Source organism: Cygnus olor, chromosome Z (assembly GCF_009769625.2).
Source record: "Cygnus olor isolate bCygOlo1 chromosome Z, bCygOlo1.pri.v2, whole genome shotgun sequence".
Lineage (NCBI taxonomy): Eukaryota > Metazoa > Chordata > Aves > Anseriformes > Anatidae > Cygnus > Cygnus olor.
This window is the reverse complement of record NC_049198.1, coordinates 34,052,004-34,155,024: the sequence shown is the minus strand read 5'-3', so window position 1 is coordinate 34,155,024 and position 103,021 is coordinate 34,052,004. Positions and strand designations below refer to the sequence as shown.

Genomic DNA, 103,021 nt, shown 5'->3' with positions numbered 1-103,021 from the left:
GAAGGCTGAGGTATTGAACAAGTTCTTTGCCTCATTTTTCATTGGCAGTCAGGCTTCCCAGATCTCAAGTCCCTGAACCTCTATGCATGATTTGAGGGAGTAAAGTCCCACCCACTGTAAGAGAAGAGCAGGTTTGAGACCACCTGATGAAACTAAACACATACAAGTCCATGGGGACTGATGACATACATCCCAGGGGCCTGAGGGAACTGGCTGATAGAGATGCCAAGCTGCTCTCCATCATATTTGAAAAGTCCTGGCAGTCAGGTGAAGTCCCTGGTGACTGGAATAAGGGAAGCATCACTCCCATTTTTCAAAGGGGTAGGAAGGAAGACACAAGGAACTACAGACCAGTGAGCCTCACTTCTGTGTCTGGCAAGATCATGGAAGAGATCCTCCTGGAAGCAATGTCAAGGCACATGCAAGACAAAGAGGTGATCCAACACAGCCAGGATGGCTTCACCAAGGGCAAATTGCGCCTGACCAATCTGATGGCCTTCTATGATGGAGTGACTGCATTAGTTGACAAGGGAAGACCAATCAATGCCATCTACTTGGGCTTCTGCAGGGCCTTTGACACAGTCTCACACAACATCCTTATCTCTATTATTGGAGAGAGATGGATTTGAAGGGTGGACCATTCAGTGGATAAGGAATTGGCTGGTTGGATGCACCCAGAGAGTGGTGGTCAATGGCTCTATGTCCAGGTGGAGGCCGATGACGAGTGGTGTCCCTCAGGGGTCTGATGTGGGATCAGTGCTGTTTAATATCTTTGTCAATGACATAGACAGTGGGACTGAGTGTAACCTCAGCAAGTCTGCAGAGGACACCAACTGAGTGGTACAGATGATACAACAGAAGGAAGGAATGCCATTCAAAGGGACCTGGACAAGCTTGAGAACTGGGACCACATGAGCTTCAGGAGGTTCGATGAGTCTTAGTGCAAGGTGCTGGACCGGGGTTGGGGCAATCCCAGACATGACTGGGCAAAGAACTCCTTGAGAGCATTCAAGCCAGTCTATGATACTCTATCAATAAAATCTTTGTGAAACATTTTGACTTCAGAAAGATATTACAATGTCAGGTTTTAATCATAAAATTGTTGGCAGGGACCTTAAAGATCATCAAATTCCGACACTTCTGCCATGCACAGGGATGCCTCCCACTACACCAGGTTACTCAGAGCCCCATTGAGCCTGGTCTTGAATACTTCCAGAGAGGGGGCATCTGCAGCTTCTCTGGGCAATGTGTTCCAGTGCCTCACCATTCTCTGAGGAAATAATTTCTTGCTAACATCTAATCTAATTTCCCCCTCTTTTATTTTAAAATCATTACTCCTTGTCCTATCACTACACCCCCTGACAAAGAGTCCCCCTCCTGCTTTCCTGTAGGCCTTGATCAGGTATCTGAAGGCCGCTGTAAGGTCTCCCTGGAACCTTCCCTTCTCCAGGCTAAAAAACCCTAACTCCCTCAGCCTGTCTTCGTAAGAGAGGTGCTCCAGCCCTCTGGTCATCCTTGTGGCCCACCTTTGGACTCACTCCAATGGGTCCATGTCCTTCATGTGCTGGGGGCTCCAGAGCTGAAAGTATTCCAGGTGGGATCTCATGAGAGCAGAGCAGAGGGGGAGGATCACCTCCCTCGCCCTGCTGGCCACGCTGCTTTTGATGCAGCCCAAGATGTGGCTGGCTTTCTGGGCTGCAAGCTCACTTTGCCAGCTCATGTTGAGCTTCTCGTCAGCCAACACCCTCTGGTCCTTATCCTCAGGGCTGCTCTCAATCCATTTTCCACCCAGCATTTATTTGTGCTTCGGATTGCCCCTACCCAGATACAGGATCTAGCATTTGACCTTGTTGAATTTCATGAGGTTCACATGGGCCTACGTCCTGTCCAGGTCCCTCCAGATGGCATCCCTTCCCTCTAGCGTGTCAACCACACCACACAACTTGATGTCATCAGCAAACTTGCTGAGGGTGCACTTGATCCCACTGTCCATGTCACTGACAAAGATGTTAGACAGCATCAGTCCCAATATTGACTGCTGAGGAACACCACTTGTTACTGATCTCCCCTTGGACATTGAGCCATTGTCTACAACTCTTTGAGTGTGACCATCCAGCCTATTCTTTGGTATCATATAAAAGAGAGAAAGAGAAAGAGAGAGAGAGGAAGACAAAGAAAGTGGTTCCAGAGACTGAGTTGGAAACATGTGAGTGTTTGTTAGCTGCCTTTTCAAGTGAGAGAAGAGTGAACTAGATATGCTCTTCAATCCAGAAGGGTTGTAACATCATAAATTTGTTATTCTTTTATGGGCAGCATGTCCACTCAAAGAGTTGGATTTAGTCTATATATTATACCATGTTTATTGTATTTCTGACTCTCTAGTCTACCTATATAGAAATTGTTATTTGCATTTTAGGGTATGTTCTTCATCTGACAGATAATCAATTGTTATTTCTTTCTTCTTCTTTTCTTTTATCTTTTATTTATTTATTTATTTTTCCCCAAGAGCCTTAGTCATGAACAAGAATCACATTTTGCCATTTGCACAAAACAAAAATACAGCACAGAGGAAAGAGGACAGGACTAACACGGCCACCAGTGTTTGGTTGAGTAGGCAGCACTGATGCACTGTTCTGACCAGGGTGCCAGCACTGACACCCTGCTCAGGAGTCCCTCCCTATTCCAGCCCCATTCCTGCCCAATGGTGATTGTTCTTGATAAACACCTGAGGGTCTTGTCCTCATCTTACCCATTGTACCATCATCACTGATGACCTCTAGCAACATTTTTTTGCCACTTAAGGGATTTCTATCATACCAAATACTGATATATTCTTTTTGTTGAAAGCAGGCTGTTTCAGTATCTTGAGAAAATAAGTATGGTATGCTGGCTTTTACCAAGCTGAATTCCTTATCTGAGTGACAGAAACTGTCCATGTACCTTCATTCTCCTCTCACCAAATGTCAGTGAACAGAGAATTTACTGGATGTCCTTTTTGCAAAAAGTGCCTATATTGAGAAGGGAAGGGAAGGGAAGGGAAGGGAAGGGAAGGGAAGGGAAGGGAAGGGAAGGGAAGGGAAGGGAAGGGAAGGGAAGGGAAGGGAAGGGAAGGGAAGGGAAGGGAAGGGAAGGGAAGGGAAGGGAAGGGAAGGGAAGGGAAGGGAAGGGAAGGGAAGGGAAGGGAAGGGAAGGGAAGGGAAGGGAAGGGAAGGGAAGGGAAGGGAAGGGAAGGGAAGGGAAGGGAAGGGAAGGGAAGGGAAGGGAAGGGAAGGGAAGGGAAGGGAAGGGAAGGGAAGGGAAGGGAAGGGAAGGGAAGGGAAGGGAAGGGAAGGGAAGGGAAGGGAAGGGAAGGGAAGGGAAGGGAAGGGAAGAGAGAAGAGAAATTAGTATTATTTATTTTTTATTTTACTTTGCAGAGGAACACTTTCGGTTCCTCATATGTGTCTGGTGATCTCTTGCAGCAAAATTGTTCCTGGAGTGGAGAAATGCTGTGTTTTCTTTTCATGAATGTTACTCATCAGCGCATCCTGAGCAAGGCGACTATGAGGTAATGTAGGACTGCTTAGATGAGAAAGCTGGCTGGGTGGATGCTTGGTTCCTGGAGCTGGCTGGAAGAATTGGGTTTCAGGAGAGTTCAGGCAACAGCATTTTCATATAGATTGTATTTTAACCAAATGCTTAGTAAATTCTGCTGAGGCTGTTGGTCTCTCCAGCTATGTCAGTGACAGTCTTTCCAGCTATCAAACTTCTTGCACAAAACGTTGTGGATGCTGAAAGTTTACACTGATTAAAGAGAAGTCCAGAAAAAAAAAAAATAATAATAATCTGGTGAGGATTCTTACCTACCTGCACAATAAATTCTTGAGCTGCAAAATAATGGAACTTGGGAAACAATTATACATACTAACAATGTTATCTTTGTCTTTGCTTTTTGCCATTGACAGAGACAGGATACAACAGATTTGAATGGACACTTTGACCCTTTTTATGTTCTTACTACAAACAGCTTACTGCCTTTTCATTCTTAGAGAGAAAAAGGTGCAGAAAAGTCCCATCCTAACTAAACCTGTTCCACCATCATTGATACTCCCCAACTCAGATCAATTAGCAGAGATTAATTAGGCAATAAATCTTCTCAGGAAATATTTCATTGAGTGTCAAAAGGATGGAGACAATAGTAGGAAATTGTGTCTGAGTTTTTGGAAATCTTGTTTTGACACTGGCTAATTTTTCTCTTAGGTAAATAATTTATTCTGATGATAACTTAATAGGTACGATATAGACCTCAATCCTATACAGCATCCAAAATTCCAACATACAGACAAGTTACCTTAAAGGACTGCTGCCCACAAGTGAGCTGCTTTCTATCTCACTGATAAACAGTACATGAAGTCAGAGGGCTTGGGAAAAAAAATAAAATCAGTAAATCTTGTGAAAAGTCAGGGATAGCACTGATTACGATGCTAGCAATATGCAAACTAATGTAGGCTAGCTTTTCATTTAACACAAAGAGTAACCCTAAGCCTCTGAGATTTTTGCAAAGACCTTTAGGTTACGTTAAAGGTGTGTACTGCAAAGTGATGATGCTGATGGAGCAGGAAGCATACCACTCTCCATCCTATCATGTTCTATGGAGAGGATCTGCCCTCTGATCCTGAGGGATCTGTTAAGCACAATGGCAGTGCTTAACAGAGCTTTTCATATTTTATAGCAACCATATAATCAAGGACAGAAAAAAAAAACCTCACCTGTGGATTCCCAATAGATCCACATAGCTTCCTGCAAGTCCCAGTATCACTGCATGAATCCATGAGCATGTGATCTTCCTTGCTAACTATTCTATTATTTTACACAAAGTGGTTACAAACCAACCAAACAAACAACAACAAAAACCTGAGTGCTTTTTTACGCTTTGTGGTTGAAAATCCACAGGCATAAAAACAAGTCTTGAAAAACTCTGGGATTTTGTTCAGCTACCAATGCATTGCCTCATCTTTGGCTTTCTTTGAAATTCTAGGTTGAATTCAGCATTCCAGTCATCATTGTCGCATCATGCTATAGTCCAAGTTACTGGAGAGATTACCTCACTTCATCTCATTATGGTATGACAGCGACATTCCACTTCATTAGTAACAATAACATCTACATGAGTCAAATAGACTGTTCATGCTGACAAGCAAGATAATTTGCAGTTTCAGATTAGGATAAAAGCACACCTTGATGTCTTCAGAACAAAATATATGGTATCCTCCTTCAGCCTGGGCTTCCCACTCTGTCACCAAAAGAATAGTCTTCCATCTTCTAAATAAAGCCCATCTGTCAGTGACAAGAGTGACAAGAATAACACACATTTCTTATTCTGCAGGCATAATTAAGGGAGGAACACTACACTTAGAAATTGGAAGCTCTTCCTCTAAACAAATCTGTTGAATGCCAGTGATGATAATTACTAGTGATTATTCACCGATTGCTAATGCAGTCTAGATTTAGACATTCCAAAATAGGGAAAGCCTGGCAGTTTTTCATGTTGGTACATATTCAGGATCAATTTTTTATTTTTAATGCCTAACAATAAATCCCAGTAAGAAAAAACTAGTATTCACATGCTGAAATCTGTACTAAGCTTCATAGGGTTACAGACTTACATTACAGACATAATATTTCAATTTGAAAATAAATTGAACACTAGGAAACAGAGGAGGACTTAGTGCCTAAAGCTTGTTAAAATAAAGGATATCAGATGAAAGATAAAATCATCTTTCTAGTAGAAGAGAGATAGACTAGGTCAAAGGAAAAATGGAGGTTGTTATAGTTCATTTGCACCCTGGAAACTATCCTGCATGAGGTTTGTTGGAAGAAATCAGATCTTTTGTGAGACCAGATGGTACAGCTGGAGAAAGATGACAAGCTTTCAAGCACACAGAGCATTCATTAACTGACAACAAAGATGTAGCAAACTTACAGCTAACTACAGAACAATACTGCATGTGTGCAGTAGATCTCCCAAACCTGTTTTGAAAAAGACTGCCTAATCCACAACTCCATAGTCCTCTCTCTGTAGGGGTTTTAGGCATTCATCTAAATCTTATAAATTGATTTTCCAGTACTGAAAGAGAAGAGCATTTACCCAGAGTCTGAAAAAGCAGCTCATGTGAACCATTTGAAAACTGTTTTCTTGTGTGATTTGTTGCTGTTTTTGCTGCCTTCTTTCTGCCTGAAACTGATCTCATTCACTGCATGACCAGATCAGCAGCAGTGTCCATGAGAGGGAGAGAGAAGTACTTGATGAGGGGCACTGCAGTTTTAGGTGACCTGAAGTCCTCAAGAGCCTAGTAAAAGACTCAAGGAAAGCATCCTCTGTGTCCCTCCTTTCACCGATCATGCAGGTAGATTTTGTAAGTGTAATAGAAAATTTTGAGCATTTAAATGCTGTGTTGAAAATTTGTTTCTTTTTTTTTTTTTTTTTCTTTACAAATGGGATTATAAATACCTATGATACTTAAATTCATGACATCCTCTTTAATAAAATTTAAGTAGTATCTATTAATATTGTGTTAATTAATCAGCATTCTGTTACATATGCATTTTCAGCTGATCTGAATTTTTAGAGAATTACTCTATATAGTTAGATTTCCTGGTTAAGCTGAATGGTACGAAAATGTACATGGTTGCAGATGGTTTGTTCCCTCAGAGAATGGTTCCCATTTGGCCTTCAAAATATTATTCTCCCTGGATGAAATTTTGTTGCTTCTTCTGCGGACCCCAGGCTGTCTGCTCTCTCTGTGTTCCCAGCGGCAATGTGTTCTCTATACAGCAGCTGGCTGAGCCTGGTTCTATGTCCCATGGGACTTCTTATCTTATCTGAAGATGGTCTCTACATCCTCCTCTAAGCTATTGACCAATGAAGCAATATCGGGGGAAGGAACTATTAAACTACCACTATCTCGTCGTTTGACACCCTGCATTCTCCTTTGTTTCTCATTATGAAAAAACAGTGCTGGAGAGCAGACCCATGGAAGGAGATCTGGGCATTCTGGTTGATGGCAAGTCAACAGTGTGCCCTGGCAGCCAGGAGGTCCAACCATGCCCGGCGGTGCATCGGGCACGGCATCACTAGCTGGTCGAGGGAAGGGATTGTTCAGCTCTGCTCTGTGCTGGTGCAGCGTCATCTCAAGTACTGTGTGCAGTTTTGGGCACCACAACATGAGAAGGACATACAACTATTAGAGGGTGTCCAAAGGAGGGCAACAAAGATGGTGAAGGTCCTAGAGGGCAAGATGTATGAGGAGTGGCTGAGGTCCCTTGGTTTGCTCAGCCCAGGGCAGAGCAGGCTGAGGGGAGGCCTAATGGCAGCCTGCAGCTCCCTCACAAGGGGAGCGGAGGGGCAGGCGCTGAGCAATGCTCTCTGGGGACAGCGACAGGACCCGAGGGAACGGTATGGAGCTGGGACAGGGGAGGGTCAGGCTGGGTGTTAGGAAAAGGTTCTTCTCCCAGAAGGTAGCTGAGCACTGGGACAGGCTCCCCAGGGCAGTGCTCAAGGCAATGAGCCTGCTGGAGTTCAAGAAGCATTTGGACAATGCTCTCAGACACACAGTCTGATTTTTGGGTGGTCCTGAGTGGAGGCAGGAGTTGGACTCAATGATCCTTGTGCGTCCCTTCCAATTCAGGATATCCTGTGTTTCTATGAAAATAACTTCCTGCTGCAGGAAAGCTCAGGTGATGTCTCCTTATCTTGGGTTGCTAGTGTATGGGGTGATTTCTACGAAGTAAATAAACTGGTGTCATCTCAGGTGTTATAGGCATTTTGGGCATGGGGACACAGGTTTAAGTACTTCTGCTGCACCCTAGGAGACGAGTTGATCTTTTTAGACTCCTTTTGGTTACTAGTTACTACTAGTGCTACTGGTGTGCCTTGACTGACTGAGGGAGAGACTGTGGATCAAACAAGCCAGTTACTGTGATTCTCCTCACCTCCCAACCCACAGCTCCCAGTGAGAGGAATATGTATTTGTAAGCCAAGATAAGCACGTTGACCATTATAGGTTGGGCTGTTGGCATACAGATCTCTTATAGGTAGGCAGCATTTAGGTAATTATATAGTCAAGAGGGTTATGCAAATATCTATTAGAGTACTAATCTCAGTGACATCCTACTGATGGAAGGCAGTATTGTTATAAGACTGTGGCATGGAAAGACAAGGTGTCTAGCACAGTGTCATCTAGCCAGTATGTATCACGGCAGACAGTTGAACAAGTTACTCAAGCTCCAGACTTGTTTTCTAACTACTGTCTTGTATATTTATGTCTTTGCACGTGGCTGCATCCCAGTGCTCTGTCTTATTTTCCACGATTGATGACCTTGCATGTTATCTCAAACAGGTTTAAAACCTTGTGATAATATGTACTGTGACAATGTATCTATTCCATCTTTATAAGAAAATTTCAAAACCTAAATCTGCAGCCCTTATTTGCATTCAGACACACCATTTTGAAGCTTCTACTTGATGCACCTATAATGCATTTTAAATCAAATCTGTCCAATTCAAAAGATTTTATTTTAAGAACTACAAATATATGATTTCTATCAAGTAATCCTTCTTTCAGTGGGAAATAGGAAACCCACAAATAAATGTCTGGCTTCTCAACATGACCTACTGTGGCTCACAGCCATCTGTATTTACAGGAAGAGATCGCCCACATGCATTAGTCTGTAAACTATATCAAAAAAAAAACAAAGATTTTTTTTTTTCCTCTTTCAGTCTCCATCTATTGCAATCGCAGGGTGTTCACCTCTATATACAAGTGTCTGCACAGTTTTCATTATAGGTGTAAACAACTTAACAGTTTTCTGAGCCAGTGCTTAACATTTGCTTTTTCACTACTGGTAGTTGAAAAGATTACTGCATTATTGCTGTCAGTAGTAAGGGAGCATTTATTAGCTGATTCAAATCCTTCCTGATCCTTTAGCAATGGTTTTGTACTCAGATAATCACTGCGTATTGAATAGATGGTCAAATTGTAACTAACAAAAGCTAGAACCATGAATTTCCCCAACGCATGGGATTGTTGGGGATAAGTTAGTTTGCCGTTTGGAAACTCTCCATTTCTCCATGTTAGCTGACTTCAGACTGTCAGCCAGCTGACAGTCAGAATACCAGAGCTGGAGTCAGTAATTGCCACAAAATTTATTTTGCCACCCTATAATTTTTTTTTTTTTACAAATATAGCTGTGAATGTGATTAGGGAAAAAGACTTAAAACCCAAAGTTTCACATAAATGCCATTGATGGAAAACAGAATTAAGATCAGACTAGGACTACTTTTTAGCATTTTCAAGATCAGATTAGGACTAATAACAGTTTTTATAATATGTTACTGAAAAGTACACTTGCATTTCAAGTAACAAACAGGAACACGCTAGTGGAACATGTAAAGCACAGCTGTTCTTATCATCTTATGATTTGTGGGACAATAAAATCCTCTTACGTATATCTGTGTTCAGAAAATACATGATGCCTGTGTCTAACAAAGGTAAACTGACTCAACGTAGGAGAAGTTCTGTGGTTGTTGCAAAGATAAAGAAATCCCTGCAGATCCTTGTGTAATAGAAGACAGCTTGCAACTTCTGAAGCAGCCATGGGATTATCTTCAACTCCTAGTCATAGCACAACCATTTATATTGCCAGAAAGCTGAGAATGTGAAGTGCTGCTGTAATGGCAGCTGCAGAATTTGGTGCCAAGGAGCTCAAATGAAATGCAACTCAAACATTTGGAAACGCATGCTAGCATGGAGAGTGCTACCTTGGCTGTTGTCAGCCTGTCTTTTCCATTTTTTTTTACGATGTCTTTCATGACTTCCAGGTATTTACTGATCTGATTCAAAGGATCAAATATATGGACAGTACTTGGATTCTGTTGCCCACTTTGCCACATATTTCCTTTGCGTCCTACACGAACAAATATAATGTAATTTTTCTACTTAAGCTTTGCATATTTCTTGTCCTCGAGGTGTACTGAGAATAAAGCTTTATGAACCTAATGAAATATGATAAATGCTCAGAAATTACCTGCAGTGCTTGGTTAAATAAAGCAAACTGTGTAACAAGTTTTGGGCAGATGCAGGGGTACTGGATAGATAGATAGATAGATAGATAGATAGATAGATAGACAGACAGACAGACAGACAGACAGGGAAAAGGGAAGGGAAGGGAAGGGAAGGGAAGGGAAGGGAAGGGAAGGGAAGGGAAGGGAAGGGAAGGGAAGGGAAGGGAAGGGAAGGGAAGGGAAGGGAAGGGAAGGGAAGGGAAGGGAAGGGAAGGGAAGGGAAGGGAAGGGAAGGGAAGGGAAGGGAAGGGAAGGGAAAGGAAGGGAAGGGAAGGGAAGGGAAGGGAAGGGAAGGGAAGGGAAGGGAAGGGAAGGGAAGGGAAGGGAAGGGAAGGGAAGGGAAGGGAAGGGAAGGGAAGGGAAGGGAAGGGAAGGGAAGGGAAGGGAAGGGAAGGGAAGGGAAGGGAAGGGAAGGGAAGGGAAGGGAAGGGAAGGGAAGGGAAGGGAAGGGAAGGGAAGGGAAGGGAAGGGAAGGGAAGGGGTGTGCATTAGACACACCAATGTGAGTAAATTATGGTAAAGAAAATGATGACAATTTACAACACTTTAGCTAACAATAATTTGGGCAATGCTGAATGAGAACGAGTTTATTCCAATGCCCTTCACATGAAAATTATCTTGCAGTTGTCACAAGATGGTATTTAGATGGTAGTCATGTATAGTAGCTAATTCAGTGTGCATTCACATCTCCTGGTATCTTGTTCATGTACCCATATTATGAAAATGCAGTTGGCACTTCATGTGCTGGAGCTGCAAAGGCTCAATCTGTTTTTGTCATATGATGCTGAAGTGTTTCTTTGAGTGAGCATACTGAAGATGTACTGTTTTTTAAAAATCCAAAATTTAAATTGGGATTTTTTTTTTTGATGGGAAATGAGAATGGAAAAGCACATACAAAAATGGAAAATATTTCTAATCTTAACCTTGAAGCATTTGAGAGCAGAAGATAAAGTGAAGTAAAAAGTTTGTTTGTTTTTTTCTTACTGACTTCAACATGTTTGGTATTTTGCATGTACACAAAGAGATATTTCCTTTTGGTTATACGTAAGCAATAAAGGAAATTGTTACTCAGCAAATATCTACTCTTAATTTGATGTTTTAACATCTCCTGAACTTTAGCCACACAGTACTGAGTACACTAATCAAGCCAGGATTACTTCTGAGAATTTATTTTTATTGCATACAGAAACATCTATCTGAAATCCACCCATCCAATATAATTTTTACTTGTTTTATCACTGATTTAAATCAAATCAAATGCATGCCATTAATACACTGCTTTCCCCGTCAGGCTCTGGATTTGGCCTACAGTCAGGATAAGGCTGACAAAAATATTTTCACAATTTGTCTATAGGACAGTCTTCTACTAGCTCCACTCACTAGGGAGCCCAAATTAGCTACAATTTACAGACTAGCATCTGGTAAATTCACCAGATGCTTTTTTTGCATAGTCCTCCACAAATCCACTCACCCTCAGATCCCTTTTGGAAGTTGTTATCTTTGTTTCTCAGTTCCTTCAGTCTGCAAATCATTGGCCAAATTAGCTGCCACAAAGTACAATGTGAAGTTTTTGGTGCAGAACGCATACTTCCAGTTCTAGTGGAGGAACATTTGAAAACTGCTGCAGAACAATCTGGTATGGAAGTGTGTTACTTTGGGCACCACTTCAAGCTAACATGCCTGCTGGGGTTTTGATTAAGAGCTAGATTAGATAAAACCAATGTAAAGTATGGACAAGGCAAGCTTGGGTTTATCTACATCTGCCCTTCCTCTAGATTTATTTACTACATTTTGAATAATAAATAGAAACATTTTAGAGAAATTGGTTGTTTAAATCCTGTGGTTTTAGGACTTCTTATATAACAGATGGCTTGAATGAACAAATTAAAAATTAAATCATAAATACAGCTAAGGTTCAGAGTTAATTCTAGAAATAGTACTTGAGACTTACAGTAGTTGTACTTAACAAGTTAATAATGAGTACTGTTTGCCCTAAAAAATACTAGTAGGAGAGCATAACAGCTCTTATTGTTCTCGGTAAATATCTTTCCATACCATGGACTTTTATGAAGAGTCACATTCAGGCCTCAAGAGGTCTAACTAATCAAGATAATCTCAGGTCATTTGGCACATATGCCAAGTGTCATGGAGTCATAATGCATCAAATGGGGTTAATATCCCCAAATGAGACAGCCTTTTCTCAGCCAGGTGTATGACTGGAATTCAGTCAGAGGCTGCAAAGCAGACACAGTCCCTACCCAATCCGCAGCAAAACCTCTTTTCTGAATAAGAGGGGCACAGACCTGCCATTACAGTAGGAGCTTCTGAATATGGTAGCTTCCAGAGAAAGGAAGCCCATGAGTCTGTTTTGCAGATCTTTAATTTGTTTAAAAACTTTTACCCTCGATGTGGATAAATGTATCAAGCATTAAAGGAGCTTAAAGACAAGTAAATAAACAAACAAAAAATAAAGCCATGTATTTTCCTGCAATGTGAAGTATTTTGGATACAATTTACCAACTATAAATTGCTGTCCTGCTGTTAAATCATATGATCTGTACTCAGAGATAAAATTATTGCTTCCTTGTGGGAAGAAGAACATGTTTGTGTACACATGACATTTTGGGTTTGGTTTTGGGGATTTTTTTTGGTGGGAGAAGGACAGGGTTGCATTCAGGCATCTTTATTCTCTGGTGACTTGGACACATTACAACCATCTGTTCAGATGGTTCAAACCAGAACATGTTGTTTTGAGAGCAGTGAAAGAATAAAAAAATGAATACACAAAAGATGTAGTAGATGTTTTCTGGTATATATAACTTTAAGAACTTTTCCTAGTAAGGCAAAGAGAATTTCTGTAAGGTGAAATTGGACTTTTTTCTTTGCCTTTTCTTGTAAAAATACTACAGGATGTGAAGAAAAGGCACATGGACAAGATTAAGCTGAATACATATACAATTTCAAAGATGTTGTTTACTCTAATTACTGAAGAATTTATGAGCAAACTGTTTGAAGCTCAATTTCTTGAAGCTAATAAAAGGCCGATATGACAAAATACAGTTTGAATCATTAATGGAACCAAAGGTTTCATAAGGTTTCAAAATAAACCAATTAAAAATCAACCCTATTAAATTGCAACAATTCACCAACATCTTTAAGGGTTTATTTAGCAAGAGATGATCAGTCATTCACAACATACCATGCAAACAATAAGCATCACACTAGTAGCAATGAAAGTGAGGACACATTCATTTATTTTATTTTATAAATAATTATCATGATTTAATCTGGCTTTTTACAACATAAATAAAATGGAGGGTTGACTAGAACACTTCTAGAGGTCTTTTCCACCCCCATTACTCCATAATTCTCTGAAAAAAAAATCACTTCCACAAGAGGTTGGGAAAAGGAACTTTGGTATCCTTCCAACGAAAATAAGTGGGATGAAGGTTAAACACAGAGAAGCATGGAGATAAGACTGGGAGAAATAGAGAGAAAATATCTTGCTGAAATAGCAGTAAACTCCTTAGCTGTAAAGGAGTGGAGAGAAACATACAAACCTGCAAAGAGATGAGACAGAACATACCAAGAGACACAAACGTACCGCTTGCTGTAGGACAGGAAAGGGCTAATCACCTGGCCTGCGGACAGAAGTTATAGGTGGGTCCCTTGAACACCTGCTGGAAAATGCTCTAGCTTGGACGAGTGAGCAGAGAAGGGAATACACATTAAAATAAAACATAAAAATATATTAAAAACCCCACAAACTTCTGATTTAGCAGAAATATTATAAACAGCACTCCTTTTCCCCAGAAAATACTTTAGGGAAAATACAGGCAATGGTCTTTCATATTTGTGCGCTGCAAAATAAACTAAATCAAAACATATGTTTCTGTGGCTTGTAGTTTAATGAAGATTTTCCCATGTGTTGAAAGTATTTAGACTAAAACATACAATTTACTTCTGTGTCATCTTCAGAATTATAGTTTCTTTGCTGCTTTCTGAGTTTAAACTGTGCCAAATGCTGTTCCAGGTCACCTTTTTCCTTTCTCATGGTCAGTGTGTTCTCTTTTCTCCTGTAAATTGCTCTCTTTGGAAGAAGTCAGTTTTATGGTTCTCCAGGACACAATTGCAGGAGTTATTATTACATTTAATTCTCAATAGGCACAAAAGCACTACAGTGCTTCCTCTTCTAAAGTTGTTGTAAAGCAAGCTCTTCTCAGTTTCTGTTGTGACCTAACTTTAATGGGAAAGTATAGCAGACTACATTTCCTCTCATGCTTTTCCTGCCACTTTTTTTCTTTCCCCCTCATTGAAGTTGCCATTTTGATTTGATTTTCACTATCCAACCTGAGAAAATTAATTCTGGATAATAAGATGACATTCAGCTGACTTGCGTCTGAAACAGATGAGAGAAAGCATGTTTATTCTTATGGGGCAGATGGCTACTTTTAAATATTAAATAGAATTATCCTTAGTCCCCAGTAACGTTGTTCTCTAAGTCTGTTAAGTCTTAGACAGTAATACTAGATTTTGCTTGGATGTGATTCTTACTCTTGGTTTTCTAGGTATCTGAGTAGGTTGGAATTTTAACAAAGAAAAAAAAATGTTGAGAAACACCACATTTGTTGAGTCAGAACCAAGCTCTGTTTGTTTTAACCCAGAAAATTCCAGGTCTGTCAATTTTTTAGCCGTTCTAGATCAGGATGCCTATTCATATATTGGATTTGTGTTGGTCTGTCTGAAGGATGAATGTGAATGACTAAGACAGAAAAAAAAGTATTGAAGCTCCTAATTTCCTATTGATTCTCATAGATAATTAGGATTATTAGTGTTTCGTTGGATTTAAACCGATAGGCCTATTATTTTGCTTTTGGTGGGAAATAACATTAACATTCCTGAAGTGTCTATGGAAGGTGTTGTAAGGAGTTTGCACAGGCTTGCTCTATTTATTCCTTTTTTTTATATATATACATTTATTCTACATTTATATTTATCAAAAATAAGAAGAGGGGGGGGAACGGTGTTGGCATGTGGATTCTAGTACTTTGCCTGAAATTACTCTAGTGGAGGAGATGAAATAAGGATGTTTGGAAAGCAGTAGGTCCTGCTGACCTGTCCCTGACCATGGCAGTGGGGTTGGAATTAAATGATCTTTAAGGGCCCTTCCAACCCAAACCATTCTGTGATTCTGTAACTTTTGCTTGTTTAGAGGGGAGGAAAGGGGGAAGGGGAAAGAAATAAGGGAAAATGAAAAATGGGAGGAAATGTCATAAAAGTGTGATGGGATACATAAGGTTTGAATAGAGAATGCTGATCAATGAAGATATCATCAGGAGAAAGAGTTTTGGTGATGGGATGCTGACCTGGTCTTCCAGATGGAATGGAATATCAGGAATATCTGTGGCTTTGCTGTCTAGAATCACAGAAATTGGGGGTGACTTTTAAATCTCCTCAGATGTAATAAGGACCATGCAGTTTTGTGGTTCTTCCCTAGAGATACAGTAAGGGGATGCACAAAATAGTGCAATAGCCCATAAGTCACAGGTGGCACCTGTAGAAGTGTTGCTAGAAACTAGCATGCAAACAGAGTTTGTGTAGATACATTGGTAAGAGTGTTAGAGGCTGACTGAGAGCTAGGTGCATTGATTGTACTGTGCTTTCACTGAGGATAGCTTATACAACCTGCTTCATGTTCACAGAAACAAAGCATGGTAACTGAGAAAAAACACTGAGCTTTATCCAAAGCACATTATTGTCCTTGCCCTGGCTTTGGGAAAGAGGCAGGGCTTCCCTTAGTAGAGAAAACTTTCTTTTGGATATTGTTCCAGACCGTGTTTATGCTGGATTTTCTGGTAACTACCTGACCACCCCTCTTCTAATCATGGGCATGTGAACGAGCAGTTCTGTATGTCTTCTCATCACATGCTTCATTGCAAAATGCTAGTACAGTGAGTGAAGGGAAATATGGCTGTCAGATCGAAAGACCTGGTGGCTCTGCTTTGACTTTAATATGGCTACCGCTTTTAATTATGGAAATCTAATGTGGGAGTTTGAAATGATTGCGGATCTTTAAAAGTGCCTAATGGAAGATGAAACTCTAAGTATTTAAAACCAAAACCAAAACCAAAACCAACGCCACTGCATTGATATATTAATGAAAGAAGTAATGTCAAGATGCTTATCTTCCAGAGAAAATTCTTGACGAGTCTAGGAAAAAGGATTGAGATGAAGCAACTAATTAAGGGTAGAAAACATTTAACTATAACAGCCCTATACTTTAAGCTTTATTTGATGACTGCGTATGTAGTCTTTGTAGTACTTGAATACTATACAACATAGTGCTGCCTCCATGCCAAAAGGTGTCTTGGAGAGCCTGCTATCTTTGACATCATTTAGAAAAAGTATATGCTGGTTTGGTTGGTTCATCTCCTTATGCCATTCTGCTGGGGCTTGAAGCCAGAGAACATATTCTGAGGACACCGGCTTTCCTGGTGATTATAATTACTGCATTGACAAGGTGGGCTACTCCATGGCTTGCTAAGCTTTCCCTGCAGCTGCCTGTGGGAAAGCAGCTGCAGGGACTGGAGTCGATATTCTTTCTGGAGACTAAGCTAAAACCTGAGACTTCTTGTTCCAGGACTGGCTGGTAGCAGTGTGTGTGGTTGGGAGGGGGAGGAGGTGGAGGACACAAGAAAACAACCTGATTATCAATCTCAGCCTTCTCATACAACTATATGTACACACCAATGCACTCTCATGTGTCTTAACTCTAAAGAGATCACTACTGCTGCTACAGTAATCTCTGAAATACTATTTGCAAGCCACAGACTAGTTCAGCTTGTGGAAATAAACAATGTTTTGAATCTGGAGGAGATCTTCATCTTAATTGACATAACTATGATGATTTAAAAATAAAATTGCCTAGAGGTTACGGCATGGCTGTTACAGTCCACAGGAAATTCCACCATCATCTATTTTTCTGTCCTGGCTATTCCTTCTTGCTTTTGCTGAAGGTCTTTATGAGTTGGCACGTCTGCTAAGTTACTGCAAATATATATTAAAAAAATATACGTCAAGTATATTTATATATACTTGCTTAGCTGGCTTCTAACGCCATGCCGCAGTACAGAAATGTAGTCTCTTGATCTTGAAAGGTATTCCTCAAACTTGGTGATTCTTACTCCTGTCAGCAAGTCTTTCGTGGCATGTTTATATGAGTAGACTCACATGCAGTTTGTACTGCTAAGAGTACTCACTGCTTTTATTGGTAGTTTATGAAATAATTCTTCTGGAACTAGGTGGGACTTAGTTTCTGTCTTGCTCACCTGCCCCACCTCCATCAGGGAAACAGCTAATTGTTTAATGATTGGTACCTACAGTTCTTCTACTTGAGAGAGTCTGAGACAGTCTAATCCTACTGGAAAGCAGCCTCAGAAGTACTAAAGCAACTTCATAGACTTCTTTTTTGGCAGGCCTGTTCTCAAGCACAGACCTCAAGAAAACTAGATCAGTACCAAGTGTTTACACTGAAATTGGTTTTACCCTTCTATGTTCACTATCTGATCATGAGAAGCAGAATAGGACTTTTCATCCTTGTTGAACCTTAGTATTTGATTACAGAAGCTTAAAAAAATCTCATCCACCCCCCCCCCCCCCCCCCCATTGTCCTGTGAATTCTTATAATCAGGCAAATTTCCAGTGAATAGGTATACTGCAGAAGGAAAGACTAGCAGAGCTATCAAATATCTAAATTATGTTAACACAGCAGCATGCAGGTGCTAAATCAGAAGATGAGGGAAAATACACGCAGGTTTTTGTTGGGTGGGAATTGTATACAGCTGTGCTATGCAGAGGGGAATGGTGTCTCAAGGACTCACCACCTCTCTCATATCTCAACTAAATCCTTTCAACTGATCCACTGGAATGCTCTATGGAAGATTAGTAATCAGCTCATAATCTTCCTAATTCTTGCTGCAGAGGTATCTACATTCAAATGGATGGAAACCCAAGCTGTCTGGGAACTGCCACAGGCTTCTCATCTCAGGAGATTCAGACCTGTTAGTTGTTGTACACACTGCTTCAGAAGTGTTATTTATTTATTTATTTACAAGTGGAAAACTACAAGGAAGAGGAATCTGCGAGGTCTTCAATGACGAAATTTCAAGGGACAAGGGGAAGGATGATTAAACTGATTAAAGACAATTGGAGGGCTTTGAGATACCCTTTTGACTACTATTACAGTGACCTAAATGGGAATATGGCCTGTGACAGCCTGTCAAAAAACATGCAAAACTCAGTCACGGCTCTGCCTTTCACAGGGCCTGTGTTCAGACTTCAGTAGTATTTTTTGTGCTTTTGCTACCTGGGTCAGGAATGATATGACGCAGTTCTCGTCTACTGTGATCATTTTGGCATACATCTTTGTTCTGACCAGAGAAAGGCCACTAACAGATATAGCTTTAATTTGTCCAAAAGGGTATAAATGAACTAAAGGACTTGGTGGGGAGGAAAGAATTCAACAATAAGCTGCAACTTATCAAGAGCTAATCATGACAAAGTGATGCTGACCTAAACCTTAGCCTTGAACTTGCAGAGTATATTATTTTAAAAACGCTGACTCAAATGCAGTTGTCTCCTGCACACAGAGTACTACTTATGACTACAAACTCCGTAATTAGTGTAATTTCTCCAACCTAATTTCATGAGTGTTGGTGCTCTAGTCCTTTACCAGTTTCTACAAGAGCATAAGGGACCAAGCTAAGTTTTTATTTGTTCCAGATAGAACTGTCAGTGAGTAATTGCCTATGTGAGCTGGTGCTACAGAGTGGTATATCTGGTTCTCATCTTCAAGGACCACATTCCCAGAACTTGGCGAACTTATACATAAGCTATCTTACTCATACATTATGTAACACATAGTATTCTTTTATAGAGTAATACTAGTTGAAAATTAATTTTGAAATGGAGGTAGTCCGCTACTCCAAGCAAAAAAATGTCTTGAAGGGATTGCTTTTGCAGCTGAAAGATAAAAATAGAGTCATGTCTTCAACAAAATATGATAACCTGTGTAATGGAGCTACTGGAGCAAGTCTAGCAGAGGGCTTGGATGATTAGGGGATTGGAGCACCTCTCATATGAGGAGAGGCTGAGAGAGCTAGACCTGTTTAGCTTGGAGGAGAAAAGACTGATAGTGAGAGGATCTTATCAGTGTGTATAGATACCTGAAGGGAGGTGTCAAGAGGATGGGCCAGACTCTTTTCAGTGGTGCCCAGTGACAGGACAAGAGGCAAACAAAGTGAAACATGGGAGGTCCCATCTGAACTTGAGAAAACACTTTACTGTGAGGGTGACAGAGTGCTGGAACAGGTTGTCCAAAGAGGTTGTGGAGTCTTCTTCTCTGGAGACATTCAAAACCTGCCTGGATGCCATCCTGCACAATGTGCTCTTGGTGATCCTGCTCGGCAGAGGGGGTCGGACCAGATGATCTTCAGAGGTCCCTTCCAACCTCAGCCATCCTGTGAGTCTGTGATTGTGATTCTGGTGAACAGCATAAGATTATGATGTAATGCTAATATGAATTTCAGGTAGAGCTGTGTGGGCTGTCCTGAATTAAATACAAGGCATGTGTGGGCCTGTCAACTGCATTTGCACTACAAGCATGTTTCATGTGTTTCAGATCAGTCCTGGAGAAGTATATAACATCCCTGAAGTATCTTCCAGGAAGTTGCCACTGAAGAAACTTACTCCAGTGCAATAGGAGTATGAGAGAACAGAGTGTCTGCAACAGCTTGCTTGACATGGATGCTGTCTTGCAGTACAGAGGAATGCATTTAAGTCAGGTTTCCTTCCTGCTAAGCTGGGTAAAAATAGTAGTGCAGATAAAACAGAGCAGTCTAGATAAGACCTGAGGAACATTTAAGTTGCAAGCCTATACTGAAAGCTTGTACTTTGGCCTCACGCTGAGGAACCTTGCCTATCTCTAGACTGTAATCCTCAATGTTGTGGAAAGCCCTTACACTGCATCTACCTCCTGGTTAGCTGAATCTGCTAAGCTCCCTTTCCCTCTTCATCTGACCCCGGTTCTATCGAAAGTGTTTATTTTTTTAACAGGGGCTGTGGCAGAGATCTAACTTGTAGGAAATGGTGACATGCAACCTACTGACTTTTAGTAGAACTTGACAACAGCTTCCTGAATAGGTAGAAGTGGAAATTGGCAGATTTTTAGAGAACATTACAGTACTGTGAACTACATCCATGCTTCAGGAGAAGGCAGAGCGAGGGAATGGGAGAGTGTTCCTCTCTGAAAGCCAGCTGCTTTGCAAACTCTTGCCTCTACTGCAAGCCATCGTGGTGATAAAACAGCTCTTCCACAGAGCCTGGTCACAGGGTGCTGAAGGACTGACTGTAAGGTCCTACAGGACCTCAGGTGGTGGGCACTTGGAGCAGGCTGACAACTGCCCCATTTGGTGGCCTGCATGAGGAAAGTGTGCTGACCCACAGCTCTGCAGACCCACAGCGCTGCCCGAAGAAACGCCCCGGGACAAGACCCGAAGCACACAAAGCAGCAGAGGCCTCGCTGTCTCTGCTGTGCGGCAGCCGGCCGGGTCCCTGGCCAGCTCATGGTGCCTGCGGTGTGCGGCACGGTAAACGCCAGCCCGGCGCGGCTCCCGAGAGCGCCTCCATGTCGCACCGCCAGCCCGCCCCAGCGCCCAGCCGCGCCCGGACGGCTCTCGTTGGAGGGCCGGTGCCGGGACGCCGCTGCCGGTGCCTCGGGGCTCGCCCGGCGGCTGCGGGAGGGCTCGGCTCGGCGCGACTGAAGGGACAGCACGGCCCAGCCCGGCACGGCCCGAGCCCCCGGGGCCGGGGCGGGGCCTGCGATGCAAAGCAGGGGGCGCGGACAGCGGAGTTGCTGGGCGGCCGGCGGGGGGCGGCGGGGCCGGGCCGGGCTGGGCCGGGCCGGGCCGAGCCGAGCGGGGGCGGCCGGGAGGCGTGCACCGGCGGCGGAGAGCGGGACTGGTGGCCGCCGTCAGCGCGGCGGGTAGTGGAGCGGGAACATGGCGAGCGTCGGCAACGGCACGGAGGAGAACGGCGGCGAGGAGGCGAGTGCGGGGCAGCGGGCAGCGGGTGGCGGGCGGTGGGCGGCCGCCGGCCGCTACCGGCGGGGGGGTATCGCGGTGCGGGGCCCGCCCCGGCGGCGTCCCGCCTGCCCCGGGCTGCGGAGGGGAGACCGGCGGAGCCGCGTCCCGGGGGCGGCCCGGCCCGGCCGGCGGGGAGAGGGCGAGCGGCGAGTTGGGGAAAGTTGTGCCGGGGGCGGCCCCTGCCCCTTCCGCGCACCCTGCTGCCGCCGGCCCGCCTTCCCCTCTTCCTAATTTCATTTCTTTATTGCCTTTTATTCTTTTTTTTTTTTCTTCTTATTTCCATTCTTTTTTTTTTTTTCTTCTTATTTCCCTTCATTTTCTTTCCCTTCTTTTCAGTTTATTTCCTTTCCTTTCCCTTCCTTTTATTGCCTTTCCTTAGGTTCCTTTCCTTCCCTATCTTTTTCCCTTTCAACCCATCGCGGCGGGTGCGGTGCGCTCCCTGTAGGCCCCGTGTCGGTGGGGCTCCGCCGTGGGGCTGCGCAGCCTGCCAGGGGTCTGGGCAGCAGGGCAGGGGGCTGCCGCACGCTGCGGCAAGTCCTGCGGCTTTCCTGCTGCCTCGGTTAGAGGTCCAGACGCGAATCCCCTCGCCTCAACTCTTCGTGCTTTCATAGTATGCTCCCGGGTCCAGGCAGGTGCGACAGCAGAATTGCTGCTAGCTCCATTGAGGAAGCTCGCGGGTGTAATGGATGTCCCAGGCTGTCTTTTCAGAAGCAGGACCACAAAAACAAGGCAGTTGTAAATGGAGGGTGCTTCTAAAAGCAGTAGCTCAAAGTCCTGGTGGGCTCGGATTGGAATACCCACCTGGCTCCTGACTGCACGCTGTAAGAGCAATGGCTTCAGTGTTGCTTAACGCTCAGCAGCTTTTTCAAAAAGGTTTACAAGGCGTAGTTCCAGCAGAACTTTGCTGAACAACATTTGTGAATCACATCATTGCATAATAGTTTTTGTCTTCTTTCTTTTCTTTCCAAAGATATTGCTGGTGTGAATTTTAGAAACAGACATGCAGCCAGTGCCCTGTTTCTGAGGTGAGCTAGTGTTGTGTATAACAGAGCAGCTGACAAACATCTATATAGGATGGGGATGCTGCATGGTTCTCTTGAATACTCATGTTTTGTATTTGGCAGTTGCAGAAGTTCCTTTTGGATGAGATGATTTAAAAAAAAAAATCTTCTCACTTGGAAGGTGGGGATATACTACCCTGTATTTCAGGGCATGCTGAAAAAGTTGCTACTTCCTAAGGCTCTAGTGTAGAGGCATAATGTGAAGAGGATGTGAAAAGCTATATCGCTTTGTGTATTTGAGTGAGTTGCTGCAAAAGCTTAGCGCACCAAGTAGGGGCAGTGATCTCTGTGGGGCTAAGGTTTGTTTCCGACATAGGGAGTGAGTAAATACCAGTGGGAACAAGTTATTAATGAACTGCTGCTCTCGGTAAGAGAGTAGTTCGAATTCACAATTGGTAAAACAGGTATTTAGCAACCTAGCTGTAGTCCAGCTGTCCCATTTAAAACAAACAAACAACAACAACAACAAAACACAAACACATAAGGGTTGCTTTCTGTCAAGTGTCAGTGTTATATCTCTTACAGGAAAAGATGATTCCATGCAAATGGACAGGTGGACATACAAGCACCTGGAAAAGGTTTTACCTGAGCAATAGCATGCCAAAAGCAAATAAGCTTTTTTCCCATGAGCTCTAAAGAGCTCACAGTCTGTGTAGAGACTTGTACTCAATTCTCTAGAGTGTGGGTTTTGAATGGACCAGAATAGGTAATAGGGCGAGCAGTCGAATTTTTCCTGATAAGAACTGAGAGTTCAGAGAGGAACGGCAGATGCTGGCTTGATCCTGGAGAAAGTGACTGCTTCCGTATCAGAAGTTGTCCTGACCGCTGGCATCCTTTGCCTACAAGTTCATCGCAGTCTTTACTAATCTTGATGTGATTTCAGCACTTCAGACGTGAACTAGTTGTTTTGAAGTGCCTTAACTGTTATTTAAGGGTTTAAGCTGGGGAACGTTGCTGTTAGTTTTCTTCTTAAGAGCTGTGTGCTTCCAAGTAATGTTTACATGTAATGTGAAAGATATGAGCTGTTTATTTCCTTGTTTAAGTGTACATCCTTAGCACCGTATGAATATAGCTTTTAGCATAGGATTTTGCTTTGTAGGGACTTGTTCATCCCTGAAGCTTTGAAAAAAGACGTGTTAAGCTAAACCTTGAAGTCATTTTCTACTTGATGGGACCTTAACTAGCAAGAAGACTTCTGCAGTTCTTGCTGATGGTGCAGGCAGCAGCTCGCCGCTGTAGTCCATGATGAAGAAAATATGTGGTTTTCCTTATGCTTCCATGTAACTCAAGGAAGTACAAGATAGCATATTCATCTTTTTTTGCTGTTTTTTTGTCTTGTCCTACAGCTGTGGATTTGAAGTGGGCATTTCAAGGAAGTAGTATGAAGTGTAAGTGTTTGTTTTGTTCCCCAGCTGATGCAAGTGTAGTAGTTTGGGTGTTTTTTAATGAACACCAACTGGAACTGGAGACCTAAGCCTAAGAGGCCGTATTAAGGAGATAACAGTGTGAGGATGTTCATCTGGAAAAAAAACAAATGGTTATTAAACTCAGGATTTTTCCATTTGATATTGTTTCCTGGGTGTTAAAGCGTGCGTGGTTATCCTGTACTTGGAGGAAGTTTGCTGACTGTTAAGTGATCAAAGTGAGAGTGTCTACCTGTGAACTTAGAACATGATATCTCTTAAGCCCTTAAACACCTATATAGCATTGAATTTCTGTACTGAAAGTGCTCATGTTAGTATTCTTTTGGAACAAGTTGTAAATATAGGACAGATAGGTTTAGGGGCAAAATGACATTCCCAGCCATTGCAGTCTTCGAGCAAAACTTTAAGCCTTCCCCTTCTCCCCCCTCTACTGTGTAAAGATTACTTAAAATAGTGGGCCAGATCTGCTTCCCATTAAGTTCACTCTGTGCTGCCCTGGTTTTTCAAAGTCTTAAAGCCAGCTTAATTGGTTACTTGGGGATTCCCTATCCATGAAAAAAAAAAAAACACAAACCCAGCCTTGGCCTTTGTGCCTCTGAGGGTTGTGGCCAGACAAAAAGGATCATGATCTAGAAGTATCTGCATGCTATAAAAACGTCTTGTTTGCCCATAACCAGCTAGGCTAAGGATTATATAGAGATCTGAAAGTGATTTCGTGCCCTTGCTGTGGTTAACTCTAAGTCTTGTATTAAGGGCAGGTTGGCCGATTCAGCTAATCTGTGCCTCAGCTCTAAACTAACCTGTTAAGGAAAATTTGTTTAATGATCTGATGATGCACGCTGTACTCCTTTGAACTGCCCAAGCAAGGACAAATGGTATGTAGGGTGGCTTTACGAGCCTGAGCAGTTTATCTTCTGAACTAATTTCAGTATGAAACCAGTGTCTTCAGGACGGGCGTTCTTTAATTCAAGAACTGTTTAGTGCTGCTTAGTACTCTGTTAAAGTACTCAGAGCTCTTTATTCACTGCTGCTGCAGCTACTGCGCTTAAAATCAAAGAACCTACTAGAGTGCTAGTTTTCACCAGTAACAATATAATAATGTGCTTTAGACCATATTAGACAGAAAATGGCCAGTAATGCAGGCTCCTTTAATGTTTACTCTGAGGACTTTCTTTCCACTGGTTTTGGCTGGTATTTCTAACGCAGAAAAATGTCAATGGGGAGAAACTGTTGTAGTTGTGCTCCCCCTGGGGACTTTGGGAAGCTGGAACAAGCTGATCAGCACGTTTTTTTTTTTTTTTTTTCTTTTAAACCTTAAAAATGAACACTTGGTGCAGATGGTGTTGGGAATGGGCAGTGAGAGCACTTTTTCCTGTGAGAGGTATTTATTTTTTTTCTTCTGACTGTCGTATGAAGATGAGGATGCATACTCCAATTTTGTATTACCTGTATTGTTCTGAAATGGTGAATTTTTATTGTTTGTGTTTTTCCATTTCTTAGCTGCCTTCCTGAAGTTTGTTTCATTCATCTGTTCAAGCTCCTTGGTTAACTGTGAACAAATCTGAAAAAGAATGACTTAAGTCTTTGTTAATTTCCTGGAGAGGCAAAGAAAGTGTATGTAACTAAATGTCCAATTAAATGTTCTTACTGAATGCTCCCTTTGGTTGGTCAGCTTGGTACCTTCTTCAAAGAGAGGGAGGAAAGACACGGGGGATACAGGAAACGGTGGGGTTATTGTGGTTAATGAATTACAAGATGGTGCAAACTAAAGTAAAGCCTGGTTTATGGCTCATTGTGTGTGCACACATTCTAGAAGTGGTAAGGTCTAGTGAGGGAGCAGACATGATGAAACATGAGATTACTGAAAGCTGTGGTTATTTTGAAAGCTGAAGACTTTCTTCACTGAGAACGCTAAAGAAAATATATAAAGGCTGCCAGGATGTGGGAAGCAGGAGATGCGTCTTGCAAAGGCAGAGCTGACAGAGGAACTCCTGGAATAGCTAAGTACCTATGAAGCCAATCTGTTTCAATCTGTTATAATTTGCTTTTACATCTGTCCGATTTTTTTTATGGTATAATATTTACCTATAGAGATGGAAAAAAAGTTGAAAAAAGAAACAGCTTTTTCTGAAGACTTTTCTTCGTATATTGAACTGTGGCTGTACTGTTATGGGAAACAACATCTGAGATCTTTTAATGAAGACTTTACATTGAGCAGTGGAAGTTACTGTCCTTAACAGGTACAGCTGTCTTGGTTACTGTAGTTAAAGGCTTGCTGCCATCCACTATATTAGACCATTTTACTTTGTACATAGTCTTCAAAGGGGATAGATTGTATTAAAAAAAAAAAAGTACAGGGATGAGGTGTAGAGGTTGAAGAGTAGGAAGGAGCTTATTTATTTTGCTCTGAATGGCTTAAGAGTTGCAAGTATGGCATGCAGATTATTGTAGGTTGGAAGGAACCTTACAGACTACCCCATTCCACCCCCCCCGCCATGGCCCAGGACACCTCCCACTAGACCAGACTGCCCAAAGCCCCATCCAGCCTGGCCTTGAACACCTCCAGGGATGGGGCATCCGCAGCTTCTCTGGGCAACCTGTGCCAGTGCCTCACCACCCTCTGGGTGAAGGTTTTCCTCCTAACATCTAATCTCAATATCCCCTCTTTTAGTTTAAAGCCATTCCCCCTTGTCTTGTCAGTATCTGCCCAAGTAAAAAGTAGTTCATCTGTTTTATAAGACCCCTTTAGACACTGGAAGGCTGCAGTGAGGTCTCCCCGGAGCCTTCCCTTCTCCAGGCTGAACAACCCCGACTCCCTCAGTCTGTCTTCATAGGAGAGGTGCTCCAGCCCTCTGATCGTCCTCGTAGCCCTCCTCTGGACTCACTCCAACAGGTCTGTGTCCTTCCCCTGTCCTTCTTGTGCTGGGGGCCCCAGAGCTGAACGCAGGGCTCCAGGTGGGTTTTCACGAGAGCAGAGCAGAGGGGGACACTCGCCTCTCTAGCACTGCTTGTCCCACTGCTTTTCATGCATCCCAGGGTATGTTTGGCTTTCTGGGCCGCAAGCTCACACTGCAGGCTCATGTTGAGCCAGCATCCTCAGGGCTGCTCTCAATCGACTCATTGCCCAGCCATCATAAGCGAACACAAAGTTATATGTAGCGTTGTTCGGTGCTATAGGGGCAATAGAGCACGCAGCTGTATGCTATCCAGGTAAATACCAGTTGAGTTTTGTCATTTATCTGTTCAGATCATACCTTATTTTATAAGTTGGTCTCTTTAAATTGTGCAAGTGAGTTAACTAAAATGTCGCAAGAGATTTAAAGAAATGTTGTAAAAGTCTCCACAGATCAATAAAAACTCTCATGTATATAATGACCACGGGCTAAAGTGAAAATGAATATGGATATCGGCAATGGGTGGAGATCACGGCGACATAAGTAGTTCACTGCCAGCCTTTTATTGTTTGGCTACTACCTCTCCTTTCACAGTTGAAAGAAGTATACTACACCTTGAGTACTGGGTCTGTCTTTTCTGTTTTTATGTCCTTGGATGCTGAATGGAGGAAGTGACATTTAGAGAGGTTCAGTGTTTTAGGTTTAACAGTGCAGTCATGTGGGATTTCCTTTTCCGTAGTATGAGTCATCACAGCCAGTTCACCAGCCGTTTCGCAGTGTGAACGTGGTGCAAAGGAGCTGGCGTTTTGATTGCCTGTGAGTATGCTCTCCATGCTACAGTGAAATTCAACGTAATAGCACCGAAGGAGGGACTACGCCCATGAACAGTGACCTAGACACACCGACATACTATAAACGTAACCTTACACTTACGGTGAAATGTTAATGATCCTTTGGGCAGAAGTGACAAATCCAGCAACGACTGTATATTTTTTTCTGTCATTATTATATTCCTGGTGAAATGTCCAAAGGCTATAGATTGTTCATGCATCAGTAAGCTGCATGGCATCTGTGTGTGAGGAGGGAAACTGCACATCTCCACCTTTTTGACAAGCCTCAATGCACAAATAGATGATGTGACTTCTCTGTAGGGAAATACATGCTGAATTCAGTGCATCTTTTCTGGATCCTGCAGCTTTCAGTCAATGCTTGAGGAAACAGCAAGCTCTGGTTGGGGACATAGTGGATGAACAGTTAAAGTAGAGGGAATCTTTACTGAAGAAGCAAGGTAGTAGCCTTGTGACACATGAGGAAAACTTAATGGGAGACCTTAGTAGGTCAACTCTATGTTAATGAAATTTGAAGGTGCATGTTACTTGTGATATTTGTTGGTAAAGAGTTATCCTCAAAACTTCAGAAGAGAACGTGTTCTGTTTGTACTTGCCTTTAAGTAGCCTAGAAAGAACTAACACTTTAGCTTACTGTCAAGTTAAGTCAAGATCTGATTCTGCTCAGTGTAATTTAATGTGACACTTGTTCTGGTTGTGACACTATATTTTTGTTAGGCTTTTGTCTGTCTCACTCTGATTCTGGTAGAAACACAACTCTTCAGAACACATTTATAAATCAGATAATAATTTGTTAATTTTATACTAATCAGGACATCAAGTGACTGCTTATTGAAGAGGATGCTTTTCTACTCTAATGAAAAAAAATTGTTTCTAGGAGAGATGGAAGGTTGCCTCTCTAGCACCAGGGGTACAGGTTGTGCTCTGGACAAAAGTCATTGCTATAATCCTGTACAGATGTCTTCAACTGTGGATAATGTTGGTTTGTAAAGCTCTGCTGTTTTGTTACTGCGCTTAATGCTGCTGGTGGATTAGACGATATCCACAGAGACTGTCAAGTTCTGTAATGAGAAAAACATTATCACAAATAGGTTGTTGCAATTACTGTTACTGCAGCAAGGCCTTCTTTTAAAGGAAATGAAACACTTAAGTAAAATCACTTAAGCAGCTTTACACTATAAAATATAGCTTTTTGGTGCTACCTGTGCAGCAGCTACTGTTGCGTTCTATCCAAAGGAGTGTTCAGCCATGTAGTCCAGGAAACACTTAACCTGAGGGGAGTGGGGAGGTTAATATCGAAGATGCTTGTACTAGTTTCCCTTTCATATAACTAATGAAATAAAGAAAGATTGGCAAAGCGGGCACTGAGTCATCTTTAATACAAAGTAAACATGTTTGTTCTCCAGCTTGGTGTCATCTCTGAAAAGTATTAGTATTAGCAGTTCCAAAGCTGTGTCTCTGTAATGAGACTTATTGAGGATTGTTGACTGCATTGAAATTGATAAGCATTCTGGAATGCTATAAAGATATTCTTCCAGGGGAAATGTAATTGGAAAGAGGTGATACTTTTGTCTTTGTAAGTCTGTAATAAGTACACAGTGCTACATAAATAGGATTTTTCTTTGAATCTTTCGAAAGCCAAAAAAGCAGTGAGGACCTTTATTTGAAATTGCCTAGTAAAGTTCAGGGCAACATGATGTACTCTTTTTCTTAGCTATTTCTATCTTACCCTTTTTTCTTTACTACGACGTAGTCTTCACTGCGTCTACTTCTTTTGTATCCTAAATCAAGACTGATTTTTTTTTTTTAATGTATAGTTGCGGCTTGACTTATACTTTGCCTTTGTTTTATGCTTCCAGAAATCTGTGAGATTTTTGTTTTTAATTTTTTTTTTGTGACTATTTGTCATTGCTGAAGACAGATGTTGTAGGGTAAGGACAGAGACACTGGAATTGCAGTTCTGCTCCTTCCTGCCCTAAGCCACCCATGTTTAACATGAACTATATTACGCAAGTAGAGACCTCACCAGAGTTTGGTAACTTGTGACATAACAAGATCTTTACCGGAGAAGGGCTGGGAAATTCAATAAGTGCACTTAAAATCTCAGCCATGAATACTTACTTAGCATAGATTAAAAACAAACCCTAAACAAGCAAGTGGCAAACCTCTTATATCCAGGACTGACAGATCTGGATGTCTTAATGAGAACATACACTATTATTAGTAGCTCTGATACACTTTTCAAGTTTCTTTTAATGACAGACTGCTGGAAAGCACTGATAATCCTCTTGCTTGCACTTTCAGAGATAGTTATTTCTCTTTATGTTACAAGCACGGTTGATGTTATACTTGAGACACCTTGCATTCTGTTCAGACATGCGGTTGGAGTCTCATGGTACTAAGATAAAACTGCAGGTTTACCATTATTATTATTTAAAAATAAATTATTTGAGCTCTGTTCTTTAAACTGCTTCCAGTTGTACCAAATGCCAAGCAATGATAATAGATTACATCTCTGAAGCATGTGAACTCTCTAGCAACAGCACTTCCTTATGATTACCACACAGTCCTTTTTTGCAATGGATTGTAATTTAGCTGTGACTTGAGTTGTTCTTATTTATCTGTGTGTGTGTTTAAACCATAAAATGAATTGCTATGTGAAGGAGGTGAAGAAGTCAGTAGAATTATGACACCTGAGGATGCATTTAAATGAGGTCTTTGGAAGGCTTCCTTGCATGGACTATGAAATTCTTTGTGGTAGGCGAGACACCAGTTGTCCTGGAAAAAATTATTCTGGAAATGTTCCCAAGCATATAGCCGTGGCATCAAGCATTACACAATCAAAGAATGTCTGATCCTGTTGCATCTAGTGAAGGTGACGGCATTCGATTCAACTTCTGAGCACTGATAATGGGAGAAAATCAGTGATCAATTCCTTGCTGTGATAGCCAGATAGTTTGGGAAGATGGTTTTCAATTCAGGATAATTCTCCAGCTGGTTCATGGCTTTCACAAAACAAGAGGTACCACATAAATATATATTTTGAGTCTTTTTGATTGCCCATGCAGTTTAGTTCAAGATTAAGCCCTGTATATCAAGAATTGTGCATGTTTTTGCATTGCGTGAAGGATACAGCTCTTTCCTACTATGTATTTTGACTGATAGCTTAAGAACTTCAAAAGGGTCTTGATTTGTAATCCATTTTAGAGTTGGATATGTCTTTACTACTCTATCAGTGCTGCTTGTTTTACCTCTGTTCTTTAGTTCCTGTTTTTGAATACTACTAGTTGGTGATGGGTTTTTACTGTCTTTAATGTTGATCATATGAGTCAACAGCTAGGTTCAGTTGCAGCTAATAGCAGTCCCACTAAAAACATGTAGTTTGGAGGAAGGGGAGACATTTTCTTTTTCTTTGGTCTGAAGAAACCTGGTCTTGACAATAGTGGATTTCAGGTTTTTGAGAAGTTGTTTTACTAGCAAATAGTTACACAATTTAGCAGCACAAAAATAGATGTAGCACTCAAATTATGAAACAGCAATGAAAGAAATTTTTATTCACCATAAAATAACTTACTTTTTCAAATGGTTTGGTAAAAGATCATGGTGGGAATAAATCTCAAGTAGAAACAGAAGAGGTTCAAGTTAACTATAGCCTTTCTTTCCCATCAAGGCAGTTTGAAACAAGTGATTTAAGGAATTTTCCTTTCGCATTCTCTTCCTTGCTTTTTCAGCTGATGAGGAATCAGTTTGGTCAGCAAAATGAAAATCTTCTAAAAGTGAAATAAACACCTTGTTACATTGGCTGCTGTTGCTTCCAATTTTTCTATGCTTTTTAAATTTTACTTTGAGCATCCTGTGATAACGTGGTGAGAACTGTTAGGTTTTGCTTCACTATCTGCATCAAACATACTGAAATATGGAAATAAAAGTAGGAAGGTTATGTGAGGCAGCTGGGCAGATCTACCCTTGTGAGAGAGGAAGAATTGAGATTCTGCAATTTCAAAGTGAGTGCAGATGTGTCATCTGGTGTTTGTCAGATGGGTCTTCCAACTTCCCTTTTCATGATAGCTTTTATCTTATTTGGTGGGTTTTGTTGAGTCAAGTGAGTGCAACCTTAACTTCTTGTGCACTAAAATTGTATGTTTTGAAGTAATGCTGTTTTGTTAGCAGCAGATTATCTAATGATCCTTTGTTTAGACTGAGCTAAAGTTTCTGTGAAGTTTTGCCAGTTATGGAAAGCTAAACTTCATGAGGGATAGACAATTCTGAACTAGAGTGGGTGAAATTTCCCTAGCTATGAAACTTTAACTTTGCCAGAATTAGTAAGACCAAGCCTCATTATTTGCGTCACAGATCTGTGACTTTGCTGATATCTTGACTGCATGCAAAGAAATCAAGAGCATAAATGCTTGTTATGTCTGTTAAGCACCAGCTGAAGACTTGCTTCCAGTTAGTTTTTCCCTATGCTTGTCTTTCTGTAAAACATCTCACTGTGCTTTCCATGTTCTAATGAATTCAAGAATGACCTTTATACAGTCTTTGGAAACGGATTGGAGAAGGTTGGTTGGACTGACAGTAGAAAAGTCTCCACCAGCTTTGTCCTGGAAGATGTAGATATACCTAATTATTAATGCATATGGCTATGCATCAGAAGAATTGGGTCTGGAAAAACGTGAAGATGGTCTTACCAGCTTACAGACGTGATAAATAGCACCCTACGGTTCCTTTTGACTTTAATAGGGCTTCATTCAATCATTTCATAGAAATGACATGATACAAAAGTTTGTAACAAATCTTGACGAGTTTGGCGCAAAGGTTTGCAAGACTCTCAGGCATGTCTAATTAAAGAAGAACTAAGCTGATGGAACAATCATTCTTACTGCTAGAGAGGACAAGCTTATGGTGTCTTTTGGAGTATCTCCTTTGAGGAGAACGTTTTTGTGTAGTCCCTGCTTTCTCAGTCTGTTTAGTCACCTTCCCATTCTTCTCAAGTTACTTTTCCGATGCTATTGAAAGGCAGATGTATCCAAAGTGCGTCTAAGTATGTTTATTTATCTTTGTCTGTAGAATTGCTTGGCAATCAGTTTTGTCCAATAAAAAGACTAAGAATAATGACATATTTGAAAATCCCTTTAGGAGCATACTCTGATGCGTTTGTACTGGACTAGCAACTCCCAATGTATTTTTTTTTTCCCTGGTGCTGTTAACAAACATGCCTAACTGATTTTTCTTTGAACTTGGGGCTGTTTGTTGGGATATATGAGAGAAAAGATGGCTAACTGTTTATATATGTATATATAAACTGTATTATAGCAATGATGTTCTGTGTTGCTACCCTATTCCTTTGACTATTAAAAGTGCTTTTTGTGCAAAAGCAACTGCAGGTCAAACTGACAAATACAGGTCAAACAGCAGGAATGTGCCAGTGTAAACTGTAAGAGAATCCAGACTGGTGTTCAGCCAACGTTAACTGAAGTTACATTCTCACTTTTATGCGCAAAATGTCAGATATGAATGCGAACACAAATAACTGTTGACAGCAGCCATTTGCATGTCAATTATAATGAAGTATTTTGTGATCCTTGCTGATGATGTAACTGAGTCTGCTTATTTCCACTATTCAGTCTAATAGGGGAGAGCTGTTGCTTAAAACAGCGCAAGCTCAGCCAGCTGCAGTCAGAACAGGCGAGACTGATGCTAGTGTACTAATGTGAGACTGCCTCAAGCCTGGTGTTTAGAAGTAGATTCAGAAAAGGCTTCATCTTGATGCTTGCTCTAGTATGTAGATAGTCTGACCCACAACGACTGACATCGCTGAATATAACCATTCCCAGTCCTGACCTTGTTTATATAAAGTGGCTGGTATGCTGCTTTAGAAATGTCCTGCTTACATGCAGCTGAGTGCAAATCAAGAGTTGTCTGCTTTTTAGAACATGTTAATAATTAACACTTAACTACAGCAGGTGCTTTCATTGAAAGCATCTGTTTTCTGTTAAAATTGAGTATGGAACTTTTAAGACTCAATTTTCATATGTCTTTTGGTAATCTTGAGGTAACCAGCTCTGCATGGAAAGGTCACTGCTTTCTAGGCTGTAATGGAGACACCTTTGTTCTTGTGGGTACTGACATCTAATGATTGAGCTAAATGACACTGGCTTTTGTATTTAGCTACAGTTTATTTAGCCAAATTTACAGTAGAGCTGGGTTCTACCTTATCAACTCCTGTTTTATCTTTGTGTGTGGGATGTTGTGTTTTTTATTTTTTCTTAGCACGTGACCCCTGATCAGATCACCCACATTACTAAAGGTCTTGAATATGACATGGTGTTCCATGTGGATGAGACTGCATTAAATACCAGTGTTTTTCCAGAGAGGCGAGTGGAGGGTTTGGTGTCTGTTTTGGAGGAGCTGTGTTATCCTAAAAGTTTTCCACAGCAGATGAAAAACTTGAGCTCTCAGAAGCCGAAGATCAAGCTCAGTAGTTCAGACTTATTTATTCCAAGTATTTCTAAGAGTAACTTTGAAGAAGCAGATGGATCATATTTAGAGCTCAAGCCAATGAACTAGAAATACTGCGTAAGCACAAAAATGCATCGTTTTTTCCTTCAGAGAAGGAGTTATTTTCATGTAAAAAAAAAATAAAAATAGTTGCACTGAGTAGAAACAGAATTTATGCGTTTCAGTTCAGTTCTTGCTTTCTAATGCTACAGCCCACTTAAGTGACAATTGAATTCCGTACTTAGGTGACACCATCATCTGATTGTTAGCATGCAAGAAAGGTGTCCACAACAGATTGTTTTATAGGTAAAGTTCTCGGTTACTTTTTTTCTAGTTTATACAGCTTCTACCTAAGGTTTGAAGTGCGTGTAGACATGTTAGACTTCTCTTACTCTAGATGAATCAAATGAGTTTGCTTAGGTGAATTTATTTTTAGCTGAGCAGTATTATAAAGTGAATTTTCACAACTTTAAATCAGTAAGCTTACAGTATTGTTCATCTCCATCATTCTTTTTTTGTGAAGTAGTCACTTCTGTTTTTTGATTCTTTGGGAGTAATTTTTGAGGGGAGGAGAAGCAGCAAAATAATATCCATATAATCCATTATGAAGATATTTTATGTTATGTGGAGAATAAGCACACTTCTGGGAAGGAGGGGAAAGAGCAGTATTCAGAAACTACCTAAAAAGAAATCTAAATATCCTTTTGATTCTATGCAGTGGAATTCTGACAGTAAATTCTGTAGCGGAATACTGTCTGTGGCTCAAATTGCAGGCTATGAGTTAATTTGAACAAGTTCTCTGTATTGTCAGAACTACAGATAATTGCTCCTTGTGTAACAAAAGCAATCAGTTGTCATGAAACTTGGCTGATGTTGAACCTAGTAATTTGTGTTTAGCTGAGCCATAACGTTGTGTACCTTTCAGACTCTTAATCTGGAGTCATGAAAGACAGCGTCCATTGTTATTCTTACTTAGCACTCTAGCTGAGAAATGTGAATTTGACTCAGCAGGAAAAAAGACATGATGAAAACCAATGTTTACAAGAAACCAAAGAGATTTTACTTTGTAATGATTTTGTGCTTGTGTGATACCGTGTTTGTGTGTGATTTTTTTTTAAAACTTTTTCCATGAGCAAGAGATATTAAATATTTCTGCTTGGTAAATCAAAGTGATTAAACTTTTAAATAGCTTTTACATTAAGTCATGTGTTCTAGCTCTTGGACTATTTTGGGGAATCTCTTCAGTTTTTGTGCATATTAACCAACCTTCAGGAAGGCTGAACTCTAAGGAAGTAAAAAGTGTTACTGTTTTCATCCTCTCAGTGTTGCATGCTAAAATTTTTTCGACTGCAGATAAGTTTAAGGATCTCAATAACAATAGGAATTCATTTTGACAATTAATTCAATATGACCTTCTAGCCTTATTCCAGATTGTTGCTTTCCATAATACAACCTCAGCCAGCGTGTATGATTTCTTTCATTGTTTTTACATTTACAGCTCTTCACTTGAGACTGCATTATTTATTGATGCCAGTCTCTTAAAGGCAGTGTTTTCTTGTTACAGTTTGTGTTCCACTAACTCTAATATAATTTTTCACAGCTGAAGATTTCGTTCACTTCTAGGATATTGATTAAAAATTGTTTTGTTTGAAGCCTTGGGGGTATTTTATTAGAAACATTTTAATGATGGTATTGCACTGACAACTGTATTTTCTTATGTTTAGTTGGCTAATTATTGATATAAAGTATGCTTTATGGGAGACTGCTTAAACTAGATCAGCCTAGAATATGAAAGAAGGTTTGTCAAATCCAAAGTGTCTGTTTTTATACAAGAAATGTTTAGTAGTCTCAAATCATTTTTTATAAAAAAAAAAAAAACACAAGTTGACTTTCATAACTGTGCATTAATTCTTTATTAATTGTAACTTTTTTGTGATTTTTTTTTTTTAAAACCTGAGATTGGTTTCATGTTAAGCAGCTTACAGTCACTTAAGTCTTTTCAGTTGCTTGCTGTGACAGTAGCTGTGGGGTATTGTAGCAGCTCTTTGGCTAAAATTATTTCAGTCTACTTGACAGAGTAAGAACACCTCAATATTCCCACGTAAATGCAAAATAAGCGAGTAGAGAATTGACAGTGGATTATGCAGTATTTGTATTTCATTAAATGCTGAGTACACTGTTGCCCTGAAGGAGAACTCCAAAGTACAGATCATGATGGAAAGAAAAAAGTTTGCAGAAAAATGTCTCTGAAATGTCCTGTCTTTAGCGTTAAAAACAAAACAAAAAAAACAAATAAAACATTAACAACAACAAACAGAAAAACAAGCCTAAAATAAGAAGCAGTGTATTGCTGAGATTGGAAGGTACAATCCCACTGAAATGGGATTGTCCCAGTTATTTTCTTGCTTTGGGGTCAGTCATGCTCCTGCACTGCATGTTTCAGAATGTTTCCAGTTTCACTGACGTTTCTCATCAGAGCTCTCTTCATAGTTCTCAGCTTAGTCATAGAACAGAATCACATAATCATAGAATCGTTAACATTGGAAAAGACCTCCAAGATCATCTTGCCCGACCATCTCCCTACCACCAATGTCACCCACTAAACCATGTCCCTAAGCACCAGGTCCAACCTTTCCTTGAACACCCCCAGGGACGGTGACTGTACCACCTCCCTGGGCAACCCATCCCAATGCCTAAACACTCTTTCTGAGAAGAAATGTCTCCTGATTTTGAACCTGAACCTCCCCTGGCACAACTTGAGGCCATTCCCTCTAGTCCTGTCCCTAGTTACCTGTGAGAAGAGGCTGACCCCTAGCTCCCCACACCTTCCTTTCAGGCAGTTGCAGAGAGCAATAAGGTCTCCCCTGAGCCTCCTCTTCTCCAGACTAAACAACACCAGTTTCCTCAGCCGCTTCTCACAGGACTTGTGTTCCAGGCCCTTCACCAGCTTCGTGGCCCTTCTCTGGACATGCTCCAGGGCCTCAATGTCCTTCTTGTAGTGAGGGGCCCAAAACTGAACGCAGTACTTGCGGTGTGTCCTCACCAGAGCAGAGTACAGGGGGACGATCACCTCCCTGGTCTTGCTGGCTACACTATTCCTGATACAAGCCATTCGAGTCAACTGAATGGATGTATGTTGCCCTCTTGTATCCTTGAGCAAGGTGCAAGCTCCACTGTCTGCTCATTTTAAGGGGTCATTCCTGGGGGTATGGAGTTTGAAATGTGTAGCCAGCTGTTTCTTTGAATTTATTATGAATGGACTCCTAACTTGGGCTAAAAAGTAATGAATACATACAAAGTCACATAACAAAATAATAATAATAATGTATATTTTCTGTATTTACTTGGATTCTGTTCAAAGTACATTTTTAATATTCTATTCCATTTGCTAATAAAACTGTGTGATGACTACTGTTTTCTAGAAACTGGATTTGGTTCGAAATTAAGATTATCGGCAAGGCTTCTTTTTGATAGTCCCAGTCCATAGTGTGGATATTACAGATCAGCTTTTTTTCCCTGTAACTCGCCTACTCTTCTCATAGTCACACTTTTCTCCTGTATCTAAAAAGAAAAAATGATACAGCCCATGTTCCACCAAGACAGTGCTTACCCCCACATGCTATGTGCATGTCAGTACCCTTTCAGCTTGGTCTACACCGTTTCAGCTAGAGGGAATAGGGTGGATCTCTCTGGATTTTAGAAAATGGCTGCTGAGTGTGTCAACTAAATCTTGTTTAAACTCCCTAGAGTCCTGTAAGACAAATTCCTATACAGAATGATAATCGTTACGGGATTGCGGTGCAAGCTCTGTTGTTCTTCCTATTGGGGTGTGAAATTTTAGACCTCTCAAAGTTTAGACCTCTATCTTTGTTTATGGGGAATCCAGCAACTGACATCCAAAAAGGCAAATTCGTATGGACAAGTAGAGGCATGAAGTGTTCTGGTCATCATGGCTTTTGACAGAGGCCTGATTCTCTGTGCATCCTTTCCCCTCAGCCTTGATCTTGAGGGGAGGAGCAGCGTTGAGGTGAATTACAGAAGGTAGAAGAAGAAAAAAATAATTAGATGTACCCATACTTGAATAAAAGTTTGGAAAAAAAATCAGAACAAAAAGAATCTTGAAGTGTACGTGCTTGCTAAATATACCACTTTTCATAGATTGCCATTACTGTGGACTTTCCGGGGAGGGGAGTTACTACTGTGGTTTTCCACAGCTTGACTTAGAGCAGTCCTCCAATTAATACCTAAAAATAAAGCTGTAAATAGGCAACTAAGTGTCGTACATCAACAGCTTTTCATGCTGGCTAGTATTATTTCACCACTATCTCTTGTTGTCTCATTTGTCTGTCTCTGAGAAGAAATGACTGTGATTCAATAAAAGTCTCTCAGACAGCTTTATTTTTTGAAGTGTTGTGCCAATTTCTTTCCCAGATTTGTGGGAAAATCTAAATCAGTTTTTGTCATGCCATCTAGTGGCACTTTAATTTACATTCATATTAAGTTATTAGGTTTTCTCAAAAAGGTGCGATAAAAATTGTTACCCAGCGTTATGTACTGAGAAACATTACTAAACTGTTCCACTTAGTACTGAATAAAGTGTTAATGTATTTTTTTCCTGAGTAGAATATCAGAAAAAAAAGATTTTTTTTTTATTGTGGACCCATCTGCAGATTCTATTTCCTGAATATTTATGCTGAGTGTTTGTGGCTGTTGTAATAAAGACATACTTTAGGACTTGCTGCAGGATGGACCCAAGTCAGCAGAAGGAAATGGATGAGAGACTGTATTATCCTAAGTGTTTGGCAAGTCTCTCTAGCCATGTAAATAAAGGAAATTATATTCATCCATTAACACTCTTAAAATGTAGAGGTCACAAGTAAGGCTGATTTAGTTACACACGGCATTAGGTTTGAAGGAACTTGTTTGCAGACCGTCATCTGTGCTTAGTAAAATCATCTAGCTTGAAGTAAGTAATCTTCTTTACCGTAGACTGACTTGAACAAGCACCTCTTGAAGTTAGTTATGGCATTTCAATGGTATCTATCATCAGTAGGCTGCGGAGTTGTGATGAGCAACTAAAGGTGGAATCTTTACTAGGCTTTAACCAAATATGCAAGAATGTCTGTCCTTTTCTTTGGGCTGCTTCTATATTTTGAGGGATTGATAAACATTACAAACCACTTGATTTTTTTTTTTGACATACATGTAGGTATGCATATAATATACTAATATAACTTTACATGTTCAAAATGTTCTTGATGTAACAAGTTGATGTTTTCTTTTGTTGAACAGGTTTAATTCACGAGCTAATTGTAACAGGCTACTTGGAGAAAAGTGATTGCGTTCTGAATACTTCTGAAATCTTTTATATTTTTGTAGAAACATGATGAATCTCATAACTTGATCTGGAAGGAGCTGTTTTGGGTTGTTCAGTTGCAGTCCTTTCCTTTACACTTTAGGATGACTTTTTTTTCCTCCCTGTAGGAGGCATGGAATAGAGTAGAAAATGGCCACATTTCTCACTTAATGCCTTCAACTTTCCTCGTTATATACAGAATCATTGAGATCCTATAAAGTCAACTACAAGTTTGCGTGAGACTGTTAAAGACAAAACAAGATGTCTTACTGAATGCCTTTTAATTCCCCTTTTGTATGCAGTGGAACTGTGAGGGTGCATAGAACTTCAGAAAAAAGAAGTGCTTGTTTTTTAATCACAGAAGTCACTGCTTCTGCAATGCTTTTAACCCTTGTAAGGAATCTTGAGAGGCCATGGCTGTGACCTGTACTTTGGAACTGAGCAAAGATATTGTTGCTCTTCACCTTGTAAATGTTTAGACATGCATTTAACCGGTATGAATAGCAAGGAACAAAAATGAGCAGGAGCTGGGCAGAGAAGGTCCACCTAGATATAATGTGTGAGGTATCTCTTTCTGCTTGTACATAGCTGCTGCTCTCAGGTTTAAAAGAGCTTTATGTGCTAGGAGCAGGCAAGAGGTTGACATCAGAGAGATTTTTCCATGTCAGTATAAACTTCTGATTGTTACTATTATTTGTAAATATCTGACAGTTGAATCTGATTTTTGCATGTAAAGTTGTCCTCATAGGAAAAACGGAAACATGCTCAAAAACTGTCAGTATGTTTTATTTATTTTGCTGAATTTCTCCTCTTGTTTCTGGAAATAGCTCAGGGAGGCAAACAGTCTTCAGAGAGGTACTTTATTAGAAGGCTGATGACTTTTATCAGTGTGTGGGTGAGACATGGGTAACACGGTTTTTATTTAAGATGTTTGTTCTGTTGGCATCTCTTCAGCTTTTAGAAACTCAGTTCATCTTTCCTCAGATCACACATCATTTTATTGTCTTCTGAGTTGACTACTGTACTCTTCAGAGTAGTCCTTATCCTGTCTAGTGTACTATTGTCAGCCAGAAAATTTAGCTTGAAAGAGAGCATTTGGGCAGTCTGTTAATAACACATCTTTGAATATATTTATGGCACTCCTTGGCAGTGGCAGCTGCAGACAATAAAGAATATGCTATTACACTCTTTCAAACCACTGCAATTGCATGTTCTACCTGTAAAGAATGAAAAGAGTCATGTCCTTTTGCAACAGTTATTGTGAATAGAAATTTTCCATTAGATAACACAAGTAATGTAATGTTTTCAGGATGGTAGATCACAGTATTGCAGTATATTGCTGAATTAGCAGAGAAATTGTTACGATGTTTGATTATTTATTAGCTGTTTTCTGCCGGTAAGTTTGCCTAGAAATACAAAATTCATGGAGTGTTGGTGTGTCTTCTGAAGTATTTACTGAATGTTAGATTCAGTCTCGTGTTTAAGGTGAGTTCTCTTGCTGAGTGTCTGGGAGAAAACGTCTGATGGAAGAAGGGACAGGCAGCTCGAGGAGAGTACCAGGAAGTTGCCAGCATATGCAGAGAAAGTCAGGAAGGCTAAAGCTCAGAACGAGCTCAACCTGGCCACTATGGTTAAAGATAACAAAACATATTTTTACAAATATATTAACGGTAAGAGGAGGGCCAAGGAGAATCTCCATTCTTTTCTGGACTCGGGGGAACATGAGGGTAAGAAAAAGTCTGAGGTTCTTAATGCCATCTTTATATCTGTCTTTAATAATCAGACCTGTTATCCTTGGGGTATTCAGCTTCCCAAACTGGAAGTCTGGGATCGGGAGCAGAAGAAACCCCCCACAGCTCAGGTGGAAACAGTTAGAGACCTGCTTCTCCACCTGGACCATCACAAGTCCATGGGGCCAGATGGGATTCACCCAAGGGTGTTGAGGGAGCTGGCAAATGTGATTGCCGAGTTGCTTTCCATCATCTATCAGTGGTAGTGGTCGTCCGGAGAGGTCTTGGATGATTGCAGACGTGCTAATGTGATGCCCATCTATAAGAAGGGTTGTAAGGAGGACCTGGGGAACTACAGGCCTCTCAGCCTGACCTCGGTACCAGGAAAGGTGATGGATCAGGTCATCTTGAATGCAGTCTCACAGTGTATGCAGGACCACCGGGGGATCAGGCCCAGTCAGCATGGGTTCATGAAAGGCAAGTCCTGCCTGAGCAACCTCATCTCCTTCTATCACCAGGTGACCCGCCTGGTGGATGAGGGAAAGGCTGTTGATGTAGTGTACCTAGACTTCAGCAAGGCCTTTGACACGGTCTCCCACAGTATTCTCCTGGAGAAGCTGGCTTGGACAGGGACGCTCTTTGCTGGGTTAAAAACTGTCTGGACAGCCGGGGTCAGAGAGTGGTGGTGAATGGAGTGGAATCCAGCTGGTGACCGGTCACCAGTGGTGTTCCCCAGGGGTCGGTGTTGGGACCCATCCTCTTTAATATCTTTATTGATGACTTGAATGAGGGAATTGAGTGCTCCCTCAGGAAGCTTGCAGATGACACCAAGCTGGGGGGAAGTGTCCATCTGCTGGAGGGTAGGAAGGCCCTGCAGAGGGACCTGGACAGGCTGGGTCAATGGGCAGAGGCCAATGGGATGATGTTCAACATGGCTAAGTGCTGGGTCCCGCACTTTGGCCACAACAGTGTGCCCTGTTTAAGGAAGGTTTGGACCTGGTGCTTAGAGACATGGTTTAGTGGGTGATACTGGTGGCTGGAGCAGATGATCTTGGAGGTTGTTTCCAACCTTAATGATTCATGATTCTAAGGTAAATATCACACAAGGATGTGGAATTCCTTAATGAAGTTATGGCGTAACTAATTTAAAATGAACAAGGAAAGACTGGATCAGTATATGGAACAGAGAGAGATCCTGAAAATTACCAGATGGACAAACCACAACGAGGTCAGGAAATTGCCCAAGCTGCTAATGGCTGGAAAATGCGTAGTGGATGGAAGGATGTAGACGTTTACTCTGTTCTTTGTTTGCTACGCAACTCTGCAGACTAATTTTGGAAACTGGATATAGAAGTAGATGTCCGTTGATCTGAATCATTCTGACCATTTTATGTTCATGCATCTCTTCCTCTGTTTTAATTTGAACTGAAAGAAGAAGAGACATCATCCTGATGTCTGCACCAAGTAGTTCGCATAAGCCCTACTAATGCTTGAGTTGACTGTGTATGCACACTATCAGTTATGCATTTTGGACTTGACATGTATACTCTGGTAAACCTGCATATCAGTTATATGCTCAGAACACTTTATACATTGTTTTTTCTGTGCAGGTAAGCTAGTACATCCTGAATGCTTTAGATGTGCTGCAGAAATTGTGGAGGCGTAAGCCCATATTCCTCTTAGAAGTTTACATGGTGGAAGTTTGTGAGTCTGAAGAAGTCATCGTCTGTGTTTAACTTTTGACTGTAATGTGATACAGTAGGCCCATAGGAAATGTATCTGTTTGGGTGATGATTTGTAGTGAAACCATAAGGGAAAGCCAGTAGGCTATGAATATTCCGAGTATTACTGTATGTTGCATAATAAACACTGCCTGGTAAAGGTAACTTCTTGACATCTTACAGAAAGAGTCCCAAAATGTGCGTACACATTTAATTAAAACAGTTTTTTTCTTTTCCAGGAAAATTTTGAAGATGCCTTTGAAAACATCCCTGTGTAAGTAACATTTTTAATAAAGACAACTATTTTTAAAACTATTTATACAGCAATAAAGTTCTATACACACATTTCTCAGGGCAGTATAGCTTTTTTGTGCACTGACTGCATTCATGTTTTCCAGAGCAGTTAAAATCCCAAGAGTTGGGAAGGGGGAGTGTAATTAGGTTGATGGATATGATAAAGTACTTGTCAACAAATGTGAAAGTTGTAAAGAATATTAAAAAAAAAAATAATAAATGTAGTAACTTGGTTGCATACTGACAGCTATAGGCAAATTTTTGTATGGTGAAAAATCATAACTTAGCATTACTGGAAAAACTTCAGATGATAGGACCATCAAAGCAAGACTTTTGAATGTAGATTGCTACACCAACTGCTGCACAGGTATTTTTTTTCCTGATGAAGTTAGGTATAGTCACTTCTCAGGCATTAAATTTAATGATGAAGCATTTGTATAATACCTAGAGTAGTAAGGTATGCCCTCTATATGAAAAATGTAATGTTTACCTTCCTGGAGTCAGAAGGAAATGAAGAAGAATCTTATACATTAGTGTCAAGAACTTTTTCGTATTAATGATCACTTTTTCTTCCTTTGGCTCACTACCAGGTGCTGTATGATTAGATAACTTCTTTCTTTGGCCCTTGCTTCCCCAGGGAGAGGAGAGAAAGTGAATCTAATATTTACTTTGAACATATTTATCCAGCACTCACTCAATTCCATGACAAGGTTATTTCATTGTTTTTGTTGATGTTAGACCTGGGCATGGATATTTATTATTGATATGCAAAACTCTGATAATTTTTTTGTATGTCTTCAGTGCTCATAGCTGCCGCATAGAGAGACTTATTACAGCTATAGAAGTTAGACTGATGTTAGTTTCTTCTTGCTAGTATTACTTCTGCCTGTATTAAACCGTTATGTAAAAGAGTAAATGTCTTGTCCTCCTGTAGGGTGGTAGAGAGGATATTAGTAGGACAGGAGCAGTCGTGGCTGCTGTCTTCTACTGGCCAAAAATACTATCCCTGTGCTGTTACATTGTTGATTGATTCTGGTGGATGTGTATTCTAAAACAATTTTTGCATTTGTTCAGATTTCACAGCCTTTAGTTTACTCTGTTTCAGTAGCATAGGGCCACCTGCAGTTCTTGTGAGGTAGCATTAGAGAGATCACAAAATGAGACTTATTATCTATCTTAAATGGGTTATTAGGAAAGGAAAAGAGCTGGCAAGTCTGTGTTGTATTAAAACAGCTCTTATTTTTCAACCCTAGGAGAAAGCACAGTGTGACTAACTGCATTCACTGAGCTCTTAGTCATTTTTCTAAAAGATAATGTCATTATAATGAATCTGATTATTTTAGTATTGTTTTTGTAGAAAATAAAACCATAAATTCATCTTCACATCTCAGGAACTGTTTCAATTTAGGGAACAGCTACATCAAAAAACTTGGGTTACGTAGGTTCTGTAAGAGTGGCATTTGAACAGACTCTGAAAGTATCCCGCAGGATTTGAGTTGATTGCATAGGTTGTTAAAATAAGCTGAACTAGATGTAGTAAAACTTCCACAGATGATAAGGGCAGTATATGTCATCCTTTGGAAGCCTAGCTCATTGACCTGTTGTGAGATATGCATTTGTGAGCTAAATGTTCTTCATGGAATGTCTTCTATTTCTTTGGTTGGTTATTAACGTGAATATAAGTCACCAACTTTAACCTTGAAATACTGCAGGGATTAACCTGTCTCACTGATTGGCAGGCTACTGAACCAGTAAAGACCTCACTTTCTGTAAATGTTGAAAAAGATACCTACTGAAATGCACTGTGCTTTAATCTTATGTTGAATGTTAAGACTCATAAATGCTGCTCAGGTGTGTCCCCAAACAGACAGCTTTTAAATAATACTGTAGAAGAGGCATGTGCTTTCATATTAGTTGATTGAAAGGAAAGAAGCAATAGGACTCAGAAACCCGACAGGACGTTTAGATTAACAAACAATTACGTGAGTTTCCAGCATCAGATTCTGAATGCCTTTATTTTTTGAGTGCATTTTTAAACTGACAGATAGTATAAGTGAAAGTGCTAGTAATGTTTGAGAGAATAAATATTTCTAGTTTTCTGTGCTTGTTTCTAAATTCTTTATCATTATTCCAATTTTTACAATTTGTGTTTTAAAATTGATATGAAATCCTGTAGTGTTTTTTTTTGTTTTGTTTTAATTTTTAATTCTTCCTCTTTGGAAGAAAAATTTGGAGCTCCATTTTAGTAGTTTCGATCTGCAGTTTGTTCCATTTGTTAGTGGTTAACTGACAGAGGATGTCAAGAATATATGTCTGAACAGCACTGTCCTTCCAGACTACTAAGACTATCATTTTTTTCAGTCTGGCTTAGAAATTTTAATTCAACTGCTGTAATATTAATGGAAAACAGAATTTGAAGTGTTTCTGTGTCAGAGTACTGTAGAGACCTGTGATATGGAAGAGCTTTTGTTACTTTCACACAATATTACTGACTTTGAGTTGCTTTCATCAAATTTTTGCAGGTAGGGAAGTTGTTGTAGGCTTTGGTTAGTCAATAGTGTAAAAGGCCTGTAAATTCTTAACCATAATACATAGAAGAAGGAAAAGGAAACTGATTAAAGCTTTGCAAGATTTTTGAAAAGCATTAGCTTTAGTAAGTATTTAGTAAGTCATTAGCAAGTCATTAAAATGACTTTGAATGTCAGCTTTTATTTTACACTTAAATGTTCTGTTGGTTGCTAATGGCCACAGTGAGTCTTCAGTATTTCTGTTGTTACTTTCTTCTGGATTCTGTGTTCATTGTAGGTGATAGTGCTCATGCCCAATTCTGCTGAACTGAGCCTTATGTCCTTATGTCTTAGGAACCTACACCTGCCCCTATCAGGTGACTCGAGCTTTCCCTGCACACGTCCTACATATCTCTCCTTCCCCCACCTGCATCTGAATCTTCCTTGCTTCTGGGTAGTAGTTACATTTTTCAGCAGGCCAACAAAACAGCCGATTATGGTTCTGTAGCTTTTCTGTCAGTAGGTACATATTTCAGGTATTTCTGCACTATCTAGGTGTTGATTTTAATTATCTCTTGGATTACGGCTTATTTGTCAAATTTAGTTGATTGAAACTGTCCAATAGGCTAAGATATTAAGAGCATGACCAGACAGTTGGCATAACCGTGTACGTTATTTCTGCAGAAAATGAGGCTCGTTGAGAAGACTGCTCAGTTTGTGAGGATTTAAGCAATAAGAATAGGACAATCTCATTTGAAATATTTGCTGCTGATGACTTGCTTGGTGTTTAGATAATTAGCTGCTTTGCAGTTCAGGGGATTATGTAGAAATACGTATATTCTGTATCTGGGCAGCATTCATCACTTAGACTCTTTCCTGTCTCAAATTCTTCAAAAGGTACAGCTATTTAAACAATGTGCATAAGAACTACAAAAAGTAAGCCTTCAGACTTTTCCGTTTGGGACTTGTCCTGAAAGCTTTTAATCTTGTTTTCCTTGAAATTGTTTGGTTTTAGTTTTCAAATTATACTGATAAGTTGCCTAAAGGAAGCTTTTCCCAAATCTAGTGCTATACTTGTTATTTTTCACCTTAATCTGTCTAGAATTAATGGTATTTCTTTCTGTTACTAATACAGTAATAGAAGTTTGAAAGCATTACTGCATTGAAACAGTGAATGCTTGTTCACTTCATTGTACTGGAGGCTCAACATTTTGGGAAGCTGTATCTAGCTTTTTGATTTTGCTGTTGATAAAATTCCTTTCAGATTTTTCTAATGTATCAATGTTTCAATCTCTTTTAATCAGATAAGAAAGTTAAATTGTTACAGCCCTGTGACAATATATCTAGCATTTGTTTGAGTGGCTTATTGCAGTTTGATTATACCCAGTTGAATTTAGCTGAAATTAACCTTTTTTTTTGGTAGATTCTTTTATATATAAGGGCTTTTTATGTTTACTTACAAGGAAGGAGCTTATTCGAATTATATCAGATCAACTTAACTCTTTTAGAATTCTCTAAATCAAGAAGTGGGACCTGTCATCATGATATCTTGTACACCAGTCACATAAAATATTTATGAAGGAACAGTACTCTGTATGTTGCTCCAGTAAATAATAACACACAATTTTACTAATTTAACTTCTCTTTAACTGGCTGTCTTTCCATATTATTATTATTATTATTGCTTAACTACAGGTAGGTTGTGTAGGTTAGATGCTAAAAGACCAAAGAGTTATCTTAAGAGGTTAAAATCCTTCCCTAAATCTCTAGTGCTGGCTGCTGTAACTGAGGGACCAGTCCAGGAGGCAATCAGTCTTTGCTCCGATTGTCTAAATGGATTAGATTATTTATCTAGACTCTTTTGTGATCTTTTACTTGTATTAGGTACTGTATGTATACTCAGCAACTCTGACAATTTTTGGAATGATCACAAATTTCTTGGTTTTATTAGAAGCGTGGAGGGATCATTAAGTGTAAATATAATTCTTTACTCACTGGTGCTAAAGTCAAAGTAAGGCTGTTACAGACAGTCTGCAATTTTGCTTAAAGCAAGCAGTAGAATTTCACTTATTATTCACTCTGTCAAATCTAGCTATTAAGTTTTTGTCAGTATTTGTCTTGGCCATAATTTTTGATGTAGCATATTCAACCTTACGAAGAGGACAGCTGGGATCAGTGTGAAAATAAATTTTGCCAGTATGTGGTAGTGTTAATTCTGCACTACTTCTGTATTGGCATCCCCTGTGGTAAAATAACTCAATAACTTGAGAAAAATAGATTTTTCTGTTTTTGAAGTTCAAGCCTTTTCCAATAATTAAGTTTTGTGGTGCTAAGCTGCTACTTACCAAATGTATCAGCATGTTTCCACCTGAGTGTTGGCTTACTTCAAGTGTTGTATGTCTGTTTTATAAGGTAACTTAATTCTATTACCTGGCAAGGATCTACAGGCTCAAAAAGATGTATAGATAGAAAAGATTTGTTTTATCCTTTTTTCTTCCTAAAATATTTCATTAGTATCTGAATTTTATTATGTAAAAACTCAAATACAATTCTAACCTTAGTGAACAAGGTAATTACCAAATTCTGCAATTTTTTTCTTATGTATTTCTGCTACGTTAATTTTGCCCTGAATTATTCAGAAATTCCTTCTATTGAATACGGAGATCCATGTTTTCTGTTGTCAGATTATTATTTTGGAAGTTATTTCATCTTTGTTTTTACAAGATGACTAAAAGGTATGTGCTCTTTCTAGTTTTTAACCATATTATGCTTAATCTTGTATTAACCTTGTCATTGCTGTTTTTTTGTATATCTTCTCTGAAGTTTTACACTTGTAAGGAACTTAAATGCTCTGTCAGTTATATTTTAATTTTCTCGTTTCATTTTACTAATTTTTCCTTAAAATTTCATTAGTATGTGACAGGAATAGGTTACCATCAAATTATCATACTTTCCTGTACTCTAGTTGGTGTGCAGTCTTTTTCTTTGAAAACACCATCTTGCCTTTACATTAATTAGTGGTGACATTGCCGTCCCTGGGGGTATTCAAGGAAGGTTGGACTGGGTGCTTAGGGACATGGTTTAGTGGGTGACATTGGTGGTAGGGGGATGGTTGGACCAGATGATCTTGAACGTCTTTTCCAACCTTAATGATTCTGTGAATAACATTTACAGTAACTATACTACGGTAACTGGCTGGGTATGTGTTATAGATGATTACTGGTAGTTGTCTTTGGGAGAAATGTAGTTGTCTACATGGCTGATGAAAACAGTTCATATAAAGTGGCCACCTTCATGTTGCGCTATTTGTACAGAAAATTCTGACACCAGACCTCCAGTTGTGGCATTGGTGGGAGAGCTGGAAAAATAGTGAAATCTCCTGTGAATACAGTTCAAAAACGAAATAGGGGAAAGATCTAAGCTACAATTCCAAAGAGAAGCAGACAAACGAGTTTTGATGAATAATGGAATTCATAGGATTTTCTGTATTTTTTTTTTAGCAGAAATGCTGATATTTTACTGCTGTATTACCATTTCTCTTCTGCATTTCCTTTTCCTACCCAAAGCTGGATTCTGTTAATCCTTGATCCTACCAAAGCAGCTCTGTGTGGTATTACTGGGGTGATAGATTAAGGGCCAGAAGTGTTTAAGGAAGTTAGAGCAGGTTATCCTTGTAATCTCAGAAGTGTAGTTAAGATTTCGGTTATACCTGCACATGTGTGTGTGTTGTCAGTTTAGGAAACTGAACAGCTGAGGAAGTGACCCTAAATTCAAATTTGAGTTCTGGGAGCCAAAAACTTGTGAGAACAATCTTTACCTCCATATGCTTGAATTCATATTCTCACATTGTCTTAAGATGGTGAGAAACAGCGATGACAACTTGTTATCAAAGTTGTATTTTCTTATGCTTGGTCCTCAAGGCAAGGAAAAAAGTAGTCCTGTAAAGGTGATTTTTGTATCCAGTAAATAATATTTTCATAGCTGTGCAAATATGATACACTAACTACTTTATGTTGTCAGTATCAAGATTTTGAACAGCAGTAGTCAAGAAAACAGCCTAATCTGACTAATCCTCTACCCCCAACAGTTCTGTAAGTTTGAGGAGTTTTGAGTGGGCAATAATTATATTGTTAATTCTTCTGTGTTTATTGCAACTAAACCTTTTGCCTCAAGTGTAAGACTTGTTTGTTGTATTTCAGTCGATGCTTTCAGGGCACATTTTACAAATTTTTGTTTGGGTGTCTTCTGGTGACTTTGAAACGTGCAATTCCAAGTGTCCGTAGTTTCTTAAAAGGCGTGTGTGGGGGAAACCAGGAACAAACAAACAAACAAACAACAAAAAAATCCCTCAAACCGAACTCTGCAGTCTGAACCGTCAACGGCTTGAAGGGGAAGCATGATGCTGGAGCACTCTGGGACATTCTGCACAGAACTTCCCAAAGCTCTGCATCTCTCCCATGCCATTCTTTCTTGCAAGCCTTCGCTGAAAGGTTCCCGTGCAGAAGGATGGAACAGCCTATTTTATATGACCCAGTACTGGCCAAAAGAAGCTTGTCTTCACTGAGGCTAAATGTTTGGGTAGCTGCTTGTGGTTAGCTCTTCCATGAAAAACAAATTAACACCACGGTAGTAAACCCACATACTCTGTTTAGGTCAGGGGTTCCTGGTGACTTCTGGATAATAATAGACTTCTGGAGCCTATTGTGTTAGTTTTGATGTTAGAGAGTTAGAATGTGTGATCTGCTGATCACATCCATATGTTATCTCTTTAAATTGCTTTTGGGAAATTAGTGTTTATCTTATCCTGTGCTTTAATGAAGACTGCAGTGATAATCTGCAGTCATCCAGTTCAAGAGTTGCCTTCTTTGAATATTTCAGGGACTTTGAAAGGGATGTAACTACCACAGGCAGTTCTATGGTAAAGGATTTATACTGAAATTTTTCTTGGTTTTTTATATTTTGCTGGACTGAGTTATGTGAATATTCTTTCCTCATTTTCTACAGTTATGTGATCAATCTGTGATCTCAGAGTACTTAGCTGTGTTCACAAACTGGTGTCACAATTTTTGAATCATGACTACTTTGAATAAAGAAATGAAAAGATGAGCTCTGACTCATAAACAGATGGAAAAATAAAAACTTGTAGGTTATAACTTCTTCAAATATTGAGAAGGATGATCCTTCTTAGGAAATGAGAACTGAAAACCAGATCTGCCACATGTTTTATTTTAAACTATTAAAAACCGCTCTCTGATCTTTAATAGTGTTTTTCTTCTTTTGACAGATAATTGAAAACTGTCTTAGAAAATTTTGGGAAGCAGTTGTGAAGGTGGCTTGTGTAAGCAGCTTGTGTGTGTCTGTGCTTTTTTTTTTTAGGTAATCCCAGGAAAACATTTTTTGATATCTGCAGGTGGAAGGCTTGTTTTTATCAGTTAAAGGAAGTTGCTGCGTTTTTGTGGAAACTGGCTTCTGTCTCTCTCAGCTTTTACGGGGAGGTGTTTTCTGAGGTCTCAAACATGGCCTAAATTTAAGACAGGACATGGTTCGTATTCTGTGTGAACTGGGTAGATTTTTATGTGGCTACTCAACATTGATTCAAGACTGTCTTATCTCTAACATGCAGTCGAGGTGAGAGAATTCCTGCCACGTCCTCTCTCCCTGCCTCAAATAATGGTAATGGAATTAGTGACAATACACACAAACGCTATTTCCAAGTTGTGTGGTGGAGAGCTCAGAGATCCTTGGTCTTTAATGCTATCAGGAACAACTTCAGGGAGAAGGTGGAAATGTCCTGATTTCAAGGTTGCTGTTGTCAGTAAGTTGTATTAGTCAAGGCAGCTGTCAGTTTCATCTCTGCCTTGCAAACCCTAGAGTAGCACATATACCTACAAGTGGTTGTGTCTGTTTTGGTGTAGCCCAATGAACAGTTTGACATCTTCAGGATACTATTATGCAGGGAAGAAGTCTTTGAACTCTAAATAGTATCAGTCTTATACTTCAAACTTTGGGAAATTTAACTTATTTTAAGAAATCGGGTTTGCATGGAAGTTTCAGGTGTGAAAGTGCTTAATCAGCCACAGCGTATAAAATTACTCTAGTTTAATTTGTGTTTACATGAGAAACAAAACACCACATTCCCTCTACTGTTGCATTGTGTAACTAGGGAGATCAGAGAACTGGTATTGCATTGTGTCATTCAGATTTGTAGAACAGTAGAGATGTGAAACTGGGCTGGCAACAGAATTGTATTTGGTTGGAGATCCTGGCCTGCTAAGTGAAATAGTTAAATAAGCACATGGTTACACTGTGGGTTAGTTAGGCGGGCAATGGCATGTTGTGACCCTCTGGGTGTTTCAGGGTAGCTTGATGGTGAGCTTGTGGAATTGCTCATAACTGTGGTGGAATCAGGTGATCAGAAGAATCTATAAACTAGCCATTGCTGGCTTGGAAGTTAATGTCAGAGTGCTAGGTATTAAAACAATAATTTCTATTTTCTTCATTATGGATGCTTGGCATGAGTGACTTCATTCACTGCCTATGCTTCACTGAGCCAAAACTCCCGTTTTTTTCATTTTTCTGGTTGAGAAAGCCCTATTACTTACACACATTACTAAAGTCCTTTGTGTTGTCTGATTTGTCTGATCAGATCCCTTGGTCGCCTCCAGTGTTTTAGAAAATACTTTGCACCTCTATGTCTGTGATGCGCGTGTGTATTTGTGTGTCAATATTTGTGTGATGCAAAATGCATTCTTATTTATATTTTGAAAAGTAAATTGTTTAAATAGATAGCCTTGAAGTATCACTTAAAATTAACACCCATCTGAAATGGTAAACTTTAGTAAATGCAAACCTATGGTTTCCTGCATCGTTTTAAAGGCTTTTCCTGATGATTTTTTGTGAGTAAAGCTCAATTCATGACAGTAGACATAATTATGAACACATAACCTTTAGCCTAGGTGCTTTAGCTTTAAAGAACAATTTTAGAAGGTAACAACAGAGGACAGAGTTTAATTTACTGCCGCTTAGCTCCCATGCGCTGAGCTTTCCCTTTCTCTCATCTGGAGAGATTAGGCCAAGGGGATGAAACTATTCCTGTTGCAGCTGTTTTGCTTCTGACTCTTACTTTCTCCCATTGGTACTGATATTCATGAAGATAACTGATATATGTTAGCTGTTATTATTAACTGTTACATGTTAGCTGCTATTTTATTTTGCTCATGGGATTTTAAGTAAAAACTTGAATTTCCAGGGAAAAAGTGTCAGAGGGTTAATAAAACCATGTTGATTTGCTTGAGGACTACATAAATAATGAAAATCAAACATGAGACAGTTACTTTTCTTCAGTGCTGTTTGCTATCAATTCCTGCGTGTTTGTTCTATTTTTACTGCAGTTGCATTAGTATACTTGTCTGTTTCTGTCTGACTTAAAAGAAAAGATGGTAAAATTACTCAGGGAATGCTGTGGCAACTCCCTTTTTGTCTTTAAATATAAATCACTTTGTGTTCCTCCTGTCTCCATTTTCTCCTTGCAGTTAGGAGTGATGGATTAGAATTAGGCTGCAGCACAGATTGGGAAAATCTCCCAGCATCCTCTTCCTGCAGAGGCATCAGCTTCCAGCGTTGACTGTAGCTGCTGCCACTCTGACATTTCTTTTAAATTCAGCAATGGAGAGTGCCTGCGATGCCAGCTGCTGGCTTGTGAACTTTTATTCTCTTATTCTTTTTGCTTGATAACTCATTAATGAAACGTCATGGATGCTGAGAAGTGAAATAGTCTGTTTTCTCTGTATGCTTTTCTTCTGTCTTTTTGTTGTGCGGTGGAAAAAGAAGAGTGAAAGAAGAAGCAATTATTTTTGTATAAGGAATATATTTACTTACCTGAAGTTAACCAAATTAACCCTGTGAGTATATTATCTGTGCCTATTAGTCACTGAAACTGTGATTGTGTTAGTCAGATTTATGGAGTTTTATCTGTGAAAATGTACTTCGGCAGGTATGCTGAATATTTAAAAAAAAAAAAAAACAAAACATTTTGTAGTTTAGATGGAGTCCTTTGGAGAGGATGGAAAATGTATTTGGAATGGATTTAAGAAATAATTTTTTCTGCTCTGCACTTTGCAGTGGTGAACAATGCTTCTAGCAAGCAGCAGCTTCTCTGCTGATGTCAGTGCTTAATCAGCGAGGATGCTGTAGGTTGTAGAACACTGCAAGGTGTGTGTTTTGGATGCTGTTTTTTAAAATGTGGTAATTTAAGGGTAGTATCTGACTTGTAATCATTTCCTGCATTTATAATACACCTACCAAGAGAAGATACACTCTAATTGACTATTTGAGGTTATATGATTTTTGACTTTATTTAATGTAATGCAGTTCTGTGCTTTTTAAGTACAAAATGCTAAGTACAATGCAGTGCGTTGCTAGAGATTTTTAGCAATTTAAGGTCTCCAACTTTAGCTATAAGTTCACTGTGTGATAAATTCCAATAAATTATTGTGAAGTTAGGTAGAGCACTCTTATTAGTAGAACTACTCTGTCCTAATTTTCTGTTTTGGATCAGAGCCAATATTTGTGTGACGCAGTGCAAGTCCCATAAACATCTGGCCTGATCTGGTGCCTACTTGCTGAATGATTTATTTCTTGTCCTTTCTGTAGCAAGATACGTGGAATTTTTATTCATTTTGTGTAAAACTGTCAGTAAGCTGTCATTATTACTTATATATGCTAGCTCAGTTCAGGAGGATCTCTTTCAACATAATTCCTTGTCAGTGTGTCCTATGCCCTACACCTTATGAGAAATGTTAAACAATCAAATTTGGAATACAAACAAAAAATCATTTTATTTCTGCATACATGTTGTACATTAAGTTTTGACTGTATTGTTCTCCAGCACGTTCAGATGCTCATTTTTATACTCAGTATAGACTATATTGACCTCAGATAGAGTAATTCATAAAAACTGTTAGTCTGATATGGGGTTTTCAAACATAGGAAATTCTCAGTTTACCTGCAAAGATTGCATATTAAAATATACATCTGAAAATACTGTTGAATCACTGAATTCTGTTAATAAATCTGATAACAATTAACCTTTTATAGTGGTATATATTTTCCGTAGTGTCCAACAGAACAGTGTAAAGCAGTTTTTTTAACCTGCAGACCATCATGATGCTTTTTGTTTTTCTTTCCCCTCAGTCAAACTGTGGTCACCTTTAAATACCTATGATCTAACTGTTTTACTCATGGCGTTTAGGATTACATGTTTTTCAAGGTTGTGTCAAAGTCATGCTGTAGGAGCTTGATTTGCTTGACTAGGATTATTTCACAGTTATTCTCTTGATAAATTATATGTGCATATTCAGATAGGTAGAAGCTCAGGTAGTTGCAGTGTGTCTTGTTACCACAATATGGCTGATGCAAATTTTCCATAATGAATCTTGCTTACTGTGCATGTACAGTACCATTTGCAGTTGAACTTGAACAAGTAAAGAACTTGGTGTCAGATAAAGCTGCTGATGTTCATTTTCTTTTTAAGCTGTAAAAACACCTGAAAATAAATTGATTATTGGGATACTGAATTTGGTTAATGGTGAATCTAAATATGACCTTCTAATTTTCTTAAAAAAAAAAAAAAAAGTGACTGACTACAACAGTAGCCTTTTTTTTTTCAGAAGGGTGGACTGGTGACATTGGCAGTGGTGGATGCTGATCAGCCAATAAGATGAGTTTAGTGTTGCCCCTTTTATTTTCTGTGCTATTTGAGACTTAGGGGGATGAAGAATTTTACCTCGGTTTTCTTTGTGCCTACCCAGTTGTTTTGTTGCATCCGTAGAGCATACGTGAGGACAGAGGAATTGGTATTTTCTTGTGCTGTACAGATGCAGTATCTGTCTAGATATTTATTATTAATGCAGTGTTTCTGATATGAAACACCATCAGATAACTTTTTATCTGCCTCTCCCACCCCTTCAAGTTTTGGAGGTAAAATAGAGCAAATATTTGCATGCAAAATCTTTTGACAGCTTTATTGCATTCCGTTACCAGGTTCTCATGAAGCAGTGCTGTAGGCACTGAGTTTTTTTTTACTAGAACAAACACAGTTCTAGTCATATCCTCAAATATTTGCATTGTTTCAATGCAAATAGTAAACATCACACCTACACTTAGCATGTTTTCCATATTTTTGCTGTAAGAAAATGACAATTCCTTGATTGTTTTCAGTGAATGCACTTGCCCAAACCTGGCTGCCAGATGGCCTCATGCTAACTGTCCTTCTCCCTTCCTCTCTTCAAAGAGCAGCAAAATTTTATTGATTAAATACTAATTTTAATCTATTCATCTATTACTATTAAGGAGGTTAAATAGCAGCATGGTCTAAATGTTACTTGAGATTCTGGGCGGGTGGAGGTGGGGATCACTTAAGATACAATGTACGTATAAAGCAGAGGACAATTCTTAAGTATTAGATCTTCAAGGTAGCATTATTATCCTGTTGAAAATTTTAGTAGAATTGCTTACAATTTTCAGAGAAGAAAAGGGAAAAAGCCTCCTAGTTTAGTAAACCTCTGGTCATCAGTTAAACAACCATTGTTTGTTTTGGAAAAGTCACAGGAGCAGCACCTGCTTTTTCAAATCTGACAAATAAGACTCAGTTGAAGAATATAAAGCAAAGGCACGTTAATGGTCTTCTGAAAGGTGGTGGTCTGACACCTAAAATTTGATCTCAGATGAGAATTCTGAGAAGGAATTTTTATTTCACATCTTTTGTTTTATTTGAATGTTTAAACACACTTCATTCGTAAGACAGTATTAAAAATATTTCAACCGATGTGAACAGCAGTAATTCCTAAAATAAAGCAGTTTTCTCCTGTAGCGTGTATCTAATTTTAGCTTTCTAGAACTTCACAGAACTTCCTCTTTTAAAAAGGAATAGAGGGTGAACACCCTCTTAAAATGCTGTCACTTCCCCCTAACTTCTGGTCTGTGAGGAATAAAGCCTTTTCTGGCTTCCATGTATCTCATTGTTTGATCATATGTATCTGATAAGGTGTGAAATTTAATGAAAACTTTTTGTAATTTTTTACATAGCTAATGATCTCATTTGTACAAATTCTCCAGTGTCTAAATAAAACAATTTAGTGAAACTGCAGCTTTGCTTGCAAGAATACTCTTCTGGATGTCTTTTCTCTCCCTAAGTCCCATTTTCACAAAAAGTTGAACTCTATTGAACTTTATTGAAACTGATGAGTTTTAAACACTTCAGGAGAGGGATGTTTGAGGGAACTCATTTGAACTCATTTGTTTCCTAGTCCCTTCACCAGCTTTGCTGCTCTTCTCCGAATGTGTTACAGCAACCCTGTACCCTTCTTGTAGTGAAGGTCTCAAACCTGAGACCAGTATTTGAGGTCTAGTCTTACCAGTACCAAGGGGACAGACACAGTGTGTCCTGCTAGCCCCACTGTCTCTGATGCTCTCATTTCAGCCAGCTGTTGACCAGCACCCCCAGGTCCTTTGCTGCCAGGCAAATTTTGTCCTAACGTATAATCTAAATCTCCCATCTTTTAGTTAAAAATCATTCCCCCTTTTTCCTGTTAACTGATTGAGCAAAGAGTTGCTCTCCATCTATTTTTTTTTAAGTCCCCTTTAAGTACTGGAAGGTTGCGATGGGGTCCACCTGGAGTCTTCTCTTCTGTAGACTGAACATCCACATCCTTCTTGTGCTGGGGGCCTCAGACCTGGATGCAGTGCTACAGGTGGGGCCTCACGAGGACAGAGCAGAGGGGCAAAATCACCTCCCTCCACCTGCTGGCCACCCCTCTGTTGATGCAGCCCAGGATGCAGTTGGCCTTCTGGGCTGCAGGTGCACTGCTGGCTCATGTTGAGCTTTTCATCCACCAGAACCCCCAAGTCCTTCTCTGCAGGGCTGCTCTCTGAGTTCTTCTCCCAGTCTGTGCTCATGCCTGGGATTGCCCTGACCCAGGTGCAGCACCTTGCACTTGGACTTGTTGAACCTCATGTGGTTCACATGGTCCCAGTTCTCAAGCTTGTCCAGGTCACTTTGGATGGCATCCTGTTCTTTCTGTTGTATCAACAACACCACTCAGCTTAGTGTCCTCTGCAGACTTGCTGAGGATGCACTCAATCCCACTGTCTGTCACTGATAAAGATACTAAACAATACTGGTCTCAGGACAGACCCCTGAGGTACACCACTCATCACTGTCCTCCACTTAGACATAGAGCCATTGACTGTCACTCTCTGGGTGGAATCATCCAGCCATTTCCTTCTCCACTGAATGGTCCGCTCTTCAAATCCATATCTCTTCACTGTGGAGACCAGGATGTCACATGGGACTGTGTCGAAGGCCTTACAGAAGTCCAAGTAGATGACATTGGTTGGTCTTCCCTTTGTTAACTGATGCAGTCACTCCATTGTAGAAGGCCACCAGATTGGTCAGGCGCAATTTGCCCTTGGTGAAGCCATTCTGGCTGTGTTGGATCACCTCTTTGTCTTGTGTGTGCCTTGACATTGCTTCCAGGAGGATCTGTTCCATGATCTTGCCAGACACAGAAGTGAGGCTCACTGGTCTGTAGTTCTCCAGGTCCTCCTTTCTACTCTTCAAAAATGGGAGTGATGCTTCCCTTATTCCAGTCACCAGGGACTTCACCTGACTGCCAGGACTTTTCAAATATGTTGAAGAGAGGCAACTCTATCAGCCAGTTCCCTCGGGCCCCTGGGATGTATGTCATCAGTCCCCATGGACTTGTATGTGTTTAGTTTCATCAGATGGTCTCAAACCTGCTCTTCTCTTACAGTGGGTGGGACTTTGCTACCCCAGTCTCCATCTGTGGGTTCAGGGAAACAAAAGACTTGGGAAGCCTGACTGGCAGTGAAGACTGAGGTGAAGAAGTTGTTGAGTACCTCAGCCTTCTCCATTTCTGTCGTTACCAGTTCATCCTTCTCATCCATCAGAGGGGGTACACTCTCCTTGGACTTTCTTTTCTGAGTAATGTATCTATAGAATCCCTTCCTGTTCTTTGCATCCGTTGCCAAGCTCAGTTCCATCTGTGCCTTGGCTTTCCTGGTCCCATCTCTGCACATCTGGACTGCATCCCTGTACTCTTCCCAGGCCACATGTCCCTGCTTCTGCTGCTTGCGAATTTCCTTCTTGTGCCTCAGTTTGACCAGCAGGTCCTTGCTCAGCCATCCCGGTTGTCTGCACTCCCTGCCCACTTTTTTACACAAGGGGATGGAGAGTTCTTGTGCTCTAAGGAAAACATCTTTAAAGAGCTGCCAGCTCTTCTTAGCTCTGTTGTCCCTAAGGACAGTGTTCCAGGGGATCTCATCCACTAGGTCTTTAAATAGTTGAAGATTGCTCTTTGGAAGTTCAGGGTCCTGACTTTGCTCTTTGCCAGGCTCATATTCCTCAAGATCACAAACTCAACAAGGGCATGGTCACTGCAGCCCAGACTGCCTCCAGTCTTCACCTCTTTAATGAGCTCATCTGTGTTGGTGAGCACCAGGTCGAGTAATGTTTCTTCTCTCGTTGGTTTGTCCAATACCTGGACCTGGAAGTTATCCTCAACGTACTCTAGGAATCTCCTGGATTGCTTACAGCAGGCTGTTCAGTATTCCCAGCAGACATCTGGGGTTAGTGTGTTTGTCGTGTGTGCATTGTGTGGTCTTTTTTTCTTTTCTTTGTGTTTTTTTCAGAAAACCATGGGTAGTAGAATAGATCATAGTATAGTAAGCATTCAGAGTAACTTGTCTGTTTGTTGGCTAAAACAGCACTGGGTAGTTTTGCTGCCAATGGGGTTTCCTTAAATGAATGTTTAGCATACAGACTACAAGCATGCGTTGGTGAAGTTCTGAAACAGCGAATACACTACGCCTTCAAAGAAATTACATTATCAAGTCTGTCTTGCATCAGAATGAAATGTTTGTGAATGTTTCCCATAAGCTGATAACGTTTCCGTTGAATATGTAAACTGCACGCATTTTATGTATGCGAAATTCATGCTTCTCATAAAAAGGATGTGTGCAGAATGAATGTAGAATTTGCTGTGGAGATAAACTAGATAGTAGATTTATTTTATGGGATAAAAAAGTTTGTGTCCTTGCTATGCTGGTCAGATAGTTGCAGTTTGCAGAATTTTTATATTAGTAGTGATAATAGCCTAGAATAGGAAGTGAATTATGTTAATTGGAAGTCATTTCAAGTATCTAGCCTTTTTCTGGTATGTGATTGTAAGTGGCGTGCAGTTTGGATTTTAGAGGAAATTTTAAAACAGTTTTCAAGAAGCTTTTTGTTTACTGTAGAAAGAACTGTTCTTCATATGGTCTTACATCCTTCATTGTGAATTTTTTTAAATTAACACATCGGGTTAAGAGTCCTTTTTGTTTGTGAATTGGAAGTGATTGACAACTTAAAAATGTTCAGATCTCTTACAATGTAAATGATTTAAGCTACTTTCATTTGTTAGCTGCAAGAAACATCTAAATGTGAGAAAGCTTACACAATTTGATTCCATGTTTGTGCATTGTTCTCCAAATGTGAATAATACTTAGCATACGTAGAAAGAGAAAATCCAGCTGTATGGAGGTTTGCCTGATAAACTATGCTTTTTCAGATGCTGAAAGAGGTTTACCAGCACTAGCAAAGTTTGGGGTGGTGAGGGGTGTGTGTGATTTCTTATGGAGGAATAAGTAGTTCTCAGTGAGGGAGTTGCATGCTCTTAATATGCTCAAGCATGATGCACAAAATATTCTTTGAAGTATCTGTGCTTTTTTTTTTTTTTTAAAAACAAAACAAAACCAATCCCCCACTTATGAGTGTTTAGGAGCACTCCCTTGGAATAAGAAGAAAAATCCAACATAACTAGAAATCTTTGCTTTTGCTTTCATTACAAGAAAGCTAGTCTTTGCTTTTATGAACATTTTTTAATGTTCACAGTATGTGAATCTAAACTGTACTTACCAAGGAGACTGCAAACCTTCAACTACACTTAACAGAACAATCTGTGACATAAAATGCAGACCTAACACAATGTTTTTTTTTTTTAAAGAAGACAAGGTAAATGCCCAAACTCTTTTGTAGGCAGTAAGATGATTTTATGATAACCTTCATTTAAGGTATTGGTAAGTGTCAGCAAATAACATTGCCTATTAGGAAATTACCCAAACTAGATTTTGGCACACCTCTAACCAGAAGAGCAGAGTATTACTATTGGCTCGTATATAAGTGATGAATGAGAGGGATAAGGTGAAACAGATTTTTCTTCTCAATCGCTCTCTTAGTGGTGAGGTCAGCTGTGTTTTCAAAATGTGAAGGAAAATAACAGAAGAAAGATCTTCAGATCACAAAAGCAATAACTGAGTTATTGGAATGCTTCTTCAGATATAATGGACACACATGGATGTATGTTACTGTTAATGCGAAAGCAATTACCACAGCAGATTGGAAATCTTTACAGTTGCTAGCTGCATCCATGAAATGAAGGCCAAATGCAGTCCTATAATTCACTGCTGATCCGAAGCATAGCTCAGAATTAAAAATGTATCAAAGAGGATGCCAGGGACAGAAAGCCTTCCTGCTGCAGTAACACAAAGTACCAGGGTCAATTGAGTTAAATAAGTGATGGGTGATGTGGCAGTTTTTAAGTGTTTTTGGTCCTTGCTAAATAGTAAGACCAGCAGAGAGACCGTCAGGAATGTTCTGGAGTGTTAATACATAAAATAGAGAAGTTCAGTTGAGAGGAACTTACAAAGACCACGGAGTCCAACTTCCTGACCTCTTCAGGGCTAACTGACAGCCAAAGGACGTTACTGGGGGCATTGTCCAAATGCCTCATAAACACTGAGAAGCATGGGGCACCAACCACCCGGCTAGGAAGCCTGTCCCAGTGCCTGACCACCCTCACGGCACAGAAATGTTTCCTAACGCCCAGCCTGGCCCTCCCCGAGCGCAGCTACGTGCCGTGCCCGTGTGCCCTGCCATGGGTGACCAGGAGCAGAGAGCGGCACCTCCCTGCACAGACCTGCACACAATAGTCAAGGTGAGGCCACATCAATGCTAAATCACTTCTATGTGCTATGCTGTGTTAATGCACCCCAAAATGCAGTTTGCCCTCCTGGGTGCCAGGGCACACAGCTGGCTCATGTTAAACCTGCTGTTGACCAGCACCCCCGGGTCCCTTTCTGCAGGGCTGCTCTCCAGCCACTGGTCTCCAAAACTGTGCCTGTGAACAGCATTACTCTGTACCAGGTGCGGTACCCGACGTTTACCCTTGTTGAATTTCATGTCTTTGATGATTGCTCAATGCTCCAATGCATATCTTGATGCTTCTGCAAGGCCTCTTGTCCTTGCTGTGAGCCGACAGCAGCTGCCAGTTAAATATCATCAGGAAACTTGCTAAGGATGCACTCCAACCCTACATTCAGATAGTTGATAAAAATGCTGAACAAAACTGGCTGTAGATGTGAGACCTGAGGAACAAGAATTGAGCCTTGGGGAACACATGTGAGATGTGAACATGAAATGATGATTTTATCATCTCTCTATGAACTGTGACATTTGATGTTGTAGTGTGAGTACAGCTTTTGATCTTGTCTGGGAGAAAGTCTTCCAGGGAGACAGCGGATTCCAACACCCTGAGACTGGAAGGCTTGAGTTTACTTTATGAAGTGTGTATAGTACAGCACAGAAATCTGTACCTCATGGAGGAAGCTCTGCATGGTAATCTTCCACAGGAGGGAGGGGAAGAGGGTTCCTATCAGCTAAAGGTGTCAGAATCACCACTGATCTTGGACATTACAGAGGATGAATACATTTAAAGTAAAGCAGTGTTCAAAAGGACCATGAGCTTGCTAGCCAAGAAAATGGAACAACTGAACAGATTCAAGCGAGGCTCATCTGCAATTTACTCTTAAGAAACCATGTTCTGAGGCAGGAATGATGGCAATCAGTGCAAGTGTAGGATTTTGTTTTTTTAATTTTTTTTAGAAAAGTAATTTCTTTGAAATCTTTGACATTAACTAGCCGTTTTCACTTGCTGGAAGGATAGAGCAAATAGAATGTATAGTCTAACCAGGCATGTACTGAATGAAATCAGTTTCCTAAAAAAAACAAGTGTGAAGCATGAACATAGAAGCATTGGTACACAGTGGTACCAATGGTTTGTTACTGAGGGACTAAGTCTTTTCCTTCCTCATACATCAGAAACAAAACCGAGCCTATTAATGTAGGCAAGTAAAAGTGAATTTTTGACAGCAATCTATTTACAGATGCTATTTTTGGAATTAGCTAATAAAATTGAGTATTCTGCAAAACTTTCATTAGGAATTACTCTTATGTCTTGGTGCTATTGTTTTTGAGAGCTTGATGCTTAAGATTTTTAAAGAAGACATGTAAACACATGTACATTTCTTTATTACTCATACAAATACTTTAAACAATTTTATTCATATATTCATACACAGTCTAAATACACTAAAAGACATTTTCTTTGCTTATATTTAGTAAATTAAAATGCTTATCAGGACAATATTGAGTAACAAGGATAGGATCATACGCATACTTATTTCTGATGATCTTTGTTAATGGGAAACATTTAACCAGTTGAACAGATTTAAATGAAGTTTAAAGTCCACTGTTTTGCCAAATAGTCAGGGTGCTTCATAGCCTAGATTCAGTGGTTTTCTCCATCCAGACTCTGGAAAGAATTTTACTTCAGGAGTATGAACAGTTGTTAAGATCTCAGGCCTTGGCAGGTGTCCAAACTAAATGCTCAGATGGGTTATTTTTTCTGGATTTAGAAGCTACAGTATGCAAAAATACAAAACAAGTTTGTGGTTGGCTTTGATACTTTTTTTCCTTAAACTAAAAATATAGAAAGTGTGAATGTGTGATGTGAAGAGAGAAATACTCTGTATGTCCCCCACAAGGGTTTCTTGGTCTGTGGTTTGATTTTTTTTTTTTTCCTTCAGAAATGAATGGTGGAAAGTGTCTTCAGTATAAGAATTGTAAGGCAAAGAGATTTACATTTAAGATTTTGTATTTGATGTTCTAATTTTTCACAGATTTTTTTTTCAAATTTAGATCTGAGAAGTCAAAGTCTCCTGTTAATATCAGTGCAAGTAGCCTCACAAAGATAAAGAAGCCTGTGTGCACTGAAACTAGAAGAAGAAAGTTCTTAAGCCCTGTGTCACCAATAGCAAATTGCTATTTTCTGATTAAAAACAAACAAACAAACCTCAATGCTTAATATACCACTTTCCATTTTCCCCTCATCAAGGAGGAGCTGATAGGAAGGATTAATCAGGGTGTTAAAGACTTAGAGGAGAGAGTCCGAAATCAAAGAGATTAAGCAAACCGTATTAAAAGGGGAAAACGGAAATTGTACGTGATCCTGTCGAAGTTGTAAAGAAAATGGTGTCTAGTTTTGTAGCCATCTTGGAATAACACTGCTATGTTGGCTTTTTTCCACCACCACCACCACTTTTCATTGAGAGTTGAGATTCAGAGATTTGTCATAATATATGTAGCAGGGGGGAAACTGAAAAATAAATGTATGGATTTACTCAAATACACTGCTATCATTGAGTAGCCTTTATTATCAACAGTCCAGTGAAGATAATTCATAGAAACTTGTATACTGAAAGATTTAGGACTTGGAAAATGAAGAAGAAAGAAGGCAAAACAACCATCACTTTTTTTTTTTACAGTTCATTTGCAACACTTCAACTGAAGTAGTCCCAAAGCTATGGCTTATAATAAAACCAAAGAATTTACATTTAAATGCACACTGTAAACTTTATGAATAAAGATAAAATACCATAATATATTTCTTTAATTAATGTAACTAACATGTAAAAGATGAATGTCTAGATAACAGATTGGGTACAATTAGGCAGCATAGTATGAGTTGTGAATTGTACCCTTATATTCTGTATTTATATTGTATCTTATATTCTGTGTGAAGAGCAGCATGCAAACAACAACAAAATGCCGACTCTTTTTCATCTGCATTTTGTTATTATTATTTATGTATTTTTATGTAGACCTAAATAAAGTTTCCATGCAACAACTTTCCTGAGGTATTTTTTTTTAAAAGTAGAAGGCAGGTTACATGTCTAGCTTAAAGATAGCTAAGTGAGAGAACATAAATGAATACAGGCAACGGGACACTGGGTCGTGTAGGCTAGAGATCAAAAGAATACACATGTAGTAGATTTGCTCTCCATATGTTACTAATTAGTACTGGCTAGTAAAGACTTCAGTTACCTGTACCTATACAGCAGGGCAGTCATGAGCCACATTACAGTCCTAGTTCCCCAGGCGTTCACTTAGGACAAAATGCTGGGTGAAATCTGGGAGTGCAATCCTCTGGCAGTGAATCTTAAGCACCTGGGGAAGGAGAAAGCTGCTGTGCTGAGAAGACTCTTATTCTGTTTGCCTGGATCCCCAGCATGCCCCAAGGAGAAAATCTGTACAGGAAGTTCAGTAAAGCTCAGCGAGATGAAGAGCAGTGAAAAGACTGGATCATGAGGAGTTTGTTGAAATCTAGACTTTGCTGTATGGTGCAAGTAGCAAAGTAAGGGTTACAAAAATACATCTCGAGAATCAGTATTATATTTTGTGCCATTTTGTCAGGACTTGTGTAGCTTAACTGCGTTATACCTTCTTTCATAAAGCAGACATGCTGGAAAGTTGTAGTGTTGTCAGAAGATACTAGGAATATCAGAATCAGTGAGACAGCTAATAAATATTGTAAATTTTCAGGTGAGGAGAAGCCTCTAGATGACCAGCAATAAAGTGCAAGGACTGGTAACATATCACAACCATAGGTATCCCCAACAACCGAGTTGTCATGCATAAGCAAAGACTTTCAAGGAAATAAAACTTTGCCTTTGATGAGCTTTCTACTGGGCCTTAATTTTGTGAAATTATTCTTGAAATAATTGCATTAGGAAGCGAGTTAGAGCCAGGATGTAAAGAGGACCTGTACCTTTATCTCATCACTTAAATAAAAAAAAGGGTCTTTGAGTGTCATGAAAGCATACGTTCTTAGACAAATGGCTAAAGTGGTATTAGTTCATCAAGGCCTTGTTACTTGCTTTTACTGTTCTGTAGTATTTTGTTAATTCAAGAGATTTATAAAAGACAAAAAGTAAAATAAACTGTAAAATTATTAAAATATTTGAACAAGGGTTACTTTTCCTGTGTTGACAAAAGCTGCTGTAAAATCGTGGTAGTATGTGATCTGTATTGTCAGTTGGCCAAAACCTTCTATATTATTTCTGTGGGGATTGCTTCAATATTATAATCAGCAGAGCACCATCAAATAAGAACAACAAAAAATCTGTCCCTAAATAGTATCTAGTACGTAGATTTCTACTCTTTTTTGGCCAAACTATGCCATGGCTCAAGGCCCAGGATGTGTGACACTTTTTTGTTTGTTTTTGTTTGTTTGTTTTTAAACAGTATCTTGAAGACAGATTGGGAAGGAAGTGATCTGTTGGGCAATTCACAGTTATGAAGTGCAAAATTTGCCTCTTGGTAGGCTCAATAATAGATCTTTAGTAGTTTCAAAGTACTCAGTTACAGATTTTGTATCTCTACAGAAGGATAAATTTTTCAAGTACAGCTCTAAAAAAGGAGAAGAAAGCTGAAGAAGTGTTTTTGGAGGTCCTTTAGTCTTATCCTAATTTTCTGCCCCAGAAGGAATACAAAAAGCATAACTAATAATTTAAAGCTTTATTTTGGTGATGGAGAGTGCTAGAGGGGAGGGGAAATTGATTATTCTATGTGAAAACCTGTCCAATCATATTCTAATATCCCCCCCCCCCCTTTTTTTTCACGTGTGCGTTTTATGTTCAGATTTAGATCAGATGCATTCACTGTTATTTGTCTTTCATAAATTCCTCCTTCAGGATTCTTCTCTTCTGGTCAGCACTTAAATATTCATCTCATTGACATGATCTGTTGCTTACCACTGCTTAACCTTTCTTGAATAAAGCCCATTATAGAGCCTAAACCTGTTGTTTTAAAGCTGTAGACAGATTATCTTTCCCAGATCCAGCTGTGCTGATTAAAGGCTATGTAGCTGCTAGCTGTTCTTTACTACCAGGAATGCCCAGTGTGCTACCTGTTCCACTCATGGAGCAATTTGTGAGCGCTCCCAATGTCAGACAAAAATGGCTGAGGTAACACTTGTTAGATGCCTTGCTCTTAAGCAAGTGCAAGTGACTTTGCTTGAAGTGAATCAGGAAGAACAAAAGATTTTTGCATGGCTGCAAGCCACTAGACAGGTCTAGTTTTGGATATAGCTGTTTAGCGTGAATGTCTGTTTACTAGCTTTCTCGAGTAAGAGTATTACTGTGTCATCTCTCTCCAGACTTAGATCTGAATACAAAATCTGATATTACATTTGTGTTAATACTGAGATGTGAGAGCTTAGGCACAATAACTTGTGTGTTTGTTATACAAGTAGTAGTAAAAATGACTCCATTGCATATTGACTGGTAAACAGAGGATGACAAAGCCATAAACATCACTTTAATAAGAAAAGAGAGTATTCCTGTGTATCATGGATAAAGTGATAAGAATCTGACTTGGTTTTGTAAAGTCAGATTTTAAAAATGAACAATAAAATTGCTATGTAAGACCTGTGGAGTTATATAAGAAATATATATATAAATATATAAAATACATTTACAGATTGACTGAACTAAGATTCTTTTTTTAGGGCATCCAAAATGGATCTCAAGACTGCTCTGGAAGAATGTTCAATGGCACTGAATTTATTTCTAAACAATAAGTTCTCTGAAGCCCTGGAATTACTTCGTCCATGGTGAGATCATGTTATTTGCTTATGTTACTGTAAACAGATAGTGTGAAATGTGATAAGTGGTAGCTGAAGATTAATTTATAGCTCTGAAAATAATAGCTTTCATTTATTCCCTCTTGTCTAAAATCATTTCTCAGTATTCTGGGCCTTTAGCAGTGCACATATTTCTCCTTAAGTTCATCACAGACCTGTTAATGAAGCACTTAGTTGGTTTGTTACAGTTTATCATTCAAGTTGTCTTTTCTAGTGCATAATGAAAAAATGGAAGAACAAGACCTTATCCAATGTATCTTTGATCAGAGAATTTGTGCAACGGAGCTGCTTTTCGAGCAGATTAGTAAAGCTAATTAGGAAAACTCTGAATTCTCTTTCTAATGCTTTTTAAATTACATCTGTGTGACAGTAGTGTTTACTTTTAAATCAAACCTTTCAGTTTAATGACTGTCTATCTTCTGCCCTGTTGCATTTGCTCAGTATAATTAAGTCTTCATAAATTGATGGACACAGTTATGTAGCATGTTCTAGAGAGTGTGTGTGCTTTTGCTTTCATACTATCACTGTAATAAGAACAGTGCTGATAAACTTGCAAATAAACAATATCAATGGTTTATCTGCTTGCTCTGCTAGTTGTTCTGACTTTCAAGTTTTTGAAAGTACTCTCTTACCACTTCACTGAGATAAAATACAGAGGGGGCAGATCCCTTAGGAGTAGTGCTGAAGCCTATAACAAATAGTACAAACTAATTTGTTCTGGAAGGTGTTGCTAATAGTCACGCCAAATCATCTGCTGGGTCTCTTTCCATATCCGCATCCATTACAAGTGTAGGTAGCTAAAGGATACTGAAAGGTGGGTTGGGTGAGGGTAGCTGGCCTGTGACTGTGGGGAAAAGAAATACAGGCAGCTGGGATCAAACTCAAATTCATGGTCCTTTTCCTGTCTGCCTCCTGAAGATGCATGTTGTGGGTATTTCAGTGAGGGGGTCCTGTAGCACATGTAGGTAGAGTGGCATAAAGTTCTTGCTCTGTTGTTTGGTAATAGTAAGTTGGGGTAAAAATGATATGTTGGTGATTTTAAGAAGGTAGACTACAAGATTACATGTAGTAGAGCAACATTTTGAGAACTCCCAGCTGCACTTCTGTATGCTAAAACTTTATTTTGGGGTATTATTGCAAAATACTTAGTACCACACGCAAGGTTTGTGCATGTGTGTATTAATGAATGCACATACATATATTTCCAAAATTTTAATATATATTTCCTTATATATATTATTTTGCCTTATAAAATAAAAAAGCACTGTAATTCATACCCCATTTTATACTGCAGTTTTTTACATATAGTGAAGTATTTGTTTTAGTTGATGTATGCTATGAAGAAAAATAATATTATAAACTCCATGGTTTCAGTACTTTGAGTCCCTGGCAGCTAATAGACTCTGAGCCTCTTATACAGTATATTCAGCTAATCTGCAAAGGAGGACTTAGCCCAGCAAAGAAACAAAAAGCCACCTTTCAAAAAGTAAAAGCCCAATTGTTTTACAGAAAAATAGCCTTTTAATGAAAGTTAGACTTGAGTCTTTAAAATACCTAAGTAAAAATAAGGGAAAGAGTTGACATCTTTAAAAAATAAACATCCCAAGGATCTGTCTTCCTTTCATCTGCCAAAGTTTTCTGTCTTCAAAACTGTGCTTGTGGTGTGGCTCGTTGATTGAAAAAACGTTGAGGAAACTGGAGAAGATCTAGCAAAGGGCTAGCAGAATAGCTAGAAAACTAATACATATGACTCCTGAGATTGCAAGCTGAGCTTGTTTCAGTTCAGCAAAAAAGACTTAGGGGATTAATCTAATAGTGGTTTGTAGCTATTGAGGGGAAGTTGCAAAGATAGAGGTAGTCTTATCCATAGTGGCAGATGGTAAAACAAGAGGCAGTTGCCATAAGTTGAAGCTTAGGAGGTTCAAACTGGTCATTAGGAAAAAGTACGTGGAATGACTAGTACAGCACCAGAGGAGTTTCACTCCAGTTCCCCCTTACCAACAGTTGCTTTGATTGTGTGATAAATTTTTTTCGATGTTATGAAAGCCAGGCTGATTCAAAGTAGCCTGTTGTGCACATGGGTACTGGCCTTTCACAGATGCAGATTGTTGTATCTGTGGATCAGTTAGTAATTTTATAAGGATGTCCCTACGTCTTATGTTAAGTGAAAGCAGAGCTGAAAGAGTATTTATGTCAAGGCTTAATTAGCTAAATTAAACAGATATGCCAGTGGACTATAAATGGGAGTATAATTAGGTGCAAATGTTTGTGTAACCCAGTTTGGATATTTTCTGGGACTTGCTGCAAGTCCCTTGTGGAGGTAGACAAGTAGCACTGTGGGGAAGATTGTATTTACTAGGTTATGTCCCTAACTCTATTTTCTTGCTTTATTCTTCTGTCTTTACACAAACTCGTGTAGGTGTCTCAGACAGCATTTAATTTTGTCTTTTAATTTAAATTTTGGTTAAAATGCACAAGACTTGTATGTTTGCCGTAGGTCTAAAGATAGTATGTACCATGCCCTTGGATACAGCACTATTTTAGTTATGCAAGCTGCTATGACCTTTGAACAACAGGATATACAAATGGGAATTTCTACAATGAAAGAAGCTTTGCAAACCTGCCAAAGGTAAACTTCAGAAATGTACATTTATGAGGTACTTTTTTTTGAGGTTCCTCATTTATGAGTTTTTTTTTTTTTTTTTTTTTTGCTATGCATCATGTTAAATTGTAATGTCATAGTTTCATTGATGGGGCCCTGCCCTTTTCAGTATGCAGAAGAGTGTAAACAGATGATAAGCAAACGCTTAATATTTGTAGTGAATTACTTACTGGCTTGTAAAATGCATTCCTTTTCTGAATGTAGAGTTGTGTATTCGGCTTCTGCATATGGCTGAGGTGTTTGTAAATAGCAGTGAATGCGTTTTTGTAATGGCATACCTTAAGATAAACCATCACCTTATAATATGAATAATTGAGGTCTGTTAAAACTAAGATGTATGACTGATACGGGATGTCCAGTGTAAAATTCCATATCTGACATAAATACGTCAGTATTTTATGACCTTTTATGTTCTCATTTTTGTTGAAAATGTAGCTCCTTGATTTTCATTGTAATTCTGAGACCAGGTTTGAGAACAAATGGAAGAATAACTTGACTTCAAATTTTTATGATTTTTTTAAGTGTCTTGCCCAGCATCACAAAGAACTCTGCAGCAGTTTTGTTAATTACCTTTGTGACTTTTTCTCAAAAGTCTTGTTTTAAAAGCTAGAGGTCCAGTGAGAAACTGTTTAGCATGTGATACATGTGATTCATTCCCCAGCAGTGTTCTTGCATGTGAGCTGAGTTAGGCGGAAACCCTGTGGTTGGAACCGGGGAATGGTATGCTCTTGTATACTTAGCATAGATTAAATGCATACTTGAAAGGTAATTTAAGGTTGCATAGGTTTCTGGGCCTGTCAGCGGCCATGATTAGACTAAAAAAATTGTAGCTATTGACCTTCCTAAGAATGTCTACGATTTGTGGTTGGAAATAGTTAAGAATTAAAAATAAGTTCAAGTTCTTGTTGAAATGTCACTTATGCTACATGGGTTTCTTTTCTTCCATGTATGACTGATTCAGATTCAGGAAAAGAAACACAGTGGTAGAGTCCTTGTCCAATCTAGTTTCTAAACAGTCAGTGGATCAGTTGAGTGAAGGTAAGTGGTTTATAATACAATTAAAATAACAAAATGAAAAAAGCTCAAGAACACCCAGCCAACGCACACTAATATGCTTAACTCTTTAATTTGACTTTAGTGTCTTACAGTTAAAAAACAAGAAACAACCCCCTCCCCCCCTCAAAACCCTGCATGTTCCATCTTCAAATATTGCAGAGTCCTTTGGGAGCAATGCTGCTTAATGCAGACCAATCACTTATGTGTCCTTTTCAATGCATAGTTTCATGAAATGGTGTATACAGGCCTATTTGTTAGACTGAGCATGCATGATGAAGTAAGAGAGCAATGCTTTTGACAACCAGTTACAGGACTGAGGAGAGGTTTTGTGTTGTTGTTTTCTTTTTTCTTTTCTTTTCTTTTCTTTTCTTTTCTTTTCTTTTCTTTTCTTTTTTTTCTTTTCTTTTCTTTTCTTTTCTTTTCTTTTCTTTTCTTTTCTTTTCTTTTCTTTTCTTTTCTTTTCTTTTCTTTTCTTTTCTTTTCTTTCCTTTTCTTTTCTTTTCTTTTCTTTTCTTTTCTTTTCTAACTTAAGACAATTGCCAAAAGGTTTAAGAATCATTGGTGCTGTGGAATAAGTCCTTATCCTTAGTTGTATTTGAATCTGAATATATTAACAAGTTTTGTGCTTGTCTGTTTTGCCTTAAGGTGTTTTGGGAAATGGTATCAGTACATTGTTCATGGCTCTGAAAATGCTGATCTACTATTTCCGATTCAGGCAGAATCAAGTATGCATTTTTTTCTAACCTGACACAAAAGAACCCTCTTAAATACTGGACACATCAAACTCACCGTGTGTGCATTGTACATACAGCAGCCTTATGCATGTGGCTGGTCTTGCAGCATGCAGTTACTCTCACTGCAGAGTAACTTGTGTCATGTGTGTTAAGTCAAATGTTCTTTTAGTGGTGCATGAGGACAGAAAGTCTGCCTGGGGCTTTCAGATTGCTTAGCATGACTCAGTAAAAACCTGTTTGTAACATCCTACTGGACTTAGGAAACAGCTGAGCTATTGTGAATGTTACTGTTCATCTGCAGAAGTTTTCTAAGACATGGAAGGTGTGTTTGGGGAACTAGTTGCTTTAGGCTGATTTTTAAACGTAGTATCAATGCACAGTGCAGGAGGTCATCCACCAGAATGGTAAGTAGCTTTTGCCAAAGGCGGAAGACAGCTCTGGCAAGATCAAGGTTTTTGTCTGAGGAGAGGTGAAACAGAAAACTATTTTTAGCTAGCTTCTCAATTACTAGTTCTGATGGGATCTTTTTGTTACAGCTGCTATCCAGCAGTTATCAAAAGAACAACAGCAGAATCCTACTTTTTCTTGGCAGCATTTTATTTGTTCCATTGACCTCGAGATGAGAATATTGACAACAGCTATGTTGACAGTAGATAACTTTTCTTTCTTGTATAGAGGAAATGCATGCTGAAATCTGCTATGCTGAATGTTTACTGCAGAAAGCAGCTCTCACCTTTGTACAGGTAAAATCAACTGTTCATTTTGTATCTCTGTGTAACAGTTTAATGGAAGGATGTTCATGCTTGTAGAACGTAATCCCCACACTAGATATGTTATTTAAAAAGCAAACTTCTTCCTATTTGAATGAATGTTACGTCATGACAGTGATTGAAAGTACAGCAAATGCTATGCTATCCTCTTGCTTTTTGTTTTGCTTCTATGAATAACCAAAGATGTTATTGTTACCCAGGAATGAAAAACTGAAGGTATCATACAGATGGTAGATTTAAATTATAATGCCATCACTTCTAAAATAGTCTAGGAGTTCTTCAAAAAGACATTCAAGACATTCAAATATGAGGAAACATATGAGGAAGTGTCGTTTTAAAGTGCAGTGTTTTTTTTTTTTTTTTTTCCACAAAAAGGATGGAATGTTTCCAATTTAAAATATTACACCTGATGTGTGCTTGTCTTTAATTCAGTATCATTCACTCTGCCCCTTTGAAATATTGTCAGGAACAATATAGTAATGAATTATTATAAAATGGGCATGCCTTAGCATTGCTGAGGTAATCTTATGGTTCACAGAAGGATCTGCACTTTGCTGCTGCCTTACGCTTCTTGTTTAGCTTGTGTTTCAGAGACTTAATGTTAGTGATCTAAAAATTGGTTAGAAAACAGGAGTTGTTTCCTCATACTTTCCCTGCTTGTGTGGATGTTCAACAAATGTTTAATTAACGTATTTTAGATAATTCCTTCAGATATAAATTATGAGAAAGCAGTGAAGCACAGAGACATATTAAGATCAGATGGGTCTAAAAGGTTAATTTGGCTCAGCTTTATAAACCACTTAATACAGTACTTAGGCCAGAAGTGTCAGGAAATGTTAGTAGTGGAATGCCAGTCTTATAACTGCTTTTCTCTTTTCCTAATCAAACAAGAGCAAACCACTTTTTGGTTGTTTGTTTGCTTCTTGATTTTGTTTTTAAGCATGAAAGAATTTTTAAATACGTGTCTTCAACTTTGGGACTGTATGAAATGAAATACCTTTAAGGGAAGTGTATCCTTTCTCTTAAGCAACATCTGCCTGTCCATTATTTCAGTTCCATTGCAGTTTGCTGTAAAACCCTACTCTGCTGATTGCTGCCATACCCCATATTTTTCATCCTTGACTGACCTTGATTCGTCTGAGGGTGATGATGATAATGAAAATGTAGTCAGTCAGAAAGAGGTAGCAAGAATGCTTGTACTAAAACATCTACATTTGGTCGTCCAGTCTTTTAGACAGAACAGTTGAGGTTTTTCAAAATGATGATCCATTTATGGAAGCCAACATTTCCTTCAGTTCCTGATTCTGATGCTCTTCTAATACTTCTTTTTATTTTTATTTTTCATGTCGTACATGCTGTACTTGGGTATTTAAATGGGATTTTTTAAATGCCTACACGCATTCCCCTTCTGTGTTAATTCTAAGAGAAAATATCTCTCCTGCTTAATTGTTAACCATCTTGCTATTCAGGAACTTATTTTTGATGGCTTTTAGATTGTGGCTTTGATTTTCTAGAGGTGAATAAACACGTGTTGGGTAGTACGTGTAATTACTGTTATTAGCAATGGGAATTAATCTGTTTAGGGGATTTTTTGGTTTATCTTCTTCCAGGTCTTGGGCTTGCTTGTGTGTGTCAGAAACGACTTTCCAAATTTTTTGTAAAGATTCCTACAGCACCATCTGGTGGAGAGTTTTTTTTTCACTTGGATGCATTAGAAATTTAGTTATAGTAATAGTAGCTCTGACGACTCTGCTTCTTTTTAGGTTGTAAAACTTGTCACATACAACAGAAAAATGTTTCCCTAACAACTTAATGCATTTGCTAACTTTAGTCTTAAAGATTATTCTAATAACTGAAAGGCATTTTTAAAATTTCAATGTCTTTTAAGTTCTAAATCAATTAAAATGTAGCTTGAAGATTATGTCTGTGTATATGTAATAACTGAAAACATATTTTGTATAATTAATATTTTTTGTTTCAGGATGAAAATATGATCAACTTTATCAAAGGTGGCCTCAAAATTAGGACAAGTTATCAAATATACAAGTAAGTCCTTAGAAAACACTGAGGTTCAATGTTGGTATAAGGAGGTTCATTAATGCCTCCAAATTAATATATATGTATATATCTCAATTATAATGATTATACTTCATATAGTTTCTAAGTCATGTTTCCCATTTCCCCCCTTTTTTCCTGTATCAAAAGAGAATGTCATCAGGTGCTACAGGTGACTCAGGGGAACAAAAGCAAAAATGAAACTTATCACCAATTTGAAGGAGGAGTAAAACTTGGAATCGGAGCATTCAATTTGGTATGACTCTTTCAGACCGTATAAAGTCCATTGTAGTAATTCTGTAGGATTCTTTGCAAATAGGGTACTGTAATCCTATTTTTAAAATGTTTATAAAACATTTTAAAAGCAGAGATGCATGTTTTGTAGCTTTTATGCAACATGAAAAGTGTAGTAGCTTTTTGCATGCATGCCTTCTAGGGTCTTTCTACTAATTTATTTTAAATAGTGCTTAATTTTATTTGACTAATTTATTTATGTATTTCTTAAGAGGAAAAGCAGCTACGTCTATCAGTGTGTAGCATGACTTTTTAAGATGCTTCTACAGTTGGTTACAGGATCCTCGAATGAATGTTTTTGTGGTAACTCTCTCATGTATACCATTCTGTGGCTTCAGTGGCATACTGTAGATTGGCACTGTGAATTAATGTAGATCATGAGCAAACTTGGGAGAACAAGCAGTAAGTTGCTGGATTTGTACAAGAGACAACTGGATACATCTGCTAGTGTTTTTATTTACAGTTTACTACATTGTCTTTTCGCATACGTCATGACAGCAGTGAGAGTTGATTTTTGCTGGTATTTTAATTTCTGTATCATTCCAGACAGGAGCTGGCCAGTTCTGTGTATGGTCAGAGGAACTCAGGTTTATCTGCACCTGTCAGTCTTTAAAACCCAAGCAACTGGTAGATGTCTCTGTACACAAGTGCTCAGACCTATCCTATTCTTCATGAAGTCTCCTCAGCAGGAAGCTTAACAGAAAAAGTCTGTTCTGGGCAGTGACTAGAGTGACTGGAACTTACAAAAAGTAACCTTCAAATAGACCTTCCAGTAATGTTTTCTGAAAAGGTGGTTGTGATATTTAAAAGTTTTCTGTTGTGTTGAATGTGGAGATTGCAGCTACAAGAGGAGCAAAAAGTGCATGTAAAGAAGGGTAACAACAGCTAATACTTCTAAAAGAATAGCTTTCTGGTCTGCTAATTCCATGCTAGGAACAAGTAGAATTTTGTATACCACTGTATCATTCAATTGGGAGTCAAGGAAGATAACAATTGTAGATTGTAAGTGCTACCAAAATAGATAATACTTTCTTCTGATTCCATATGGCTCAATTTTTTTGAATAATTCTGATCAGCTGAAGACAGAAGGATCACTATCTGAAAAAACACAGATGGACTCTGTCTTGCTGTTTCTATACTGGCTGATCATAAAGAGTTTGAGTTTTCCTTAAGCTGCAAACTGATTGCATATTGTTGATCATGCACGTCTATTTTTGAGTTCTTTTGTGTTTTACTTTTTCCACTGATGTGCAATGGCATTTGATATAGTAGTTAGCATTTTTGGTTGACGCTTATAGTGGTTTTACACTTTTTTTTTGAATGCGTGTATTTTTCATATAACTTATTTTTGTTTAAAATGTATTACAGATGCTGTCACTTTTACCAGGAAGGATCCTCCGACTTTTAGAATTTATTGGATTTTCTGGCAATAGGGTATGGGATTTGGAATGTTATTTGATTTTTCAAATTAGACTTTTCTCAGGTAACGATTGGGTGTGTTTATTATTATACATTTCACACTAGATGTATAATGATCTACATAGTTGATTAGTGTTTTAGTGTTATTAAAAAGATAAGTAGGCTAGATTATGCAGGCAAGAAAGTGCATATGGTGATATATGACTCTTGAGCAAGCAGGGGAGATGGCCAGTTTGCTTCAGAGATGGTTCCCTTCCCATTTCCCCCTTCCCATTTCTTCCCCTCCCCTTCTCCTTTCCCCCGTCCCCTTTCCCATTGTTCTATAAGTATATTTTGCAGCCCTTTGCAACTCCTTTTGCCACCTACAAAAAACGAAAAAAAAGCAAAACACAGAATTACACATAACTAAATTTTGAGTTATTCGTGAACCAAAGAGTCACCTTATGGTCTTATTGCTCTTAGCTTGTCCACAAGTACACTTTGTTTATATAAAATTAGACTTCAGTAGAGACCTTTTCATTCTGTTTATTCCTGTAAAAATTCTAGTTCACTGAGCTTCATGATGAAGCTCTTCGACAATACACATTAGTGCCCTGACTGAAAAGGTGGTAAAAGCTGAAAGGAAAGCTGAACAATTTTGCAGTAACACAACATTCTTTGTATGGTGCTTGAATTCTCCTATAACTCAACAAGTTGCTATACAGTAAAACTTTTTTTTTTTTTTTTAAATCAAAACTGTTACAATCTGTTTCTGAAGAGCAACTGCTCTTAAGAAGGGAACCTCTGAGCTCATCTTGACAATCCCCAAACATTCAAGCGGTCATTTAATGGGAATAAACTGGAATGGATAGGAAAATGTTTCATATGTAAGAACTGAATAAATCTCCATGAATCTTTTTCAATACTCAGAAATTGAATTGTAATTTATGAAAACACTGTATAGAAGTCGGTGTGTTAGTAGAGCTAATATTTTGACCAGAACCTCAAAATAGTGGCTGACTTGACAGGAGAAAATTAAGGATAACCAGGGATTTCTCCAACGGAAGACTCTTGCCTAGAAGTAGCACTGAAGAAACTGAGAGAGTTTCCTACCAAACATAAAGACATTATTCTAAAAGGCTCATATCCAGAAAGCAGTGGAGAAAAGATTTAGTCTTGTGCGGCTGCATGGTCTATGACATTGATACTTCACCAAAGCAATTAAATGCATGGGTAATTTTATTCAGCATTGACTTAATCTACTCCTTGCTGAGTGCTGTCAGCTGTCAGAACTGTTTTGGTAGAATATTGTGTTGGATCTGAGATAATGAAATGCTGAATTATGAAATATTTGTATTTAAAAGGATAAACAATTCAGGTGAGCTAGAAATGATTAAGAGTACTATAGTACTATACTGATAACTAATTCTTCATGTGTTTGTATTTTTTCTTAGGAGTTAGGCCTCCATCAACTACAGGAAGGTGCATCTGGCAGCAGTTTGAGGGCCATTTTGTGTACTTTCACCCTGCTGGTTTATCATACTTACGTCTCCTTAATCCTTGGTGAGTCCCACTGTGTTCAGTCATGCTACACATTATGATAGATATTCTGCTTTTTGAACTGATTTTAGAAACCGTGGCTATTAGTTTTGTAAGAGGAGTTTGCTGTGTACTTAGTTACGATCTGAAAGTCAAGCCCCTAACAAAGCTATAATTGCAAAAACAGCAAGGTAGATATTGTTATATTGACAACTTACTCCATTTGAAGGGCTGTCCTAACACGCAACTGCAAAATATCAGAAAACACTTCTCAGTTCAGACAAGTCCTTATAAATTTACATCAGATACAGAGAAGGCTATCTCCACAAAGAGGTCTGTACTCCTGAATAATCTACTCGGAGGCTCAAACGTGAGGAAATAATTGCTTTTGCCACATGAACATTACTATTAATTCTGTTGCATCTTTGACATACATGTTTATGTTCTTTAGTTTCGAAGTATTTCAGTCCTTGTCCCTTAGGCTCATCAGGAAATAAGGGATAACTTCATTTCTTTCAGGTTCACCCGTACTTTGTAAATGAGCTCAAAATTAGTAAAGTGGGCAGCTGAAGAATGTTTTCATAACTTGCTAGAGCAATTACAGGGACTTGAGAATGGAAAAGGAATTTATAATGGAACGGTTTAAAGAATATTCATATATTTTAACCTTTGTCTAGTTACGGGCATTTGTTATCTTAACAGCTATTATTTCTTGCAGGACAAGAACTGATTTTTATAGAAACATAATATGATCAAATAATATTTCTGTTTTTGAGTAGAGGTGGTCATTCTTTAATTTATTCAAGCCATAAATAGGATTTTGAAACCACAATCTTAATCTGTTAATTTTTTTTTTTTTAAAGTAGACTAAGGTTGGTTTGTTGTGATTTCTAGGTACAGGGGACGCCAACCTTGAGGAAGCAGACAGTCTCCTCGAACCCTACCTCCAGAAGTTTCCAAATGTGTGTATTCTCAATAAATTTTGTAATAGTAATATATTTCCTTAAGCTTAAAGTAGTAACTAAGTATTTTTCTCCTTTCCTTTCAAGGGTTCCATTATTCTCTTTTATGCTGCCAGAATAGATATACTGAAAGGAAATTTTGAAAAGGTAAATATTTTTCTTTTTAAGATTTTTATTTGTACAGTGTTCAACTTGGGGTGAAAAAATATGTATGATTCATCTCGGTAACTATTTTAGTTGGACTGATAATTATGCTCATTTTCCTGTTCGTGTTCAGTGTTAATATTGATTCCAGCTCTTATTCTAAGATAGGCTGAGAGAGAAGACTATTTCATTTTTCTAGTCAAGAGTGTTCTCTGCTTGGGTGCTACAAACGAATTTGCTCTGTAATTAAATGTGGCTCTGTCATGGAGATTGAACCTGTAATTGAACCAATTTTCATTATTCTTACATATCTAAATCCTAGGCACAGTTAACGTTCCAGGAATGCATAGCAGCCCAGCAAGAATGGAAGCAGATTCATCATCTCTGTTACTGGGAACTGATGTGGTGCTACACATTCCAGCAGAACTGGCTTCAAGCGTATCGGTATGCAGACCTGCTCAGCAAAGAGAACAGGTGGTCTAAGGTAAATGAGCAGGCAGATATTACTATGTTATACTAGTAGCTGCTCCACAGTTAAATATGCATTTAAGTCAGTGTAATTTTTCCTTTCTTATGAACTCAAAAGCAAAGGGACAGTGGAACCAAATGGTACGTTAAGTTGTGTGGATAAGGGGGAATTTTTCTTATGGTACCATTACTAGAAATGCTTCAGTCTTGGGGTGTTTATCAGAATTAAGACAAAGAAGAGGGAGAAGAAAGCTGTTAACTTGCAATTGTAATTTCTAATATTTGCTAATAAAACTTGGCAGAAGAAACTGTGTGTGTTTGTTAATTATAAAAAGACAAAAGAAGGCATAGTCAGCAGATGCTTTGTGACATGAAATAAAAGGCTGCTGGAGACGAGGTCTCATGCAGAGTAATCTACCTTTTCCTTGTAAAAACTGTTCTCACACTGTGACCCCAGCACAACGTACAAATGTACATCCTTTGTTCTTTTCTAGGTTGTTCTTTTATGCTTAGTGGAAAAGGGGATATGGCCAGTTTTTGAAAAAAGAGGAAGAGAATAGTATATTCATGTGAAGTGTGAATGTCTTGAACAGAGTTATGGATGTTTCTTTTCTTCTCTGAAAAGTCCAGTTACTGAACTTTCCTTGATTCAATTCTCAGATATATATTGTTTTGTTTGTTTGTTTTTTAGCTTATGACTACATATAACAAATCAGATGACATTCCTGGACTTCAGAATACTTGTATCTGTCATTAACCTATTTTTTTTTAACAGTTATTTAGAAGATAGTATATTGTCATTTTCTTTGCAGAAAAGACCTTTAATATTGACTAACTTATTAAGAATATTAGCAAATATACTGAAAATAAAATTATAAATTATGTGAAAAAAGAGATGCATGGCTAAACTTCAGTAGTTCCACCTGCATGAAAATTACTGGAAACACTTCACTGTAACAGTTGGGGTGAGAGAATTCAGTCCTTATTGCATTGATTGAACGCAACAAATTAGATGCAGTAATATGTGCATTTTTTTTTTGAAACAGGCAATATATGTATTCCAGAAAGCAGCAATTTTATGTATGCTTCCAGAGGAAGATTTGAAAAGGACTGGTGAGGACATTGTGTCTTTGTTCAGGTAAACATTTATAAAATAACTAGAAGTGCAGTTGTCATGTCCCATCCCCATTCCTGCCCCGCAAATGTTTTTGACTTAAATATCTTTGTCTTGTATCATTTGCTCCCTACTTATAACCAGCACCTTTTCTGCATTTCTCATTATTGTTTAGCATCAATTTGTTTAAAAAGCTGCTTTTATTAGCAACATACATCCTGCATATGCAGGCTGTGTGGTGTGGAGAACATAATATTTTACTAACTGAAATAAGAGCAAATATTTCATATTTTACTAATATTAAAGAAATTATGTATTTAGGCAATCATTAAGTATTTAGGAAATACTTAATATTTTACTAAATGAAATGAGAGGAAAAACTACATAAAGTGAACTGTCATATCCATTTTTGTCTCCTTTTAGACAAGTGGAAGGTCTAAAACAGAGAATTGCGGGAAAATCTATCCCAACTGAGAAGTTTGCAGTAAGGAAAGCTCGGCGCTATGCATGTTCTCAACCAGTGAAGCTGATATTACCTGCCTTGGTACTTATACATGCTTTCTTTTTGTTCTTTTTGAATGGGGAAAAAATGAGTATGATTTCTTACATAGGGAAAGAATATTTTCATTGGGTACTATGTGTCCGATAGTTGCATTTTTATTTATTTTTTATTTTTAAAGAATTATTGGCATTCATGCAAATGGAATGGCCTTGGGATTTTTGTAAAATGTAGTAGGGGCTGAGTAATGCTATCAACTAGCAGTCCAAAACCAAGGCCAAATTTTCCATGTGAAAATTCAAACACATAGATCATAACTTGTTGTTACTACATGGGGTTGAAAGTCACCTTCAGATCTACATTGGTTTTTGTCATGTATAAACATGTTATTTACTGTGACAGGTTCTCAGTCAGCATTCCACAGGCTCATTAGGAAATTGACAACAACTTCAGTTCTTTCTGAATCATCTGTTCTTCTGGTGAAAATGAAAAGCATTTTTTTTTGTGTTGAATCTGAGTAAAATGTATAGAAATTGATACTGTATAAATTCTGTTCTAATTTCACATGCTTTTAACTTCAGAAGGCATTAGTAGTGCACAACCTGTTCGTATGTACACCATAATGATACTTCATATATATTTATGCTGAGATTTTGCTATATAGGTAATATAGCAACTACTGGAAGTTGAAAAAAATCATTTGAGAAGGATTTTCTTATGTTAAAGCTCATTAATATAGGAAGAGAAGTCCAAAGAAAGTTCATCCAACAGTTTAAAATTTCGTGGTTCATGTATTTGATTTTGTTTACTCAGTTATGTTTAAAGACCTGAGTAATAAAGTTGTCCTGGGCTTCTACAGCACAGTGCTATTCAGGTGTGAATATGTATTTTTGGTCTTGCTGTCAAATCTAGTATCTTTAAATATAAAAGTTTTTCCACCATGGGTTAAGTAAAAGAAAACATAGTGTATTACTATAATAAATGCAAATTAGACAGGACTAAAGAACTGAAATGAGTTTAGCATAATGTAGTTAGTTCGTAGTGTCAATAACACTTTCTTTTAGACTTCAATAGAACCAATTTTTTCTCCCTTTGAAAAAACACATAGCTACATCAGAAACATTTCAGTGATGTATCTGTTTCAGAATGACATCAAGTTTCATATTTCACAGGTGCAATAACAATGCAAAGTGATAAACAAACTTATACTATAGTGTTTGTGATGATTGAGTGGAGATATTAGCAAAGATTTTTCTTGGTTGGAATTAAATCTGCATAAGTATTCTCTCATTCTCTTTAAATTTTATCACGTAGTACCTTAAGTAATACATTAAACAACTGTTTTGCTTACTATTGCACTAAAGCATCTGGGAAGCTTTTTCTAGGATTTATCTTGATTATTATTTTTTTAAATAAGATTTGGAGGAATATATTAGAAGCAGTTGTTGGATGTATGTGCTGGAAACATTTTTATCTGGGAAGTTTTATCTACTTTACTGCTGTTCACCTGGAATTTAGAAGCCTATGAATTATAACATCTATATATATAAACACATGTATGTGTGTGTGCGTGCACGCACATATATACATTTATAATATATATTCCATCCTTTGTGAAAAACATTTTTCAGAATGGTCATTAAAACACGCATTACTCAACATTCATTACACAATCTTCACAAACTTTGCTTATGTCAACAAAAAGAATTCCCTACACCAAGCTCAACATCATCACAACACTGACAAAGATGGACAATTTACACATCTTCACCCCTTACTCCTTCACCACATTACAAGAACACAAATTCACCGCAATTATTACTCTTTCTAACAGCGTCCAGTCTGTATGTCCAGTTCCTTGAGCCCCACGTTAGTTACCAGAAAGGACTATGGTGGTTTCACATAGGTGGGCAGCTAAACTGGACCACACCACTCTCACTTCCCCTCCTCAGAAAGTTAGGGAGAGAAAATATGATGAAAAAAGGAAAGCATGTGGGTTGAGATAAGGACAGGGAGATCGCTCAGCATTTACCATCATGGGCAAAATAGACTCAGCATAAGGAAGATTAATGTAATTTACCGCCTATTGCTAACAGACTACAGCAGTGAAACTAAAAAAAAACACCTAAAAACACCATACATGACCAATGTTAATTCGCCTCTCCTTTGCACAGATACTCTACTGCAACTGTAATTAAACGACTTTAAAGACAGATGTGATTGTCTTTGTAAACTCACATGTAACTGACCAAGTGTCCAGTACACATTGTGGGGTGGTTATTTGAAATAAAATGGATGCTTTTATTCTTGGGCTTTGTAACAGTGAGTGTTAAACTTTGAAACCTTCCGTATTGTTTAAAACAAGTTTTTGTAGGCAGTATTTTTATTTACTCAAACTATTCCATAACAGCCTTCAAAGGGATACTCTTCAGTTAAATATTTATTCAATTCTATGGGTGTCTTTGCTTCTTTGTCAGGAAATGATGTACGTTTGGAATGGCTTTGCAATTGTGGGCAAAAGAGCGGACCTCACTGAAAATTTATTGGTAACAATTGAAAAAGAAGAAACTGCTCTACAAAACGAAACTAGTAAGTAATTGATTAAGATGGAAATAACAAGCTAGTAAGAAATGTTGACATTTTTCTGTGCTTCTGTCTTAGAAATGTTCTGTTGCTGACTTGGGCAATGTGCTATTAAATCTGGTATGAAAATTTTGGAGCTGCTTAAACTTTAGGGCTGATTCCTTGGTATGCCCTTTGTCAAGCTTGATTAATGCTAGGGGAGAATATACAAAACTCAAGAATTTGAGACTATTGCTTACATAACTTAACTGAATCTTACTAAGACATTACAGTCTCAGAGAATGTCCTTAGACTATAACCCACTAATTTTTAAATGTCTGAAAAATACTTTTGCTGAACCAGTTTATACCATACTTCAGCTGTACTACAGAGGACACATACTGAGCAGGATATGACTAAGTATGAAAGAGAAGACAAAATACTATGCATGATTCTGTTTTTTTAACATCAGCTGTAAAATAAAATGAATTTTTAATTAATAAGCTTTGACCATGGATTTAGATCTTGAAGTATAAGAAGCATAGATATTCAAGATAATATGGAGTGTATCAGTCCATAACTTCATACTGGAACTTAATTTCCTTTAGGGATAAAGAAGTTGTGCTGCAGAAGTACATGGCATTATTTACTGTTCCTTAAATCAGGCGTTATCAGGTTGCTCCTGTTATCTATTATGTGAGCTTCTCAGCATATTTCTCCTTTGAATTCTTCTAAAATGAATAATTAGTAGCTTTTTAGTAATGGAAATTCACAAGAGCAGTTTCTATTGAACCCAGATTTTAGTCATACTTAGCAAAAATTTAGAAAGTTAGTTTACCCACATTATTAAAACGTAATGAGTTTTGGAAACACTAAATGTAGTATTAATTTACCCTGTTTACATTGATAACAACAGTATTCATGACTGAGTATCAAAACCCATTCAGTTTGTTATTAGCAAATAAAAATGCCCATTAAACATTTTTGCCGAAATATAGCTTTCCCCAAAGCATAGTATTCCAGTAAGGCCAAAGCAGTTGGAAATTGAATTTTGAACTGCATAATTATGAATATTCCCCTGAGCTCTGTGCTGCAGGCCTGGTACAGTGTGAGGTGTTTTGTGCAAGGCAGGAAATAGAAGCAATGAAATGTGCTTGCTAGTAAAGAAAATGAGAAGTAAGCACACAACAAAACTGATAGTAATAGTAATCTTAAATGTTACAATTTTATTTTATTCCGAAGATATACAAGGAAAGAGATGCATCTTTTAAGTAAATGACAAAATGGTATGAAATATGCTGCCATTGTCTCATAGCTAAGTATGTAGTTTTCAGATAAAGCAAACATGACAACTAGATTGCAGTGAGAGGAGAGGTGCTCTGTTTTTTCTTTTTTTTGTTGCCGCATTAAAACCAAGATGTAGCAAAATGCAAGACACCTGCAAATAAATTATGCTGCCATGAATTCTGTGCAAAGAATGCTGGCAGAAGCTGTAGGGAATCTGGAGATCTTTTATCCAGAGGTTTGTGTTATGACTATCTAATCAGTTAGAACAGTGAAGTAAATTTACTGTCAAATTCCTAGACGCTCAGATAGAGACGCTCAGGCAGAGACGCTCAAGATATCAACATAAAAGGAGTAGAATAAAACAATTGCAATAGCACTGAAATAGAAATAGGTAGATGGTTGGAGAAGGTGTAGAAGATATTTATCGCTAAAGGAACTGATAAATTCCTTTCAAAAGAGAAAGCAGCTGAAAAATATTTAAGGATCTACACATCCACAGAGGCAGAGGAGAAACTGAATGGTCTGTTCAGTTGTGGTCTCTTTGTTACTTCAAAATTCTTGAAATCACTGGTGTGACTTCTTTTTAAACAACTAGATGGTAGAGAATCATGGGTGAGGATCCTTTTTATGAATATACCTCAAGTGAATAGGTATTCAGGATGAGGTTGCTTTCGGTCAGTGAGATACATTCCTGCATGGCAAAATGAGCTTAGTTACACTATCCAGACAGACAAACCAAGAAGTCCAAAGGAATCAGATTGTGTATCCAGAGCTGCTTTTCTGAGTTGCTGATGCATTAAAAATAAAGCTGAGGTATGTCTCTATAGCATTTAGATGGTGGTTTAATTTCTTGTAAAAAGCATATGTTTTTATATAGCTGAAAATGAGTGTGTGTATTGTAAGTATTATGACAATCTGAATTTCATTCTGCTCGGACTAAATGGTAGTATTTTGGCCTTAGATTGTCGTATAAAATATTTAATCAGCACTTGGAAATCTGTAGTTAACAGCAGATAGAATAAATAACTTAATAGTGCTTCAAAATAGCATTCCTGTTTAAATACATTATGTTTTTCTCATGGAAACATGCAGATTACAGATACAATGTAATTCTGAAACAAAGTTGTTTTATATGCTTTTGTTGTAATAATTACAGTGAAATACAGTTTTGTTCTGTACTTTCCATCTGTGAGCCTGATGAACTTTTAAAGATATGGAGTCAAACAAAATAAAGGCGCTGATTACCAGAATTGCTGCTGAATTGAGACCCAGAGGCAAAATGAGGCAAGGATACAAAATTATTTTAAAAGGCAATTGCCAGTACTAGATAGCTTTAAAGGACTACTAAGGTGCTGTTACAAAAAAAAAAAAAAAAAAAAAAAGTAGGTTAATTATACACAGAGGTCATGTAGGGATTGAGACTTCTCAGAGTGAGCTGTTGATACTACATTTGGTTCTCGTAAACAGGCACAGCAAGGAATCTGTCAGGGACTGAAAATGGTTGTAGAGAATATTGAAAATATTGATGACAGAAGGAGCAGGATGAAACACTTTAGAAATTATCTTTTCCTCAGGATTTCTGTGTATTGTATTTTTGCACAGTTGGGTCATTTCCAAAATATAAAAAGGATTTTTAATGTTAAGAAAAAATTATTCCCATGGTTATCTTGTATGTTTCATAATAATGATAATATTTCTTCTGGTACAGGGTACTGCAGGAATATGTGTCTTACACATATATTGCCAAGGATCTCTGTTTTAAACTGGCCTGTTCATTTACTGTCATTGTTACAGTAATTTAGCTTACCTTCTTTTCTTCCTCTGGGACATGTCAGGGAGTTGAAAAAAATGGTAAAGACTGGCAAGCTTTTACTGACATCAATGCTTATCCCCAGTAATTTTGGGGAATGAGACCTTTAGGAGATAACCATATAAATCTAGTACCTTATCTAGTAGAATGGGCTAGAGGAATGCAAAATACTCACCCCTTCTGGTTCTACCTGTCACTAAAAGCACAGTCTATTAGTTGTTATCTGTAGAGACTTTCTGGGTTTAAACACAGACAGGAATATGCCTGAATGTAGTGGGAAAGCACTTCATGGAGTCCTAAGATGCTCTAGTCTTGCGTCTTTCAGAACTGTTTGTGTAGGATTTTTTGGCAGACTATTTAAAAAAAAAAAAAAGTGACCTTAGAGATCTGGTAATTAGTTGTAAACAACACGATCTGAAGGGAGGTTGTTTTGCTTCCTGAATTGTTAGAGTATGTGCAGCCATCTGTCTATCCATATGTGTTTTCTTTCCTTTCTTTTTCTTCCCTACACCTAGCAAAGGATATAAACCGATGCTACAAAAAAGGACCACACTCATTAAGGCTACATTTCTTAATTACTTTATAGAAGCCCTTTCATCTCATATTTTTAGTCCTATTAAACATAAAACTTTTGTGAATTTTCCAAGTGAACATTTGTAATTGTTAGAGATGATGCAAATACTAACAAAGATGGTTTCTTGAATTTCTGTTGTAGTATTACGTTTCCTAAGAGATATGTGGGAATGAATCGCAGGGTATTCTTGGGCTTTTCACATTACTGGTGCTGCTGGAGTTCTGCCAGTACTTTGGAACAGTGGAAGCTTTTAAGATAATATGGTGTAAAGGAGGTTTCAGTCTCAATGCAGGTTTTCTTTTCTATTTTAGATGTTAAATGTATAGAAGTCTTTAAATTGTGCCAGATTATGCCCACTTTGTACTGACTTCCTGATTTAGAAGACTGGGGAACAACTGGATGTTTAGATTTCTTCTTTCCTCTTCTTAGTCTCTATCCTTAAAGAGAAAGATACAAATGCTATGAACATATCCTCTCTAGTAAGCAATGTTTAAAATTGTGCCTGTGGATTATGTGTCGAGATACAGAACTCTGAGAAGCAAACCTCTGAGTCTGAGTATATATTCGCTACTGAAAAACTTTACCTTTTCGTGATGATGTCTTCAAATTGTTTGATGTATTTTGCTTTTACTTTTAGACCACAGTGAATACTATATGGATGACATGTGCATGTTGCAGCTACTGAAGGGTCTCTGCCTTAAACACTTGGGAAGACTCATGCAAGCTGAACTGTGTTTCAATCAAGTAATTCAAAGGTAAAAATAATAGAAATAGACTTTTCACTTTTATTTTGTAGGTTTGGATGAAATTTATGATATTTTTGCAGAAGCCTTCATATTAGAATTTTAAATAATTGAACTTTAACATCCTGCTAAGGAGCTGGAATTAAAATAGTTCTGAAAGTAGTTGGAGGACCACAAAACTTTACCATTATTTTTCTATAGCAATTTAACATTATATAACTTTTATATAAATAGGATGTGTTTTAGACCACATAAATCAGACTGACAGGTAATGCATTTATATATATACATTTGTAATTAGTATTTTTATATTTGCAGAACTATTAATATAAATGAAGGTAATTCGTGTGGATTTATTGGTTGTTTCAGTATTCAGTGCATCATGAGTTAACACTACCTTTAGATGAGAAATTACTGAAGTTGTTGCTATTTTCAGTTGAAAATTTTAGTTTCTTGTGTTATGGATTTGTTAAACATTTTAGGTGTCAGATCAATTTCTACTATAATAATTTTTCTTTCTGTAACATTGAGTCATATATTGATTGTGAGCTTCTTGGAATTTTTAAAGTAGTTAGGTTGAAAAAGTGTTATTTTACAATGTTCACACAATTTTTCTAATCAATAATAATCTAGAAAAAATTACTTTCTTTCAAAGGAGTATGTTACCTATGATTCTAGTAGGTGTTGCAGTTTTCTTGCCAGCAGGCCTTCTCTTGCCATTTATAAGATCCCAAGAGTGTTTGGTCAAACACTGTGCAAGTTACATTGTAGTGGCTTTTGATGGTTACAGGTTTTCTGAAAGTCTCTCTCCAAAGGCAGTTGACACTGTGGAGACTTCTAGGGTTGAGACACCTCAAAAACTGTCAGACAACAATTCTTTAAAAAGATGTTTTGGATGGGGAGGAGGAGTTTTCTGGTAAATTAAAGATCTGAGTTTTGGTTAGCTTCAGTCTCTACATTTGTTGGGCTAATACAGCACATTAAGACTATTTGTCATATAAGCAGTCTCCCTGCTTTAAAGACATGCTTTCTATGCGTCGAAGCTTGCCTTGGTGGACGAAATACCTCTAGAAGTGTTGTTCTCAAAATGTCGAGACTTGTTCATTGCAAACTTTTTTGTTCTGAAAAATTGTTTGATATTATTTTATCTAGATAAGAATTGAAGAGTTAATTGTAAAGGACATAGGAAAGGCCAAGGTACTTAGTGCCTTATTCACCTCATTCTGTACTCGTGTGATGAGTCTTCAGGAATTCCACATCCCTGAAATCTGTAGGAAAGTCTAGAATAAGAAAAACTTTCTCTTGTTGGAGGAAGGTCAGGTTAGGAAACAATAAACAAGCTGGACATGCATGTGACCATCTCAACTGAACATACCTAATGGGACCTGTTGGTATATATTCATGAGTGATGAGGGAACTGGCCAGTGTTCAAAGAATCACAGAGTGGTTGAGGTTAGAAGGGACCTATAGACATCATCTAGTCCAAAATGCTCAGGCAGGGTAAATGTTATTCAAAGATAAATATTATTTATCTTTGAAAAGTCATGGCAACTGGGGGAGGTTCCTGAGGACCATAAGAAAGCAAAGGCCACCCCTATATTCAAGAAGGGGAAGGAGGAAGCTTGGGGTAACTACAGACCAGTCAGTTTTACATCAGGCCCTGGAAAGTTGGAGAAGATAATTCTGGAAACCATTTCAAAATGCATGAAGGTGATCAGGAGTAGTCAGCATATGTTTATGAATCATGCTTAACCACCCTTATAGTCTTCTACAATGAGATTACTGGCTCAGTAGACAAGGGGAAAGCAGTGCATGGTTATCTCCAGTTTAGAAAGGCTTTTGACACAGTTGCCCATAATAGCATCGTAGAGAAGCTGTTGAAGTTTGGACTAGATATGGGGGCATCAAGGTGGATTGAAAACTGGCTGAACTGTTGCATTCTGAAGGCTGCAAACAGCAGCATGAAGTCAGCTGGAGGCCAGTCATCAGTAGAATATTGCATGGTTCAACACTGGGGCCAGCGCTGTTTAACATATTTTTAAGGACCTGGATGATGGGACAGAGTGCACCCTCTGAAAATACGTAGATGGTACAAAAGCGGGAGGAGGGTGTGCTGCCGTTCTGAGCAACCTGGACAGATGTACCGGGTCTGGCTGGGATGGAGTTTTCTTTTCCCACAGCAGCCAATGTAGTGCTGTGCTTTGTGCTTACAGCTAGAACGGTGTTGATGCCGCACCAATGGTTTTGTTGTTACTTAGCGGTGCTCCACAACATCCAGACTGGCTCTCCATTGCTGGCCCCACCAAAAGACATTAGGCTGGAGATGTTGGGAGGACATCACCAGGACAGCTGACTTGAGATGACCAAAGGGATATTCCATAGTGTGTGGCATCATGCTTAGCAATAAAAGCAGGGAAAGGAGAAGATGGGGCTCTTGTTGTGAAAGCATTTGTGCTCCTGAGCAACCACTACGTTTACTGTTTCCCAAGGGACGGCAGAACATTGCTAGCTGATGGAAATTAGAAAATAACTGTTTTCTCCCTTTGCTTTTGCCCTGCCTTTGCTTTTTTTTTTTTTTTTTTTTTTCTTTTCCCCTTCCATTAAACTGCTCCTTATCTCAACCCATGAGCCTTTTTTCATCATATTTTCTCCCCCTGTTCTTTTGTGGAGGTGGAGTGAGAGAGTGATGTAGCCAGCTTGGCTGTCTACCAGTGTGAAAACACTATGACATGCTAGAGAAATGGGCTGACAGCAACCTCATGAAGTTCAGCAAAGGGAAGTGACAAGCTCTGCCCCTGGTGAGGGGGCACTGACACAGCTGGGGGCAGCATGACTGGAAAGCAGCTTGTCAGTAAAAGCCCTGGGGATCCTGCACATCATGGTCAACCCCAAGTTGACAGTGAGCCAGCAATGTGCCTTATCAATGAGTTGAATTAGGAAGAGTGTCATCAGCAGGTGATCCTTCCTCCCTGCTTAGTGCTGGTGAGGCCACATCTAGATTACTGAGTCCAGTTCAGGGCTTCCCAGTACAAGAGAGACATGATCATACCAGAGCAAGTGCAGCAAAGGACTACAAACACAGTTAAGAGACAGGAGCATCTGTCATATGAGAAGAGGCTGAGAGAGCTGAGACTGTTCAACCTGGAGAAGAGAAGGTGGGGAGCAGGGGGCTTGGAAGGGTCATCTGTATAAATCACATAACCATAGAATATCCTGAATTGGAAAGGACCTGTGAGGATCATTGAGTCCAACTCCTGGCTCCAAACAGGACCACCGAAAAATCAGACCGTGTGTCTGAGAGTGTTGTCCAAACACTTCTTGAACTCCAGTAGGCTCAGTGCAGTGACAACTGCCCTGGGGAGCCTGTCCCAGTGCCCGACCACCCTCTGGGTGCAGAACCTTACCCTAACACCCAGCCTGACCCTCCCCTGTCCCAGCTCCATGCCGTTCCCTCGGGTCCTGTCGCTGTCCCCAGAGAGCAGAGCTCAGCGCCTGCCCCTCTGTGCCCCTCGTGAGGGAGCTGCAGGCCGCCATGAGGCCTCCCCTCAGCCTGCTCTGCCCTGGGCTGAGCAAACTAAGGGACCTCAGCTGCTCCTCATACATCTTGCCCTCTAGACCATAAATAAATAAATAATCAATACCTGAAGGGAATGTGTGTGTGTGGTTTTTTTTAATTTATTTATTAAAAAAAAAAAAAGGAACCAAACTTTTCTCAGTGGTACACAGTGGCAGGAAGAGAGGTAATAGGTGTGAACTGAAATACAGGAAATACTGTTTAAACATAAGAAGAAACTTGTTTTATTGTGAAGTTGGTCAATCACTGACCCAACTTGCTCAGACAGTGGAGATATTCAGAACCTAACTGGACACAGTCCTGAGCAGGTTTCTGTTGTTGACCCTGCTTTGAGGACAGTATTGGACTAGATGATCTCCAGAGATGCCTTGCAGTCACCATGATTCTAAGGATTTCTTACACTGAAGAAAAACTGAATTTCCGTATTTCTTTGATGATTTGTTCAGGCAAGCTTAGGAATGAAGATCTCAATTTTGTTTGCAGGAACAAAGCATTTGTATTACACTGCAAGACTTAATGATGTTTTTAATCTTGTGTCATCTTTTTGTTCCTTTTTTTTGAACTGTAAGTTTCATAATAGGGTTCCTGTCCTGAGAGTATGTTCATGGTAGCTTGGGTAACACAACACAGTACAAATAATAACTAGCAATGAATAAATCTTTGCTTGTATAACATCACATTGGTAGTATTTTATGCTCACTGCTTACAAGTTTAATTGATATGCACAGTGTCAACTGGTAAAGAAGTTCCAGAGTGTTTTCTATGATCATGTGCTTCTACAGGTAGTGATTGCATTTAAAAGTTGTGATCACTTGAGAAAATGTTGTAATTAACCATTCTTTATTTTTATGATTTCCTAGTGAGAAGCAAATAAAATATGATAGCTATTTGGTGCCATTCACCATGTATGAATTGGGTCTTCTGTACAAACAACAGGATGAGAGAGAAAAAGCAGTAAGATACATAGAAACTGCAAAGTAAGTGGATTTTTTGTTGTTGTTTCAACCTGCAGATTAACTGAGTAAATTTAGTAATGAAGACTTTTTTTTCCCTGCCAGCCTCTTGCCAAAATAGAATTAATTACAAATCTGTGTTCTTAAGTTAAAAAAAAGTTCAGTTTTACAGTTACAGTCTGTGGTACTACTTCAGGCATGGTGGAATAGACAACATCAAACAACAGAGACTATGAAAGGAAAATATTTTGTTTTCAATTAGTGTTTGGAAATGCTGAGGCTCTTTGTATGACAGGAAAGGGCTGGGCTCCTCCGCAGGTGTGGGATGGAGCTGGAGGATCCAGAGAAGGGATTAATAGCACCTGTATGTCAGAGAGCAGCTGTGGGGCTCGTATATGCTGTAATAAAAGTGTTGATGAGAATAGGTTAAAAGCTAGTACAGTTCTGACCACCTCCCCTTTTCCTTTTACATCCTGTTGCAGAAGAGTGATAGAGAGCAAATTTTACTGTAGTGCAGCATGTACATTGTAGTAGGAGATGTAATTTGACCCTTGTATGTATAGAGAAATACACCAATCATGCAGCAGTCTTCTAAATGTAGATTAGAAAGAACAGCCTCCTAAAATGCTTTTTAGAAACATAATAGCTTTTTGCTTTTTTTGTTTGTTTGTCTCACATGCTTTGGTTTCTTTATTGTTTTATTACACTGGCTGAGTTCTTTTCTGAAGTTGAGATTACATTTGCAGCTAACTTTCTTCTCAGTATTTTTTTAGTTTGTCTTTTCACAGCAAACTTCTTTAATTGAGAGGATTGTTGAAGGATCAAAATAAGTGAAAGAAACATTAAGACATGGCTGTAGTTTAGCAGGATATGTAATTGTTATTACTGGTATAGATCTCTGCTCTGTTTATGGAGAAGACTTTAAATGCCATCAGAAAACTTTAATTCATCTCTGTATCAACTTCTCTTTCCTGTGGAATGAGTAAAGACTGTTAACTCTGGTACTTCAGTGAATGTATGAAATAGAAATAATCCAGGTCAAAAATGTTTTTCTTAGAGCTTTATAGCTGATAAAGTAACTTTATTGTTTGCAGAAACAACTACAAAGAATACTCCATGGAGTCCAGGTTGCACTTCAGGATTCATGCAGCACTTGACAGCTTGAAAGTGTCGCCTGCTTCAACACCTTGAATGAGGAGGGATGCTTTTCATGCATACAATGCATACAATAGTCTACACAATGTTTTTGCAATCTTTTTTAAATCTTTGAAAAGAAACAATAATGATTATTTTCTGTCATCTCTGATTTGACGTATGTCATTCCTTTTGACTGTTCTTTTTCTGTATGGCTCATATACTATATCTACTTGATACTTTAAATAATACCTTATATTTTGTTTGATAAAAATAATTTAATATTTGACCTGATGGGGGATATTTAAAAAACAGTTGATGGTGCAATAAAGTTTAATTCAAACACTTTATTTTTTATAAGAAAACAGATGCTGGCTATGCAGTGGAACTTGTGATAATTTCAGCCTTTTGTGAAGGTTTGATTTTCTGCAGTACACTTGAGACCTTTTTGCCTCTGGAACAACAATGCAATTGCAGCAGATAACCTTCACCCATATTTGGCATACCAGATTCTGAAATTTGTGTTCCAGAGGAAAAAAATCATCATCTTTGACTTAATTTCATTTTGGGAACAAAATGAATTTGTCCGAAGTGCAATATTTTTATTGTATCTTTTAAAGTAATGTTAAGCAGGGCTACAGGTGTAAAATCTCTGCAGCTCTATTTCACTTGAAATATGAGATCACAGGGGACATGTCTCAGTCACAGAGAAGCAGGGCTACTAGGGACATTACAAGGTCATCTATTCTATATTACTGCCCTAAGGCAGAATCAAGCCTTATGTTATTCCTCACAGGTACTTGTTTAAATTGTTTAATAACCAAAAAGCAAATGGACTAAAACAACCAAAAAACAAAACAAAAACTTCCATTGAGAGGGATTTTGTAATTTACACAAGCAGTGTTTCCCAGTGCTTTATTATTTCTACTGGGATTTTTTTCCTGGTGTCTACCCCAAATAATTCTTGGCACAACTGAAACCTACTTCCTGTCTTCCCTGTCGTGGATCTGGGGAATGGCTTGTTCTTTTCCTTTTTTGAAGCAGTCTTTTGATTTGAAGACTGTCTCTCATGTTGGTCATCTTGGTTCTTGGCTTCCAACCAAAACAAATAAACTTGCAGAATTTAATTATTAATTATTAATTATTGTTAATAAATAAACGTGCAAGATTTAATTATTTTCCTGATCTGTAGGAATAACTGATATTAATGCAAATTGTGCATCAAAACTGAATCCACTTTTAAGCTTAAAAAATGTGTTAAAATGTACTAAATGAGTTAAAAAAATGTGCATCTTCTAACCATAGCTTTCTACCAAAAAGTATGTAGGAAAATACATATATTTATACATTTCTATATAGTTTTGTTTTCCCGTTAATATGTGGACAGCATTATCAGATTTAATTTCCCAATTCATTATTAATACTTCTGCAGGTTTTGCTAGTGATTTCTTTATAACTAAGAATATGCATGATATACTGAACACTTGACAAGTTTTCCAGAGGTAGTTGATGCCCCGTGCCTCTCAGTGTTTAAGAGGCATTTGGACAGTGCCCTCAAAAGTATGCTTTAACTTTTGGTTAGCCCTGAAGAGGTCAGGCCGTTGGACTTGATGGTTTTGTAGGCCCCTTCCAACCAAACCTGTCCTGTCCTGTCCTGTCCTGTCCTGTCCTGTCCTATCCTATCCTATCCTATCCTATCCTATCCTATCCTATCCTATCCTATCCTATCCTATCCTATCCTATCCTATCCCACTAACTATTCAGTCACAAGTTTTTTGCAAAACCTGCCAATCTCCATACTTTAGTATATTTGCTTCCCCATGGTAAATTCGTGGTCGTTATGCTCCTGTATATGGTTCTCTGTCCTCAACTCCCACCCCAGAGAAAATGGAACAAAAGAAGTAGGTGAAAAGCCTCTCTTCAGTAAATGAGTGACAGTAAAGTTCCTAATTAATCAGTCAATCTGATGTAAATGCTATAGATGACTAAGAACACAGCCTTCTTTTAAGTCTTTTATGACTTTATAAATAAGTGATTTAGTTGCATGTAAATGCAGGTGAAGTATGAGTTTTAAATTTTTTTTAAAGACATCACCGAAGACTAACATATGCCACCACCTGACTTCTCTGACTCCGAGCCCTTTTATACATACCTGATTATAAATGACAGGCAGCAAAAATAAATTTCTGTATGTTATATTTTCAGACAATGATTTATTGGCCTATTTGGATATTTATGTGTTCATTTTAGAGTTATTTGTGATTCAGTCTGATTATTGGATTACAACAATCAAACGGGACCACTTCATTTTCTTCTGAAAGGTGGTGAAAACAATAGTTGGTGGAACTTCTATAGTTTGTGTTTCATACGATAATTCACTCCACGAAAGGATTAGAACAGGGACTACTGACTCAGGATGGAGCATGAAATAGTCTCTGATATCTTGTCATTGTGTAGTGTCTCATATTTATTATTTTATGGGTGATTCAGAATAGAAATCAAAATGAGCAAAAAATAAAAAATGAGCTTTCTTAGAAAATGATTTTTTGAAAGTCTAGTAAAAAATGTAGCACTGTACTTTTTTCACTGCTAATAATACTGACTACAGAGGTAAAAAAGAATTTTGTTTTCATCAGTTCAACCTTCCAAAGTCAATATCACACCCTGTGTATGTTAGTTTTCTTTGTCTCTTTCAGGATTCGCCTTTTTGCACTCATGCAGAGAAGAGGCATATCCACAAAAATCTGCAATATACTCTGTAGTGCTTTGATGCCCTGAGGTCCCCAGCCTAAGTTCTATTTACAGTCTATGTCCCTTTCTTTGCTGCTATTCCAAACTTGTTTGTTAGAATCTTGAGCAATCAGATTTTCATAGCTTTTTTCTGGGTATTTTTTTTAAAAGCTTATTAATGGTAGGAATATAAATGTGTGAGACTGACTTGTAACCCTTCATATTAGGTAGGTCTCAATAGATCTGTAAGAGATTCTTTGTCTTCCAAACACTGTGCGTAGCTATGGTCTGCTCCTACTTAGTGCATCATTGATGCAATAATATTTAGTACATTGTGTCTGAGTTAGGATAAGTGATTTGTGGATAAGAGTTTCAATGGAAAGTCTTGTTATTATTTTTTTAATATCTGCTGCATACTGTACTGGGCCTTAAATACAACTATGATTTAGTTTTACTGCGCTTCAGAATCTTCACCTCACTTGCTCATGTTGTGTGGTAATTTTGCATTATGTGCTGAAACCTTGAAACCGAGCAAGGTTGAGCATTTACGTAAGACACTGTAATATCTGTTGATAATAGTAGGAATTATATTCAAGAACAAAGCTAAGGCCTTAGTTTAAGCAAGCGGGTCTGAACTTGCATAGTAATGTTATGGCAAAGGTCATTCTGGTCTTACTGATGATAGGTGGGTATATATTTTTTAAGGTGAGGAATAATAAAGCAGCTTGGCTGTAAGACAAAGCTTCTCTTCAGTTAAGAATTGCCTACTTGGAAAATACTACAAAAATAACCTTGTCTGTGCATATCAGTCAAATGCTTAATCAGATGGGGAAAGGTTATTATGTTATGATCCTTAAATACTAGTTCACCACTTTAACAAAAATTGAAAGAAAATACACATTAAAAGAAAGCTGATTAAAGGTTGTGTTTCATATCTGTTCTAAAAGGTTGTGTTTCATATCTGTTCTAAAACATATGTAGCAGCTGTTTTGACCAAGAAAAATTTACAATAATTGGATCCTGCTATGTTTCCAAAATACCTTGACAACTAATGTATTAAAGAAGCCATTTCTTGTAATAAATCCAGCTTAACTTTGCAATTATTTTATTACTAATCCTTGTGTTTAATGTCCTTTGTTTCTGTATGTTCTTATATTGCATAGTTTAACAAAGAATGTTTATATTTGCACTGGTGGTGCAGTTTATTTCCTTCTAAACTGTTGAGGTTTGCACATGTTCATGTTTGTTACTTCTAAAGACAAGGTTAGAATAACGGACAATGAGTGATGAAGAAGTGTTTTTGGTCTTAAGAGCATGTAGAGATGTTCAGTTTGATGAACAGATTCTTTCTTCAGAGGAATAAATCACTTTTTATGCTTGTGCTACTGAATGCAACATTTGGCACTGTATTCTTATTGTACATAACTTTCAGCTGAGATATATCAACACAATATCAACAAAAAAAGCATATACTTAAGTTTAAATATGCTATCATAGGCATATATCTCTAATACCTATCTTCCGATTCATCGAAGTCTAGTAGAAAATAGTCTTTTGAAACGTATGTAGTAAGTGTACAATAAAAAGCTACTTTAACTAGTCTTGATTTCTCACCAGAGACCAGATAATACCTTTAAGTTACAGGAGTGAGTAATAATTAGTTCATTCTGTTACCAATTATGTCATTAAATTCAGTGAGAACAAGACATAATATACCCATAGGAGCTTTTTAAAATCAGGGAGATTAAAACATTAAAAACAGGGAGAATTAAAATTAAAAACAGGGAGAATATGTTTTTTTTACATAGGTGCAGAACTTGGTTTTTATAACATTCAGAAAAGTAAATGTTCAAAATTATTATTTTTTTCATGTGGTATGTTTAAATGTTTCCACAGTTGTGTGTCATTTTAACTGATGTTTCTAACCAGTTAGGCCAACATTTTTATCATGGTTTGGATGATAAGAATTGTGGTTATGGTTATCATAAGAACAGAGATAGTGGATGACTTACCCCAAAGAAGGGCAAAGAATGGAGATGCTCCTGCGTATTTGTTGTTGTCTGAAAGGCACTAGTCTACCCTCAATTTTTAGACATACTGTAGTACAGAATAAAGCCTTCGTGGATAGATTAGAATGCTTGCAACATACTGAGTAAAGATAGTTTTCTGAGTAGAAGAGGGAATAGAAAACACACTGAAGACTTGAGCCCAAAGATAGGAACTATATCAGCATTCATGCAAGCATTTTGCAGAAGCTATTTTACATTTTTATGGTCGCCTGATCAACTCAATAGTTGGACTTCCTGTATTCCAACTAGGAGAATATCTGTGGTGCCGGGTCCTTAGCTCAATTTGGTTGCTTTTGTATTTTTTTTCTTTTTAGGCTCTGGTCTCATCATTTACTTTTTATTTTATTTGTAGGACAGCTTCAGAAAGAATTCAAGCATTGCAACTCTGAGCTTTGCAGTTTGTAGAAGAGTAGCCTCTGGGAAAAAATCAGATCCTATGGTTAGCATAGCAAATTCAGTGTTTAATGAATGCAAGATTAAATGCTAAGATTTCTGTAGAAGTATAAGCAGGTAGTTTCACTGTACAGAGAAGCATGTGCCAGCTAGTAATCACAGTTAGGAACACCCTTCCAGATTTTGTCACTCATTTCGAGAGAACTTCTTCAAATGCTTTAGCAGTAGGAGGTGTCCATTTTTTGTGCCATGCCTTTGTACCATAAATACAGTAGTTGGAGCACTGAAGCTGCGTAGGCCACATTCAATACCTACCTCATCTGAAGCCATAGGTACTTAGTGCTGATGACACGCCACTGTGTGGAAAAACTGGTAAGGTTATCCTTAACAGCAAGGAAATCCCAGTTGAGATGTTAATATCCTTCTATACTTGAGCATACAAGTGCAGATCTCAAAGCTTAATTTTCTTATTGTAAAATGAGTGTAAGACTATCTTAATATACTTTTTTTTTGGACAAGCTTAAGTGACCTGCTCTTGCTTCAGTATCTGAAATCAAGGTGGAGGGATATGTAAAAATAGGTTAACGCTGCATATATAGGTTATGTGGTTGAGGCTTAGCTTGTTTCAGAGCGTTAGGAGATGTTCAGAATTAAATGATGTAGAAAAAAGAGCAGTATGAATTTAAATTTTTTTTTTTAAATACTCTTTTTCTCAAGGGGACGGATTTTTTATCCGGGCAAAACACAAAAATATGCTAAATATGCTAAAATATGTCTAAATATGCTGAGGTATGGGCATAAAAAGACAAAAATTCCATCAAAAAAACAAAAACACAAACAAACAAACAAACAAAAACTACCAAACAACAAACCCAACCCAACGGAAAATGCTCCTACAGTATTTCACATGAATTTTGCTAGAATACCCATATTCTATTTCATTTATTCCAGTCAATACAAATACTATGGATAATGCTTGAGTTTATTCAATAATGAATCTTTGAATAGTTGCTAGGTTAAATCAGTTTTTTTGTTAGCTGAAAGAAAATAAGAGAGGTCTGAATGTGAAATCACAGAATCATAGACTATTCCGAGTTTGAGGGAATCCACAAGGATCATTGAGTCAACTGGCTCCGTACAGGGCCATCCAGAAATCAGACCATACGTCTGAGAGCGTTCTCCAAACGCTTCTTGAACTTCATCAGGCTTGGTGCCATGACCACTGCCCTGGGAAGCCTGTCCCAGTGCCCGACCACCCTCTCAGTGAAGAACCCTTTCCTAATCTGTTGTGGGGGGCTTACAGTCTCTATAGAAGATGAACAGTCCAACAGGACGCTACCTAACACACAGTATACTCTGGAGTCTAATGACAATTTGTGACAATTCACTGTCTGAAACTGGTAGTGGAGCCTTCCAAGGAAAATCTTTGTCCACTATTGGTATCCATGCTCTGTGCTTTCCTGGAATAATGCAAAGCCAAGATGGCTGCTCATCCTTGCTGGCTATAGCAGTTGCCCCCATTCAGGTAGGAAACAGAGTACGTCATTAAGAGATGTCCAACACAGAAAAGGCAGGAGAAACTGGGGAGTGGGGAATATGAGTGGGATAGAAGTAGAGATATATTCAGTAGGGATTTCCATAGCACCTCAACCATTAAATAGGGAAACATGAGACTGTGGAACCAAACAGTAAGGTGAGGGAATAAAGCAAATATGATTGTGATAGAAAGGTGTTATGTAAGAAAAACTATGGAGATGAGTTATCAGTTGCTGGGTAAGAGTAGGTAATATCATCCAGAGGTAACAACAGAACGAAACATTTTTTTTTCTGCTTAAGAAGTGGTGAGGAAGACATCCCATCAAACCATATCAGGCACAAGTAGCTATGCTACTGAAGGGACTATGGACAATGAATTCTGCTCCTCCAAGGAATGTATTCAAAGAAATAATGTACAAATGGCAAACCAAATTTGACCTTAAGTATTTACTTCAAAGTCCTTAAATCCTTCTGGCTCCCGAAATCTGGACAGTGGCAGATTTCATGTAGCTTGAGAATTACCTGTTGATGATTAAGGGAAGAGGGTATTTGAGTTCCGGTATGAAGACTTTATCTCTGTCATCAGTGCAGCCTGTACCTGTCTGAAAATCTTGAAGGACTGTGGCTCAGGACAAGTTCTTAGGTTGACAGGTGCCTAAAAACCATACTATATATTGGAAAAAACATGGAAATTTGTAATGACAACTCTTAAACATTTGATAGTTTTAGTTACATTGAGAAAGTTTGCTTTTATTTTTATGAATTGTTGACTTAATTGGCAAGGATATGTTTGTTAATAATTCATTGTGTTCATTCTGCATTAGGACTAGACAGTTATCCACATGCAGTCTTGAAGTGGGATTCATATATCCATCTGAAATTTGGGCATCTTTTGTAGGTTTCCTCGGTGGACTTTCAGAAAGAAAAGTTTAGGGCAGGTGTCTCAAATGAGGATCAATACTGGTTAGACAATGACTAAAAAAATTGAATTCATTAATGTGAAAACAGTTGGTGTTAAGTTGTTGCTTCTGTTATCTTCTGTGTAAAACCAGAGGTTCATATGTGGGGGTCACCTGTCCACCCCTCTTTAAGATGCTGAAGCTTCAGTAACATTTAACAGTAGTAAGGATCCTAGTATAAATGACTGGCTGGCAGCTACAGATGCTCTTTATGGTCTGAGAGATGGCTCAGCTGACACTAGTTGTGTTACGGATACAATCTGTAGCCAGGGCCAAGTGTACACTTTTCCTAGAAAAGACAGCTTTCCCAAGAGCAGTGTTTGTAAAACAGCTTATGCAGACTTATGGCAACTGTCTCCACTATAGTGCAGTTTATTCCCTCAAAATAAATGCACGTATTAAAAAAAAAAAAAAAAAAAAAAAAAAAAAAAAAAAAGCACTCATCATAGTGAATTAATAGCAGCAACAATCTGAGTAGAGGACAGAGCCTATAATTCTAGCAGAAAAAGCTAGAAATGAGCTGATGTTAGAGTACAACTATTTTTCAGAACACCGGTGAAGTAATATTTTCCAAATTTTTGATTGTCAGTTTTAGTTACAGTTCTATCAATGTTTCTGTAAGCCCTTGCTGTTGAATTCCCTGTGAAATCTATACTATTTTGAAGCTTAACTTAATTTTGAAGCTGTTCTTCTCTGGCTTGTGGTCATTTTTGTTTGTTTGTTTACTTTGGTGGGTGGATTTTTTTTGGCCTAGTGGCTAGTATGACTGCGGTAATTGTATTTTTTTGGTGCATAATAAATAATTTCTATGAAAAAATGTGTGCTCTCTGGAGGTGATTTTTGGGGAGTTTGAGGGGGACGGTATATTAATCCAGTCCAACCAAAGAGATCTATTTTGCAGTCTGAGCAGGAGTTCTAGCCCTTGTTGCATCCTGACTTGGGTACTTGGTCAAAGTTTAGGGAGGCCGAGATGCCTTCCATAAGCCACTGAGAAAGAGTTCAAACTCCTCTTATAGAGATGTTTATGTTTTACCAGTTGATTGACATGACAGCAGCCTCTCATGCTAACACACTGCTGTCCTGGATGATTTTCCAACTGAGTTTATTGATTGTAAACCCTCAATGAAACGTGAGTGGGGTGGACAGACTTCTGTAAGCATTTCTGACATAAAAATTGTATTACAGACGGCGTAATTGTTAGACTCTGTGTCCAACTAGAAAGCTATCAGCATTCTTCAGTGTTCAAACTCCCCCAATACCCTGTGCTGCTGTGCTCAGACAGCCCTGGTAGGAATGAGTAGGCCAAAGAGGCAGCGTGAGGGAGACCTACCTGGTGTCCCCAGATGGAGCATTGGGGAATGGAGAGGAAAGCAGACTACTAATTTTCTACTCTGCCCAATAAACCTACGTTTGACCAGTGTGTGTGTGCTGGGAGAGGTGGGAGTTGGTTGAGGGTCTTCCACTCTGGTTCCATCTGTTCAGTAAGGAAAGGCATTTGTTGAGTGGGGGGTAATACAGTTACAGCGGATGGAAACATATCATTTGTTT

The 103,021-nt window shown here is 38.5% G+C and overlaps 1 protein-coding gene across 4 annotated transcripts; it reads left to right on the top strand.

Moving 5' to 3' along the window:
* The first annotated feature begins 21,063 nt into the window (after positions 1–21,063).
* Positions 21,064–102,258, top strand: TTC39B (tetratricopeptide repeat domain 39B). Of its 4 annotated transcripts, none has more exons than XM_040541291.1 (19): positions 21,064–21,204; positions 43,015–43,049; positions 67,320–67,424; positions 69,952–70,083; positions 71,078–71,154; positions 72,582–72,649; positions 74,658–74,722; positions 74,882–74,987; positions 76,394–76,459; positions 77,878–77,986; positions 78,857–78,924; positions 79,012–79,071; positions 79,391–79,552; positions 80,583–80,674; positions 81,074–81,194; positions 83,627–83,738; positions 88,020–88,137; positions 92,560–92,676; positions 93,747–102,258. In XM_040541291.1, exons 1-19 carry the CDS (start codon positions 21,160–21,162, stop codon positions 93,841–93,843), a joined length of 1,755 nt encoding a protein of 584 aa, XP_040397225.1. In that variant the 5' UTR covers positions 21,064–21,159; the 3' UTR covers positions 93,844–102,258. The 4 variants fall into 4 exon arrangements, with proteins under 4 accessions (XP_040397225.1, XP_040397227.1, XP_040397226.1 ...); XM_040541293.1 differs by lacking the exon at positions 21,064–21,204 and adding an exon at positions 22,246–22,268; XM_040541292.1 differs by lacking the exons at positions 21,064–21,204; positions 43,015–43,049 and adding an exon at positions 53,231–53,477 and having other exon boundaries at positions 92,560–92,680; positions 93,747–93,865.
* The last annotated feature ends 763 nt before the right edge of the window (positions 102,259–103,021 follow it).

Coding starts and splice junctions, on each gene's coding strand:
- TTC39B (XM_040541290.1), top strand. CDS start 53,332: ATGCTGAGAAGTGAAATAGTCTGTTTTCTCTGTATGCTTTTCTTCTGT. Junction 78,925..79,011: donor ACCTCCAGAAGTTTCCAAAT/GTGTGTATTCTC, acceptor TTTCCTTTCAAG/GGTTCCATTATTCTCTTTTA. Junction 88,138..92,559: donor TTCAATCAAGTAATTCAAAG/GTAAAAATAATA, acceptor ATGATTTCCTAG/TGAGAAGCAAATAAAATATG.